The sequence below is a fragment of the Amblyomma maculatum genome, chromosome 9, assembly GCF_055883805.1.
Source record: "Amblyomma maculatum isolate TAMU_Amacu chromosome 9, ASM5588380v1, whole genome shotgun sequence".
Lineage (NCBI taxonomy): Eukaryota > Metazoa > Arthropoda > Arachnida > Ixodida > Ixodidae > Amblyomma > Amblyomma maculatum.
This window is the reverse complement of record NC_139352.1, coordinates 40757595-40901773: the sequence shown is the minus strand read 5'-3', so window position 1 is coordinate 40901773 and position 144179 is coordinate 40757595. Positions and strand designations below refer to the sequence as shown.

The following is a 144179-nucleotide window of genomic DNA, read 5'->3' as shown; positions in this document are numbered from 1 at the left end:
AGCAGGCCGGCTGTCAATGAAAAACAACGTATATTGCCAATAATAAAAGACTATATAAAGCAAAAGAAGGATGACATCACAGGTCACGATGCTGAGCAGCTGGTAGTTTGACGTCACTCTGACTCAGCTCTGCTACAGGACGAATGGGAATCGATCAGACATGCGAGGTGATGTAGTCAAGGGTACAAGCGCAATCCCCGGACCGAGAGAATACTTCCTAGTGGATGATAAAATAAAACATTGTGGTGGGAGTGCAGTGCATGCGAAGTTTGCTAGTTAAGGCGGTGCCAGGAAATTCGGAAAGGACGCTAGACGACTGTTTTACCTTTCAGGGGACCCGTGAAGGGTTGTGATGAACGTGGTTGCTCTCTTTCACAACTTTAGCTAAACATTACAAATCACCGCACACCATATACCTAACTTACGAGGCCTATGAAAAATGAGTACATTTTGTAAAAACTGCAATACCTTGTTCGCCATCCAGAACAAGCTGCGTTTGCACTTTCCTCTATTCTCGCTTACGATTTCAATTTTTACCAGAAAATACGTTCATATGCAAAACATTGACCGCCACACCTGGGCGCTTCTTTCTGCGGCAGTTGGTGCCGTTTTACGTTGTGCAAGACTTCCATGGCTTTCCTGGGCTTTCCGGTGCTTTCCTGGCCGGTGTTGTGAGCGCTTCAGTCAGGTAAATCTTATTGTCAACAATTCTTTCCTTCTCAAACTTTAGAATGTACGTAATTTCCTGAATTGAACCTTGAATTGAAATTCCAGGTCACCAACGATTCATCTTTTTTAAGTGCCAGTGCCGGACTTTGTATTCCGTAGTCGTTTCTAAAATAATATCCATCCACGAACAAACAAAGGCCAGATATGCTTTTAATGTTTTAGGGTACTTGTAGTTTCGATTAGACCAACCCCTAAGCTGAACAGCTTGAGTGCTCGGCTGCCAAACCGAAAGAGGCTCTTTTAGGTCGTCCGTGGTGGATGCATTTCGACTGATGTCAGTTATAACACTCGCCCTTCTACATTGCTTATACAGCGCACGGTAAGCAGCTCACGGCCTTCTGAACTTATCCGGTGCTAATACTACAGAGTTCGTAGTAGCCCATGTTTCTCTTTCAAGCGTTACACCGCATACACCATAAACAGACCTCCTTCATGCTTTTACTGGTCATGAATGTTTGCTGTTATGGTGTCGGAGAGTTTCGTACACTATCAGGGGCGCTTGCTGTTTTCACGTGTTACCGAACACATAGAAATAAAGGGAGCCGCACGTAAGTTTGGCATTTGTTTGACGTGTTAGCGCTGTTAGAGTGTTTTAGCAGAGTGCGATCTGCCATCCGTTACCGTTATCTGCCACGGTTCGTAGCATTGTGCGTACTGAAGGGAAACTGCAATAGCATTAATTTTGGAGCAGGATGCAAACCTTCCCAACAAGAAAATACCGACCACTAACTACATCACCCAAACCTGTCTTGATTGCGCAAAATTCCGCGTCCATCTTGAGGAAAATATAATTCGTAAAATGTGATAAAAAAACGGCGATTGTATAATGACATTTAATTTTTCGTATAAATATGAGAGGCACTATTTAGCTCTTTAGAAAGAATAGTATGCCGATGACAAAATTTGCAAGACTGAAACCACAGCGGGCTGTTCGAAAAGAAGTGCAAAGAACTGTGCGAAGCTTGAGACATCTCGAAGAGACAAGAAAGTGGTGCAGAGCACGTGTCGAAGCAGTATGACAATAGAGCGAGCAGTGGAAACGAATGATTGGTTTGTTTGGTTTGGTTTGTTGGGTTTAACGTCCCGAGGAGACTGATGCCGTGAGAGATGCCGTAGTGGAGGGCTACGGAGTAATTTCAACCGCCTGGGTTTCTTTAACGTGCACTGACATCGCACAGCACACGAGCGCCTTGCTTTTCGCCTCCATCGAAAAGCGGCCGCCGAGGCCGGGATTCAATCCCGCGTCCTTGGGCACAGTGGTCGAACGCCAAACCACTGCGCCACCCCAGCGGGGTGGAAAAGAATGAAGAACCTAAATCTGATTCTTGTTATTTTTACTTGCACATGTCTCACAACATGGACCTGTAGGACAAAACCGAACCTGATTTATTGAAATTTGGCCGTCATTCGAATTAGGTTTGTGGCTGGTATATATGATACTAATATGAGCCTTAAATATTATTTTATGAGTAAGTAGCTAGAGCTGCCCAAATGAGTATACTCACTCAAAAACGAGATCAGCACTAGCACTTGCATAAAACTTGAGGATATTCAGTTTAATTTGATTCATTTTTCTTTAGGAATGCGTAGAAAGAGCATAACAGCAACATTGATTACGCGATGGGCACAGAAAATGCCGTGCTACACCGCGAGGTACTAGATGCCATAACCAATCCATAATAAATCAGACTATGGCCAAAACATTGCTTTAAAAATAATTATATTTAGCTATGAAAAGCGACACACGTGGCTCATTAGTGCTCGACGTTATAGTTCAATGCAACATAAATTAAGGGTGACGTATGCACATTCATTGTTTGCGTTGCCGTTTTCTACACCGCTCAAGATTTGGAGAAATTACCCCTTGTGGGTGTTATGGCTATGGCTAGAGGAGGGCTACGAGGTAATTTCGACCACCTGAGGATCTTTGACATCGCACAGCACACAGGGTTCCTGGCCATAAGGGGCTGGGGCTGGTACTCCCCTGATGGGGCTGGGACAGGTGGTTCACCGCCGCTTGCGGCGGGGGCTAGCCTGCCACCGAATTTTTATCTCTTGTAGGCCGTCATTGCACCCGCCACCGTTTCGGTTGTGGATGACGGCTGCTGTTGCGGCGCGCACCTTTCTCTCCCTCTTTCTTCTCTATTTTCTCTTCTGTCTGCACGAGGCAGCGGAGGTGGCTCAGCTACAGAACCAGTAGCAGGCCCGTGCATTTTCTTTTCCTTCTTCCCACAGCCACAACAACATCGCACAGCACACGGACGCCACTTCGTTTCGCCATCATCGAAACGCAGCCGCCGCGGTCGGGTTCGAACCCGGGCACTCCGGCACAGTAGTCGGGCGTCTTACCACTGCACCACCTCGGTGGGGAGCACGTGATCAAGACCGTTGAGAGTGCCATGCTATCCATATAAAGCCGAACGGGCGTCAGAAACGGAACCTTTGCAAATCAAAAACACATTCCGGTATTAGCGGGGATAATGCGGCGCAATTGACCCTCGAAGCAGAAATGCAAAACCGAGTTGTACGTAGCAGCCACTTCCGGCAGACGTTTCCATCTGGTGAGTACGGTTCTGATCTACAACCTAGTACTCTGCTGTCAGTCGCCCGTGTACAAAGTCGCCTACTCCTAAGGTTAACATGCGTGCCCGCAGAAACCTTATTTGGCGTCCCAGTGCCTCCGACCTGGCATCGCATAAGAGCCAATGGTAGGCATTGCGAAGCGCTGTATCCAAGTCCCTATGCATACACATTTTGCTTTAATAAATATCTTTACATAGTACAACGACGCCTAAAAGAGAGCCACCACCTGCCCCAAGTTCACACCGGACGACTCTGTACGTCTTGACAGCCCATGCTTGCTTCTGGTATGGGACCACGCCCAAGCTTCTCTTCAGCCAGAATCACTTGTGCCTGGTTTTTGATGTCCATTTCGAGTATGATTACTCGAGCGTCTGTGTCTGTCACCTCGCAGTATGCAGCTTCCTCATCTAAGCTTCTTCGTGCGTAGTCCAAAAGAGTAAATTCATTCGCAAAGGCTCACGAAATAGGTTACAAATGTGTAAATATGTTCAACTTAAAATGTTGGCGCTTTCCCTTAATCGGGGGACGCTTTGAATACCCCCCCCCCATATATATATAGGCTTGTTTTCAACCTGCGAAAACTGTCAGAATGCCAGCGCGGGCATCACTGTGATGACGTAAGACAGACTTTGAAGCCTCTAAAGCAACTCTTGTTTTTGTGCCAAACATGGCAATAAGATTCATGGCCACTAAAACATTGCAGATGTCTGTATGTACCATATAGCTCAAGGGTAATATAAACAAGCTGGATGACGCGGAACATGAAATTCGTTCGCTTTTCCCGAGCAGATCTCGTGGGAAGTTTTTAGGGAAAAATTTTGTTTTCACTTTTTTATGTGCAGCACCGTATCTTCAATGGTGAACTCTCAGGCCGCTGTTTGGTACTTCGACGTCGTGACGCCCTTCTTTAAGGTTCCTGCCACCCGTGTGGATTGCACCATAAAGGCGCTAGGTGACGTTCCGCAGATATACCCGCGCTGTTTCGCATTGGAAGAACGGAATAATACAACCTTCTTTAAATGAACAGCCTTTGCAGTTGGGCTCGTCATGATGGCTTGCAGCGTGCTGATTCCGTACCTCGGGTCAGTAATGTCGGTAAGGCACCACCATACACATTTTTCTCGTGTTCAGCACGACCGCGTCACGACAAACTGCAACATCTAAATGAATGCACGGTCTGAGGTTTGGAAAGACACAGTAAGAATTTCGCCTTAAAACGAGAGGAAGAAGAGCAAATCTATTCATGCTTAAAGGAAGAAAGCTAGCAAAGATCTAAAGCAGGGAGCGGCGTTGCGTCTTTATTTAATGGATTTCTGTAGGGACGGATATTCACAAATGCTTAACAGATCGAAAACCGCCTCTGCTCTCGAATAGATTATTGCAAAAGCTGATGCAAACATTATATCTGAAACACATTTACTCTGGTCTTCCTAAACACATGACGCTGTTTAAACCCCTTGCTTTCTTTGATGTGAGCAACGCAGCTTTCTGTCTGTGCTCCGGAGCCTACGCAGAAAGCAACTTACCCAAACAATTTCATTTTTGGACGAAGTGGTTCGTAGCATCTGCTTCTGTCCACGCTGTGACTATGATAAAGACTACACTGAATTCATTACGAGCTTTTGACATGACAAAACAGCTCTCTTAAAAAAGTAAAAAATCATAAACCTCTGCACAATTGGTGTTAACTGCCAATATGACTACTTGGGCTTACATCGAGCCCACGTGCGAAATTTACTGCGGACTTATTGCTGGGATCTTAATCAGTGAGTGGCATTCATTTGGCGATATGTAGCACTGTCTTTCGGACAACACATGCCGCCACGTAACGCTCAATATGTATACATCATTAGCTTATAAGCTAATCGCTATTTTGAGGAAAGGACCCCTCGAACACCTCGGCTAGGATTTTCTTGCTCGGAAGCTTTAAACGAAATCTGTTGCTGAACTAAAGCTGGTAGTGTAATAACCGCGACTGTCTTCATACAATCACTACCGAAGGGTAAACTGCTGTAGAAGGTGATTGATCTGCAGATAAACGGACGAGGTGTGCGTCAGGTCACCTGTCTCTTCAGAAATTACACAGATGTAATGACGCTCCTTATTTTTATAACTCAATGACGGCAAAAGACATACCAGCCTCTACAAAGATGTCAGCCTTCCCAGAAAACTTCTCCTACGGAGTTATATGCACTATGTATTCAAGCCCACGTGTGGTTTTGATAGAAGAGTCTAAATATTTTATAACTGCTTGCTCTATGTTTTCATCTTGTCACAGATGTTCATGGCCTTTAATGCGGCCATCACCGGCCCATATGTGGGGCTTCTCGTACTTGGCCTGACCGTCCCTTTCGCCAACAGCAAGGTACGAACAGGAGTAATATGCGGAAAACAGCCCAAAAACAGATTCACCAAGATATATGGTCTTGGTGTACGTTCTTAAAAGCGCTTCATTTTTTTTTGTCGCAAACTGCATATCAAGCACTGAGCTAAAAACAGCTGTAAACATAACTAGAGTGAAGTAACTGCTGTATTCGTACGGAATAAACAACAACACTCTACAAGACCCATGTTAAAGAGTGCCACACGAAGTTTTCAATGCGCAAGTGCTGACCCGATTCACGCAAGTCTCGAGAACGAGCCGAGCGGGCCTCGAAACGAACGTTTTCTCACGATACTGACATCGCAGCGTGTTGTTCTTTGTCGGAGGCTTTACAAGCGTACTATGCAAATTCCCTGGGTACTTAGTTCGCTTCAGACGAACGCTCAACCGCGTCGCAGGGGGCCGGGCTGGTGACGCTTCTCATGGTGACATACCAGCTGGTACACATGTTGTTCAGGATAAATGCCAGAGTCGTCGAAGAAAGGATGCCCGTGAGCTTGGACTACTGCCCAGGAAATGCTACCGCGGTTCCTGCAGGCAGCGCGAGCGCCAACCTCAGTGCTGCCACGCAAACGTAATGTACAAGATGGTGCTTCCATTGAAGGCTTGCCGAGTGTTGTGGTCTCGAGTATTGCTGATCTCTCTGCCGCTGACTCGAAGCTCAAACTTCTTTTTTGCCGTTTCCTCGTGGGCAAAAAATGACAGCAGCGTAGAGCGATAATCTTGTGCATGCTGTGTCATTATCTTTCTGAGCGTCGCTTCGGGCATTACGCAACAGTTCACTCCTGTATCAGTCTTGTAGCATACGGTTGCACCTGCTAATTGAACAGTTTCCCTTCCTATAAATCAATCAATAAGGCAGTGGAGGTGGCTCAGCTACAGAGCCAGTCGCAGGCCCGTGCATTTTCTTTTCTTTCTTCCTACAGCCACAACAACCCGCACAAGAAAAGGGTTATTTTCAAAATTCAAGATCAGATCATCACAGAGAAAAGAGTCGCTGGCAATCCAAAAGTTTTAATGTGTTTTTATAAGCCAGCCATAAAAGATTTTATCTTCTAGAGTGGTGCTAGTTTTTACGCATTACTGTGTAACTTGAACAATATAGGAAGAAGCCTTAGGAATAATCAGGGCAATGATTGTTTAGGTGAGCTAACACGCCGACTTCACATAAGTTCGCAGAACGCAGGATTAGAGCAGCGATGCAATTTTCCAGTTCCCACATTGTTCTTGCAGAGAGTGTAAACTCTGTGAAACTATTGATGCAGTAGAGAAGACACGAGACATGCGCAGCAGGCTTGCAGGAATGAACACTGTAAATGTTTTAGGCAAGTGGTTTGTCATGTACAAAAAGTTCACAGACCTTTTACATTCCGGATATTGTGCGAAATTTCATCCCTAAGGAAACTTTATGCTATCTGCACTGCGCCAAGCAAGCTTGGAGAAAGTGGAATGATATTATTATTTTTGTTCCACAGATCGGCCGATATGTTTCCACTTTTCCGCCTGTCCTCACACTGGAGTAGTTTCTTCAGTACCTGCGCCACGTACTTCGGAGGGCTCGGTGTGAGCCTTCTTTTAGGTATTTTTCATCGTTGTCTGTATGCGCACTTAGTAGTACAACATTCTAATCTTGCTGGCTATTAGGCTTCTCAACTGGCTTATTACACTTATAATTTCAGAAGCTTTAAGCTTCCGGTGTTCGAGATTGACGTGTGACATGACTTTCTTTCCAAATGCATGACATAACGGCACAGCTTCATGGATTTTGTAAGAAAAACAATTTCGTACCACGCACTGATACTAGATAGAATTTCATTGCTTCTGTTTGCTCGAGGTAAGTAGTCACCGAAAGGCAAGAAGAACGTCTCAACACGCGTCGAGAAATATTCTTTATATCTACGTCTTAAAGTAAACAAAAATTGATAAGTAAAGTATGAAAAACCTTGGGTGGCATTTAAGCACCACCTTTAGGCATACTAACTGATAACATGAATGGCTTCAGTCTTCGAATCCTTTTGCGAATCGTACATGTGCTTAGCTAGTTGCTCAATCATCAGTCCCTTATCTGCGCTTCTGCATTCTCACACACATTAATTAGTACGCAGTAGTATAGACCCATTTAAGTAAAAGACCACATAATACAGATATCTATAAAGCTCACTTTAAACATGCCGAACTGAGGTACCTGAGGCGCTTACTTATAGCATGTGTCGCTCACCGCGAAAGAGACCCGGAAGGTTATATTTTCATCTTAGCCTCCAATATCAAAAGAGAAGCAGGGGAATTGGGCCCTCCTGTCATGTCATAAAGTTTCGTAGCGTTACACACAGTGATGTAATGCCGTCTACTGCCAGTCCCTCTAACAAATGGTGTAGTTGTGCAACCGATACGACTTCATGGCTCACTATCACATCACGAAGGTACGTGATGGTAACGACGTTGCCTAAACCTCCAAACCAACTCGCTACATCACGCAAGATTTCTGTTTGAATCCACTTCAGCGTTGAACCATGTTCCTTTAGTTTATACGAGAAACATTTGGCTCAAATTTGTCCTCGATTTGGCGATAATTTTTTCAATATTTCTACTGGACATTTGACCAATCTTTGCCGAAATTGTAGGTTACAAGCAAATATGCAGAGAAGCTTCCATCAGTTATGCAATAAAATGTTTACATAATAGTACGACTGCTGTAGAATGTTTCTTCAGATTCATATTTTTTTTTGCAATTGTGTCCACGGTTAACAGCCCATGGCAACTTCGTTTTCAGAAACAGCTCTACAAACAGAATTTTAGGCCAAGGTGAAAAATGTGGACAAACGATTTTAGCTTTCGCGTTTGTACCTTGTGCAGCATTGGTAACAATTTCGGTACAAATGAATATTTTTATATGTTCTTTAATGAGTCAGAAATAAGAACTTTCAATGTGGAAAATAAATTAGAAGAGATTTTTCTGCACTGGAACGGTCGAGGTGACTGTCGAGTTGTTCTCGCAGCATCTCACGTATTCTGCAATTTTTCTCAGCAAAGTTCCGAGAGAGATTTCTTTTGTATTCTATAAGTGATTTCCTAAATGGAATGTTCGTTCATGCATTTGTCGTTGTCATTTAGTGTTGACTTATACTGTGCATGATGTTAACTGCTGTGCCAACCGCTAGAATGCACAACACGTAAGACCAATTCGGTGTCGCTACTCGTAGGTGTTTTCTACTTGATGGAGATATGAATGTCTATCGTAGAGGCCGAGAAGAAAACGCCGGCGACAGTGTGTGCTGATTTCCTCTCCGATGTACAAAACAATGCCGCGCTTGTCGTCACCGTCATTGCTGAAGACGACGAGTTTATGTAGAACCCTCAAAACAGTGAAGCCGCTCATTATTGCTCAAAAAGCACTCAGCGGTTGTGAAATCTCAGCCGTCATCCAGGATTAGAGATATAGATATCATCTGGAGTTCTTTATTATGCGCTTACATGAAACGTTTTCCCAATGCTAGATGATAAATGACGCTACCTGATGGTCTGAAAGAAAGAAGGGCTTTAAGATGTTCAAAGTAGTGTCTCGCTTTTTCTAAGAATTGCATGATTTATCTCTTGATCAGCTACTATGTCTGTGTGCGTACTAAACGTGGCATGTATTTATCCCTTGTAGGGTCACGAGTAATGCGCTATTCGCTACCATATACCGGCAGAACTGAGACCAAGAGAATAATGGGTTAGTAAATTGGGCATCGAAATGTCTCAAAAACGTCTTCGCAGGTGGCAGCACTCTTCCGGCAGGTAGCAGGCAGAACCTGACGAGTGACCTTCTTTGGCCGCTGTGGCGAAAACTGGGGTTGATGAGAGCCAGTGAAGGAAAGGTAAACCACAAATAACTATTGCTTTCAGTAGCGCAAATCGCTATACAGCGGGGCATCTTAGGGAAGAAAAAGCGTTCATTCCAAGCCACCGTTCAGGCACCCTAAGGCTATGTGCATGGTTTAGTATGTGCAAAACAATTTGCGTTCTTAAGAGCGAACTATCCTAAATAAAACAATACTATGCTAACTGAGGTTTCTGTGGATTCAGAAGCGGCTGTAATATCCGTAAAGGAATGCAGTGATGTTAGCGCGACAGCATAAAACCATACAAGCGGCAGAATTTTCCGTTTACAGAGCTCATAACAAGAAAGTCTTGGGTTACTTTATGCCTGACACAAACATTTGTATCTTCTATGTTTATGGTGGGTTCAGCAACGTGCTAACTTAAACAAATTGATAACGCCTTGAGGCCAAAGGAATGTGGATATTTTAATTCATCTCAGCAGGCATGAGAAGTTTCACGTACTTACCAAGCAATTAAATTCTGTTACGCGACGCCTGGAACTGCGTTTTATCATCTTGTTTGCTAAAGGTAATTTTAATGTAATTTTAACTCTTAATAAAATTGATAATGCGCTAATGCAAGTAAAATAAAGATATGGCTGCACCACAGCTGACAAGCGAATTTTCACCGACATAGATTATTATGGCTTATTTTATTGAAGTTATTAAGGGGTTGCCATAAATATAATTATATTTTTTTTCAGTGCCATCGTGACGACACAACGAGAGACAAGGCAAGCATAATTCACAAGAGTGAGCAAGTCCGACTAACACATGAAACGTCTGTCTGAGAAAAAAAAATAATGCTTATTGTGCTTGATGTAAACATGTCATTTGATGAACGCACACTGTCACACCATTTATTCCGAATAAAAAAAGACACTATTCTAATTTAAAAAAGTAGAAACTGGGCTCTGCCCACCAATGTGCGCGATGAACATTATGTCGCCTTCTCTCCACTGGAACCGCAATTGACATTCATTGAGTGCAAAACATACCAGCCAAACAGTTCACGAGGACTAAAATAGTTGCAGATAATATTCAGTTCCTGTTTTAAAATTTCTATATTTTCTATATTAGATTCGCTAAATCGCGCATCACTGGTCCCAGACTACAAGAAGGAACAATGTTTTGAGAAGAACCCTCAAAGTCACCGAAGCTAACTAAATGGGGCTGTTTTCACGTTCTTGGGTAGCGGCGGCAGTGCTTGCGCCCATCAAGTGGCTTATAATTGCCGGAACCGACAAGCGAGGGGTGAGTGGGATTCATGCCGCCGTGAACGCCACCCTTTTCCCAACAGCAGCCAGCCAGCGGTGCTAGATTGCACACTCGAAGTCTCGCAAAAACCTGATGTCTGAGGAGTATCTTACTTTTTTAATGTTCCGGGTGCGGACAGTAAACAGGAGGAGGAGCAAGTAAAGGCTACGACCCTTACGATATAAAAGCCGTCTCTAACCGGGAAAAGAAAGGCGGCGGGAGAGCACTTTACATGTGAGAAACGGGTTCAAATTCGAAAAAAAGGCTGTTCGGCCGAAGCGGCTCCACTGGGAGCAGAGGAAAACTTCCGTATGCTTCTTAATCCTATCATCATTGTATTACTATATTATGTTTTGTGCACACTTTATTTACTTAATTTCTGTAGGACATGACTGCTCCCCGATTAGGAAACGATTTTGACTAAATCAAGTTATCTGTGCTTTCTGCTCTGCTTTACGGGAAAACGTAATTTTATAGTTTAAATTGCCTATCTTTATGTTCGAAACAACTCCGAAAAACCTCGAATACACATTCCTTGATTCGCTCTGAATTTTTCATACTTATACGCGCTATGCACAAAACAAAACGTGTACAGATACTTAGGGTCACCATAGTCTGAGAATGCGAAAGCAATACTCTTTGTGGCCACTGTGCATTCGCAAATATATTTCAAATAAACTAATACTATCACCGGTATTCACCGTCAACAGCTCGTTCTGGCGTCCGTTTTCCGCCTTCCGTTGATGGTATCTTCGTCATTGGTTCACTTTGCCATTTTGCCTCGGCATCCTTGTTAATGGAACGACCCGTCTCGCTTTTCCCGCGATTGTTTCCGCCTCTTCTGAGGTCATCGACTAAGCCGTTAAATTAGAAATGAGGCCGCTTTATTGGCACTGAACGCTTCTCCTTTCACCCACCTTGGTGAAGTATTGAGGTCTTATGCGTCTCCATGCCGCCGCTATGCCTCTTCGGAGTCGAATTGTTTGGGAGGACTGCCTCATGGAGCCTTGTTTGTAGAAGGTTTACTGTCCATTGCACTCACAGAAATGTATGCAGACGACTAACAAGGAAAAGGGATGGTGTGCTACAGCTGATAGCCTTCTCTCTTCTACACTGGCAACGACCTGCGGTGCGGCGCCCTTCCGCTTCAGCGCGTCAAGAACTGTCTTAATCAATTTCCTCTCCGCTGCACTCCTCTCTCGTGCTAAGCCGCCTCCTGGCTGAATAAGTCATCTTACTGGGGAGAGAAGAATGTTTGCATAATGGGGGGGGGGGGGGGGGAGGAGTAAGGCATTCGCTTCAGAAAAGTGATGTCACCCCACATAAAGTTTTTAGCCCACCCGTAGTGGTTTTCCGCCCCACCTCGGCGGCTGAGTGGTTACTGCTCTCGACTGCTGAGTGCAAGAACGCGGTATCAAACCCCGACCGCGGCGGCTGTTTTTAAAATGCGGGCACAAAGTAAGGCGCCCGTGTACTAAACGATGTTATGAATCGTTATAATACTCAGGTAGTTGAAATTACTCGGTACCTTCAACAACGGCACCCCACATAACCTGAGTCACTTTGGCCCACTAAAGCCGTCTATACTAAATTAAGACAAAATATAATAAAGCACATTGGAAAGTAAAGTACTACAAAAAGGCCGCAGGAGAGCTTATGATTTAGCCTTCACCTAATGTAGTTTCTGCAGGGATCTTTGAATTCTTTAGTGCCAATAGAGTAGAAACATGCGGCGCTGATCATTTTCGCACTTCAAACTCTCAAGCGGCACTGTCACAACACGTCGTCAAGCAAATAAGTGCCGTTGACAACTTCAGCTCAGCTCAACATCATATGTGACTAGCGAGCCTGCAAACCCGGCCCTGTCGCACAGTCTTATAGCGTCACACACTTAGGCGACTAAACAGCACCCGTTCATGCAAAATGAGATTGCACCTACCTGCTCTGCTACATCACGAAACTTCCTGACGCCAGTGCTGTCCAGGCCAACCAGGAATTTTTCTGCCACTAAAACAACAGGAAACCTATCTGGACCTACCATCGCCACCATAAATATATCCATATATCAATTACGGAGTGCAGTACTCTCCTATACACTTCCATTCAATCCGCTCCTGTGGCAGCTGCATAATCCAAGAAATATTTGAGGTCCCTGCGCCGCCCGAATCGGGGCTGTGCGTAAGCAATTGTGCGGAAGGAAAAGACACGGAAGAAATTTCATGTTTGTGACGTCACATTTTTGCTTAACATCACATGGACGTTGGATACCTCGTGACTTCCCTTGGACGTCAAAACCTCGTCCCTTGGCTATTTAAACGTCTCATTGGCTTAATTGGCTTTAATTATTACTAAATAGTCTGCATACACCAAGTGTTTTCTCCAGCGAGATTTTTCAAACTCAATCTTGTGCAGCCATTTGTTTTCTTATCACTTGCGTCACTCGAACGTAATCCTGCTTCTGGTAACACTACATACCCGATGTCTGATTGACGTAATTATCTGTAATTAATTCTCTGCATACACGAAATGTTCCCGAGAAATATTTTTCATCTTCTATCTAGTGCAACTATTCTTTTTCTTATCACTCGTTTCGTTTGAAAGTAATTATGCTAGCAACGTCTGATGACACGACCTTGAATACCCAGAAATTAAACTGGAAATACATGAAAGGGCAGCACTAACAGCCGCCATCCGCTTTTTTAAACCGTGTCATTGAAACTATAACTCCGATTAAAACGGAGCATCGAACCTTATCAACCCCGAAGCCACTCCATTTGGTCTTCCGTGGAGCTCTGGCGGAGGTTTGACGAAGCTTTGAATCCACGATTCTAAAGGTGTATAGAAAAAAAGCCCGTATGGCAAGCGAGATCGAGAAAAGCCGAAGTGACCCTGTGTTCCGTGAGCATACACCGTTGGAAAGTACGCTTCATTGCGTATTTGTTGTTCAGTTTCTCTTTCGAAGCGGCAGGTTTTGCTTTCGGCGAGAAATGTACTGAACCGCAGACGGCGCAAGCATCGTGTTGCGCGCCGAGCGAGGCTAACGGTGCAAGCAGCAACCTTCCTTAGAGATAGGCCTGACATCTCGAATTGCGCCGCTGAATGGAGCCCGGCCGGCTGCACGGTGTTAAGGATTTACCTAATTTCTGGAAATTTAGGTATTCTATGGTAATAAGAGGGCTTCACCGAGACCTTCATCGAAGTAATGGAAGAGGGACATCGGTTTAATGGATTAGGTTTTTAATAGCCAAATCAAGCTGCATCTTGTTTCATTTTGGATATGGTTTTTTGTTGCTACATGTTTGGTGAGCAAAAGACAATTTTTGAGCTCAAGATTTACTACTTGGGTGCAACATTGGATTCCGCTTAGCTGGGCCGCAATGGCCGTGGATGGATTGGCCTTGAATGGATTGACCTCCAGTGAGAAAGGGTAGCTGTCCACCCAAAAGTGAGGCAGTATGCCTTCTTTCCCCTGAAAACCAAGCAACAAAACATAAAATTCGCGGAATGACAAAATTATCTGTTAAAGCCCTATCACGTCTTCTTTTGATGTGAAGCCTGAGCTCTAATTCATGCCGTAAAACAGTGTACAATCTAGCTAAACCTCGAAAAACCATGGTTAACAAAGCTTTCGCTAATATACCTAGTCTAAACCCAGCCATGCTTGTACCGCTACCATTTTCGCAAAACTTTAAACGCAGCTATTGATGGATTTCGAGCGAGTGAGCAAACCCTTTGAGGACCAGTCCTCAGAACCCGTGAGGCAAAATTTGGAATATATTCCTTTGTGAAAACGTTAATCGAAAAGGATGGGATGAATACAGCCTGGCAGTATGAGGGCTTTCCAAAATGTAATGCCAACATTTTTACCCTTCTCGCCAGCACTGCACCTAAAGGTTCTTGGCATTAGGTGTCGAAAATACAGTAAAAAAAGCTCGTGAAAGCTCATCTTACCTGTAGGTTCGAGCGCCTTATTCATACCTTCACGTGCCGTCACATACTTGGCAGGGCAGGAATACGCATTGAGGTGACTGTCGCCGACAAGGCTAAGCTTCCGCCTCATATGCACGGTAACCTTAACCTTACTCCTTTTCAAGAAACGTAATCCCAGAATATTATGTCGCACACCACAATGACAAGGATGAGACACTGTACAAAAGTACTTCACAGATCGGGCAGCGCTCCACATCGCTGCAGCCAAATATCCCGATGGAGATGCTTTTCTCTCGCTGTAGAGAACAATTCTGAACAGGCACTAGTTGTGGCTTCACCTCGTGAGAAAGTCTGAAGAGGCCGAAGAAGCTGCCAAAGCCGTGGCGATGGCCATCACTGCGGAATAAATCATCCTCAGTCATGTACACCTGGAAGCCGTAATTTTCCAAAGGCCGAGTCTACCCTGCCGTCATACCTATGTGTAATTCACCAATCCTCAACCTCTCGTGGGTCCATGCGCATTTATTCCATCCAGGCAAATAGGCGACCCATAATTATTTTAGGGGATTTGTCAATGGGCTGTGGCAACCTTTCTGCGGATCGTACAGTTATATTGTATGAGATCACAATGCACTGCCGCTTAGGAAGATATCTCTATTGCTCCTAAAATACCAACCTGAAAAGTTGCATTGAAGCAACCCCAAACAAACACATTCTCAGACACCGCGATACATTGTTGCATATTCCCTGGCGTCTACTGCGGTTCTTGTGTACTATAAGCCTAAGAGGCCCCCCACCAGGTTTTCAGCTTTTGCATCTAGACCAGTGGGAGCCGCATTGCAGAGCTCCAACTCAAACACATAGATCCGGAGATCCGGGTCGTGTCAAGCGCTTAAGTCCCCGCGCTCCACGTGCTCATGACCTCTTGATAAGTGTATACATTTGCACTAGTCTACTACATACTCACTGACGAGAAAAAAAAAAGTATTCTCTTCCTCCTTCTGTTATAGCTAAGTCCTCTCGACGCACATGATGCTCGTCTTGCTATGAAACCTAAATCCTCGAAGCTTAAAAAAAACATCAGACAGTACGTAAGCCAAAACTGTTAATTGCATAGTGCAGTACAAAAGAGCCGAATTTGGCAACTGCGTTTTCTATTTTTGGAATGCGGTAAAGGCTGGTGTTTTCACACGTCTTGGCGCCGTAAAAGAGAAAGGTTGGTGTATAAGAATCACGAGCCCCGTTTTTCGCCGCTTCTTTAAAGCCAATCAAAACGCCCGAGCTGAGACTGAAAAGTAATATAGGTCTGACAGCTATGCGGCAGTATTCGCTGTGAATTTCAGAAAGCTGAATAAAGAAGTTTCAGAAAAAACATGGCTTGCCTAATCTTCCTACGCCTAGATAATTCCACTGCGGCAAAGCATGCTCGCTGACCCGTGTTCTCTTGTCATAAACTACGCACAGATTTTGAAAAAGTATGATTTTGTTCAAGTGCGTCATCAGTGCTGTAGCCCCGAACAGCGAGTAACTGCATTTGGTAACTGTAGTAACAGATTAAATTCATGCTGATTACATTGATGGGCCGTGCGAAGATGGAATAAATGCAAGAAGCTCTTCTAGATGTGGCTCGCAGTGGGGTAATACTTACGATCTCGAGTAGTTTGAACACTACGAACCGCTGTGATTAGTAGCGACGTTAAATCATATGCGATGGCGAGCGGAGCATCCAGTGCCTGTGCAGTGCATTTGCGCTATTCTATGGAGGCAAAGGGCAAAATGTGGCTTTTTGTTTAACATCGGTAATAGTGTGAAACAACAGCTCCGCTTCGCTAGACGCTTCTCACGTTGTTCCGACGTATTCTCCATACTTTTGCCTTTATCCCCTACTCGTCTCCTCCGCAACCTTTCAGGTCACCACGTAATATCCTCCGGATTGTCAGGTGCAACCAACTGACGATCGTAACGAGCACGGCTTCAAAGAACATTTATTCAATAGGCATGCCACTATTTCGGCATAAACACAAAATTCTCATTACAGAGTCATAAAACAACACACTGCACTACTATACCAATATGCCAGCGCAAATAGGCTTGCTTCGTGGCACAGTAAACAATTACAAGGGTTCAACGATGCTGAACCAAATAATGAGCGAAAGCACTAAGTACAGGTGACCGACGGTTCTTCTTCCTACAGCCACAACAACAACACATCGCAAAGCACACGGGCGCCTCTTCGTGTCGCCTCCATCGAAACGTGGCGAAATGTGACTGTGCACCATCAGCCTTCCCTAGTCTACGAGAAAGTCTATCTATCACGAATTACTATTTACATACGAACGAAAGTGGCTGCTGTACCGGAGTTCAAACCCGACCATGGCGGCTAAGTTTTGATGGAGGCGAAACGAAGTGGCGTCCAAGTGCTGTGCGATGTCAGCGCACGTTAAAGATCCCCAGGTGGTCGAAATTACTCCGCAGCCCCCCACTATGGCTCCCCTTTCTCGCTTTCCACTTTCACTCCCACCTTCCACCCTTCCCATACGGCGCGGTTCAGGTGTCCACAAAGCAATTGTGACAGATACTGCACCTTTTCCTTCCTGTGAACCAATTAATAATATTATTATTATTATTATTATTATTATTATTATTATTATTATTATTATTATTATTAAGAAAGGAAAGGCATGGTATTTGTTAGAAGAGGAAAGGAAGGTGACAGTGACAGCAGAGAGTGAAAGAGGTCCCATATTGTAAGGTTACCGAATTCTTTCGGCTACATAAAACCCCTAAAATGTCCTAGGGTACATGTGCCTACAATTAATTACGCAGCGCTATTAGTACACTAGCGCTGCCTATGCGTTTAAGTTAGGTTTTGGGAAAAGGGGCACAGTATACTTTTAGGCGGACGTCACAAAATCGTGGACACCCACACTTTGTTAGGTCAGTTGGGTCAGGGTCACTTGACGGTCTAATTTAGTGTCAGGCGACGCGCGGTTCTACCTAGCATACCGGAGCTTTCCTTGAAAAGAGACTGCAATGTTGCCAGACAGACTGCCGAGATCAACGTTAGCCGAGATCAACAGCGAGTAGTCAGGCTTGCACGTTTCTGAGAATCTTACAAAGCGCGGAAGCGACCCGAGGGTCGAAGCACCAGGAATAACTGCGGCTGTGGGCGACGGCATACGCTCGTGAAACTCAGTTAAAGGGTAGTTGAGCCTCTACAATTTTGATTTCGTTTTTGTACTGATTGCTAGAAACAGGCACAGAGCTACCGATCTAGAATCTGAAATTACGGATAGTACTGGTTCTCATGTAAAGACAAAAAGACCTTATCGGGTTCCCTGAAGAACATAGCAGGCTTTCTCTTTGTGCACTTTCACTATTACGAAAAGTAGAAACTTGTCCAAACGCTGCATCGAGAACAGTGCCTCCTTGGTTTGTCTCCTCGGTGCGAACCTGTGCCGTACTGTTTCGCCCTTCGGCGTCGAGAGCATATTTTTCGAAAATCCTCAGTGTTACTGGACTAAAGTTGAGAATCCTTCGATGGTCACGACTTTTTGTTTAGAGCCTAAACCAGAAGCCAGAAAATGCTTTTATAATAAGAAGAATACCACCTGTTTTTCGTCAGTTCAGAAACAAATGTCATTTGTGAGTCAAAAGCAGATTTCGTTTGATGAACGGAAGACACATGTACAGCCCGCAGACCAGTTTTATTGAATTTATTCACTTTATACTCCTTGTTTAACTTTGTCTGCCTTCGAATAGTCCGCGTGACTTGACTTTCGCGGATGCTGTGCTTCAGTGCTGGAAGGAGTTTTTCTAGCCCCCGTTCCTGCGGCTCCAACCGATAGGTCAGTGCTTGCCACGTATGTCCCTCTGCCATTGGTGTCACGCTTGGCCTTAGTCGTTAAGGAGGCGCCAGAGGCTTGGCCGCGATCATGCTTGCCTTGCTGGCCTCCTTGGTTTGTCTCCTCGGTGCGAACCTGTGCCGTACTGTTTCGCCCTTCGGCGTCGAGAGCATATTTTTGAGCACGCTTGGCGCCGAGGTCGAGCACAGGTTCTCGGCGGCGCTTTCTTGTGCTGCGGGGCACTGGGACCGCGCCAGCCTTGTCCAGGTACAGCATGGCCTCGGTCCTCCTCTGCATGGCCGTCTCGCCGTCGTACACCGTCGCGTCGCGGCCCTGACGGGAGCGTACGTACGTAATCACAACGGCGAATGAGCACCCGGTGCACAGGAAGATGGCGGCCAAAAGCAAGAGCTTGGTCAGGCTTCGACGCGCCCTGTTCCTTCCCATTCCTCCGGTGTTAATGCCTGACACGAGCGACAGCCTGCGCTCGTCCATGCTGGAGCGATGGCGCCAAGGAGACAAAACCATGCGCGGTGCCGGTGATCGCCAGGCCGGCCACCCAAATCTGGGACTTCGCGGGTGTAAGGGAAGCAGCTGGCCGCGCGACGCCATCGGGCAGACTGGACTACGGAAAGCCGAGGTTTTCTGGTGTTGACGTGCAACGGCCGAACCAGGAGCGCCGGTCAGTTTCTTCTTCGTTGATTAGCTACGAAGCTTTTGTGTTGTAACTTTTTTTTTTGTCTATGTTGTTCGCCTGCTAAACACTCTCTTAGTTCCTTATGGTGACAAAAACTGCAAGCTAGATGTCTCACTGCATTTTGGGGGGAAGCAGTGACTAAAAGGAAAAAAAAAACAATTTTATGGCGAGCTTTGATAAAAAAAATTGACGACGTTGCCAACTATAGGTGACGGGCTCACAGTGGTACGTTCACTCTCATTATAGCAAAATGTGAAGTGCTTGTACAGTGGAGTCATACTCTGCTCTGTTATCGATAATAAAGTTAATGAAAGCGCGAAATGTTTCTGCCCCTGAATGCTGAATCTTTTTTTAGAAGGTAATACTTGCTGCCTCCGTGTACGCCGGTACATTAACCTATACAGGAATTAACCTATACCATTAACCTATACAGCGTACTGTTCAAAGTTGTAATCCAATGCATGCGCAGATGACCAAAGAAGGCTGTAACTGATGTAACGTTTGTATACTCGGTTCGTTGCGATACATATAACCATCTCCATGGCAGCAGCGATGGCATAGCAAGTTCGACATAGAGCGTAAGATACGTCTTTTTACTGGGTCTAATATCCAGTTGTATCATTTGTTCTACGTTAGCCAGGCCCGGCGGATTCACCTGCAACACCTGAACTGGTTCTTGTGATAGTGTACTTCGGCATTCGTTTCATCGGTGCTGCTAGCGCCCTCTGTATCATGCTGTCCGTGTCAAAGTGGAGACGTCATGCAAATTCTGTTATCGAAAAGATCAGGAAAGTTGCGCGTCTTCTCAGCGGTGAGTGCCGAAATGATTAACTGCCGCCGCCGTACTGAAGGAGTCGACGGCTGACGCGACAGTGGTTAGCAGTTTGTGATAAACGGCGAAAGACGAGTGATCCAGAACTATCAATAGTATTATCGATAGTCTTGTCATTTGGTTCACTATCGAACTTTTGATGATAACAAAAAATTTATAGAAAATACCGCTATCGGTAGTAATTTTGATAATTTTATTAATAGTTTATAATCAACCGCGCGAAGTTGGTTCCATGAGTGCGTGGCATGGTGTTTGTAACTGTGTAGGAGAGAAATCTTCATTATCGCATTGTATGCATCACCGAAACCTTCAGATATAAAGTATTGAAAAACGATTAGCACTAGTAACTTGTTTCGGAGTCACCAACAAGGCTTGCTGTAAAGGTTACGAACGCACCCATAACGAAAGTTCTAATCCTTCTCCCAAATGAGGGCGTTGTGCCAACCGAGCGGTGAAAATTTTCGCCGCTGCGATAACGTGATTGTTTCAGTTTTTTAAGTAACAACTACAACCAAGGCTGAGCTGCTGGATAAAGTGTTAAGGGCCGCAAATATCCTGTTTGTGATGGCAAAGCGGACCGAGACTAGCCATTTGGCGCGCTTTCTTCTCGGCCGACGTCGATTGGAATGAACGCTTCAGCGGGCACGTTTTCCCATATCGGAGCTCTATGCGGTATAGCTGCAGCTTTGAAAACAGTAGCAACAGTCTGTTGTGCTACGCAAGTTGATACAAAACTTTTTAACGTAAGACGTAGGCTGTAGATTACAGTAGTCTAATATTTGAAAACTCTTCAGAACCCGTCAGAGCAGCATTGTTCATATTTTTTCACATTTCTTGGCTGATGTTTTAGCCTGTGTTGTTCTGGAAAGATTTAACCTTAAGTGATTTCTTGCAAAGTAGTTGGCGTTATTCCGAACGTCGTTTCACTTTCTTGCTCGATGTGGTTGGAGGAACCTAACGCATGTTATATCGGCTCAGGCGAGCTAATAAAATCAGCAGGTTGAACGGTACGAAGGCTTACATGCATTTGTTCCTCCACCAGAATATTTCGCTGACAAAAGCCAACTAAGCTGAAAAGTTTACTTTTCGAGCAAAGGAAGCAGGACAAATTGCATGTAACTGCGCCAAGTCAAACTTAAATTTGCATTTCCTGATTTAAAAATGAAAAAATCTTGGATGAAATTTGTTAGTGAGCTCTAACAGTGTAATTTTGGATATTAATTTATTGATGGACATTACATGTTGCTTTTATCATATAATTAAATTTTATTTTGTTCGTCAAAACGGTGGTGATAATTTGCACGAACTGAGTGTTGCTGACTGCAGGTTATCACAAATGGTTTGGCAATATCGCTATCTATAAACTGCATAAATATTTACAGCACTATCGACGGTAATACGACTTGCTATACTATCGATAGCAGCAATATCGATTCCACCATCGGTAGTAAAAGCTTTGCCAATGTCTATTTCACCACCGATAGAACTATCCATAGTTTAACGGTAGTAGTACTATCGATAATTTTGTACACAATAGTTTCAGAGAGCTATCAAACCATTGGTAGACAATGAGAATTACCTATAATAATCACCGATAATTGTCTACCGATAGTTGTGCATCACTAGAGCAGGCTCGAGTTATTCGACTCGTCACCGAGCACGGTGGTCGAGTTAGCTATATATAAACGGTGGCAAGTAATTCACGTACCACATTTTAAAAATGAACTCCTGAATGCATGCATGCTGAGGAGGCGCCTTTTGTCCGGAGAGAAATAAAATAATGAGGTTATCTTTTCGGTACTCTCAAATCTCCGTTATACAACTGACTTTTTAGTGTACCTGAAACGTGCTCCAAAGATTTACGGGGACCACTTGAGGGCTGCCTTTAAGAGTATATAGCCATACCGTTAAGTACTAGTCTGCGGATCCTTTTCTGTTTCCAGGCTTGCGTACATGTCGTGTTTGCTCGCATGTTTACAAATCCCTTATGTGACCCTTTAATAAATCGTCTTCACCTACTAGTGTACGTACTGTACAAAGTTGCTCCACTATCCCGCTGCCGGTCGTAGACAGCCACATGGCATATAAAGCCCTTCTTTAACCGCGCCGTTTGAACGTGTCAGTTTCATCCAGGAGATGTGTAATGACTTATCTTAAGAGAACACTGGTGTTTGGTTCTTGTCCCATGTTCCCCTCTCAAATAAGCAACACAATTTGGCAGCTCCTCCAACTTCTGATATGTAGTCTCGTTGAGTCGCACGAATCGTGGAATAATAGTGATCGGCCACGTCAGCTGCTGCAGCTACCACCTGCCAGCACCATGGCCGTGGCTTTGTACGAAATCTAACTAGGCTAGCAGAAACAAATTTCTCAGAGACGGGCAGAGGCCAGTGTTGCTCATGCACCGCTACCGTGACAACCAGTAGCGCCGGCTCAGTAGCTGCCGCTGTGCCGAGATATTTGCCGTTGTCCGCCCCGCGCGATGTTAGAGGCGCACATACGGGAGTGACAAAGGAGCCACTGTCGACGCAGGACGTGATCTCCCGTTCGCGCCAAGCGTGCACAAAAACTATGAGTCAGCCAATTCTTATGGCGGGTGAATAGGCGCAGTCGTGTTGCTCTCTCCGAGCAACACCTCGCTTCGTAGCCATCGCAGCCATCGCAGAGTCAGTCGACCACTGCCCTACGCTCGCCTTGGATAACTGTGGAGGTTGTCCTTTAATACAGCTTATTTTGTAGATTTTGTATTCTGTCATGTTTTCCTATGTATACCTACTTGCACCTCATAAACACGAAGTCTGCTACATCTACAAACGTTTGGAGACCAGGGACATTCGAACCTTAGCAACCATCGGCTGCAAGCGGAATGGAATCCAGCTGCGACGCTGAGCAAACCTCATCTGACTCCGGAGCATCCCAAGAGGTGTACGCTGTCTCATTTCTTTTGCTGAAATTCTGGCCCGCTGACCCCTCCCTCTGACTGGCTCAAGTCAACAGCCAGATTGTGACAGCCCGCATCAAATCACAGACTTCCAATTTGCACCATGTTTTGTCGGTGCGCCCTCCAGAGATTGCCGGAGAAATCCGGGACCTCGTTCTCTCTCCGCCACATACGTACTGCACAGGAGAGTAACTCTCGAATGGATCGCAAGGTAGATTAACTGTCGCACCCAAGAGGAGAAACTCACAAATTGACGGTAACATACCCGTCCAAGACAGATGGCGCTTAATTTAATTTTTTGTACGCCTTGGAAGTATTCTGACATTGCTTTTGCTCTATCTAGTGTGTATGCTGGACTGTGTGTACTGATTGGAGCAGAAATCGCGGCCAAGCGCTGGCTGATTATCTGCGAGGATTGTACCAGGTTTTTCGTTTTCGTTGACCACACGCTGGACTGCGTACGCTTGTATTTGATATATGTTTTTTACTGTGCCACGAAGCAAGCTTGTTTGCACTGGCATATTGGTATAGTAGTGCAGTGTGTTGGTTTATGACTTTGTAATGAGAATTTTCTGTTTATGCTAAATACTGGCATATCTAATGAATAAATCGTCTTTGAAGCCACGCTCGTTACGATCGTCAGTTGGCTGCATCCGACAATCCGAAAGACATTACGAGGTGACCTGAAAAGTTGCGGAGGAGACGAATAGGGGATAAAGGCAAAAGTATGGAGAACACGCCGGAACAACGTGCACGAGGAACCTCTTGCGAAACAGAGCGGTCATTTCACAATACATTTACCGATGTTAAACAACCGTCAGATTTTGCCCTTTGCCTTCATAGAATCGCGCAAATGCACTGCACAGACACTTAATGCTCCCCTCGCCATCGCATTGGCTCTAAAGTCGCCACTAATCAGAGTGGTTCGTTGTGTTCATGCGCGTACTACTCGAGACCGTAAGTGCCACCCCACTGCGAGCCACATCTACAAGAGCTTCTTGCATTTGTTCCATCTTCGCACGACCCATCAATGTAGCCAGCATGAATTATATCTGTTACTTTAGTTACCAAATGCAGTTACTCGCTGTTTTGGGCGACAGCACTGATGACGCACTTGAACAAAATCATACTTTTTCAAAATCAGTGCATTGTTTATGACGAGAGAACACGAGTCAGCGCGCATGCTTTGCCGCAGTGGAATTATTGTCTAGGCGTAGGAAGATTAGGCCACCCATGCATTTTCTGAAACTTCTTTATTCAGCTTTCTGAAATTCACAAAGAATACTGTCGCATACCTGTCAAACCTATATTACTTTTTAATCTCAGCTCGGTCATTTTGATTGGCTTTGAGGAAGCGGCGAAAAACGGGGCTCATGATTCTCATACACCAACCTTTCTCTTTTACGGCGCCAAGACGGGTGACAACACCAGCCTTTACCGCATTCAAAAAATAGAAAAGCAGTTGCCAAATTCGGCTCTTTTGTACTGTACTATGCAATTAACAGTTTTTGCTTACGTACTGTCCGGTGTTTTTTTTTTTTTTTTTTTAAGCTTTGAGGATCTAGGTTTCAAGCAAGAGGAGCATCATGTGCGCCGAGAGGACTTAGCTATAACAGAAGGAGGAGGAGATTAAAATTTTCGTCATTGATTATGTAGTACACTAGCGTAAATGTATAGACCCGTCAAGAGGCCATGAGCACGTGGAGCTCGGGGACTTAAAAGCTCGACACGACCCGGATCTCCGGTTCTATGCGTTCGAGTCGGAGCTCTGCAATGCCGCTCCCACTGGTCTAGATGCAAAAGCTGCAAACCTGGCGGTGGGGGGGGGGGGGGGGGGGGTACTAAGGGCAAGTCCGGGTTATGTGTTAGAGAGTAGCCTCTTAGGCTTATAATACACAAGAACCGTGGTAGACGCCAGGGAATATGCAACAATATATAGCGGTGTTGGAGAATGTGTTTGGAGTTGCTTCAATGCAACTTTTGAGGTTAGTATTTGAGGAAAAATAGAGATATCTTCCTAACCGGCAGTGCATTGTGATCTCATAAAATATAACTGCACGATCCGCAGAACGGTTAATGCCACAGCCCATTAACGAATCCCCTAAAATAATTGTGAGCCACCTATTTGCCTGGATGGGATTAATGCGCATAAACCAAGCGAGAGGTTGATGATTGGTGAATTAGACGTAGGTATGACGGCAGGGTAGACCCGGCCTTTGGCAAAAATACGACTTCCAGGTTTATATCACTCAGGATGCTTTCTTTCGAAGTGTTGGCCATCGCCAGTGCTTTGGCAGCTTCTTCGGCCTCTTCAGACCTTCTCACGAGGTGAAGCCACAACTAGTGCCTGTTCAGAATTGTTCTCTACAGCGAGATAAAAGCATTTCAATCGGGATATTTGGCTGCAGCGAAATGGACCGCTGTCCGATGTGTGAAATACTTTTGTGCAGTGTCTCATCCCTGTCACTGCGGTGAGCGACATAATATTCTGGGATCACGCTTCTTGAAAATGAGTAACGTTAAGGTTACTGTGCATGTGAGGCGGAAGCTTAGCCTTGTCGGCGACAGTCACCTCAATGCTTATTCCTGCCCTGCCGAGTATCTGACGGCCCGTGAAGGTATGGATGAGGCGATCGAACCCACAGGTAAGATGAGTTTTCGCGAGCTTTTGTTACTGTATTGTATTCACCTAATTCCAAGAGCCTTTAGGTGCAGTGCTGGCGAGAGGTAAAAATGTTGGGCATTACATTTTGGAAAGCCGTCATACGGGCTGCTTCCACTCCGTACTGCCAGGCTGTATCTATCTCATCTTTTTCGGTTAGTGTTTTCACAAAACATATATATTCCAAATTTTGTCTCACGGACTTTCAGGACTGGCACTCAGAGGGCTTGCTCAGTCACTCGAAATTTATCAATGGTTGTGTTTAAAATTTTGCGAAAATGGTAGGGGTACAAGCATAGCTGGGTTTAGACTAGGTATGTTAACCGTGGTTTTTCGAGGTTTAGCTAGATTGTACACGCTCTTATGGCTTTAATTATAGGGAGCTCAGGCTTCACATCAAAAGAAGACGTGATAGGGTTGTAACACACCCTTTGTAATTCCGCGATTTTTTATATTTTTGTTTCTTGGTCTTCGGGGAAAAGAAGGCATACTGTATAAATTTTGGGTGGGTACCTACCCTTCCTCACTGAAGGTCAATAAGATCTAGCTTAAGGCCATTGCGATCCAGCTAAGCGGAATCCAATGTTGCACTCAAGTAGTATATCTTGCGCTCGAAAATTGGCTTTTGCTGATCAAACATGTAGCAACAAAAAACCACATCCAAAATAAAACAAGATGCAGCTTGATTTGGCGATTAAAAACATAATCCATTAAACCGATGTCCCTCTTCCATGACTTTAATGATGGTCTCGGTGAAGCCCTTTTATTAGTATAAAATCCCTAAATTTCCAGAAATAAGGTAAACCATCGGATTGTCAGCGATTTCAAAGCCAGGCTCTGGGAATCTTTTGTATTATCCTGCCGACATGTGGCGACGCAGACACATGGAAGTGCGATATTAAGCGCTATTATCAGGGGTTTTGTGATTATCTCACAAGCATCAGGATGCCGTATCCTTCTTTCTCACGCAATCAGTGCATCTCACGTACTCCGAAAGTGCAGTGTCCTTCCGTTGATGCTAAACTGGAACACTGGCTACTCTTTCGCCGCACTGCCGTTCAGCAACAAATTATCCTCACCACCCCCAAATCTCTTGGTTTGCCTGGCTGAAGTAGCGTTTAGCAGAGAACGATCTTGTTCTCACTATTTGGCACCTTCTGGTGCTGCGAAATGAAGTTAACGCAACGGTGCTGTAGGCCATTTCCTCAAAGAAAACCGGTATAGGCTTTGGCAGGGGCAGTTAGCAGATGAGATTGCAGTGAACCGACCGGTCATCGGGTTGGGTGACGTCGGAAACATTACTACATGCTCATGTTGCCAGGCGCAGCCAACACAATCTTCGCCTTTGAAAGGAGAGGTTGAGATCGGAATCGAGCATTGAAGGACCCCCAAACCTCGACATAGACACAATGCCCCTTGGTAATGTAGGCACTTTCATACAGTTGGGTAAAAGCGGGGATTTAATCTACGTTAGGTGGTCCTTCATATAGTGTAGTATCTTCTAATGTAGGCTAATTAGCATGTTCAGGGAAACAGTGGTACAAATAATATTATACCTGTAAAGCTAGCCGCACGCTGACATGACGCGAAGAGTACCCGGAATGGTGCTGTTAACAATGTCATGTCATACCTTTAACACTAGCGGTTAAGAGTCCCAACAATGTTGTTACAACAATATCAGTGGAGGGCCAGGTTCGGAATCCACGGTGTTGGCGGCGATGTTAGAAGGGAGACCCATATTCGCAACCTCTAGGCGAACAACAGCCTGAATGAGTGATATTGTAGTCAGGGCATTGTCGGGTGTATGCGATAGTAATGCTGTGGGCGTCATTGCCTCAAGCTCTTGGTGGACGATGAGGATTAAAGTACTGTCATTGGCAGGCGGTCAAGGAGTCGGAAGATCGACACATTAGGAACTGGCAGCCATGGTCTGCAGCCGGTCGAAACGGTGATATATGCGCCTCTGTTTTGCTTGCTCGAAACGTTGGCACACCGGCAGCACAGAGTCCACGGTGGAACAATTCCTGCACAACAGGAGGTTAAAGGCATCGTTGGTAATGCCTTTCACTATGTGGTCGACTTTATCCTCCTCAGACATGGCTTGGTCGACTTTGCGGCACAGCGGTAGGACATCTTGGATATAAGTGAGATAACACTCTGTAAACGTTTTGGCGCGAGAGGCGAGCGCTTGTTTGGCGGAGAGGTGGCGGCCAATAGGCTTTCTGAACAGGTTGTGGAGCCTCTGCTCATGGATATCCCAAAGGTCGTCTCCGTAGGTTTCAAACCAAACCCACGCGGTCCCAGTCAAGTAAAAAATCATAAGTGTGGGATCCCATCGGTTGTGCTTGCTGACGCGTTTTTTTAGAGCCAGCCAGTCGTCTACATCAACGTCGCCGGTCCCACAGAAAGTTCCGGGGTCACGGGGATGCGCTAGGACGACAACAGGTGCGGCGTCCGTAGATGTATCAGCGTCTGTAGTCATTGTGGTAGTACCGATGTGGCAGTCACTTCGGACTTCCAGCTACTCACAGGTGATCTGAGGATCCACCTCCATCAAAGATGTTACGGTGAAGATTTTTAGTCCGACAGCTGTTCGCACCACTAACGACGATCATAGCACAGATCTCAGCACCCGTCAGCGTCTTTTTCTGGGAGTCTATCGCACTTCTTTATCCTCAGCACGACCAGCGAATACCGCTAAGTAACAATATCTTTATTGTACCGACTACTGCAAGGCAAATATATCGACGCACGCATATAATGTATACAGCGTGGCGAGTCTTACTGTTCTGATGTTTGGCCTGTCAGTTCTTACGAGCGCATTTTGATGGATATGTAGAAGCCGTGATGGGTGGTCTTTGTTTGGCAGGAAATGGGCATTGATGTAAATTATGAGATAGTTTTAAAAATTAAAGAAGAGAAATTTAAATAACAACGCATACACAGCTGTTTTTACTAAAGACAGCAGCTGTTCCACTGCGAATATAAGTGACTTTCTAATCACAGTGCAGTTGTATTTGTGGTGGCCTCGTTGCCAGGCACGACGCCTGCCTCGGTGGCCATGGCATAGAAAACGGATCCTGGGTCTTCTAGCAGCGTCGACACCGCTCCAAACTCTCGAACCCTGCCCTCCTCCATGACCAGGATTCTGTAAAAAAGGTGCGATATAAAGCGACTCGCTTTTAACAGATAGATAAAAATTAGGTAGGTGCTAGAGAGTACTAACTCCCTTTTTGTAATCCTACTCCCGTCCTGTGAAGTCGCTCTATTTCATTGCGATTTGGCAGCGCCAGATATCTGATATAGTTTTTGCTGAATAGAAGCAATCTCGACAACAAGCTGCAGTATTTTGTTCTTTGTCATTGTGCATATGTATACGTAGAAAAGACGTTGCGTAAATGCTTATGTTACCATAAAATTAAACGTACCAGCAAACTACCACTAATATATCAAGTTAACTGAATGGCCCTAATGGAAAGCTCAGCAAAACACGAAATGAGAGCATCAGTTGGGCTAACGCCTAGGATAATGACAAAATGTGTAACAGATTTGTAATAAGGGAGTGATTACTATTCGCTTCCGTTGATGCAAAGTTTCATATCCAAAGTTGAAAGCTGTATGGCCTATAAAAAAATTGGTAGCTATTTAGACTTTTTATTAACGTGAATTATTTTGCACCAGGATTATAAACCGGGGCCACCAACATAAGGGGCAGTCGCTCTACTAAGTAAACTAACTACTACGGTCGCACATATTAGTATGAGGTGGAGGAATCAGCAGAAATGTAACTGTCGTAGCAAATGGGAAACACCTTTCCTCTCTAGCCGCATGGGACGCTTCGGTGTATTATAATGATTATTAAGTCCCTTAGCACAGATCCCCTCGACCTGTGGGGATTCAGCTAACTAAAATATCAACGCCATTCCCAATGGGAATTGTTGACTAATTCGCCGTGAATTTATCACACGCTATTTCGCACATGTTTGTTAGTACAACATGTCCTTTGGTACGGCTGTGGTCCCCGTTTTAGAATTCCTGACCAATATACTATTTAAGCCACAAAGTGTCTCTCAAATATGTGTAAATTGCCCTGCACCCGTATTTCTGTACTTCATCGAATTTTACTTCTCTAAATCTTACAACAGGGTCGGCGTTTTTCTTCCGTAATAGCAGCAAGAGGAATAAGCATCAACTGCACTCTTCGCTTCACTTCACATTATATTCAAGATGCCCGGGGGGTGGCAATACATAAGGTGTAGGCTAATATGACAACAATAATAAATACGTAACATTGTCTTAAGGAAAAATTTGTTACAGCAGATGAGAATGAAGATGAGGAAGGTATAGCGGCGACTTTGGTGTGGTAGATCATTACGGTGGACTGCTGTGGGGAAAAAAAGAACCTATAAAATTGGCAATACGAGATAGGAGCCGGGCAATCTGAAACAGACGTACAACCTGGTGAGACATTAGCGCTCGTCCTGTCTTCTCCTATGTCTGTGTTTATGTTGTTGTTGTTGTTGTTGTGGCTGTAGGAAGAAGGAGAAGAAAATGCACGGGCCTGCTACTGGCTCTGTCGCTGAGCCACTTCCGCTGCCTTGTGCGGACAGAAGAGAACATAGAGAAGAAAGAAAAAGAAGAGGGAGAGAGACGCGCGCCGGCAACAACAGCCGTCGTCCACCACCGAAGCAGTGGCGGGTCCAATGACGGCCTACAACAGATAAAAATCGGTGGCTGGCTAGCCCCCGCCGCAAGCGGTATTGACCTACCGTCTTAGCCCCGTAGGGCAAGGAACTGGTACCCTTCACCCGATGTGTCTGTGTTATATGCGCTAGTCTTTTAATAATGAGGACACACCAACTAGCCGAGCTTTCGGCCCTGACTGCCTTGATATGGATATCGAATGAGTAATGTACGGGGTTTGATTAAGAGTGCTGTGGAAAGCCTTGTGAAGAAAACAAAGGCTTGCGGTGCGGTGGCTAGTTTCCAGGCTTTCTAGAGAGGACATATTCTTCAGAGATGAAACGCTAGTAGTATACGAATATACAGAATGCCGAAAGCGGATGGTGCAGTTTTTATCAGATTCAAGTGCATTTGTCGGGTACATTTAGCGAGGGTTACAGATGGGACTTGCGAGCTCAAGTTTAAGTCTTAATTATTTTATAAGCCAGCAGTTTAACGTGATGCGGTGAATTATGAAGATGCAGCTTTAGGAAACATCGAGAACTGTTGTTAGATGATATGACTGTGGCAATATGTGTTAGTCAAAAAGAGGGCTGCATAAGGTTAAGCCGAAGCACAGAAACAATTGAATGCTTTCTTTGGGTGAGTTAGCAACTGCATAGCAGAAAATAAGGGGGTTGTGACAATGCTGGAATGAGATGTGTCTGAATTTGTTAGCGTTTGCCGTGATTAAACCGATATTGAACCACTCATGGACACGGTTAAAGTTGCTCTAAATGACCACTTGATCCGAAATGTTAATAACAGTATGATAAATTACACAGTCAACCGCGAAACAACGCATTTTCGGGATACCCGTAGCATCAAATCTATATTTTGTTATGACCAAAGCGGACCGAGCAGAGATCTCTGCGGAACGCGGGATATTACAAGCAAAGTGCCTTCGCTGTGATGATAGCAAAGTAATTTACTAGCTACTTCTTTGAAACGAGGCTAACCATGGAGAGTACTTTGGCTTTAATGCATGTCGGCTCAGTATGAGCATCTCAGTATGACTGAGTGATGAGAAGAATTATCCATTTTTACGAAATTTGTATCAAGCCCATTTTTTCTAAAGGTGGCTCTCCCGGGAGCCTGGTACACATTTTTGCAGGTGTAGTGCACGTTTTTTGCAGCTAGGTGGAGGCGAAGGCAGTATTGTTTTCAGAGATGGCAGTTGGCTGTCGTGTTGTGTGGACACAGTTTGGGGCGCTCTTCGAACAGCACGTGCTCACCGGTACCTGATGGGCTGGAAACCGTGGAACGTCGAGGTAGCGTCATATGTGTGAGTTCTTTATTTTATTACTCTATTATAATTTTCTTACGTTAGGTGTGTGCTAAAAAGGTAGTTGGCCGAGGTCGGGTTCGAACCCGACCTCGGCGGCTGCGTTTCGATGGAGGCGAAACGAAGTGGCGTCCGGGTGTTGTGCGATGTCAGCGCACGTTAAAGATCCCCAGGTGCTCGAAATTACTCCGTAGCCCTCCACTACGGCTCCCCTTTCTCTCTTTCCACTTTCATTCCCACCTTCATCCCTTCCCTTACGGCGCGGTTCAGGTGTCCACATAGCAAGTGTGACAGATACTGCGCCTTTCCCTCATTGTTCTTGTATTTTTGTGCTTTTGAACTGCGGAGCCAGAACAGTCATTACAGGCAACTTACTTGTCGTAGTCCAGTACAGTGTGAAGCCTGTGTGCGATAGTGAGGAGGGTGCACTTGGCGAAGCTTTCTCTCAATGTCTTTTGAATGAGGCTGTCCGTGTCGCCGTCCATCTGAGATGTGGCCTCGTCCAGCACCAGCACGCGGGTGTTTCGAAGGAGCGCCCTCGCCAAGCACACCAGCTGGCGCTGGCCCACACTGGTTGGCATTGGAGAAAGGGAAGAAACACTTACGGAAGAAACAAAATGGTCGCACAGTGAGAGAACGGGAAGAAGTGGATTATGATTAACAATCACAAAGCCTCAGTGTCTGTGCAGTAACTGTTAATTGAAGTGCCACATATTGACCATATGCATCTACTGCATATATGAGTGCAATGTAAGCTGTGCACCACAAGCTTCAATGCGGTAGTGGTACAAAGAAGAATGGTAAACATGTATGTTTTAAGCTGAAAGTGAAAAGAAGTGTCAATTGGAACCGCGACATATATTCCACGAATATATTAACAATAATGTAGAGTATATTTTTTAATTTACAAACACATTCAAGAAAATTTATTGTACCCGGATGGATATTTTAAAAGGAATTGTCCTTTGATCTTAATTCAGGAAAGCTGCGTTTTCGAATCTTTGCATGCATTTATCGCAGGAGCTTAGTGGATAGCTTAGTAGCTTAGTGGACACAAATAAACACCAATTGTCTAAAAGTTACGTTGTCAAGCCCATACTAATACAGCATGCCGGTGACTGCAGTCGAATTAAGGGGCGCAAGCCGCGGCTGTTTTTATGGTTTTACTTCTACTCCTTTATAATTAGTACACTTCAGCAGGAGATGCATAAATATTTGGCACCAAGTTTTTATAGTGCATAGACAGTATTGACTCAGCCATTCTGGTAATGCTGTAGAGGTTGGTATAACAAAATGAACAAATGAACATTTGCTTTTTGTAGAGAATACACCTCAGCGACAGGCCTAAAGCATAGCTTTCCGTAAGACCAATTTTTTTTTTTCGAAAAGCATTCTGGTCGCCTGCACTGCAGCAAAAAAACTAACGGAATAACATGAAGTGAATGTGCACAAAAGTTGATTTTTATACTTCGCTCAAGTAGCCTACAACATAGGTCCTTAATTTCATTCCTTTTTTGAAGGCTGATTTTCCCGATTTGAATAAGTATGATATCACTCACGCGAACCATGTTACAATTATGAGCATAGCGATGGAGCGGGAAAGTGAGTTCATGGACTCACCTCAGATTGCATCCACCGTCACCAGTCTCCAGCATGAGCTTCTTGGAGTGAGCTGACACCAGGCTGGACAGGTGAGCTTGGCCCAAAACTGTCCACACCTGCTCGTCCGAGTAGGAGTTGGTCGGGTCAAGATTCATTCGAAGAGTTCCCCTCAACAAGCTTGGGTCCTGCGTTGTGTGACAGGTGTCCGTGCAGACGTGTTGCTTCTTTTTGTGGAATATAGGGCTATTTACCACGTTTTTCTTCGTGTTTTCCTTCACTCAAATAACAGCTATCCCCTTCATAAATTTAATTCTATCATTACTTTCACTATATTTGAGTTTTTTTTTTTGTTGATTTACATGCCATATTTAGTTGTGAAGAAAAACATGAAATAGAAGCTACAAGGACAACAATGGCAGGATAGATAATCCTGCCGAGGGATTCATATATCAAGCGCACACTGCAGCACAAAACGAAAGAAGCAGCAGAGTAATGAGGAGCATTGAAGCCTCTATTTATTAGCTTATGCGGGAAGTATTGAATCATGAGATGTCTGTAACTGCCTATTAAGACCGAAGCTATTACATAATCTTTATTGATAACATCGAAATACAAGTATGTTATATAATAGCCACTCTTCAACGCGGTATAGCCACAAGTTCACGATAAAATAAACTTAAGGCAATATTAAATTGCTTTTATTGTAATATTCTTAGGAAATTAATAATAAGAGATGTAATGACCCACGTGAGTATCTACGTACATTCTGGATGCTGGTAGAGAAAAAATAAGAATGTCACACTCTTGGCGATATAGCACTACAAATTGTTTTGCATAAACTCGTCCTCTCGCTACTTTTTTTGCAGTCCCTTAAGGCGCAGTAGCCTGTGCGCTGAGAAGACTTGCCATTAAAGGTGGAGAAAACAATGAAGCGAAAAAAGGCTATGACAACAAAAGTGGATCTCAATACGACGTATCTGACATACTGTCGCGATTTAAATTCGCTCCGTGTGCATTCAAAGGCCGTCTTGTACAAACTGGCATTCAGCTATGCCAATGAAGTTATACTTCAGCAAGAGGCATAAGCTAGAGTTCTTTGTCACCCTTATTACAATGAGCATCTCACTTGGGGAATGATGGTGACACTTCGACGTAGCTTTTTCAGCGGCACATCTGCGATGTCTATGCCGTCGATCAGAATACGGCCGCTGGAAGCCTTGAGCATACGGAGGAGTGCCAGTACTAGGGAAGACTTGCCAGCACCAGTCCTTCCCACCACACCCACCTGGGACACAGAGAAAACGAGCATAAGCAAAACATTAGCAGAAATTTAGCATAGGTAAACATCGTAATCAGCGAAAGCTTCACAACATGGTTACCCTCGGTAGAACTCTTTATTCGGACATCGTTTCAACTAGTTCTCTTTAACTTGGCTTGGACTTTCATTCTGTCTGAGCAGACTTTCACAGCTTTATGGTCAGAGGAGGAGTGAGCCTTCGTTTCAATTTTGGTAACGATGAATTAGTGAATTAAGATTGTGGCTTTCCTTTGCTGGAGACAGTCGATGCTGGATCCCCACTTAACAAGCGCTGAATGATGTTGCAGAGCACTAAGCGCAATGCCGCCTCCGTTATCGTTCATGGCTGACTGAGTCAAAGCCTGATTGCTCCACGCTCATATATCCCAGTCGTGGACGACGTAATGGCGGTTTTCATCACGCGATGAGGAGGTGCGATGTCAATCATGTGACCAATGACAAAGCGCCCCATTTGCCGCTCTCGCAAATAATCTTTGAAAGCTCACCCGAAAGGTGAAAATTAAGCAATCATAAGCCCTCTTTACATGCACTTTGAAGAGTCGGGTCGAGTACGCTTGTCGAGTAAAAAACCAATTGTTGGGGTCATGTATCCGTAGTCGGGTCGAGTAAAGTAGATGGCGGAGCGGGTCGAGCTAACTCGCTTGCAGGGGGTAGGTTAACTCGCTTGACACTCTTTTCTGAAAAAATGTAGAAGCTGTCGAGTCATGGAGTTGAGTTGAGGGGACCTTTGGGATCAAAAATCTTCCGGAAGTGCGAGGAGGGCCAGCAAAGTTGAATGCTTTCTAGGCCTCATTATCGATAAAAATTCTTATTCGAAGCTCTCGGTAGTGAAAAGGAAAGGAATCAAATACGAGCTGGAAACTTGCAGAAAAACTTGAAATCTAGACAGTACGCACCGCTGATGTACTTACTCGCCAGAAGCGAGTTCATGTAGACACCAAGTGGGTCGAGTAAGGGTAACCTCGCTTAATCGACGCTGAAGGACTTAGCTGCGGTGACATGAACCGTCACACGAGCGCGCTGACATTGGGTCTTGTTTTTTTCTCTCCTGCTCTTTGAAGGTCAAATTAAGAGGCACATGAAATGTGGCTCTACCTAGCGTAATCAAGCCTGTGCTTCAAAAGCAAGCTACCCAGACAGCGCAAATCATCAGTCTACTATCTCAGTGCGTTCGAATGCACTGGTCCTGTGTAGGAGCGACATTAAAAACACACTGTCAGTATTCTGCCTACGGCTTGTGTGGCGTCTGAGGGGAGACACTGTACAAGGTAGGCTACCCCGATCGGCTACTAAGGGCGGATGTATGAAGTGTACACATTTGAAGTGCTGAGCTGCACGTCTCAAGTTGTTCCGCAAAGAACCGGATAGGTGAGAAAACCGCAGCCTGTAAGACGGAAGTCTCATATTTATGTAAAGGCCGCGTGACCAATGAACACGTGGTGGCATTGTGCTCAAAATAATATGATGCTGAGTAATACCTCTGTCACACGAGCAGATTTAATGTCATTCGATGCATCGAATGTCATTCGGTTTCTTTCGGAGCTACACGGTAAAATATAATGTCATTCGCAAATGGTAGCAATTACGATCAGCTACAAAAAATGCTGCACTTAAGGAGCATCAGTGCGCATAAAAGGCGTTTGAAATCACTATGTAACGTTTTAAAGCTGATCAAAACATTTCTGTACGATAATTCAAGCGAAAAACATTACTTTTGGCTGTGCTGTAGCACTTTAGCCATAAAAATCCAAGCAAAGTATCGAGTCACCCAGAAATCCGAAATAAGTAAACAAACAATATGGCTGAACACAGCGGAGCGCGGATACACAGTACGGAGACGCACGGAGACACGTAGAGCATGCAATTGGCGTCCAAAATGTGAGGCGCTCAGTCAAAACTTTAAATAGTTCCGAGATAAACATACGGGGAGATGCGGTTACCAAGGAACACAGAGCCCAAAATGATCGTGAATCGCTGCCATTACTGGACCACTGCTGTGACCGAGAGTAATGCCGTTCCCGAGAGTCTGCAGTGCTAATAATTTTACACCTAAATTAACAGGTTTTAAAACAAAACTTTAGAAATATAATTTTTTTAATTTCAATGTGCGCAGAATATGTTGTTGCGTTACTTGTTTCTGCTGCGTATCTGGCGTCAAGAGTACACATTCGGTTCGCGATCGAATGCGAATGAGTTCCCCAAACTCATTCGATGAAGAATGTCATTCGAACCTAATGACATTAAATTTTCTCGTGTAGCATGGGAATAATGACATTAGGTGCTAATGTCATTCGATACGAATGACATTAAATTTGCTCGTGTGACAGGGGTATAAGACGTTTTCCCGGAAATAGGAAATGCTAGATACGCAGTGTTACAACACATGTTCTCGCATTCAGATAGCTTACGTTGTATTAGGTCAAACAATTCAGAACAGCATATTTATTATCGTCAGCCCTAGGAACTGAACCGATGATGTGCCCTATACACGTTAAACAATTGCCGTGAACCGAACAGTTCATACTAAGCTGGAGAGTGGAATTCGTGCCCTGGAGGGGGGGGGGGGGGGGGTAGAAAAAAAGGAGTAAACTACAATTTAATCTGGAACCTATCTATATATTTTACATAGGTGTGTTCTGTGTTAAACTAATAAACAGTAATTCGCAAAATTAAGGCATACGAAATAGTGACTAGTAGCATGCGAGCATATTCCGCCGTTTTCCTTCCGCGATGGCTCAACGGTTAGTGTGCTGGACTGTTGGACTGAGCGAAACACGATGAACTCCCAGCTGCGGACGCCGGTTCTTGATGCTGACGAAAATGCAAGACACCTGTGTACTGTGCTATATCAGTGCTGATTGAAGTTCAGTGGCCGGCCTTTCTGAGACTGCTCCACTGCTTACTCAGAAAAACTTTAGAAGGCAATTTAGACCCATGAAGAGCGATCAGGCGAAAGCCTTTCGGCGGCTATTAGCAGCGATGGCGCGCTCTCGTTGCGTCGCTTGCTATTCACTGCTGCCAGCAGATGGCACGCGCTGCAGGGTTTAACGCTAGGGCCCTGGAAAATTTTCGGAATGCCGCAAAGGTACCGGGGCCTCCATTTTCCTTCCAGACTAACGGGCCCGGCCACTGTTTGAACGGCGAGTGACCGTATTTGCAAGCTTCGAGCATGTTTTAAGCCCAGCAACACAGGCAGCATATGGCACGCACCTTCGGAGCAGTTCCAGCAGTGATATTGTGGTCGCTACCCTTTATTACAGTAGTCCGCAATTGATGGGAAAAATTAAGTGTGCGGGTGGATCGGCAAAAAACTTCAGGTCGCCTGCATTCGCCAACTCCCTACCGTCTCGATCAGCTCGTGTTCTGCGCGAAGAGCAGTGTTAAAGTATGTTAAAGAACTGTGTGAACGCGCATATCTGCGGAGATTGCTAGGACGTGTGTATAATTTTAAGTCATGGAGAATGCTGTATGTCGACGACACTGCGGCAGACACCAAAGATGGCGCAGAATTTGAGTACTTGATTACGCTCTGAAACGATGACTCACGTTGTTTAAGCAACAAAAAAGTGAAGCAGAAGGTGCGCGGAACAGCGCAAACGAAACTATACACAATGTGCACAATGCGCACAATATACATACTGTAGTAATGGTTTTTAACAAATCAGAATTATTTACTTTGTTTTTTGCTACGCCAAAAAAGCCAAGTGGGCTACATTGATTAAACGTATGTGTTTGTTTGAACTTGATTCATTCGCACTGTTGTCATAATTGAAGTGAACGTAATCGTAACGCGCTGCTTTCGCCCATTGTCATCGGGAAAAAAAATTTAGGCTTGCTATATAACCTCTCTTCAAGCGGGTTCGAAGATATTGCAATTGCCGTTTGCTATAGACGGTGCAATGTCGTTCCATCGCCATCTCCCTTGTACCACCCATTTGCTAGAATCTCGCTGATTATCTGCCGTCAGAAATCAGTGCGATATAGTACATCGCTTTCATGTGTGGCTGACAAACACGGGTCAAAACTTACCTGTTGTGAGCGCAAAACAAATCTATTGCGCCAAACGTCGATCTAACATTATATACTAATCTGTGTCTGTCTGCTGGGAGCCACAACAACAGTTAACTAGAAAAACATTGCTAAGAAATGTGTGCAGGTTAATTTCAGGTACATTCATATTAGCAACATATATACAAAAAGGAAAAGATGAGGGCCCCCAACGATGCGCACACTATCAGGCGACTGGACGCATGCAAGAGAAGAGTGTCAGTATTTATTCCGGTCTGGCTTGTTATACGACTTCCGTTGGATTGGCTTTGGAGGTATGTCGTTTGACGCACCTCTGCCGACTCCACTTAGGATGCAAGGCTTTCGCTTGAAAGACGAAATAAAAACAGAGTGGGCAAAAGTGAAAAGCAGGTACCTTTTCCATGGGCATGACAGTGAATGCGATGTTGCTCAGTACATTGGGCAAGATGCCAGGTCGGTAGGACGCCGAATAATCTTTGAACTCAATGGCACCCTTTATGGGCCAGTCAGAGAGGGCACGAATCAGTGCTGTTTTTTTCTCCTCCGTCAAGTCTGTTGCAACGTCAGGCTGAAAAGGAATGCAAACGTTTCATATTTACATTTTTTCTAAAAGCCGGAAGGCATTAGAAAACGTGGCAGAAAACTAAAAATTGTCTACCATCAAGAGCAAGACTGCATCAAAATTGAGAAAGCATGAGGACATTCCAGACTAGCCATCACTCTGACCCATCTAGCAGTTAAAGGAGATAAACAGCGAAAAAATAAACGGCAAAACAGGAGGGCTACACACGATCAGTGTAGTGCGAAGTACTCTATGCTCCTGCTTTTCGCGCCGTTCACCACTGTTAGCAAACCCAAGAGTTAGTCGTGCTTGCCATTGTTACAGAAAGATGGCAAACTCAGTACCTTGGTATGTTTTATAAAAAAAATACGCTTCATGGACGTTTGAACACCTTCACGCATTTGCACAAGAAATAAGCATAAATTCATAAAATGACTCGCAAATTTCAAATAAATATCTCTATTTTCAGGGTGGTACGCTTTGAGCGAGTTATTTAGTGGTGTGAGGAAAACTACATAAAACTTCCAAGTATATTTTCCTTCCCTGCCAAAGTATGAACCCTTAAACAAATTTTGATTCTATACACCACGAAGCACGCCGTGATCTTTAAGAAAGAGGTCGCGTTCAGCAATGCCGCTGTCTATTGTGGACACTGGCCTCACTGGCCTCAGTGCACGTTCAAGAACCCCAGGTGGTCGAAATTTCCGGAGTCCTCCACTACGGCGTCTCTCATAGCCTAAGTCGCTTGGGGACGTTAAACCCCAGAAAACCAACCAAGCAGCACTTGCACATGTACTTATTTAGATGTGCTACTTGAAAATCTTTATTTTGGGGTGATCAGCGCCACAGCCGATCGAATCCATTCATTCGAATTCTAAGCGCAAGTAAACATAAAAGCTGACCGCATTCATGTGGTCGCGACTAGCTTGCAATGTTGCCACTCACATTAACCGGCGCTAACATACCGAATAAGGTAACGAATTGACAAATAACTCATCACAATGAAGCGTTGAAACGAACCAGCCTCGATGCATGTGTACCGTGTGTGGCAGGTTTCAACGCTGCATTTTGATGACTTCGTTGATTCGTATTCGCATGTTAGCGCCAGATAATGTGTGGCAATATTCCCCAGCATATGTGGCAGGTACTCGCCGGATGGGGCTGGGACAGGTAGGCCACCGCTGCTTGCGGCGGGGCCTAGCCTGCCACATATTTTTTATCTCTTGTAGGCCGTCATTGCACCCGCCACCGTTTCGGTGGTGGACGACGGCTGTTGTGGCGGCGCGCGCCTTTCTCTCCCTCTTCCTTTTATTGCTCCTCTCTTTCTCTTCTGTCTGCCCCGCCGAGGGGATGTAGTGGTAAGACGCCCGACTACTGTGCCGGAATACCCAGGTTCGAACCCGAGCTCGGTGGCTGCATTTCGATGGAGGAGAAACGAAGAGGTGTCCGTGTGCTGTGCGATGTCAGCGCACATTAAAGAACCCCAGGTGGTCGAAATTTTTGGAGTCCTCCACTACGGCGTCTCTCATAGCCCGAGTCGCTTTGGGACGTTAAACCCAACAAAACTAACCAAACCAAACTGGCCTCCTTAAAAATTAAGCGTCCCGCTTTTTCTCTGTTTTCGCAACCTGCCTCGAAAACTAAGCGATACAGACAATCCCTTGTGTATGCACGATTTTCCGCATAAACTTTGCGTCACCTTGGTTCGTCTCTGATCTCCAGCCCCTTAATTTGCCTACCCACTACTATGATTTTGTAGAACTGTACGTTATGTGAATTTATTAGCACTACGCATGCCCAAGCTGCACATACCATACACCCGAAATTGGTACTGTATCTACAAATGTCCAGCCCTACATAAGGCCGCACATTACCCACACAATACCAATAATGGGCCCATGGTGTGTGCTAATGGGAGTGCAACATTGCGGCTCTCTTTTTCAACTCAGCGCGCATGAGGACAACCGCACTCAATAACAAGTAAAAGCTAAAGTGAGGGAAAGCTATTAGCATAGAATTTAGGCGTACGCATTTTTTAAAGCCGGAGCTACATTTACCACATGGGAGCGGTTAGTGTCTTACGTTCTCCGCACTAGTTGTGCTTCCCGTTGCTGCTGGCATGATCTTCAAGTGATCGGAACATGGTAGTCACTTTCTTCAGCTCTTCGTCCCCACATACCACTGCTAGTTGCTCCATTCTGTTGTGCCACATCTCGAGCCATGTCGCGGCTGGGCGTTTTACACATAACTTCCTTGGATTTGAGCGTTATTGTACCTTCCTGGAGCTACACTCCAAAGCTTGGACTCTCATCTTCTTAGAGAAGCTAGGAATCTGGGCATTGAATGAAACTGTCATCAGAAAGGAAAGCGGGAGGAGGAGGTAAACTTTATTAAAGAAGAGGCCGTAGGCACGGGGTGGGTTGACGTTCCCGTCCCCGCGGTGGGCTCCTCTTCTAGGCCGGACGCCAAGTGGCCGTTCGGCTCGCTCCATGACTCGGAGTTGAACCTCCGGGTCGGAGCTGAGCAGCACGGCCCCCCACTGAGATTGGGGAAAGGAAAACAGTGAAGGCGCGCCTCCTATTTTTTTAAAATACCCGGGGTGGAGTTCACGACTCTAAAGTCTCGTTCACACTAGTCCGATCTAGGTCGGCTGACCATCGCCAGACGCGTTTTTGTTTTTTTACGTTGTCGTCGTGTTCCTCACGCAGCACGAGAGCGGCGCTTACTGCTAATTGTATTTATTCACTTCGGTGCCATAAATACTTTATCCTGATTCGCTTTAACCGAAGTATGTTCGGCAACTGTTCGCACGAATTAAAACGGTGTTATTTGTGTCCCAGGCGTGCCGCCGACTACTACCAGCCGTCATCAACATTGCTCGGCTAACCGGATCACGCCAGCGCTTGCCGTTTGTTTACCGCCGTTCCGTTATAAAATTAAATCTCGAGCTCAGGTCACAACAACAAAATATACCCTTGATGACCGTTTGCACTCTCTAAAAGATGTTCATTTGCTCTCCACGATCGTCGAAATCACACACACGAATCCTGTGGGCGCCCTAGTCCTACTCGCCTTAGCGTCTACTCATATTCAATGAAAAAAAAATAGCACCACCCGCGAGTGTCAAACTGTGAAAATATAAAATGCCAGCCTTCGCTTAATTTTGGCATGTACACGTCACTAGGAAGCGCAGCTATGTACCATACGTCATTCGACGGCATTTCAGTTTCGCTCGCTCGACGATATACCGAGGACTGACAGGGCAACCATCTGCCGATTCGTTTCGTCCGCGTCGCTAGCCTTGAAACTTGTCACACTACGTCGAAACGCGGTCGTTGGTCCTGCTGGCGCCGTTTCCGGCCTAGTGGGATTGACCGGTGCGTCAATGACAGGATCGGCCGACCGACCCTCCGACTACAGACGTCGGCGTCGCGTCAGCCTTGTGTAAACGGGCCTTAGGTGTGTGTTTTCTACTGTCTTTTACTATAAATCTTTGGACATGTGACAGACGGATTTCCTTGGCCATTTTTCTATTTATTGCTTTGTTCTCCTGCCTACATGTAGGGCAGCCTACTGGAAATCGCCTAGTTAACCAGCTGCCTGTCCTTCTATTCTACTATTTCGCCCTGCCTTTCAATTGTTTCATGACATCACTGTGTCATAGCATCGTTGAACTGCTTCATGTCGCCCTCACTACTACTCTCGATAATTTAAAGGCTCTAACGTAGGCTTATATGGTTCCGCTCAGAATACGAGGTCTCAGCCCCGTCCGCGGCATTCGCACGAAGTCGTTTCAGTGCGAAAAATGTTATTACATTGCGAGGCAACCTGCATATGGTCTTGGCGTGATGAAGCCGCACATAAAAGGCGTGCGAAAACACCAAGATTTAATAAACAACTTTATTTTCACTATTTACCAAAAACTGCAAAAAAGCGAACTCATACAGATGCACTAGTGACCTCTTTCATATCCTTCATAGGCGGCATGCACCTTACAGAGCGCACTTCGAAAATGCATAACCATTACTATTTTCATTTGTTGCTTTCATCCCTGTGCTTTCATATTGTCGCTTTATTTTAGATGGTATCTCACCTCTACAGGTAGCTCAGAGTACTCCAGGCACCGCTCAAAGCTGACCACCATTTGAAGAATGTTGAAGAGCAGCACGCAAAGGTACATCAATGCGAGCGGAACCTGCGAGATAGGGGTCAATTTCTAAGAATTTTGAATAACATAATAATGAAATGCTCTGTTCAGAGACGAACTACTTGCTTGAATCTAGCGGTCGTTTGACTTTCAACAATACTTGATATATTTGGTTTGCAGAGAGACTACAAGACTAATTACACCGAAAGCGGAATGGTTTTGTCGAACAGCGTTTCGTATTTTCCTGTCCGTATTCTTGGGGTCTTGGTTAAACAGATACCTATGTGAAACCATTTTAATTTTTTGCTTCAGTGAAAAAATGTTTTCACGAAGGGTTTGATTATCTCGATATTACTCCGCCACCAAGCGTGCAATTATTGGCGTGCAGTTTGGATTTAAAAATCTTCCCTGCCATTACACTCAAATGTTTCGTTTTCCCGCAGAAAATATTCTTCTGAGACACTTAAGACTGCTCACAAGTGAGAATGCGAAAGTATAAATGACTGCTAATGATGGCGATGCATAATATTTTAATGCTCTACACATTACAGCACGTCACCAGGAAAGTTTTGAGTAATGCTGCATTCAACAATGTATACCAATCATGAGTTCTGATTATACAGACCGTCATCACGCAGCATTTATGTCACCTGCCACTCGGCATTTCACCTTCCAAGTGTCATCTGCCAGACGCTTACAGAGAAATTTACCAGAGAATGCGGATTCCCTTTCCTGTACAATAATATAAGAATTTCCCAACAAAATATAAAGTGTTCGCAGAATGAAAAGGCAGTGTTAAAGATGCTATCGCGTCCACGTTTTTAGCCATTTCAGCGGCACCGTTCTCGTTTGCACTTTTTTATACATGCCGTCCACCGAGGCTGCAGACGTAGACATCTCATCAACTGCACCAATTTAGTGCTTCTGCAAGTTCACCGGGTTTAGCCATGTTAAACTTGTGCAATTGGTTCGTCTCTTCTAGCCTAAAAAGGCTGTATTTCGGCTGATTCGTTTCTGTCACTTTAACGTAACACCCTGTCATTTCAGTTAAGCTACAATGGCCACAATCTTGCCATTTCGCCCTGCCTGCCCGTGCCTGTCCGAATAGCGAAGAAAGAGGAAGACTAATAATAATAATAATAAAAGAATAAAAGAATTTATGTAGATGCGGGATCAGCCCCACAAACATTTGTGAGGCTTGCGGTGAAATTTAAAATATTGATCACTTCCTTCTAGCTTGCCGAAGGTTTTCACATCAGAGGAGGGTGCATTTAGAAACTCCAATTGAACGCTTGGGATTTACGTTGTCGGTCCCGCTTCTACTCTCCTTTGGTGCGAGTGCGAAAGGATTTGCGTTGCCTCAAATTTGTCAGTACTTACATAACTACATCACATCTACGGACAAATTCCCTTGCTAATTGCATTCCAAATTTACAAAACTCCAAATTATTGCTTCATATTTTTTCATTCAATACCTTTTGCGATCTTAAATCTTATATTTTTTGTTTAGTTGTCAATTACTTTAATGCACTAATTCAGTTTGTGTAGGACATTTGGCAGTCTACACTGAACCCTGGCCAATCCCCCTTCGTGGGTATGTGCCAAATATCAAGGAAGAAGGAGAAGCAGCTGACAAGGCCGGACACTAACTGGACGTAGGGTTTCCTGACATTACGTTTGGTAGGAGCCACCAACTGGGGCCTCTTCTTTCACATTGGAGGGTAATATCAGTATCCGCCTACCAAAGCCCTTGCATTCACGTTATCCCTAAGTCACTCAGGCACGTTCATACGGCTCGGTTAAAGCGGGGCTTTATATGGTGGCTGATATCTTACGCTATCGCGTCATCGCTAAGGTGAGAGTAAAAGCGGAAAGAAAGAGGTGCTGTAGCGGAAGGCTTAAAACTACCGTGCGATAGAAGCGCCCCCTGTGACATAAATAATGCTGAAGTTGTAGAGTAAACTGCTATGTGCCAAAGCTCTGTCTTTACTATGCCTAAGTGCCAGCTTAGCCACAAGCTAAACCACGGCTCTTTTTATTTATCCGGTGTTCCACGAGGACATCAGGGCAATAAACACGCATTATAAACTTAAGGTAGTCATTAAGACAAATAAATGTATCTAAATTGTACTCAACCTCTTTTTTGCGTTCTTTATAGTTCGCTGGGTTGTTCTGTATAGAACTATTTGGTTTGGCGTAGGGGGTTTCACGTCCCAAAATGACTCAGCCTAAGAGATTCTATAGTGGAGGAATCCAGAAATTTTCACTAAGGGAGGTTCTGTACAGTGTACACTGTACAGCATAGGAGCGCCTCGATTTTCGCCTCCACTGAAAAGCAAATGCTGCGGCCGTGATCCGACCCTGCATCATCGGACACAGCAGTTAAGCGCTCTAATCACTGAACCACCGCTGCGGGATGTTTTCTTAGTATCTATAATCAAAATTTTTATATGACCCTTTGAACGTGTATTGCGTTTTTAGGACCATATCGATATGATGTAAGGTACTATATGGGGTCGTTATTTACACTGCTGTACAAGGTTTGCACTTAAAGTAGCGACATCTGCGGACACATTTGCGTATACTACTATGGTCTGATCGAGTGCTGTCACTCTTAAATTAAGAGTGCTTTCACGGCCACTCGGATTCGTTTTTTCGTATCCTCTTGTCATATAATTTGTTTCGGGAGACCACTTTGAACCTTAAGAGAGGAAGCTCATGGTGGAAAAAATTATTGCGAAGCTCACCGCAGAGGCAGAGCTCATTGCGAGCCCAATGCGACTAGGGTCCCACTTGTCGACGTAGACGACGTTGAGCAGTAACGCAGCGATCACCACCGCGAAGCCACAAGTGGCCGAGGTGACACGCGTGAACTTGTAGGTGTCGCAGAAGGCCGAGTAACCGCGAGTATTGGCGTCGGCCAGGCGACAGAAGCGGTCGCAGGCCCGTCGCACAACACCGTACGCCCGCAGGCTGCTCAGGCACTCCAGCGTCTCGGTCACGTGTGCCAGTAGCCGAGACAGCACTATGCTTTCGAAGAAGCGCGCCCGGTACGAGGCGCCCACTGCCAGCCGCTGCATGGAAGAAACATGGAGGGGGAACTGACAGCCTTGATTCATGTACAGGAGAACTCACACTTAAAGGAAACACGACGCCACATGCTTGCGCACTTGCGGAGCATAATTTTGCCTAGCTAATAGGTGATTGAGGCTGATAAAATTTTATTCACAACACGTGTCGAGGATTGAAGCAAGTTAGAGTGCCGCATACTGAATGTCCGGGTAATCGTTGAACCTCAGGTTATCAAAAGCTTCATTAGCAGAATCAAGTAAACGTTTTATGGAGGCTTATGGACTTTGCGTGTCCAGATCAATGGTTGCAGTTGCCTTTCTCGCCAGTACTGAGGCAAAATTGATTCATAACCTTATTTATGAATTTTGATATTAATTCAGTTTGAGGAGGGTCTTCGTCTATAGCTCCCTGTATATGACATTTATGTGTGGTCATATGTTATGCGGCGGTGGTAGTGTTCTTATTGCTGTGTAATGTGGAGTGATTTCGTGTATGGTATAAGTGGCTTACCACCTTCGCTGCTCCACCGCTCGCCGGCTAATTCGCGAGCGTGTTAGTGTGCAGCCTCATTTCTCGGTTTCCTCTCATGAGCTAACAGCAAATGCACGCCAAATGGTCGATGACATGCAGCTTCACTTTGGGTTCCCCGCACTCTTTCGGCACTCTGCACTGATTAGTGACCGAGTTATTTGCAATGCCAAAAGCACGTGCGTGGCCATCCGGAGCCGTGTTTATGCGTGGCTTGAGCGTGTACAAAATTCATGATTTCCAGGAAGGAAGATTAATGCCACAATGTGTTTGAAAAGTAAAATACAACATATTCTTACTCCAACCGTCAGAAATATATCTTATCCAATTAAGCCCTGCAAAGGAATAAAGTTGGCGTACTGCAGTTCCGAACAAAGAAATATGATTGATGCACCGATTCCAGCTGTATAGGTATTGAGACCGCGTAGTTATTGTGCCTTGCTACGCAACTCAGCACATTTTAGTTGCAATCTCTATGCTGAAGCCGTAGACAGTGAAGGGAATATATTTTACTTCTGTTTCGTCAAAATATATTGATCTCAAATAGTTTTCGATTGTGTTCGTTGCATTTACAGGTGTTGTATTATTAACATCTGCGTTGTTTGTACAAGCCCAAAACTCCAAGCTGACTACGTCGCCGTACGGTTACACTTCAAGCTGTTTGCACAAATCAGAATAGATAATGACATATACAGCATGTAGCGCCGCACCCACGCTTATTTTGAACGCTCGAGTAAGTGGATAGGACTAACGTTCGGTCTTGTACCATGGGACACCTCTGCTGTATATTCTTGCACGTTGTTTTTTTTTATTCGAAAATAAACTTTCAACTTCGACTTCAACTTCAACGTGTGTGCTGCGGAGCGTTGACCGCCGTATCAGATACATGCTGCGCGGTGAATACACTGCGGCTGACAACATCCTTGATCGTTGTGCCATCTCCCCATGCAAGTAAGCTTGAATGCGCGACAGAAGCACGCTGTCGTCCTGCGTCTAGCCCGTGGTCGTAGGATGATAGGCGTGGCTATTCGGGTGCAGTTGGTTTTCCATTGTAGCCCCTTACGGGCGTATGAAGGATTTCTCAGCTTTATAAATGGTGAATTGTTGAAATGCGCATACTCCGTGAAGAACGCACATGGAGGAATCTCAATGAGCACTAACAGGGCACTCGCCGAAAAAAATCGACGAGTATGATCTCTGAACCAGCAACCAAAGCTTCGAGAAACTGGAATTCTAGCCACACGAGCAAAATATCCTTTCAAGCCGGAGGGTGATGGTGCATTCCTTGGAGCTCCTGTGAAAAACAAGCTGGAATATGTGGTCCTGATGAAGCGCCTTTCTTCTGCCTCATACCCGTTTGGGCGCGTGATTTTTGTTCATTACTTTTCATAACACTAATATGTTTCTCATGTCATTTGTACAATTATTAAGAAAGTCCCAGTAATAGGCCGATACGCGCCTCTTCTGACGTTTGTTCTCAACCCACTGACTGCATTTATTTTTTCAACATTGGAAACAACTGACTCATTTTTATTTCTTGATGAAGCTAAAGCGACAAAAAGTAGATTCATCATTTTGTAAACAATAATATTGCTGTCAATAAAATGGGCAGTACTATAGCAAAGTCAAGTCACAGTGAGAGCAATGTGCTCCAGCTCGAGATATAGCTGAAGCCGTTTTTGAGCTGTACATATATATATATATATATATATATATATATATATATATATATATATATATATATATATATATATATATATATATATATATATATATATATATATATATATATACATATATATAAAGTACTTTTGAAGACACTGATAATTATACAGTATACGAAGAGAGCATGCAAATGAGTAAACTGAGCTCTATAACTCATGCAAGCAATGAGTGCAAAATATTATGAAAGGATGATGACACGATGATTATCTTATAAATCTCAAAAAGGCGTTCTTAAATTGCATTTCAGATGGAAGGAGCTGCTTAGGCGCGGGGGTAAAACAAGTATGCTCGTGTATTCACCAAGCCGAAGAAGACTAAAATTCCGGCGACGCCCCCAACTGCCAGCACTCGCGGCGACTGGGTGGCGATGATGGCGATCTTGGCTGTGGTGAAGAGCACGCTCTGCACGCTCTGCTTGCCACTTAGGAAGGTGCGCGAGTCCACGAAGTCCATGTCAGCAGAAAAGCGGTTCAGGATGCGGCCCCGGGGCGACACATCGAAGAGTGACATCGGACTGCCCAGTACGTGGCCCAACATCTCGCTGTGCAGCCTCTTTGAGAGCCGCCGACTGCTCACGGCCAATAGGAGACCTCCCACAATGCGGCACATCACTGTGACAGAAAGATGGAAAAAGAAATTGTTGCTTCCGCGGAAGTGGCGATTATAGAGGCACACATATTGTCACAAGAGCATCGACAGCAATGTGCCGTTGGCTCGTTTCACGTAGTGGTGTTACAAAACCAGGACGATCAAGTTTCGCTTTATAACTTGGTTTGGTTTTGGGCGACAAAGGTCTAGATAGGCACCTACAGTACAATGAGCGATGCACAATTGAATGTAGTACATATGCCGGGAGTTGTAATACAACCTTCAAACTAGCCTCGAATGTGCTAAATATAGGATGGTAAATGGAAAATGATATAGGACGACACCATGCAGACTGATAACTGCAGAAAGGTGCTATCATAACTTTGACACGAAATCAAGAATGTATTTTGCACATCACGTACGACACGTTCTTCCGATTTGTTGGTACGGCGATGGCGCTTAGGCCAAATGAAGTCTATGGGCTACGGCCTAAATTTGAAACTGCTGAGAGCTTCACGCAGGGTTGCTTCTTGCAAGTTATTTAAACAGGTCTCAGCACATTTTGAAGCAAAAGATGTTTTGTTTGGGCTAGTTGGTCGCAAAATCTTGACAACATAGCGCAAATAAAGAGAAAGATGACACAGATGTAAACAGGATAGTCACAGTCACAGTTTGTGACCGAGAACTACGCATTTCTGCAGAGCTTGTGTGTGCATTCTCTATTCTTTTGTCGCTTCCGAATAGAGCTAAGCAAACAGTCACGCTGGTGAGCGCAGGCGCGTCCGAGCGCGCACTTGTGCTTCACTACTGCGCTGGCGTATGGCCTGGTATTCAGTGTAGTCACTGGCGTTTTTCTGTACGATCTTTTGCATTAGCCGGTACATAGCACAAGCGCGGAGAACTCATCCATATCAGAGCAGTTAGAAAATAAGAGCTTTGTGTGTACTTGGTTCATCAACCCACCTTAAAATATCTACTTGGGCATGAAATTGTACTAGTTCTGCGTGCTTTACCACAACCCACATAAAACAGAACACAAGGAATAAACATGATAAGGGCGTTCATGTCATTCTGTTCTGTCCCTTCCTTCTGTCTTTTTGTGTGCGCCATCTTCAGTTAAAAGTTTTTATTGATTTCGTGATCGCTTATGAAAACGCATGGCCGTTTGCCTCCTCGGAGACAGTTTGATCGTTTTATTTCCTTGCGCACCTCATCAATGGACCCAGAGGCAGCAGTAGTGAAGGACAGCTATTCGTCATCTAAGCATTATCAATGTCAGCTAAGCTGCCCTGATGCTCCTGTTCGGTCATTAGCAGAGATGGTTCAGTTCAGTTCAGTCGTTCAGTCGTGTCCGACTCTTCGTGACCCTATGAACCATATCACGCCACGCTTTCCGGTCTCTCACTATCATCCTAACATCACATAACTTCATCTGCAGCGCCTCGAGGATGCCATCTAACCATCGCGTTCGCTGCCTACCCCTTCTCCGGCGACCCTCAACCTTTCCCAACATCAAATCTTTCTCCAGCGACTCCTCTCTTCTCATCAGATGACCAAAGTAGCTGAGATTTAACTTTAGAATTTGACCCTCCAATGAGCAGTAAGGGTTTAAGCAGAGATCGTACGCACCATCGAACACGCAGAATCCGACCAGCACTTTGACCCAGTAGCCTCGATGTGCGTCCACAGCTGTTTCTCCATCCGAAGACACGTCTGTCCAGAGCTTGATCCACAGCTGCTGCAGCGTCAGCGCCGCCGCACTGAAGATGAACGCGCCCAGAGCCACCATGGCCGGCCAGCCGGAAAGCCTCACCAGGGCGCAGAGAATGTTGAATGCCGACTGTGAACACCGCGCACAGTAGACTCAAAAAGCGAGACCTTAAATGCACAGTGAGCCTGAATTAAATCCTTGTAAGTTATAACCTCTTTTCACACTCTGTGTTCCTGCCGGACAGATTTATTTATGTCCACTTTGGTGTGGCACAAAGATGTGCTTGTTTTAGTGCATAGAAAAATAATGTGTTAAGACAAAGTACAGAGTACCGGACATGGCCCGTAAAGCTCACAAAATGCTTGAGAAGAGCGCATATTTTTGCATACACGTGATGATGCGTAAGTGATGAATATCAAAGTAGACTGGCACGATGGGGCAGGAACGAAAGTGTGTACAAGCATCAATATATGATATCAAGTGAGAGGATTGGTTACGTAAGAATCCATTTCACAAAAACATGATTGCTACCAATACACAATGCAGAATAATGCAGAACGTTTTCGAAGCCATAAGTTTGTAGTTTTTTTTTTTTCAACGTGTCATACTGAGAGGAAAGATTTGTGTTTTCGAATATAGAAGGATTCACTCCTTTTTATATACGTTTTTCAAGAATGCACATAAACAGTTGTCTACAAGTCAGGCTGATTCCACGAAGACGCTGACTGTCCCGCCATGGCATTCATGAATTGCTTGACCATACTGCTGGTGACTGCGTTTCGTTCATCAAGTATTTTCATCACATTGGCGCCAAAGAGTATTGATACTTTCCTGCAACCATTTTCCACCAGCTGCATGACGACGACTCCAACTTTTGCGCCAGTATTTTCGGGTTGCGTGACGACACACTGTTCCGACACATTTGCCCAGATGACACCGACCTTTTGTAACTCGTCCCTATTCATCGCCGCTCTACTGGTCTGGCCCAACCTCATAACGCGCCTACAATAGGGCACCTGAGAGTGCCACGCATGCATGATGGCTCTCACCGGCGGCTTTTCTGGCCTGGCATTTATCGCTATGTTCACCGCTACGTGCAGCTTGTGACCTGCAACAGCGCACAGAAGCGGCAGTTTCAACCTAGTAGCCACGTTCAACAGATCGATGTTCCCACTGACTCGTTTCCCCGCATCAGCATTGATCTTCTTGAGCCTTTTCTAACATTGGCTTCGTGTAACAGATTGGTTTCTAATTATATAACCAGGTACACTATCACTCGATTTATACCGACCAGCTCTGCCGTCGTTGATTTTTTCTTTACGACGTCATTCTGCTTCATGTGGCTCCCCGTCAGCTGCTTACAGATCGATGGCCGTGCTTCTTTTCTAAAGTTGTTAGCAAATTGCTCTGCTCATGCTCTACTCGGCACGACCTCACGACGTCCTACCATCTGCAGACAAATGCCCTTACTAAGCGCTTTAACCTGACGCTTACAGACATGCTGTGCATCTACATTTTCTACCACCATCGTGACTGGGACGTCCATTACCTTTCTTCATATTTGCGTAACATTTATCCCGTTAAGATACCGCCGGCTACTCACCCTTCTGGCTCTTTTCGGTCGCGCCTATCTCTGGCCTTTCTAAAATTTACTGCGTGCTGAAGGCTGTGCCAGCAGTTATGCTTCCGACGCTATAGCACGCGCCGACGCAGCCCGAAACAATGCTCGGGATCATCTCAGGGCTTCTCAGACGGCCCTAAATGCCATTGCGACCATGACCATCGAGATGTTCGTTACCCGTCTAGCACCCTCGTTTTTCTATGGTTCCCTGTCCGCAATAAGGGCGTTTTCGAGAAAGACATACCTGGTTAAGTGGGCCCCTACCACATCTTGCATCAGCCCTGTTTTAGGACCTACAAGTTCATGCCAGTTTCTGAAGCCAGCACTGCACCGCTCCCCTAAATTTCCCACATCGCTCGTCTTAGGTGCTCTTGTTCCTGTTCCCGCTTCTAGGTTTAGCAAGAACCAGACGACGCTTGCCCCTTGAAGAAGCGGGGGGGGGGGGGGGGGGGGGGGTAGTATTTTCCTGGGTTTAACCGAGACTTCGCAAGATGAGAAGAGTGTTTCAGCGCTGTGTCGAGCGACGACGACCCTGAAGTTAACTCTAGTGCGTTGGCGTGTGCGCTGCCTTTCTAATGATGTTCCTACATTGTTGCTTGATCGATACTGGAAAGCTCAAAATAATTTTTAATATTGAGCCTGCGGCAATACAATAGATAATGTATGACGCGTGTGAGTGAAGCTACCTCTCAATTTGTGCTCTTTTGATTTGAAACAAATTTTCGATGACTTTTAAGAATGGCTTTTGTATCACTGGAACTCACAGAATTCTAATATAACATGATTTCTTGAGCTGGAGGCGTTTCTGATACTGAAGAAACTGAAGCATGTGTGCAAGGGTTTGTTTGTGCGTTCGACTTCTTGTTGATGGTCTCGTCGTTTTTAGTAGCAGGCCCAGGACCCTGATCTTGGCCAATTCGGGGATGGGCTGCCCCGATGCAGTCACGATCTATTTGATCGCACTCCCGAGGGGGAGCGCGTTTCCGTCCCGGTCGTAATGGTGTGAGGACGAACAGCTCGGATTTGGTGGGCGAGCACACTAGGCCCGTGCCGTCAAGGTTTTTGCTCGATGGCTGTAACAGCATCTTGGTCTTTTCGAACCACCAAGCAAATGACCTAATGACCAGTTACGAGGAAGTGACTAAATGTTACCGCATAGCTCGATGGACAATGCCGCCGCCTCACCCGGCACTTAGTCGGGAGGAGGGGGTTATCATAAGGCAAATGTAAGCCGGGTCACTCCTCGTCCCGGAAGTGCTACACGTCCTAAACCCAGACATCTACACCAGTGATATGTGTAGTGCATGTCATGTGGGTCTGGCGGACCAATGGCACATCATGTAGGACTGTGCCAGGTTCCAGACCGAAGTTGCATCCAAGACATACCCGGGGGAACTTCAAAGTGCTGTGCAAAGTAAAGAAAAGGACATTCAACTATGGGCCGTCCAGCAGGCCCGGGGTGCGCTCGAAAAGCACAAGCCTCACAACCCACCACAAACGGGCCAAATGAGGTAGTGCAGAGTAGGGCATAACCCCGGGTCGACGCTTGGCCAGCGTCACGACGCTTTAACCCGTCGTTTGCCGGCTCCCTAATAATGTTATACATACATACATGGCTATCAGTGCTAATTATATCTATTCCTTTTTCTCAAGGCCAAACTGCTTCATAACGACATTATTTAAGGCATACAGATGTCTTGAATGCGTTGAAGAGGTTCATCATTCTACAACTTCTGACACAGCGATTATGACAGCTGCTTGTCAGTAATTATTTGCCTTTGTTTCTTCAACCTGTATATAATGCTGCCACTTGTGCAAATTTTTATGCGTAAACAAAACAGCCGTCAATCAGAACACAGTTGTATGCAGGTGCGAATGGTTTTGCAAGCATCTCTAACTTAACAATCTGCTGGCATGGCTTTGACGTCCTTAGGACCATCCGCGCTGGAGCTAATTAATTGATTTATTAACAACTTTTACTTCGGCCTGCTCAGAAGGCAGAAATAATGATCCCCTATACGCATCTTCATGATTTAGCGCAGACAGGTATACTGTTAAAGGCATATAGAGTTGCAGGCCTCGTTCTCTAGAAATTTGCCGCCAGAGTTGTAGCCGCTGTGTACTATATAACCATGGGCGTGGCTAAGGAACGGGATAGTTTTTGAGGTGACATGGCTTTGAAGTGTCTGGTCGAAGGGGTGTTCGGTGTATGTGAGACATCACATAGCGGAGTCCACAATCGCTGCAAAGATGGGCTTAGCCTCTAAGATGGGAGGACGTGATCAGAACCGTCTTCCAGGAGCTGTGGTGCGCTATTCAGACATGCTACCCCTAATAGGCAAAGCGAGCACTCTCATTTAGCTTGACTAAAGCGGAGCTTCGTGTATATATTGAATTTTCTTTCAAATATTAAGATAACGTGTGGCTGTATGCTAAATGTCTTTGTGATAATACAGGCAAACATTAAAATAATAGCGATTTAGAAAATAACAAAATATACACGAGAGAGGGTCGACAACGAGTGTCGACAAGCGGCATCCGTTAATGCTCTCGGGTAATTTCTTTCAAGGCGGAGATTAAGTGTTAATGATCATATTTTTAATGGTAAACAATTTGTTAGGGTCCTTGCTGCGGAGCATTCATGTTAGGTATCTCATCTGGTGGGCTGCTGAAACCGCAAGCACGCCATCGTGTGTGAAAGAAACTTACCTTGTCCGTACCTTGCTGCTCTTTCTGAATGACACGTCCCGCTGATTCGTTCTCTTGGCCTTCCTTGGTTTGCTCCCTAGTGGAATAAGTGAGCACCCATTATTACCCAGTAACTGCTCCTCAAGTTTCTATGCGTGTGTTTTGTTGTACCTCTGGAGAGAACAATGGTAAAAATGTACGCTTAAAAAGCGCTGAATATAAATCCTCTTGCGCAGTACAGATTCACGGAGTAATCACACCGATTCATGCAGAAATGTTGGTGTGATTATGGCATTTGTATTTGAGCAAAGTTGAAATTTGGGCTTTTTGGTTGGTTTTGACTTGCGACCATTCACTGAAAATAAGTGGGACGCACAGCTGCCGCCGCAGGCACTGTCATGCCCACCATGAAGAATTGTTCACCAGAGCTTGTAATACTCACTTCGTCTAAGAGGAAGGAGCATGACTAGGCACACTTAGTGCAGTATCTCTAATACTCGCCAGCAGAAAAAAGCTAGTACTGTGTGTGAAACTTCCTTTCGGGGAAGGCAGAAACCAAGGCGCTGATGCACTATGCAATGTTATTGCGCGTAAAAAAAACTATAGATGGTAAAAAATTCTGGAGCACTCCACTGGTGCCTTCTGCATAAGTTGAGTCGCTTTAGAACGGTAAACTTTGTAACTAAATTTAACCACCAGGTTGATGAAGCAGTGACACTCATGTCTTCGTCGACTACTTGTATGACGTCTCTAGAGCGGTGTGTAAGAGCACTGCGCAAGGGTAGACGGGGAACTTCAGTTCACAAGCCGAGCCAAGGTTTTGACAAGTGGACTTGTCAAAAACTTTGGCTCGGTTATGAACACAGCCTTCCCCCCCCCCCCCCTTTATCCTTGTTCAGTGCTATTTCATACTCAGTAGCCATCTTCTTCATCTCGTTCAACCCTGTCTCCAGAGCAGATGTCAAAGCCACATAAACAAAGAAGACAATCAACTTCACTGGGCGCTGCGGTAAACCACTACGCGTTTCTGGTAGCCGCTTTTTCACATGCTAAACTGCCTGTCTTTATGCGCCTTGTATGTTATGTTTACTGCCTATCTACAGTGGCAAAGTTGCACTAAACATTCGATTAATTGGTAGCTATTGACAGGTCTCTAAACATTTTCATCTGGTGCCGCGTTTAACTGGGAGGTTGCCCTACTCGGCTGCCTTGACCTACCAGCCCAAAAAGCATTGGTCCAGTGAGCTCGAGTGGCAGCCTCAACCAATGCGGCAGCGGGACAAGGTGCTCCACCTATTATTGTAAGGGTAGCTGCCCACTAGGGTCGTCTTCTGAAGCAACCTCTCTTTAAATGTAATAAATAAATTTCACTACTCCCACCATCTTAGCGGGACATAAAACATTCCAACATTCTGAACATTGTTACCTAGTTAGGAGTTGCACGCCGTAACAAGAAAACGCTTGTTCGGAGAGGTGGACTAGGGGACAAATTGAGACCTTGAGTGCAGATGGCGCATGATGCAAACGTTAGTGCATGACGCGGTAGTTTATTCTGCAGGCTCTGCTCTGTTGACGCAACATTGTTAAAGGGCTTCATTCTACGGAAGATCTGACATGGTCGGCGTTATCAGCGAACATTCACGGCATAGCTTTGATACATGGTAGATAACAAGTTACATGACCGAGCAGTGATTCTTCCACGAGATGGCTCTTGCATGATTGCAATGGAAAACATTTATTTCTTCAAAACGCAGATGCAGACGGTCCGCTCCAGATGGCCTCTAGTCAATTGCTGACGGAGACATTTGCGGCCCACTCGGTTGCCGAGGCTTTAATGCCCGGGTGCGAGCTGACCAGAATGGCCTCCAATCGCTCAAGAGAAGGAATTAGTGCTAGATCCTCCGGTGGAGGTTTTTTTTTTACATTGCATAGTATGTTATCATACATGGCTGCTTCGCCACAGAACCTGCATGCGGGGTTAAAGTCATCCGGGTACATTTTTGCTAATAGATAGGGGTTAAGAAAGTATCTCGTCTGAAGTCTCTTCTAAGCGGTCTCTTGTGCCTTATACAACGTTTTGACAGGTGATAGAAATTTGTGCCATTCCAATCTGTAGTGACTTGTGATATCGTGAAAAGATGCTGGCCCCTCCTTGGAGTAACCCATAGATACTAACGACTTACCGGCTCAGTTGACGAAACCTCGAGGCATGTTGTGGGCCGCCTCATTTCCCGGATTCCCCGAGTGATCCGGCCGCCATATCACCTCAATTTCTTTGTATGGTTGCCTGGTATGTTTCAGTATCTGTTGTGCCGTAGTTGAGATTCTGCCCCCCCCCCCCCCCCCCCCCGAAAAGCTACGGAAGGCACATTTAGAATCGGAGAAAATTGTATCCGCGTCGGTGCTAGCTATGGCAGTGCCACAGCTGCATTTTCCGCTGTTTCTGAAGATTTTGTCACTGCCGACCCTGATGTCCGCAGCCGCTCGTGGACGTCCACCACCGCCAGTGCGAACGCTCCGCTTGATGTGTATTCTGCCGCGTCAAGACAGACAGCTCCTTAGCTCATTGCGTATTTTTCGTATAGAGCTATTTCCCTAGCTTTCTTCCTTCCTTCGTCGTGGGAAAGGTGCATATTATTTGGTAGTGGTTTGATCGTCAGTCGCTTCCCAAAGAGTTTGGGCAGCTGTGTTATCGTATCTGTAGGAGAGAAGCCAAAGAAAACGGCCTGTGTAGGATAGGGCTCTTACATGAACAGTAACGTATTATACAATTATGTCATGTTGGCACGTTCGTGCTGCTTGGGTAAAGTGGGGCTTTATATCTGTCTCGTCACCGCCTACCACCGGTAGCAAGATAACGTGGTAGAATGGGACTTTGTTGATCAGGATGTGTGAGATATATGGGCAAGTATTAGTGAATTGATAATTGAACAATCAGAGATCACATGTACGCAGATGAGGAACAGCTATTTCTTACTGCATATTTATAGTTGCTTGTGAGGCAATATTTAGAGTGCTTGAATACTTAGTAGCCACTGACAGGTCCCAAAACCTACTATTCAGGCGCCGCGTTCCACTACATGAGCGGGACAAATAGTGTACCACCATTGTGAACATTGTGGCCTGGTTAATAGTTTCAGACTGTAAAAAGAAGACGCTTGTTCGGAGAGGCTGACGGAACGAAAAGATGTAGCTGGTCTCGCAGTCTGAAGCAGCTGCTGAGGTTTCTCAATCACACATGAAGCGGTGTCCCTGGATTTTCATAGGGATCATAATAAAGCCGTAGAATGTGATTTTGGTCTACCGTTTTATAAAGCCGCCCAATTTGAACACTTCGATAAATCTCGATTTGTAATTTTTTTCGCTGTATGCAGTGAAATTGTCGTAGTCGAACTGATGGTGGACAATGATTACCAGCAAATAAAAAACATTTCTCAGGTAAGAATACAGCGTTGCTGGCTATAAACACTTATTATATTAGCTGAATGAGGAGCTTCAAAAGTAGATCACAGTGAGTTTAAGTGCGTTGATAGATAAAAAGAGGTGTAATGGATTTTCATGGTATCATAATTTGTATTCTTCCAGGCTTGCCTGGGCAAGCTCATAGCTATTAGCTTTCATTGATTACCTTCGTTTCATATGTTATTATATTTTCTGGATTTAAAAATTGAAATATTATACTTACGTAGTATAATGCGACAAGCAATGAACAGCTAGAATATGTGCACTGTGAAAATATGGAGGGGATCAATATTTTCTCAATAAAACCTGTGAGCGCCTACTTTTCATATTGTGAAAGTTATTCACCCATAAAGACAATGAAAAAAACTCAAAAGGATCGGCGGCAAGCTGCGACCGCATCTTTGAATAAACATGTAGTGCTAAATAGAATAAAGGAATGCTTGAATGTATAATATTTAAGGCATCTCTTAATAAATATGCTGCTATCCACGTCAAATTTTGTAATTTGGTGGATTATAAAATTTGTGAACTAAAAACTATGGTCTGGCTTATCGTTTCGAATATTGTTTTTTACTCACACATTAGTCAGTTTTATTTATTTAAATAATTCTATCAAGGTTTTATGACCTAAAACTTGGCACTGAAATTTACCACTGGAACCGTTTCCAGAATATTGGCAGCAGAGTGCAGCACCAGTGTTATATCCTCCAAGTTCTAAACCCTTATTATAGAGCCATGTAGATGGGAGGTTGCAGTAAATAAACTATGTTCCATCTTGCACGCAAATTCCGGGAAGGCAAATAATTGGCTTTGAAAAGAAGGCGAGCTCACCCGTCTTCTTCGGAAGAGTGCAGTGCCTCTGCTCGAGCTGCCTCTCTAAGTGTCTCCGGCGAGTCCGGGTCGGCTAGAAGATCATCCATGCAGGAGTAGACGCGGATGCCATGGTCGTGCACGAGCACCAACTTCTCCATGTGTCGCAAGTAGCTGCCTTGGTTGCATACCATTATGCGTGTCTGAAAAGAAAGGAGTGCATCAAGTGTATACAAATGGAATTTCTGCGAGCGGTAGCAACGTCTTTGCTGTTCAGCGGTTTTTTGCAAAGTTGCAGGCCAAATCCCGGCAACAGAGACCGCTCTTACATCGGGGAAAAGCGCCTATGCAGGCATGTTTTTCTCGACGTAAGTACATTCTGCGGAATTCCAGGAAATAACAATTACGAGTGCGCTCAAGTTTCATCCTAATGGTAGCCGCGATAGCGCTTTTAACATTGCCTTTTAATTCCGCAAATTTTTGATTTCGCAATGTGCTAAACATCTTTAGGTGGTTTGGTTTTGGGTAGCTGGTGACTATCATAGCCGCACATTGATTGGACTTATGATTACCCGACGTTATGATTGCCAGGAGATTCCATACCGGACCTGCGCTTTTATTTGGGACGGTGATTAAGAATCAACCAGGCTGGACGCTTGCACTCTAATGCATACATGTTACCCGTAGGCCACGCAGGGACATTCGTATGCCTTTGTTAAAGAGGGGATTTATCGAGTCCAGCCTTGTCTGAACATTACCAATTAAAAAGATTAGAAAAATATTCCACTCACAATTCTCACGTCTTGTTTTTAAACGATTCGCAAGTTTACCTTGTTTCCGAGCATGCCGGTGTTTGCGATGACCGCCTGGAAAATGCTGTTGCCCACCACTGGGTCGACGGCACTTAGGGGGTCGTCCAGCAGGTAGACGTCACTGCGACTATACACGGCTCTGGCGATGCTAATGCGCTGCTTCTGACCACCGCTCAGGTTTCCGCCCTGCGGAAGTCGAAACAAACGACTAGTGTTTTGTAGGTTATAACTAACCATAATAGAAGCAAGCCGTCCGACAAACGCCACGGACTAGTACACAAAACCATTAGAAGATCAGAAGACAATTCCGCTTATACAACACGCGTCCAGCAAATTATTGTATCGAGAACTACTTCACGAACTATTGACTTAGTAAACGCTGTTGAAACAGTTTATATTGCATCTGCTCAGGCTAAATAACGTCGGGTAGCATGACATGTTTTGTTTAGTTTTATCTCCTTTTCTGGCCAGTTGTCTCCCTTGAAAGAAATATCTAGAACCGCGGCCGTTTAGACACTGTCGTAGGCGGAAGGGACGAAACTACAAAAATAGATCACATTTACATAGCAGCTGGATGTATGCTTTCAGTGAGCAATTACTGAAGTTTGAAACTGCATAATTCGAAAACAGTAATCTTTTTAATGCTCCGCGGAACACCTTCGCGCTGTGTAGCTATAACCGGCATTCTAGATGGATCGCCTGATCTCCTGCCTTCCCTTCTATTCATATTGGGTTCCAAGCTCAAGGATATTTCTGTAATAAACTTGGTCCCTCGTACCACCGAGAATTTTTTTTTTTCGAGTGCCGAACCTACCCTCTCTAAACATCTGGAAAGAACAACATACGAACCCATCAAATGTTATCATCACGCGGACCTACAGCCTACGTCAGACCACATACGCTCCTCCATTGCAATATTTTACCTAGAACTAAAGCATAGTATCATGGCAAATTCAAAATTCACTCATTTCCCATATCCGGGTATACCGCGCACAAAATTAATCCCACTTTCTACGTAACAAGCACCACACGGGCATGTTTCACTATCCAAAGCCATATTCAATGGCAGTGTTCTCTTCTCTCCACCCCCTCTTTCCACACCTGCTGAGAAACCTCGTTACTGGTTGCTTGGACGGCTGATCAGTTAAAGCATGCGGAGCTAGCCCAGAGGCCTAGTCACTCTTAGACGGAGCAACCATCTCCAAATACCCCTGTCAACTTACCCATAACACATTGGCAATAAATTTCGTATATGCTAGAGAAACGCCGACGTTGTCCGCAATGTGAGCTAAGAATCACGAGCATTTTTTTTTTTTTTTTTTTGCTGGTTGTAATTGACAGGCGAAATGTGGGAACTGATTTCATTGTCGGGTTGTCTGACATCGCGTGACCACATTACATGAAAAGAGCTGCTTTTTCATTAATACTGTCGCGTCACAGTCTTAACTGCAAGGCGTGAGTGTTCCTGAAATTTTCTGTGACAAAGATTGAAGCCCGTGTTCTTCAGAAAACCTAACACAATTGTTGTCGTTATAATGTGAGCCGAAAATCAGGAGCATGTCTTTCGCGGGTGACTGTTAACTCGTAAGTGATCAGGCATTTAGGACCCAACGGTCTTTGCGACGTATTAACACATATCTTGGAGAAGTTGGAACTGTCAACTGTGACTTATCATTTCGAACGGAACGGTGAATAAATGAATGACTCTTTACTCTTCCAGCCAATACTTAAAATAACGTCTAATCAGTCAGAACTAATCATTAGATCTTCCACTACAATAAATACATTGCAATTTAGGATATTACTCTCGGCTAGAAAATTTGACCTTTATCAGAACCTTTCTAGCTTTCAATGCGCACCTTCAGTAGGTAGTTTGCTAAATATAAGGATTTCGTCTTTAACGTACCTTCTCTCCAACTTCTGTCAAGTCCCCGCCCGGAAGTCGGTTCAAGTCATCGGTTAACTTGCAGCATGCGATGACCTCGTCGTAGAAATCATCGTCCATCGGCTTCCCGAACAAAATGTTGTCACGCACTGTCATGTTGTGGACGTGTGCCAATTGGGGCACGTACGCGATGCGACCCTGAGTACAAAATGAAGAGGAAAAGCTGCTGAGTGAAAGAAAAAACTGTCATGCTCTCATTGGATGACAGCTTTGTGCTTTGGCCTAATGCTTTCAGTTACAGACCTAGAAAGACTTTTGGGTACTACGTTCAACTCTGAACGCATTGCACTTTGTCAGTTTTAATCCATGTTCTTACACTTTACGCGCAGGCAGCCCCACCTTTTTGTGTCGTGGCAACCACGATAGCACGAGACCACAGAAATGATTACCACTTCACTTATGATGGTAACGATGTTCTTTATTTAGCCGTAGTATAACTGCCTGCTCTGTGCAAGTAGCAACTGGTTACAGGCTCGTAGGTCAACAAAGGTGAATCCCTTTACCATCGGAAACACCTACCATCTTTACGGAAATACTCGGTACCCAGGAGTTCCCACACAGCGTGCGAGCGTCTTCAAGAAACAAGTTTTAACGTCTCGCAGCTGTAAGAGTCGAAAATTTGGTGTTTGTCTCGAAATGTTTTAAAATTGTGGACATATTGGGAAGCTCAAATAGTGTTTGAAGAATATTTTACTAGCTGAACAATTGGCAAAGCTGCTCGTTGTGTTTTGCCACTTGTATTTATGCCTTCCATGTCGCCTTCCTGCCGCGGGCTGTTTCAGTTTTTTACACCCACCCACTGCTTTGCCATATTATGCCAGATGCCACACCTAAGCGCAACCAAACTTTAAAAAACAGAAGGAGCATTCTTGCGCAATGAAATCAAATGACAGGTGGCTCTAGCCCAGCTTGTAACATATTTTCGATGGGCAGTTTGTAGCTATTTGCCTCAGCAACAATGTGCCAAAACAGAAGATTTAGACAGCCTCAAAACAGCTAGCTGCGATGTTTGCAGCATGGTAGGATACGGTGCTTCCTTTATTGGCCTTGAAAGAAAACTCTCACTTCACCAACTGATCACTCACATTTCGGGCCCAGTGCTCACTCAAACCACTATCGCGGAGCGCCATCCAGGAAAAAAAAACGGATTTTTTTTTTTGATGCAGGTCTCAGGTTTTTGAAGTGGTACAGCGTTTAGTTGAAAGCTCTTTTTTGGCGCAGCTAAGTTCCCGGCTGGCATAAAAGCTTCTTTAAGTATATGCTAGCTGGGTGAAAACATTAGACATAGCTGCTTTCAATACGATCTACAATTTCTGTATTGCTATTCTTTTCTTGAAGCGAATAATTAAAAACTATCTAGTCATTTTCGCAAATAATATATTTCGAAGAATTAACAGGTATTGCTGACTAGGCCAATAGAATCAGAACAGCCTTCCTGTCGATATACATTGCTAAGGCACACTACCCTTGTTTTAAGTGTTGCTTACTAGTAACTGGAAAGCCCGAGGTATATTCTAAATGCTTAAACTGAGAGAAACGAACACACTCTGTATTATTATCACTAGACAGATTACGAGACATCACTTCATAATGAAAGAGCCGCTAAAGAAAACGGAACGCGCAGTCATTCAAACCTTGCTTTTTGCACCTTTGATTTTGATTTATGATTTCGCGATCGACCAGTATTTATTGCATCGAACACTACTGCACTCAGTTGCTCACTGTGCATACGACGCGTCCAACGGTGCAGGGCATCTCTCCGAGAATGGCCGATAGGAGCGAAGACTTCCCGCTACCCACGAATCCCACAACGCCCACCAGGGATCCGGGGCGGACGTCCAGGCTCACGGCTCTGAGCTGCTCCTCCTTTGTCTGCTCCTTCGGATTGCTCCACGAAAAGCTGCATTTCCTCAGGTTCACGTGACCTGAAAAGGAAGGCAGTCAGCCTTACCGGCGAAATCCGGTTTCCTGCTTACACTATAACATGCGTTCTAGAGCAGTTTAATGCCTTTGTGCTGTTAATTAGAACCCATAGTCTTTCGGCTCTCATTTATGTTATTTTCTATTGTACCTTCTAGCAACTGAGCTTGAAGACTTGTATCAGAGGCTGAGAAGTGTTACTTTTATTTCAAAATACCTAATAGCTTTTTCACGCAACAGTTTACTGAACAAGGTATTCAGTCACGTAGGTGTGTGCTACTCTAGCTGAGTGGCTGCGCACGTCTCCATAAAATTGTAGAAAACAGTAAACTGCGTACTTGTTTTCTGATAAATGTGTGTTTTCTGATATAAACACACATTCAAAAAGTAAAACGTCTATTTACATTGATGTTTCAATAGACACAGCACTTGCTTAAATGCTTGTTTACTAACCCCTAGAAATGCAGTAAGTACCAGAGGAATTCTACTATTCAACTGTCAGTACATGCTTATGTACGCCCCGGTATTTTCAAAGGAACTCGTAAAACGATTATTTTCCGGAGAATGGTTGATACAGTGAATAGCCAAACGCGATTTTTGTTCTCTTTGCAAATATTTATGCGTTAGCACAGTGTGAAACATCCCTAAAAAAGTAGAGCTTGAGCAGGGTGGGCGAACAAGAATACCTTGCTGTTTTTCTTCCAAATGATGCGAGGATGCTCACAGTTCGGTAGATCAAATCTAATGCTGGACGTTCTCATGGATCACCTCGATTAATCAAGACTGCACTGCTTCGAACGTCTGAGTTTGAGTGTTTTTGCTAGAGCAGGCGTAGAAACCTAGAGGCCACTCTCATAAGAAAAAGAACCCTATATATGACCTAAAATATAAGCATTTTTGCAATGTATATGTGGAACAAAAAGCGGATATCTGGAAAATATCAACATTAGGCGCATTACGTGGGCAACAAAATGCACGTTACACGCCTAAGCTTGCGGTGGATATCAAGGTTCTTCAAAGTGAGACAGTTTTACTGTTAGGTATACTTCGCGTACAAGTCAGAAACAGGCTGACTGTCGCAACGCCATTAGGTACGACATACAAGGTCAAACTAGAAGTTGACCTGCCTGAAAATATTCAAAACATGTTTGTGCATGGTGCTAAGTTGCTATATAACCACAGTAATATTGAACTATTTTATTATTTGGGCGTCCTAAATAATTAGAATTTGTTGCTGCAGTTATAAAAAATTAAAGCTATATAATCGAATCACATATCGGTGTGTAGGTTTTTCGATATGAACAAACTACATTAAGTGCAAGTGCTAATTATTTATCGTTAATTCGTTATTTGTGATTAAATTTGATCTTTATCTGCAATGTATTGTTATATATCTCCAAAAAGGTTGCGACTAGTGGAATCAAAAATCAAAACGTCAAAATGCGCAAACACCATGTAAAACCGAACTAAAACTCATCCAACTCTATTCAACCTTGGTTCAATAGCTTCCAGTCATTTTTCGGTCTTCATCGTTCGCACAGTAAATAGTGAATATTGGCGTTGACAATGAGGCATGATCGCTATTCAAGATCTCAAAAGCTGAACAGAAAAGTTACGTTCAGAATGCAACCAGAATTCGCCTTCTAAACGGCTGCCGCTTATTCCACTCAGCATCTTTCTTGCCGCTGCAGTAACATTTTGATAGACAGCTCACCTGGCTTCCTGTAAATGTCATAAGAAACATTGTCCTTGTGTTCTTCTTGATCCATTTCAGTGCAAAATTCTGAGATGCGTCCGAGCCCCAGTGCCACCTGCAGAAGTTTTTCGGCCTATCAGAAACGTGAGTGTCGCAAATGAGATGCGAATAGTGATCATCATTGATCTCCGGTGAATTCGGCAAGCGCTTTGGGCACTATAGGAAAAGGTGCCAGCTAATAGCGATATTGCTATCTGCGTGACTCCTTTCATCTCTTCTTACTCCCGTATGCGCGTCCGCGTGCTAGTCAACGCCACTACTGCAGAAGATCAACGCAGTCGCAAGCCGTAATGCGACTTCTGAATTTAGATAACGGTAAGAGGGTTCTTCGCCCGCAGAACCGAATGATTGGCAAGTTGATACAGGACCTCATCTACTAATGTGCTCGAGTGAAAACAAAATATGGTGACGAAAGTAAACTACGGGGATCAAAGGACGTGAACGCACGTGGCGGAAATGTTTGTGTTTCTACTGCATAGACTACATAATGTGTGCAGCTATATATAAGTAGCAAAAGCAATAAAGGTGGCCTCACACGCACTATGCCCAGCAGCAGAAGCTCAGAAGCTCTTTGAGATCTGTTTGTACATTTACATTGAGACCTTGCACACAGTAACAAGGTAGTTGTAATATCTGCAGTACACCGCTTTACAAAGCCATAAAGACGAAGATCAGAAGAAACCTCAACACCGTCGTAATGGAGCACTGTGGGTATGTGCCATTATAACGAGGAAGAATAAGAAGAAGAAGAAGAATGGAGCAGAGCCTTTGAATTTTCTTCCAGGAGCGAAGGAGAGCATTTGCGGAGAGAACACCAACTGCTCTTGCTTTTTCGAAACTTAAACGGGAGAGAGAGCAGAACACAACACAGGCTTCATACGCAGAAAAAAGACTGTAATGCTAATGGTGGTCATCGTTATAAAGGCGCGACTGGCCATCGTCAGTATCAGCCTGACTACACCCTGTGCGAAAAATATATCTCCAACAGACGTCTAAATAAATTTATTCTAGGTTAGAAGCGGCAGAATTGCCCCAGCAAACGTTTGTAGCCTAATCCTCCCGTCTAACATCTGCAACCACTTGCTACACTCGTCTTCCTTTGGAATCGACTCTATCGTGCTCATTGACCGTTGTTTATCTACTTTCACATTAGATTTCCAACTTATGCTCATACCTTGTCCTTAATTTCAAATAAAATGTCAGTGGTAACATGCGTTGATTCCCTCGCCATTTCTGCCTGCTTCCTTTCCCTATGTTCACTTTTCGCTTCCACAGGTCTCTGTTTTGTATTATACCTAAGCTTTATTGTTTTCTACATCTTTCATATTTCTCCAACGTAGATGAGCACCGGTTAGATATAGCCGTTACGGATTTTCAGTTACCGAAAGCTTGCTCTAAGTGCGCCAAACAAACTCAAACTAAAGAAGCTTTGTCACTGCGACAAAAGCGGGAGCAAAGGCACCACACAAAAAACAAATTCACCGCGTTTTATTATGCCACCACTTCGCGAGCACTAATCACAGAGACGCAACTTGGGTTGTTTCCCTGTTTTAAAATACTCAGGTTTGTTGAATCCAACCTCTCACAAACACTACTGCGTGGCGGCAACGCGGGCTTGCATGGTGTATATTTTATGCTATATTGGGGAGTTAACATCAGTCTGACCAGGTTTCTGGGCTCACTTTTATCTCCTGACCGTTTTTCCATTTTAGACTAGTGCAGTACACTCTCATTTAATTATTTTTATTTATCACATACTGCGGACCAAACGTGGTCCAAGCAGGAGAGGCGCAGTATAAAACAAAGTACAAAAACACTGACCCTGGAGAGCATTGGTATTGACTGAACACATACAAAAAAAAAACAAGTACGAACAATGAATACATATGCAAAATAAATGGGGTGAAATCACGCATCAAAAGACTACTCTAGTGAAGGAACCACTGCACAAAGTCAAAGCCAACAAAGACTCTTCGACATGGAACCTAGCCTCTAAAGAAGTTAATTGTCATTGGCACGATTCCGGCTAGTTAGCCGATTGTGCTCACCGTGAATCGCAAGGAGATTGAAGATCGTGCTTACTTTTGACAATGTAGTAACTTCGCTCGCTTACTTCACACCTAAAATATGATGTTTTCTGCCCATCCGATCCATTTTATCTGCCAGAACGTTGTCCTTTTTGCGCGCTCACGAGCGACGGCTAGAGGGAGGAGTCCGGGTTGTCGGAACTCCTGGATATACGGCCACGACGCTATGACACAATTGAGAAGTACAGTGTTTCGGCTTCATAAGTTGCGATAATTGTTGCAAAGCATTTTCGTGAGAATCCCGCGCAGCGCCACCGACAGCTGCGTTTCGATGGAGGCGAAACGAAGAGGCGTCCGTGTGCTGTGCGATGTCAGCGCACGTTAAAGATCCCCAGGTGGTCGAAATTACTCCATAGCCCTCCACTACGGCCTTCTTTCTCTCTTTCCACTTTCACTCCCACCTTCCTCTCTTCCCTCACGACGCGGTTGAGGTGTCCACAGAAAACAAGTGAGACAGTTACCGTGCCTTTTCCTCCCTATAAATCAAATTAATGAGCCCCATCAGGGCCATGATCAACCACCCTTCACCACTTCACTCCATGCTGGCCCGGCGAGACCTTTCGGACGAACAACAAATAAACGTGTATGCCAGCGCTGCAGGAACCGCGCCTCCCCATCCGTTTCCAGACGCTCAGACAGGTAATTCCAGAGCAGGAGACTGAGATTTCGCAGCACTGGATACATTTCTCGTGCTGGTCACCTGCGTGCTTCCGCCAAGTCAGCGGCGATACCACAAAATAAACATGACACGACACACAAACTGGCGCGGAAACACTCCACGCGGGAGACGAACACTTGGCCCGTTGTGTACAGAAAACATACGTTTCATGATGCGCCACAAGACTCACGCTACTGAGCAGTCAAACACTATACATGATAGATTGTTTCCGTCGCGCCGCAGGTGGGACAGCTGTCGTTAGGCACGACGCCCCATAAAGCTAGGCGCTAACGCGTGGGCAGAAATCCCCAACGCCGCCGCCACTCAGTCTCTGACCTCGGGGGGCAGGCGGCTGACTGCCCAAGGCCTCCATCTATTATTCGAGGTGCGCCGCTGATCTCCCGGGCTTAGTCGCAAGCTGGCGACCATCTCACTAACACAGTCGGTGGATCCGCGTATATGTCCACCTCAGGTAGGTCGGCGTTCGCGGTCTGCCTGAAACCCGGTGCGATCCGCGGTGAAGGCTCGACTAGCTGTGCTCATCCAGAAGAGTAAGAGCGATCGCCCCGGTTACCAGTCACTATCTAGCAGTGTCGTAGCTAACTTAGCCATGAGGGCTCCATCCATGTGTTGATGCAAGGCAGCCCGAGACCTCCTTTGCTAGTCGGTAGGTGTAGGAGGTGACGCGCGACGAGAGCTGCCCCATCATCCAATTCGAACGCGCCTATCAAAGCCGCGAGACGGCCAGCCATACGGCGCGGCAAGACGGCCACTCGCACCACATAAAATGTGAACGCGCACACTTGAGATTTTACTACCGCGACCCTGGAGTGACAGCTCGAAGCGCGCGGCGTCAGCGAGCGTTCGGGTTGTGGGCGAAACTGCTCCGTCCCACGTGCGAGCCGATACTCCGCTTGGTTCAAATAGTACTAAGACCTCGGCTGACAATGAGCCATGAAATGATCCAAATCGGAGTGCGTGACCTTTCGTTGTGTTGAGCGGAGCTCCGGGCACGGCTGCGTACTCGGAAAACACACCCAAGAAAATGGGTCCCGGTGTAAAAAACATTCAACTGTTCCGTAATACAGCATACATATCCGTTCTGCTACATATTATCCAGTTTGTAAACGATCCTAGTCAGACGAAGTAGCACCATCATTCGTGTTAAATTTGTGAGCCACCTAGTTAACACAAAAGATTCGAATTGTGACAAACAATTCAGTGTATTACAGAGCACAAGCTAACTAGTTCACTAAAAGCTTACTCTACGCTTGGGACTCCCACTGATGACCCTTCTCATTACAAGCCATAACTCTCATAACCCTTCGTACGCCGCGCACCAGCCAGAGTCGAGATGGGGAGTGGAGACGGTAGCTCGGCCGTATACATACTTCCATTAGAATTCATGCTAATAACATGACCGCTTGAACTCCTCTGTACGGCAGCCGCACTTCACACGGTTGTGTGCTTATGAGGACCCTCCATACGAACGAAGTTCCTAGTTTGGTGCAAAATCAAAGGCTGTCCCACTTCTGGAAGGCTACCTGGCCGCAACACAAGAGAAGGGAGCAAAAGAGACTGAAAGAAGGTGGAAAGAAAGAGTTTATAGAGGAAGGTGCTAGAATATACAGAAGACTTCGGTTCGTAATGTACATTAACCGGGAAGCTTATCAAGCGCGATATCGAGCAATGGTCGAAGCCCCAGCTGCAACTGCGGCTGCGGCCAATGGCTTTCCCGTGAAACTAGTTCAAAGGACAGTCGAATCTCCACAGCATATTATGCATTACGCAAAATTGAAGCAAAAGTCCTATATCGACAGCAGATTTGTAATCGCAGTCGCCTAAGGACATTTGAAGAAAGCCCAGCTAGCCGAGCCGCAGCTAGTTGACTCTTTATCTGTGATTGTCTTGACGCTGGCCAAAGAATCGTGATATACATAGTTGGACACAAGGAGGAGGAAAAAATTGCTGACGATTACGTTACTTCCTAATGCGAAAAATTAGTGCAGAACTTTAGGTGTTTCAGCGTTTCGATACATTAAGGCAGAGAATTCGAACAAGAAATGTGTGTACAATCACAGACAACTTTTTATTTTTCACACAAATTCCTTCAACGCTCCACTAACAGTTCTTGACTATCATGTAGGAAGCTTTGTGAATCGGGAAGTCGCGGGAGGCGGCGCGTGGGCTCATAGGAACGTTGCGCGGCAAAGAGATAGCAGTGACTGACTGATGCTGCTAATGCCGCTAGCGAGTCAATTCAACGTGGCTCTGCGTTTCGGCTTGGGATGCATGCACCGTGATCCGCTGACGCCGAGCCGGCACTGCGGCAACCGGAGAGCACCGTCGTCGCCACACAGGAAGAGGGGGAACCAGCGACGACCGGTGGCGGGAGGAGCGCGCAGCAACCGGAGAACACGAGAGAGAGGGGGGGGAGGGGTCACGTAGCGGCGAATGGTGGCGGAAGCGCGCGCTGCCCCAGCTGCGGAGTTGGCTACAAGGAACGCCTGCGACGCGAAACGCAGGAACGGGCGCCAAAGAGCTGCGCTCTAAAAACATTTATTTGCACAGATGATTTTGGAAATGGAAGTGCGTACGGTTGTGGCACTGAGTTGCAGATCCTATTCCGGGACGCCATTGGCCGCCGCCGCCGCCGCCCGAGTTCTCTGGACCAGGGCACGCTAGGCCTCATCGTCCGATCTTTACAAGGCTGCCTCCCAGCCGTCCCTAGGTGGCTGTTTTATAAATTTTATATTTGTATCTTGCTGACAGGCCTACACCCACACCATGTGGCATAGGCCAGCATACTGCCCGCAGGATTTTCACCTACCCGTCAATGTCGGGTTCATGTGTTTTAGTATGGCGGGATTTAGGAAACACCCACATAAGAGCCATCTAAGGTGGCCCTCCTAAGATCTGTCGAGACCTTTGGCGGGTCCCGGGAGTGCCCGCCTGCAAAGACGTAAATGATTTGCAATCTCCGGAGCGGAAAGAGACCGCTAATGCGGCTGCCTGAACGTTCTTCCCCCGGGGCTCCGCTCAATCGTCAGGTTCTAGCGACGCACGCATACCAATCCCGCTCATAACTTATGCGGAGATTACAAATATGACATAAGCTGTGTCGTAAGCATCGTTATCTTCATTCTCCTACAACATGCTAGAGACCACAGGGTAGGAGTGTTGTGAACTACACCGACTGTATTTGTACTGCGCTTCATTTGCTAGCAAGACTTACTCGGGGGCTCTACCCACATAACACAGTATTTGTCGTACCTGTTTGTTAACATTCGGTTACTGAGCACTAGACGTCATGGGGTTTCCTTGGGTACTTCAATGCATGTTGGATTATCAAGGTTAAGCCCAGTGGATGCGAAGCATGTTAAGCAGCTGCCTCAGTGTGGATGGGGCTAAGTAACGGAGACGTGGTTTTAGGTTAATCGTCGTAAGCATCTTGATCGCATACACGCCCGGCGCAAAGACGCTGGCGCGGTTGCGGGCACAGAGGCTGACGCGACGGCGGGCGCGCGCCGCTTCATCCCTGGCGTGACGTCACATATCACATGATGCAGCGATGGTGGTGCCGCCGCCGCGTCGCGCGCGACGGCGCGAACCGAAGCGTGGAGGCCTCCGCCGGGCGACGTCCGACGGCGCGATATGAGGCCCCATCTGCAGCTGGTGTGACGTCATCACGTGACATCACATCATGTGATCTCACTTCAAGGTCAATGGTGGCCACCGCCAGGAGGCGACTGACGGCGCGATATGAGGCCCCATCTGCAGCCGGTGTGACGTCATCACGTGACGTCAGGTCACGTGACCCCACTTCAGGGTCAATGGTGGCCACCGCCGGGCGTCGCGCGAAGGCCCGAAACTTACGTTAATATGCTTCACATAAACGAAAATGCACGGGCCTGCTACTGGCTCTGTAGCTGAGCCAGGGGAGGTGGTGAAGGGTGGCAGTTCCTGGCCCTACGGGGCTGGGACGATAGGTCAACGCCGCTTGAGGCGCGGGCTAGCCAGCCACTAGTTTTTTATCTGTTGTAGGCCGTCATTGCACCCGCCACCCCTTCGGTGGTGGTGGACGACGGCTGTTGTTGCGGCACGCGTCTTTCTGTCCCTCTTCTTTTCTTTCTTGTCTATTTTCTCTTCTGTCCGCAGGAGGCAGTGGAGGTGGCTAAGCTACAGAGCCAGTAGCAGGCCCGTGCATTTTTCTTTTCTTTCTTCCTGCAGCCACAACAACAACCTCCGCTGACTTGTGCAGACAGAAGAGAAAATAGAGAAGAAAGAAAAGGAAGACGGAAAGAAAGCCGCTCGCCGCAACAGCCGTCATCCACCACCGTAGCGGTGGCGGGTGCAATGACGGCCTACAACGGATAAACATTCGGTACGTAGGTGACCTACCTACCCCAGCCGCGTCAAGGGAAACCTATCAGGGGAGAGGTGATGAAGAGTGGCTGTTCCTTGCCCTACAGGGCTGGGACTGGTAGGTCAATGCCGCTTGCGGCGTGGCCTAGCCTGATTTATTTATAGGAAGGGAAAGGCGCGGTAACTGTCTCACTTGTTTTTCTGTGGACACCGCAACCGCGCCGTAATGGAAGGGAGGAAGATAGGAGTGAAAGTGGAAAGAGAGAAAGAGGAGCCGTAGTGGAGGGCTACGGAGTAATTTCGACCACCTGGGGACCTTTAACGTGCGCTGACATCGCACCCAACACGAACGCCACTTCGTTTCGCCTCCATCGAAACGCAGCCGCCGAGGTCGGGTTCGAACCCGGTTACTCCGGCACAGTAGTCGGGCGTCTTACCACTGCACCACCCCGGCGGGGAGGCCTAGCCTTTAATGGCTCATGTTGTCGCGGAAAAAGTGTGCCCCGTTTTTTGCGGCATTCTAATTGGCCGAGGCTGGATACGTCCCTGCCATCTACAATGCCACATTTGAACACGGCGCTGCCCCGCCGGGGTGGCGCAGTGGTAAGACGCCCGACTACTGTGCCGGAGTTCCCGGGTTCGAACCCGACCTCGGCGGCTGCGTTTCGATGGAGGCGAAACGAAGTGGCGTCCGTGTGCTGTGCGATGTCAGCGCACGTTAAAGATCCCCAGGTGGTCGAAATTACTCCGTAGCCCTCCACTACGGCTCCCCTTTCTCTCTTTCCACTTTCACTCCCACCTTCCTCCCTTCCTTTACGGCGCGGTTCAGGTGTCCACAGAGCAAGTGTGACAGTTACTGCGCCTTTCCCTTCCTGTGAACCAACCAAGGAACGCCACGCCAACAGGACCGATGGTGTACCATCCAAACTCACACTTGCCGGCGAAAGTGTGATAGATATTGCGCCTTTCTTTGCCTGTAAACAAATTATAATTACATGCAGCTTCGCAACGAATGCTGACAAGAGGCTAAGTATGGGAGGCAAATTATACGATAGAAGGGTAGGCTTTCGCCATTATCCTTTTAAGAGACATCTGAGAACCTCTCATTTTTTATCTGTTGTAGGCTGACATTGCACCCGCCACCGCTTAGGTGGTGGACCACGGCTGTTGTCCACAGAGACAATTGCGACATATATTGCGGCTTTCACTTGCTGTAAACCAATATTAATAATAATTGGTTCACAGCAAAGGAAAGACGCAGTATCTGTCACAGTTGTTTCAGGGAGGTGATGAAGGGCGGCTGTTCCTGGCCCTACGGGGCTGGGACTGGCAGGTCAACGCCGCTTGCGGCGCGGACAAGCCTGCCACCGAATTTTTATCTGTTGTAGGCTGTCATTGCACCCGCCACCGCTTAGGTGGTTGAGTACGGCTGTTGCGGCGCGCGTATTTCCTTCTTTTTCTTTCTTCTCTACATTCTCTCTTGTGTCCGCACGAGTCCTTCCACTTTTACTCCCACCTTCCTCCCTTCCCTTACGGCGCGGTTCAGGTGTCCGCAAAAACAAATGAGACCGTTACCGCGCCTTTCCCTTGCTATAAATCAATCAAACACGAGGCGCCCGACTGCCCCGCCTGGGTGGTGCAGTGGCAAGACGCCCGACTACTGTGCCGGAGTACCCGGGTTCGAACCCGACCTCGGCGACTGCGTTTCGATGGAGGCGAAACGAAGAGCCGTCCGTGTGCTGTGCGATGTCAGCGCACGGTAAAGATCCCCAGGTGGTCGAAATTACTCCGTAGCCCTCCTCTACGGCTCCTCTTTCTCTCTTTCCACTTTCAATCCCACCCCTCTATGGAGCGAAACATATGTTTCATGACCACAAAATCATTTTGAGTCTCCAAATAAGAACAACCAGTAGGGAAATGAGAGGCTCTTCATGATACCCACATGAAAGGTAACTGTCAGCAATGTCGAAGTAAACATACGTAATTGTGACATTTCTGCTGCAGACATGCATTACTAAGCAATCAGAAAACAGGTTAAATATAAATTGTCACAAAGTAAGATCTGCCACTGCCGCTTGCCCCGCCGGGGTGGTGCAGTGGTAAGACGCCCGACTACTGTGCCGGAGTTCCCGGGATCGAATCCCGGCCTCGGCGGCTGCGTTTCGATGGAGGTGGTGGTAACAACTTTTATTGCCACGAAATGAAAGGAATTATTTCGGGCTGGGGCGAGTCTAGGGTGGCCTCCAGTCGGGAGCGACCTCTTGAGCTCGCGTGACGAGGGCCAGTTGCGTAGTTTTCCTTGGGCTGGCCAACAGCTTGTCCCATTCCTCCGCTGAGGGAGCTGGCAAGAGTGTCTTTGGAGGGGGATTGCTGGCGCATTCCCACAGTATATGGTCTTGAGTGGCCTGCGTCCCGTCACCGCAGTGCCGGCATGCAGGGTTGAATTCTCCGTTTGTAATTAACGATAGTCGGTAGGGGCTAAGAATGGCCTTTGTTTGTAGGCGTCTGAGTGTCGTGGCTTGCGCCCGGTCGAGGTCGGGGTGAGGGGCGGGGTACGTGCATCTTAGCTCGCGATAAAAGTTTGTTACCTCCGCGTATGTGCGCGGTGCCTCCACAGGCGCGTCCGTTCCCGATAGATCTCCCGTCTCCCGGTTGGTTAAGCCTCGGGCTAGACGGTCGACCCCTTCGTTTCCGGAGTTACCCGCGTGAGCCGGAACCCATACGAGATTGATGTTGTGATTGAGAGATCGGTTGCGCAGAATTCGCGCCGCGAGTGCGCTTACAGAATTTTTGGCGAAATTTTGAACGGCGCTTTTTGAGTAGCTTAGAATAGTTTTGGTGTGGGGATCCGCGATGGCCAGTGCGATAGCTACTTCCTCTGCCTCGCATATGGAGCTAGCATGAAATGTATAGCGTTAATGAAGGTTGACTTTGGAGTGGCCATACATGCCACGTATGCTCCGTTTTTGATGTGCTGAGCTGCATCCACGTACACTGCTTGTGGATCGTCCTCGTACTGTTTTTCAAGGGTCTGTGCCCTTGTCTTCCTGAGGGCATCATGTCTACCTGGTAGCATGTTTTTGGCTATTGGTTTAACAACTAGTCTACTAGTTATGTCAGCCGATAAATGGGATGTTGCGCACACCTCCTCAGTGGGGTGGATGTGGAGCTTGTCGAGAATTACGCGTCCCGCAAGGCTGCGTGACAGGCGGGTCACTTGTGCTGTCTTATGGGCTTCAATTAGTTCAGATAGTGTGTTAAAAATTCCTAACTGCAGTAGTCGATCTGAGTTAGCGTATACTGGTAAGCTAAGGGCCGCTTTGTATGCTGTTCTAATTATGCTATTAAGTGCATGTTCGTCCCTACGACGCAGATGATAGTACGGGCAAGCGTACATGATTCTGCTTATCATAAAGGCTTGGATAATCCTGCACAGGTCGGCTTCTCTCATACCCCTGCGACGTGTGGCAATGCGTCTCACCAGCCCACCTATCTGGTGCGCCGTGACGCGTAGCCGGCGTATAGCTTCTGTGTTCTGCGTATTATTCTGAATCAACATTCCGAGAACTCTGATCGTGGCTACCGGGGGTATCGGATGGTTGTCAATGTGTAACTGGATAGGTTCTCGAGAATCTGGCTTTACCTGTGAAGCTTGTTTGTTCCTTATAACTAATAGTTCTGATTTAGCCGGTGAACAGGTAAGGCCGTTTTCCTGCACATAAGACACGAAGTGGCGTCCGTGTGCTGTGCGATGTCAGCGCACGTTAAAGATCCCCAAGTGGTCGAAATTACTCCGTAGCCCTCCACTATGCCCCCCCCCCTTTCTCTCTATCCACCTTCACTCCCACCTTCATCTCTTCCCACCCCGCCGGGGTGGCGCAGTGGTTACGGCGCTCGACTACTGTTCCCAAGGACGCGGGATCGAATCCCGGCCTCGGCGGCCGCTTTTCGATGGAGGCGAAAAGCAAGGCGCCCGTGTGCTGTGCGATGTCAGTGCACGTTAAAGAACCCCAGGTGGTCGAAATTTCCGGAGTCCTCCACTACGGCGTCTCTCATAGCCTGAGTTGCTTTGGGACGTTAAACCCCACAAACCAACCAACCATCATCTCTTCTCTGACGGCGCGGTTCAGGTGTCCACAGAGCAAGTGTGACAGATACTGCGCCTTTCCCTTCCTATGAACCAACCAACCAACCAACCAACTGCCGCTTGTGGTATCCTATATTACGACCTACGAATTTCCTGTCCGGTGCTCTTACAGACTCATCTAAAGCGAGAGCTATTCATTGTCACATAGTTATGAGAGCTAATATTGCTAATATGAGAAAATTGAGAGTGTTCATCCACACCTCAGAGCATACAAGTCTTTAAGCCATAGGCAGCACATAAAAAAATTATTGCACAGCTCTATACCTTCCCCCTTCATCACATTCTATGTGAAACTCGCGGTAATGAAGAATGTATTACGTGCTGCCGCTTTGGGTAATGGTGGATCTGTTCCTTACATCGATACATTAATACTAAAGAAATTTCAAAATTAAACAGCCGCCTTTGTACCTCAGTTTGCAGGTGGACTGGACAACGTCTAAGGTGTGGAATCAAATTTCACCGGCGCTGGCTGCTGTTTTTGTTCCTGCGTTTTCTTATGTATCATCCATCCATAAAATTATTCCTGTGATGTGTGAACGCTAAAACAATAGAATAACAAAGCATGACTTGCGCCGCGCCAATAACCCATACACATGATTAGGTAAGAACTGGCATTGAGTAAACAACTGAGACTCATGCGGTCAAAAAATTGGCAAGAAAATGTTTCTATAGCCAACAACTTCCAACAGAAAGCTAGAACTTTTGATATTGTAAAGTTTACGGCCATATGGAACACGAAATATAGCATTGCACCATCCACTTCTTCATGCACAGTTTGGAGACATACCTGACGTCCATTTCTGAAGAGTAGAGCTGTAGAATTGAGCGTCAACTCGGTGACATAGAGGAGGTATATGCAAGAAAATGACAGCTCTGGGGTCAAAGCGATGTTCGGTTCAAAGAAGTACAGCGTCAAGAATAAGATAATTGTCAGCTGCAAAAAGGAAGCAATGCACATTTAAACTAACAAAATTTAGGTACAGCATTCTCTCAAATCATATTTCTTAAATATTTTGTTGTCCATTTTAAATGTATTTTTATAAATCTACGAAAAGTACGAAGGCAATAATCCATATAGGTTTCGACTTCTGACTTAAGTCAGTACTCAACAACAAGTGTCAAAACATTTGGAGTTCCTGGCGGTCAATGAATGATTTACCTCGCTGACTCGATAGAATTGCTTTGCGCTGATGGCTCAAAAGTGACAGTATGGCATTTCAGCTTCCGACCTTATTTTCAAGTGGGGGTAATCACGGACGTTATGATTCTAAGCACCGATTAGTACCTGTGAAAAGGCTTCCTTCATAGCGTATAGACTAGCGTTTGTGAAGAAAAGGGCCGCAGGCTGAGCAGTCTTTGTCCATGTTAAAGAATTCTGGTGAGCAAAAAATTTACCTTTTCGTCTCCCCCATGGGGGCTATCAAATAACGCTTCAACTTGGTGACTTTGGCTGGAAAATATATACGAACGATCGGCGTAACGCAACGCTTTCTGCTCACTAAAATTTGTTCAAAGAAACTGAAGCTCACGCACTGTTAAATTACTCTGTAAAGCCAATGACTAGCAATGCAAAATTAAGGAATGTCTATTGTCGAACCAAAAAAACGTCTGTGACGAGCTAGTGTTCTCGACATTGCAAGGAAAGAAACGCAGCGCTGGCGCTGATGTTTAGGACCAGTCACGTGGATATATCGGTAAGCATTAGAAGGCAAGGCCGGAACCAGACTATATCGTGGACTAGCGCAAAAAATACACCGCGCGGAGACGCCTGTCCAACGGTATGAACTACTTCCAACTTGCCAAAAACAGCTTTTTGGTTAGACGGATGTAACGAAGCGAAAACGCTGTTTGAAATATCGCCTAGCCTGAATCATACAACTACGTTTCAGCTTTCGGAACCACTTACATCTTTCTGCGCTGAGCTTGCGGCAGTTCAGGAGGCACTCTGCTCCGTGACTTCTATAACCATGCTCCCTACAGCCCACGTTGTCATCCGCACTGACGCACTTCAAGCAGTACGTCTGCTCCGACGTGTCAGCCGCTGCCCTAAAATTTGCCAGGACATCCACCAGCTTGCAGCGCGCATCCCACAATCAATACGCATTGAGAGGGTCCCACGGGATCTGCTGCCTTCCAAACGTCAAGCTGATTTTGCAACCCGCCTCGTGAACCAAGACGCATCAATCCCACGGCTTCTCGAAGTCGACGCTACCCTCCTTTTGTCAAGAAAGGAGCACCTCCGGCGCCGCACACGTGCACTTATCCCTCCGTGTGCGATATCCCTTCCCCGCGGTCTCACCCGTGCAGAGGAGGTTGCGCTTAGGAGGATCCGGGTCGGTGTTGCCCTTACACCAGCAGTAACTAAGACGTGGTCATACTTCCAACACTTATATCCTCGCCCAGGATGCCCGATCTGTAACAACGAAGATGTCGAGGCCGACATCCACCACTTGCTGTGGGACTGCCCAGCACTCAAGCCAACACGAATCCGGCACCTGAGCATAGCTGGCCTTTCAGCAACCAATCCTGCCTCATACGTCACTTGGACGCAGGGACCTCATCATCGCTCACTTGTGTACTTCATAAAATCAGCCAACCTTTTTCCATTCATTTAATCATTTATTCATCCTTCATCTCATAACCTGCTGATGCCCTGAGGCAATAAATATCGGCTAAAAAAAAGCAATCGCGACAGTGTGCATGACCCTTGACATCACGAAATGCCGGGCTAATCAGGAGTCGGGTCCAGTTGTGGCTGACAAGTCTTTCCGCCTCACGGCTCTCCGTATTATGAGCGATTTCGCAATAAATAGACAAAGAAGAGATAGAAAAAGGAGAAGTTTCTTCACGGCCACCATTAATATACGAAGTCTTTGCTCGCAGGGTGATTGTTTATTTTTGCTCAAATTGCAGTCGTGAATCATGTGAAGAGCATTGCACAGATCTTCATTGCAGAAATGTGAATGCTTGGGCTTTGGCTGCTCTTTATTAGCTCCTAGAGTGTCATGAATCATATATTTTGAGTGTCCTGACTAAGCACTTTAGGTGTCTTGACTCGCCATTTTTACGTGTCATGACCCAGCACCTTTCATAGTCATGACTACAAGCTAGTCATGGTCAATACCTCGATTGACTTAGCAAGTCATGGACTCCACAGACATGAAAATTGGATCTCCGATCTGACTGATTTATGATAAGTGAAAATGTCTTATCAGCCAACTATAATGAGTCAAATGGCACTTATATAGTACTTGTCATTACATACACATTCATTACTACCAGTCTCATCTTATGTGATGTCATATCACACGCTGCATTTTGCTGCCATATTTTGTCTCCATGTCTTGCCTCCAAGTTTTGTGGACATGTTTTCGCGACCTTAGCCTTTCGCCTAAATAATAGTAGTTGCCTAACGTAGCAGCTGCTATAATTTTAATATAGCAGGTGGTTATCCCAAATAACACGACCAGCAGATGTAGGACATGGTTGCGCGATATGACAGGTTAGATCTTGGTAACGTTTCCTGGCGTTCTTTCGAACCCATTACTACGCAGCATCCCGTCCGACCTTAATCACTGAAAAAGACTTCGGAAGTAACTGAACCCCGCCTTGGCTTCGCTTCTAATATACATATACATGTGGTGGGCACAGCAATGGTTTCAAATGAACTGTTATTGTTTTTTTCCTAATTGACGCACCACTGTATAGGCATGCATGAAAATATTTTGGTTTCTGACTTCACCTGTTTCATTTAAACGGTCGACGACGTTTTGAAAGGGCAACGCATACATGTCCCTAGCAAAACATTTTTCTTCAAATTTCTGGGAGCCATTTTTCTCTGAATTTCTCTGTGTTGTAAAAATTACACGCATCTAAAAACTGAAAATCATTATGCCTCAAAATTTAAAAGGTAAAAATAACGTGTAGGCCATGTTGACGAAACTAGTGATTTGATCAGAGCTTCGCCAGTACCTCACTACGGTCATGATGAGTAGTGTTTTGTTGGAGAACCTACACACCAATCTTTGTGTGCCCCCTTGTCGAAACATGACCTAGCGAGCGGAGCCTCCTCTAACACCTATTCGCTCTCACGAATTTCTCTTAGTTTTTTTTATTCTCCCTGCCATTTTCGCTCTCGCTCATGGGAGCGAGCAAGGGAGCTATATCAGCTTAAGCCGACATTTCGACCATGGATTAAGGCTTCTCATAAACCGATCGTCTAATGGTGATGTGAAGGCCTGAAAACAATATGCAGGGGTTAGCATTGTGTAACATATTCACTGTTCGTCAGCTCTAGCGTGCGGTTTGTGAATTGGATGCTGCTATTACTTTCCCGCAGCACAAATTCTGGTCCAAAGTTGTATTGCCCTAACCTTTGTGGTGGTATGTGCATTTTCTTTTCCTTCATCCTTCAGTCGCAACAACAATAACAATGCCATGAAAACCACCTTTTGCCTCTCGTGATCTTTTGTTGTTTACCACCCTTTATTCTGCTTTCACCGAAGCGGCCATTTTCAGTTTATTACAGATCAAGTACTGTACACACCGTTTTTTTTTTTCTTCGGATCTTCGTTTGCTTCAGCCCTCTGCTTCCATTATATACAGTCATCTCTGTTAAGCAACATTCGTGCAGTTATAACCCTTGTTTTCTGTAGAAATTCATGTTTGCTATCGCCATATTAGTGTGAACTCAGAATTTACCTTCTAGTGTCTCGCTAAGGAGCTAGGTGCTGCGGAGAATATCCGGTGCTTCCTTCCCTCCCAACACCTCTGATTTTTGAAACAATAAAAAAAATGAATATGTCTTTACGTACCACGGAGCTAGAAGCGGTGTAAACAGAATCAAGGATTCCATCTAGCAGGTTCGCCTTGAACAGCCATGAGAGCTCGACGGTGCGCAGCCGCTGCACGGTCTCTTGCAAGGCTGTTTCCCAAGCGTACATTTTTACTGTACGGATGGAGGCGAACAGGTCTGACAGGCTTTTGATGCGTTCCTCTCGAGTCTTCATCTGCGATTGCTACGAGAAAAGACAGCAGACATGTCAGAGAGCTCAATCACATTGCTGAATGAAGAAATGAATGTTCTTAAAAGCCAAAGCGTTTTGGTTTTTTATTGGGAGTACAATATTGCTCGGAGCGTGGATATACAGTGTTTCTGTGTCTATAACTATTTTACCCTCAAAATTCGGCATACGGAGGAGTTACAAACCACCAAGTGTATTTGTATTCAAGCACTGAAAAGTAGCTTTACGCCCTTTTTTGGCTTCTTTCGACGCTCAGAACAGTTTTTATACAGTTAATTAAAACCACGACCAATGGGACTGTCAATGCGCTTCTGATAGACACTTACTGTTAGACTAGGATTTTTCATATCACTCGCGGACCTGCACCTAGAGAGAGTAAGCACCTGCATCAAAGTAGAGTTCATTTTTCGGTGCATGTAGCACGGCGAAAAGTTGTAAGCATAAATAATCGCCATAACAGTGCCTGATATGGCTTGCACTGCTGACGTTGTCTTCTGTGCCACTAAATGGTACTAGTGACGTAACTTTATTGCATACTATAGCTTCAAAACAGGTCCCTAAGGCATAGTGTTTAAACGCTTCAACTGAAAAGAAGCTTCGCTATTAATAACACATAGTTTAGGGTCTGTATTATGAGCAGGCGTCGTTTTCAAAAGTGTTATCTTCATGACCTCGAGTCATCTGATTGGCAGAAACGCCTAAACTGGAAGTGGCTACTAAAACGATGGAAACTCGGAGTAAGCACCTTCGTAATCATTCAGAGGTCAGCGGCTGCAATAACATGCAGCAAAATAGCTGAACATAGAGTAGGGGTTCTCAGATCAGCAGAAAGAGCAACTTTGAGAATTTCAAGCATTACAGTTTACTTCTAAGAATTCTGATTATTTTAGAAAGGGAAATGCACGGTAACTGTCTCACTTGTTTTCTGTGGACACCTCAACCGCGCCGTAAGGGAAGGAAGGAAGGTGGGAGTGACAGTAGAAAGAGAGAAAGAGGAGCCGTAGTGGAGGGTTACGGAGTAATTTTGATCACCTGGGGCATTTAACGTGCGCTGACATCGCACAGCATACGGACGCCTCTTCGTTTCGCCTCCATCGAAACGCAGCCTCCGAGGTCGGGTTCGAACCCGGGTACTCCGGTACAGTAGTCGGGCGTCTTACCACTCACCACCCCGGCCGACGAAACTCCAAGCGCATTAGCGTAGTTTTGTGATAACTACGTCCTATGCACAGAGAGTGCCTGTGCAATGCATTTTTCATCGCTAACGCCCGGAAATCATTAGGTTTGTGTGCAGGCACCCTAATATTTTCAATGTTGTCAACAGAATGATTCCAGCCATTGTGTTCTTTATTTGCTGCTGCCAAGAAGTGCTGACTTCAAGCACTGCTATTTTGCTTGCCGCAGCCAGAAGGATCTCGCGCGCTTTTTTCATGCTTAAAATCGTCGAGACGTGGCTTAATCCATTTATTTGTAGAGCGATATGCGTATGGATATATCTCGAATTATTTCAGCAAATCGCGACTGCTCTGACGTTGTTCCGGAATGTTCTTCGTCCAATTTATCCAGCTCTTCACAGAATTTAAGTTAAGCACTCTCTAGTGCAACGGAAATTTATATTTCAACGACCACCGAGCACGCTTGCTGTCATCTATGCCGCCGAATTACTGTTTTTTGCGGGTGCATGTCACCAACAAAAAGAGCTAATTCAATATCAAGCAAGACACTTTATTGGTTGCATCCGTATTTGTTGATGCCCAGTGGAACCTATACCTTCGAACCTCAGCTGTACATTGTTTTGCTAGGCAAATGTCCCATACTGGATAAAATACTCTATAAGGATACAGTTAGACTGTGATGTGCTAAGAATGCATAGAAAATGCACGGGCATGGCTTTTTTTTTTTTCTTAAGCGCCAGAAAAGGTTACTAGATATGATGCCCTCCGTGTTGATTCTGTTCTGTTCCTTTGTTGAGGAAATAATTTCAAAGAGCTGGTCAGCACCTTAACTAATGAAACGGAAAAACTTCTTTACAGATCTAGTCAGTGGGAGATGGCAAATGAAATTCTTTGCTGTTGTCACACTAAGAAGACCGCCCTCTAGAACGCTAGTCAAAATTATATTATCTGCTCCAGGCTGCCAAATCAATAATGGAAAATTCTCATATATAGTGCTACATTCGAGTCAGTTGAAAATTTGGCAGTAAATGTAACTTTGTTCATGTTTTATAAAGTGTGTTACCTCTCAGGCAGCAATAAAATATACTATTTAGATGAGCAGTGCAGCCGACTTCGTATAAATCAGCATTCTGTAAACTTACCCAGAATTTCTTTTGAAATCTGAATGCGCAGAAGGGCATCACGAACACGGCAAGTATCCAGGCTGTGCAGCAGAGCGTGGGTACGGCCCCCGCCCTCTGCGCCAAGAGCCACAAAAGGACGGGCAGGGTGATGAGGCCACCCAGGGGCATTGGGAAGACCATCGTGCTCAACGCCAGCGTGCCACAGTCGACAGCCAGGAGGGACACGACGGAACCGGTGGGGTACGTACCCCTCAATGTGGCTGGCATCTGGACAGCCTGAGAAACGAATATCGGACTCAATCCACTTTTGGAATTGTACCTAAATTACAATACATAAGACGCATGCGAGAAGTGTGATTTTCCAATATTGGATGTTGTTATATATAAAGTTCGTTAAAACACTGCAACCTCTTCATGACTGCGCTGACATATAGCGTTTAATTCCTGCATTTGCATACTTTTATACTTGATTTCAGAGACCATCATGGATAAGCAACATTCCCACTTTCTTAGCATTGCTGTCGAAATGGAGGGCAGAATTTTTCTTAGGGAAATTAAAACCGTACGGACAAAAACAAATCACTCAAAACAACTTTGAGTCATCTGAAAAATGGTTTGTAATTTTTTTTTTCCACGCAAGCCCTATTTCGGAGTGTTGTACTATTCTGATTGCTCCCATTTCTGTTTCATCGAAATAATCAAGATTATTTGATTCGTTATCATCAAAGTTACAGAGAAACATCGTAGCTCTGCTAGAAAGATCATGCTTGCTTCTTTATTACTTCAAAAAACAAGTTAACGTATTTATATAGAACAAAAGTGAAGTGAAGTCTTCAATGTTTTGTGTTGTTTGTAGCATGTAAGGTCTTAATAAAATACCTATCACTTGAAGCCACTTTTGTAATGTAGGGGAAGATTTACCTTTCAATGTATCAAGGCTGTATCCGAGAACTGCGATGTAAAACCAATAATTGTCGCAAAATAAGAGAGTAGAAGCAATATAATATTAGCCATAAAAATATATCACTGAAGGGCCTATCATGTGAAAACCTCGCTCGGTTATGTCATACTGCCAGCTACCGCCTGCCATCGCCATAAGCGTAATTTCTCGCTGACAACGCCTGCGCTGACGAACAGCCGCCGGTGCTTGATTTTCGCGCACCGAGTCTTAACGCTACCGCTGTAAAATAAACTCAAATATACTCATATTTTGTTCCGTTAACGTCCCAAAACAGTTCAGGCTATGAAGGACACCATAAACGAGGCCCGGAAATTGACTACCTGACTTTTCGTAAATTGCCACTTAAAAGAGTATATGTTAGGCACACAAGCCCAAACCTGTGATCATGAGGTACTAGATGCAAAATACTAAAGCGATGCGCGCACCGAAGTTAAGCAAATGCAGAAATCAAAGCTTTTTCACTTTCCCTTCGGAAAGCAAGCTTTCTCGTTCTCGTCGCTCGCCAGTAGAGCCGAAGCGATGACGTCAAACCATAAACAGAATCCATTGGTAAGTCTCTTTGAGTGAGCTATGAATGGAAGCAGTGCACCATTAACTGTGTCAGCTGCCGCTACGCTCTTTTCCGTCGCGCCTTTAGTCTACGCATACAACCACACCAAAGGAAGGCTTTTAATTTCTGTTATTGCGATAGCAATACTGCACCAGGTTTTGGGCCCGTCACGTCATTCTGGGAAGAGCCAGGTTTGACCTTGAACAGCCGCGAAGAAGAAGAAGATGAAGAAGAACGCTCGGTCACCGGAAGCTAATGATTTCCCTCCACATCGGTTCAGCAGCATTGAGCCTTTCTCATTTATATGTCAGCTGTTAGCCCACTCTCTCGCGTCATACTCTTTCTTAACGGATGAGGTCGAGTGTCCCCAATATTGTAACGCCTTACACAGATAAGGCGTGATAGGGCAATAATGTAGCAGGCAAAAAAAGCTTCCGCCATTGCTATCGCAATTCAACTAGAGTTAACCAGAGTTAAACTGCAACAAATGTTTTCTAGTCTGTACGTGTACACTTCAGTGTGATTAGCGTGCTGTGCCTGCGACGCACTAGGGTAACCGCGAACAGAGAAAACATTCTGACGATCAGACATTACAAACACACACCGACACATATATGTGCACTGGCCAGCTAGCCGTTTGAATGTGCTTCGATCAGAGAGGAGGGGAGCGTCCTTCTCAGCTTTCAAATAAAAGGTCGTTTGGGGGTCGCCCTGCTCGTTGGAGACCCGTGCCAATGCTCAGAAGACAGCTAAAGGAAGAAGAAAAAATTCAGAATTACTCACGTGTACATGAGGTACACATGTGAGTGACTGCAACAGACTATATGCCTTCCTCTGAAGACGGCCAGCCACGAGGATGAAAAATATCTGAGACAAAACAGAGGAGAGGAACACGAAAAGACTGGGTAATTGCGGTGGCTGTAGCTGCCGTTTTAATTCTAAACTTTTGTCCGCTTTGAGTTACGGAGGGAATCCTCTCGGTCTACGGGGAAGAAAATATTTTCGACCGTAGGGTGTAGAGTGGCCCATTAACGCACTTTACTTTCGCTGGCAAAACAAAATTTGGCCTCACTGCCCATGTCATGAGATCTTGTGAAGTACGTTGAAAGGCTGGGGTAACATGTTTCGTGTGGTCGAAATGTCTTTACCTTGCCACATCGAGCTATCGTGCGAATGTTTTGGGAAGAAAAAACGGCAAAGGGAGCGTAAGCGGGATTCCACCTCCCCTCTCACCTTTCGGAAAATGGCTCCCTGGAGCATGGCCCGCATACGGCAGCCAAAGACGATGAGCAGGTCCATGTGGTAGATCGATATGAGGTACTCGGCCGCACTGACGGCCACCAGCAGAATGGCAGCCGCGGTCATGTCGCCCCTAGTGGAACTCACCATGAGCAGCCTGCACACGAAAGACGCTGCCAACTTCCCCTTTTCCCGTTTACCAATCGAGTCTCGAGCACACAGCTATCAACGCGGTAAAACTGTGAGATCCATTGTATATGCTACAAGAATGCTCTGAAGGAAGCCGTGAATGAGCAGTATGCTAATGAGGAGCATGCATGAAAGCAGCACACAAAAACGCCAGAAGAACAAAACAGCAGACGGAAAATAAATCACAGCGATTTAGCAACAATAAAAATTGTACAACACAAGACAACTGCGCATGGCCGCCCAGTGCAGCGTTGCTTGAAAACCGAGTATAGTACACGAAATAAATATGCTGTTCTCGCGTGCTTCTCGTTATTGATTTAGTTTTGAGTGCGGAAGCAATTCTAGCATAGAACGATGGATTTGGGCAAGCTTTCGGTTAGCATCTGTAGAACTGACTGTTGCTAAGGAAATTAGCCCAGCGCAATCTGCCTGAGCGATTTCTGGTTTCCGTTTCAATAAGCGAGTATTATGCCAATTGGACTAGTATCATGGATTCGCGAGTTTTGGTTTCCACCCGCCGAACCTAATGTTGGTGTGCTAAAAACAAAGCCAAGCTCTACTATGAATTAATGTCAGTGGTGATGACAGTATGACTATCACCATGCCCAAGATGAAGGAAAAACTAATTAGTAATAAATTACACTAGTTAGGTATACTCAAGCACGGATTGGGTAATGAAGACTGTACAATATAGCTGAACATGCATTGGCGAGCGAATGTGCGTTTCAAGTGCAGCGCGACGCCTGGCTAATGATCAAGGTATGCAAAGTAACATTACAGTTATACCGCGCTGGATGAATGCACATTCGCATTGATTACGCCTTGAAACGCCTGACTTGGTTAGTTCAAATTTATGTTTAACTAATTAAACCCGTGCTAAACGATGTGTTCAAGCACCCAAATTAAGTCTTTAGCTACTGCTAAACTACTGAACTAAACTATACTGAACACACTGCCAAATGTTTTCTGCATTGCGCAAGCAGAATCTGGGCTGCTTAGAAAAGAAATTAGCCAGAACATACTCCAGATTTTATTTTGAGCTTTTGCTTCCACTAAACAAGCGATTTCATCGAAAACAGTTCGCTGAATTCGTTTAATTGAGACTGAAACGCAATACCTCGTTGAGATATTATAATGTGCCCAGAACCATTTTGAAGTCCGGTGCTGATCCGCAAGACTCGTAAGACTATACTGAAATGAAGTAAGTGATGTTTTTTATGCTGTACTTTTTGGTCACTGTGCAATTTTTGTGCACTGTTATGACACTCGCTACAATTTTTTCCAGACCCTGTGCTGTGTGATTTAGCACGCTTTGTGTAGATGTGAAGGCTAGGGGGTATGCTGAACACGCAGGAGGATATATTAACAAGACACGAATCTTCAGAAGGGCAAAGCTAACTGCTGGAAAATCAATAATGCAGATTATGACAATGTGCTTGTTTGCTAAAGGTTATAAAGACCCATAATAGGAGGCCGATTTCAAGAAAGGAAGTGCAAGTATGTATATGTGTTCTCAAGACGTTTTGCAAGGCTTTCGTGAACACGAATTACGTGCCATACGTTAAACTCTTCTCAAGAGCATCACAGTATTCGATGGTATTTTCTCCATAAAGCCATTGCTTATATGTCAAATGTATCCAAATCTCATTAGAAACATATCGCACGCTCGTTTACTACTATTGTTTTATTAGTAAATGATTTCTTTAGAAGCTATGAGAGTGTAAGGCGGGTAATATATAAAGCGCATACAGCAACATACTCGTGTGTACCGCGTGAAAACGCCTAAATGTTTATTTTTCCAATTGCGCGGAGCGAAAAGAGGACATTTCTTAGCTTTATTGTTGATACCGCTCTTTGCATGATATCTGTTTATCTAGTTATTCATCATCTCTTTATTGAGCGCCCTTCCTGGGTAACAATATTTTTCAGTGCATAGGACTACCCCTCTTCTGTTGTCATGGCTATAAGGTTTTAGTGTTATAACTGCACTGTTTGACAGGAGATAAGCAGTAAATCGAACAGAATATTATTCATTGATCTCACAATAGCCCTCTCCGGTGGAATAAGTGCCCTCCAATCATCACCAATTTCTTGTCGTCTCCCAGTAGTTAGTATTCGCCACACAATCAAAACAGTGTAGTCTATTATGCAAGCGTTGTAAAAATCGCCACAGAAACTATGACATTATGCAACGAAACGTTTGGGTTAGGCACGTATGAAGTTGGTATCCCTTACTGTCAAGCAGTTTTGTTTTTAAAGGCGGAAATTCCAGTACACATGATTTGTCCCTTAGTGGTCATTATCCAATTGCAGTCAGTTATGAACTGAACATGTATGAACCACAGTTATTGCAAAATAAACTTTCTAGTCAATCTGGTAGCGGTACAATTTCATGCAATATTATGGGCATTGAGGCTGCTTTAAAGGGCTTTAAATATTGTTTAGTGTAAACCAGGGTGCATTTGTTTACTTGATTATATTTGAGTTCCAGCCAAGGAAACGTAAATAGGCATATTTTGTACTGCTTTCTCAGTATTACTACCAAGAAGTTTTTCGTATTGCATGTGGACTGGAATTGCCAGAGAACTTAATTTGATTTCACGTTTTTTTTATTTGTTTATAGTTAGTTGCGGTCAAGCTCGCTGTGCTCGACTAAAAATGTTTCCGAACAGCAAAACATCCGTGCTGTGGTAAACTTACTCAAGGGCAGGCACCCTGGCGAAAAGGCAACCGAAGTAGCCCAGCGTGCAGACAGTCACCCGTACAACATCCACCCAGAGAACGCCGATCATGGATTTGATGAAGACACGACGACGTATCACATCCTTTTTCCTGTAATGTTATGCAGGGGTATAGTTCGGTAAATCGTAATGAATCACAGTTATTGAGTTCTGCACTCGGGCGCTCGAACTACAGTACCACTGCGGCCGAGCCTGAGTGCCATGACAGAAAGTAAATATTTTAGCTGCGTATGTACCAGGCTTGGATTTGGTGATGAAGGCGAGATCTAATTTTATTGGGTAAAATATTCGGAATGCCCAGAATAGTTGTCTTAATGAATCGAGGTCTGAAGAACAACCCGCTGAGAAAAACATGAGCGGAAAGCAGCGCACCGAATGCTTTCAAAAGGAAGAGGACGCTAGGGTCTGCACATGCAGCAGTTAGAAAATACTGTTTCTTTTTTACTACAAAATTACTTTTAGCGCTGAAAACAATTTTCTCGCCGATCCATCTAAGCGGACCATTTATTCACCACCATTCTTGATTTCTAATCATGGATGATGCGTTTAAGGAGACGTACAAATGGTAGTCTCAAATTCCGAGTTTCCTAATATTGCTAGGATGTTGATTTTTGGGTTGGTTTTGAGAGAGATAGGGTGGCCAATAGCTTAATAGAGTTGAAAGAGCTTGTTAAGGTTGTTTCAGGCTTTAACGGTAAAACAAATAGATACGGAATGAAGGTTGAAGTAGGACTCTTTTTAAAAAAGCGGCTTGTATTTATCAACAATGAACAGTTAAAATATATCTATCTGTTAGACTGCGCCACGGCAATCAAGCTTTATGGAGTATTAATGCTAATAAAAACCATCCCCTTCCCCAATTTTTTGCTCAATTACAGATGGCGTCGCGACTTCTGTTTCACATGTACTCGATCTTCAGGCAAGCAAACGCTTCTTTATTCGAAACTTCCCTTGTTGATTTCGATGACGCCGATGTCTGCGCACTCTAGGACAGTTTCAAAAAAATCTGTTTGTATTGTATCAATACTTTTGTACCTAACAGGCACAAAAAAGAAAGAAAGGGAACCCCATGGATGACACGCAGTATTCGCCGCGAGATCGACCTAGAGGTGGCGCCACCGTCACTCCGGTAGTGTGGATCGGCAGCCGGCGGCGCTCGCAGAAACGCACGCTGCGTAAGGTCTGCTTCCGAGTTTACGGCGGGTTTGTTGGCGATGAAAACGTGTCTTCTGCGGTATTTCTGCAATATTGCAGAAAAATATCCAAGGATTTCGCCAATGCAGCAGAAGAAGAGCGGATTTTAGGAAAACAAAGCCTGCAGCCACCAGACTTCTAGATTACTTTGCACGTTTCTTGCGCTGTACCGCGTTCACGCGCCTAAAGGCCCGACCACATGGCAGCGCTTCTTCGGCGTCTCGTCAGCGTCTCGTCTATTAGCGTCGTCGCTCGGCGCGCGCCGGAAAGGGCGACCAAACACATGACGGCGTACGAACTGGCGTCTGCAAGGCAAGGCATGGGAGAATCCTGGACCACCATATCCCGGACGTTCGAACAATTGTCCCCCGTCCGTAGCTAAAATCGTCCTATTCAGCGACGGCGGGAACTTACTGGGGAGGGTGGGGGAGGCAAGGGCATCAAAAGGCGCAGGCATGCACGCGGAAAAAAAGAGGAGCTGTTGCTTCCGCGGAAACGAGTTGAGCCTGTGGCGGTTGGTGCCGCAGCTGCCCATGCGTGGCTTGTCGTTGGTCCCCACCTGCGAATAATTTTCGGTGTCGACGCTGAGATCTGGCCCCTCCAGATACCTGCGTCTTTCAGCGTCGTCTCGCTTCAAGGGCCAGAATTGCACCTCCGGCGACGCCGATATCCGCGACGCCGACGCGGCGCCGAAGAAACGTTGCCATGTGGTTCAGCCTTAATGCTTGGGCCTGCATAATGACAGCTTTCTTTTTCTTATCGACTTTTAAACAGTTTGCGCGTGTCTCATGCGAGTGCGACCGGCGAATTTAGTGTCAAGCCCACGCAGATACCTGCAGTAGTTTAGATTGAATTGAGAAAGCCTGATTCATTGTATCGTACTTGACTAGAGGATTAAGCAGGTTAAATGTAGCACTGGCAGCGCACTGCATGGCGAGTTGCTTTAGACTGAGTGACATCAACTCTGGCCCCCAGACAACCACGCACAAGTATTCCCCAAAAATGAGATCACGCCGACACTATACAGGAAACCTCGCCGCACAGGAAAGCTGATTGTTCCCGTGTACAGCGCTGAGTGGATTGAATTTGCCGAGATGCTTTTTGCGGCTACTGTCATAAAATGTGATAGTGTATTACTGCATGCGCCACTAACTGTAAATAATTTCCTGAAACCGAGGAAAGTATAAGGGATTTCTGATGTGTGTGATGTTAATATATAATGGTAAATTAGGAGTGTAATTATTTTGTTTTGCAATGCCAATAAATTTCACCATGTGAACGTTTACACACTTGACAGAATTTACAATAATCAGCGATGAATTTTCAGTAACGTTAAAATGCAAGCTACGAATTACTCGCTGCGAAGACATCGTTATAAACTGCGCATGGGCACTGTCATGTTCTGGGAAGCAATTTTACAGGCTGAAAATTTCTTTATCACTAATTATTTAGCAGTGACTAAATCTTATGCGAAGTAAAATATAAGGGTTGCTTCCAAAAAAAGATGCCGGATATAAAACTATTTCGAAAGAAATGGAGGTCATCTTATCATGCGTCTATAAAGATATATTTATTACCGAACTAAACACTGATATTTAAGCCCGCATGAAGCTGTTTTACGCCACTTGTCAGAAACGACAAGTTTGCTCGGATGACAGCACTTGGACGAAAAGGGATTATAATGATTTTAAGGGCTACCAGTAAAGTAGATTAATCTAGGTGTATTATGTAATATTTAGGGTAACAATTAGGCGCAGCAAATATGTTTCCCAAACATTCGAGCATTTCTCTAAAGCAAAATGTGCTCACTAAAACATTTACGGATGCGCATGCAACAACAACGGATGCCTTCAACAACAACAACAAAAAAGAAAAGAAATGCATATTGGCCCGGGTTTAACGCATGAAAGCGGCATCGGCTATGACGGGTTATTGCAGAGGCTGGTTTTGGTGTCGTTTTTTTTTTTCATTATTAACACCACATTTACCACGTGGGATTGTTTATTGTGCAGTCAAATTCCACAGCAGAGGAGCGCCTTTCGAAACGGTTGTGATTGAATCCCCCGGTCTTGAAATCAGCAGCCGAGCGCCCTTACCATTGAGACACCGCGACAGAGGTTTAAAAGCAAAAAAAAAAAAAAGAAAAAATGTACTCACACAACTCTATCGTGAACACAGAAGGCATAGCAGGCGTAAAGGGGCTCGTTCAAACTGCATTCTGTTACATGAAGCAGTCTGCGGTGGCATATGTCTTAGTAGCTGCGGTATTCCAAACAGAAACGGGAATATGCGATTTCTGAGCGTTTGCATTAACTTTTATTGACGGCAGCGACCTGTTTTACTTTGACACGGCGGTAACGACAGTACCACTTCGTTTGAGACATTGCATGTCAAAGGATCTCAAGCGCCGAAGACCGCGATGGATGATGTCCTTATCAAAACATGGCATGCTCGATATGGGCAATTATATTTTTTTTAATGAAGCGTGGGGTTATAGACTGTTCATATTTATTTAGCAAGAGGCATATAGGTAAGCAAAATCTCACAGGAACCGCGAAACAAACAAAAACACTCCTGTACACGCCGCATGCGCGCGTGTAAATCACTGCGGGCTGGCACGCGACGCGAAAACGCATCCACACTGAGTAGGTTTCGCCGCTGAGCCGCAAGGTGGCGACTCTGCTCGATCTCGAGGCCAATAATTCAAATGAAGCGAAGGGTAAAACTGCGCAAGAAAAAACGCGCAGATCCTGATGTGCTAAAGGAATTACTGGACAATCTAGCACGTGCCTTACGTGATTCAAAAGATTATTTCTTCAACACATCCCTTCAAAACTTTATAAAAACCGAGCCAAGTACGTTTTGGAATTACATTAGTAAAAAAAAGAAAGCAGTCACGCAAATTTTGGTGGATAACACTACGTTATGTGATCCAAAGGCTATTACTGAACATTTTAATAGTTATTTTCAGAGTGTATTTTCTGCCCCGAGTGCAGGTACCGACAATAGCCGCGTGTATTGCCCCGCCGAAGTGAATTTTATTACTTATCCTGGTGTCCTTTCCATGTTGCTGAACTTGAAAACCAAAACGTCATGTGGCCCTGACAACATTCCAAACGCATTTCTGCGACGCTATGCTGAAACTCTGGCTCAATTCCTCGTAATAATTTTTCGCGCCTCAATGTCATTGGGTAAAATGCCCGATGACTGGAAGACAGCCCGGATTGTTCCCGTTTGCAAAAAAGGAGACCGTCTTCTCTTGCAGAACAACCGTCCCATATCATTGACATCCCCATGCTGTAAACTATTAGAACATATAGTTGCACACTGTATGAACGACTTTTTAGAAAAAAATCGCGTGCTAACTAGCTTCCAGCACGGGTTCAGAAAAGGACTTCGACGGTAATACAGCTAATTACAGTAATAAATTCATTTGCTTCCTGTATAAATAATAAAGGCCAAAATGATGCAATATTTTTTGGATTTTAGCAAGGCATTTGACAACGTTCCTCATAATAAACTAGTTTTTAAAATGAAAGAAATTGGCATTCCTGATATTTTAGTAACATGGATTAATGCATACTTAAAAGACCGCAAACAGTTTGTTGAAGTGGGGGGACAACGTTCGGGCTCTCTGCCAGTTTCATCCGGTGTTCCCCAAGGAAGCGTTCTGGGCCCTCTGCTTTTCCTTTTGTATGTCAATGATATTGTTGAAGTTGTTAACCCACCAGTGCAAATTCGATTGTTTGCTGACGATTGTATTCTATACAGAGAAGTTACAAATAGGGAAGATCAATGCGACCTGGACAGTGCCCTTAACAACGTTTTTAAATGGTGCGACCGATGGGGCATGATTCTGAATGCTGATAATAGTGTTTATATGCCGTTAACCCGAAAAACTATACGTCATAGCTACACATATATATTAGGCTCTCTCCCTCTTCAACAAGTATCCAACTACAAATACCTAGGAGTAACCATGAGTAGCAATCTATCGTGGAACTTGCACATAAACAATATCTGCTCTGCTGCATTTAGAAAATTGTGCTGCTTAAGACATAAACTAAAAAATACTCCTTCTAACATTAAGCTACTTTATTATTGTTCATTAATTAGACCTAAACTCGAATATGCATGCATAGTGTGGGACCCGTATACTAAATCTAACGTAAAAAATCTGGAAAGAATACAGAGAAGAGCTGTCAGGTTTATTCTCAATAAATATGCAAGGTCTGACTCCCCAACCACTTTAATGGATACAAATAAAATTGAAGTACTTGAACATTGAAGAAGAAAGCTTAGATTAGAATTTATTTATCAGTTAATACATAACAAACTCGGTTTGGATCCGTCATCATACTTAACGCCGGCACCAACCAGACAGACTCGTCAACACCATCCCAGTCCCCTAACCCCTATATTCGCTAGAACAGACACTTACAAATTTTCGTTCTTTCCACGCACAGTAACAGATTGGAATCAGCTAGGTAATTCATTTTCCCATAAGTTTTAACCAATTGTTGCTATACTGTGTTGTCTTTTTTGAAGTGTTGCGTTTTCTTTTGAGCCTTGATTGACTTGCTTCACCCACCCTGCTTGGACTCAGTGTCCGCAGTATTTTGTAAATAAAAATAAAACAAATATGCCTGACCCAAAGGTGGCCTTGTAGTAAATAATAAGTTATGAGAATTGTGCAGCCGAAATGAACATATGGTTTAATACAGAGCGCCTCAAAGCCACCGGCATGAAAACAAGTACGCATTAGGTTTCATCGGTGTTATCAGGCATGGCGCGGCTAGCTGAACCCCGGAAGCATGCTTCCAGCAGGTGGTACGCTTACCCACGTGTCAGACAGGCGTCCAGGTAGGTCACCAGGTCCTTGCATTTCATGCCTCTCCTGAGCAGCGGCAGAGCAGAGTCCGTGTCTTTGTTCCCCCGCAAAATCTCGCGGAAAAGCCTACGTTTATTGGTATGAACCGAGAGAGAACCAGTTATTATTGGAGCAGAATTCAATGAACTTTGCAGGCTCTACTTGTGTATAATTCTTGAACACTGAGTAAATCTCGATGAGAATTTTGGTTTATTACATAAAATGTTGATTGAGTTTTCAATGGCATGTAGTAACACTTGGCCCCCTCAAAGTCAACATCTGTCAATGGTGACCTCTCAAACTAACAGGGAACTCTTCTTGAGAAATATTTTCTCTCTAATCAGAAACGGTGCCTGACTGAAAGCTCAGAAGATACGCTGACAGTGTGAGATAGGAAACAAAATATTTGGTGGATATATTGAACTTTATACGTGTATGCAACCGAACTCCTCATAGACTAGTGGGCTGAATGATTTCGAGAAAGGCTTTTGAAGGACATCCAAGTCCTTTCTGCTCGTATTGAATCTCTTCAGCGCGTTAGGGTATTTCACATTGACTTTCACCTTGCGCGGGTCGTCTGGGAACCATAATCACCGAAATCTCGGTTTGAAGGTATGCAATCGGAGGTACATATGTCATTGGTTTGAATCTCTTTTGCATGCCAGCCTAGAACTTGGCTACCACATGTATTCTACACGCAACCAGAAATTGAATGCCATCACCCAGAACATTGTACGACCAGCGGCTGCATCACAACTATCATACAAAAGTTTGAAAAGACATGCTGCTGGACATAGTACATGGTCGTCCACTCTTAAATTAAATGCAGGAGCGTATTACCGCGCTCTCCGCTGAAAAGCTGCGTTTTACACGGCCACGCCTTCAAGCCAAGAGGCAGATGATGCGAATCATCACTATTGCTATATTTCATGTTTGCCTGCACACGTATTTGATTCCGTCAATCCACTTTAATTCACTGCCGTTTCAGACGCTGCGGTCCTTGAAAGAACGCGGGTACATGCTCGCGTGCTCAACCTAAGAGTAGAGTCTGAATTCCTGTCACGAGGTAAGCTCCAATTGAACTAGAGCATATTTGCTATATGCAATGCGAAACCGTTAGACTCTACTCGGAACACGGTACAACAAACGGTTGTGTCACAACTGGTCACGGTGGTTCTAGCGTGACCTTACGTGACCTCTTAATTTCTCCTCTGACTTACGTGTCCTCTGACTTCTGACTTACGTGACCTTTTAATTTCCTCCCAAATAACCACTCCATTTTTTAGCGGCTGTTCGCCTTGCAAAACAAACACCGGTGTAAGGTTTGTTCCCAAATGACCATGCCACAAGAAGCCGTCAGCACCGCTCATAATTACAAGTAAAAGATAAAAGACAATTACACATTCGACGAAGAATATAGTCTAACTGCTTTAATATTCTTTTTGTCGGATTCAGTATATTGGGCAAACTACGACATCATTTTGGCTGCGTTTTAATTATCACAAATCCCATAGCAGAAGCCTTCCAGCTTTCCCACCAAGCATATAAGCAATCATTGTCAGACTTTTGATAAAGTAAAGGCTATAGTTTTGGAATCGGGATTTATATCACGCCATGACCGAGATATCAGGGAATCGTTCCGAATTCATAAATGTAAAGCTGCCTCGTTAGGCAATAATGAAAGAGTTGAAAAATTAACCTGCCTGTCGTAATTCCTCTCGTTCGATAACCTCGCAATTATCAATGAGACCTTGATTAGCGCCCTATTGTTAAACCCCGTAAACGTTCAAACATGTGATTTTTCTACGTACGTTTTCATTTCTATTGGTTATTTCCCAGTAATCTCGTAATTTTTTTCTCAACAGTGCATCATTCTCGCACATGCTTGTTTCACTTTTATATACCCACCTCGTGCTCTGTATCGCATAGTGCTACGTTTGCATTCAACCACATGCATTTCACCTTCACTGATTATTTTTTTGAACGCCCCTGACCTCGAATCACGATATGTAACTAGACCTAGTTTGCGGCTTTGTAGTTTCATGTTGCTGCGTCGCCACGTGCCTTTTTAAGACTACATATTTGTATCTCTGTAAATTGTTATGTCATGTTGATATCGCCAACCCATATATATATGGCCCCGCTGCTAAGCATTCACGCTTTTTTGACAAGGCCGGTCGCCTGGCCGAGACGTCATTAAATTGTTCCAAGCCACTAACGTCTTCTTATCTGCGTATATTTCTAACCGAGCGCAAGTACGTTTTTTCACGCACACACGCACACACACACGCACGCACACACACACACGCACGCACGCACGCGCGCACGGACACACAGACACACACACATTAGCAGTTCTGATAATTAAATTATTTCGACTGCCTGGTTTTCCAGCACCTTGGCTATATTCAACGCTACTGCAGTGAGAGTATCGGTAAATTTGTTGCGCGTTATTGAGATATTATAACCTGTCGATAAGATATATAGGAGGCAGCTCAAATTGCCCTTAACGTTATGAGTAGTTAAGGACATATTTCCAGTGCCACAAACTTGTCATGAGAAGTCGCACATATTGTCTTGGTCGACCGTACACATAACAGAGTGCAAAAGCGTAGACTGATGGGCGAGTTGTTACGATATTCTAGGATAATCAGCGCACCTGCACAAACAGGAGGGAGGAAGAGATGAGACAGAGCGCTGTGTCTCGTCTCTTCCTCCCTCCTGTTTGTGCAAGTGCGCTTTTTCCTATAATAACAGAGTGGGTTTACAGCGGAACTTCATATATAAGCAGGGTCTTTCGTACGCCAAACGCGGCGGCTCAAACAAGGCATATAAATAGAACTAGTAATGCCCTCCGAGAAGGAAAGAGCTCGGAAACTCGAGCACCTGAGTTTTAGTATGTTACGCGTGCGTATACACTATCTGCAGAGGTAGTAAGCTTCCATTGAAAGTCAATGCCTCCATTCCACGCAACAACGCCAATTTCTTGTATTGCGGCAAGAAACAAGTTACTGAAGCGTTGCATCTTGTCCTGGCAACGACAGCTAGCAGAGGAAAAAAAGCTTCGCCCTCCAAAGCGATACGAACCACCACCAGTGAAATAAAATTGGCAGTGGTTGAGCTCCGGTTAAACTTAGTTGAGTTGCGAAAGCAACAGCTGCATGGCTACGCTTAGGATAGCTTAGGCTACGTGCTGAGCAGCGGCCAGGCTCACATTCTTCATAATTGGTCGATTCTGGCCGTGTGCGAGTAGCTATATATACACCACACACACCTCTTTTCCGCACAACCAATGGAGAAAGTAACGCGCAGCTGGCGGCTGCTGTGGTTATGACGTCCCTTCTCCGGCTCCGGCGTAGAGCGCGGCCGCGACAGCATCTCCGACACACCAGCTGCTGCCTCTGGCGTCCCGTGACTCCTTGCGCATGCGTGGCCCACGCTGTGCCACCCGTTGTTGCTTTCCCAACAAAAGCAACCCTCAGTTATCGACACCTTAGATAACTCGACCCCTACCGTAGCTTACAGCGTCCTATGCGGGCGTCAGAAGTGATTCCGTTTCGAACACCTATTTCTTTACAGAAACCAGGTATGCTCAAGTAGGTGAAGATTAAACTAGCGAGTGTTTGCTACCTATGATGTGTTAGCGTAAATAAATAGTCCTCTTTGCAGCGTTAGTATTAAGCAGTTTGGCATATTTTTCTCGAAAAACACATAATTGCGCTGAAGCTAGGAAAACGTGGTCCTTTCATGACATCTCTTTAGATTGTTCCTAACCGGAGACGTCTTTTCGTGATTCTGGATGACTAAAAATAAGGGAGCGAGTGACTCTTCTGTTGTACAAGAAGAAAATTGTCTGTGAACATCAACATGAACCATTGTTAAATCACTGAAACGTTCGGGATTAGTGGTGTGGTACCTACGATTTTATTTCAAGTAAGAGTCGGTAATTAAGCCGCTGGTTGGACTGCTAGTTACCTCGGTCACAATCTGCGCAGGCAGAGTTTCTGAAAATGACAATTATGTTAAAATATTTGGCCCCACATCTGGCTTTGGCGGCATGCATTAATCTCCCGAAAGTGGTACACAGGTGGGTTAACGTTCTAGTTTTAAAATAAAGTACATGTGCTTAATATTGCGTCTTAGCTCAAGATGGTTGTCAACACAGTGCGCTGAATTACGGCAGCTGATAGGTCAGGATATAAAAATGCTCACGTGGAGACGTTAACAAGATTCAAAGTCTATCCCCCTCAACGTTCGAGCACAATGTCTGAGACCCATCAAGGTTCTTCCTCCGCCCTTCCGGTCGTTCTCATGCTGCTTTCGCGACGGTTGACCTTCCCCGCGTTTTTCCGAGTGAAATTTTCTCAGCCCCAAAACGTCGAATCGTCCTTTTCTTAGAAACTACTTCACCGATTTAATGCGGGAAAATTTTGAAAAATGTGTCCACCCAATATATGAAAATTAAAAAAAAAAAACTGTAGAAGCTTCCTTTTAAGCCGTCTATAGTAGATGCTAATGCAGCATTTGTGTAGCACGTACGAATCAAACAAGAATTCGTCTCACTTTCAAGAGATGAGGTCGGTCGGGTATCAATTATGTGCAACATACCATGTATTATGAGTGGTAAAGAAACACCTTAGTACCTCAAAGTCTGGCAAAGGCTATCCATGCCCATAAGGGCTACTATTAGCTATGTATTGTCGAAAACACACAGTGTTGCTAAAGGGAAACACAGAAACTCACGGAAACAAGACGGCGGCAATAATCTTTCCAAATGGTGACATATCATCCTCGTTCTTTATACGGGGTGGCACCTGAAAGAAGATTCCCGTTAGATCCTAATGCGACGTTCCGCGTGATGTACCTTCTTTTGCTTAAAAAAATAATGTTCTCACTATCAACATGCTGCCCTGATGTTATGACCTGAGCAAACATATTTGAGTCATAATTGTGTTCAGTGCTATTCTTTTGTAGTGTTCCGCAAACCCACCAAGAACCTGTTTACGAAACAGTTCCTGGGAAAGCGATCTCGTAGAGGAGGCAAAGAATATTATTATTTCATTCTAAGGCACCACATCACGTGAAAATGAAAGCACGCATCGAAACAAAAACTATTGATTAGAAACATAACTCGAAGTCTCACTCGCCTCTTCATTTTTATCCAGAGCCTATTATTCCCGGCGGCGTTAAAAAAAACGTTCTGCCTCTCCCCGTCACAATTCAAGAAAGCGCATGGAGCCTATTCCGAAGGAAGATTCCGGGTGAACGAGGAAGCGTTACTTCTGGCCGGTTGCTAATCAATCTGAAATTTGTGTAGGGTGTTGTCAGACTGTTTTGATGGATGTAATATTATCCCCTAACTAATTGCTTCTCGTAGTTGGGCCCTGAGAAGCAAACGATGACTTCTCGGGATACCATATCAGGTGGGATAAAACCGGGCTGCTCGCGATGGGGAACGCTCTCTTACCTCGCCTGCACCCGGAGACCCTCAACGTACTATCTTGACCTTTCCAGCCCATCCGACCACCATGATGACCTGGTGAGCCACCCGAACTCTATTTTATCGGGTAGAACATTCTTCCAGGTTGTGTCTGTTTCGCCTAGCGTTAGGATTAATAATCTGTTCCCTAGCGTGCTCAGTCGTTGCCTATTTCATCCGGACCTGCCGTGACCGCGACTCTGCGCCACGGGACACGTGTCGCGTACAAGTAACGCCTGTGTGGAGTTCACACAGGAGATTGCCTTTCCCGCCGCCTATGCGTAGTGTAACCCCATACGCCACATCATGCTACGTCAAATTTACAGCTTGAAATTTTTTTCTGGTCACAGCGCAATTTTAAAGAAGCAGAAGATTCAAACATAATGCTTGAATATGAATTACATTTGTAGGCAACAGTCAGTGTCTAAACACAAATGCACGGCAGGCCTTCTGGACGCATTGAGCACTTCCAATGTAAAACGCTTGACGAATATACTTTGAAGAAAGCTTTATCAAACCACAATCCCCACATTTCCGAGGGAAAAAATGAGTTGTATGAAGTCTTATGGCGCATACGCTACTGTGGTTATCATGGGCCAAACACAAGGTCAAGTGTTCCGTTTTATCATGTGCCTAGATATTATGATACTTATATTTTACTGATATACCTTGGCTTTCTTGACAAACGTAAAAATAAAAGAAAAATCAACAAATGCTAGTTTGCCTAAAAACAATGCAGGATGAAATGAAATGTGTTCATTCTAAAATGCAGTAAAATATATATTCTATGGTCTTGGAGACATGGGCATGAAATTAAAATGCTATTAACTGTGACCTCATCGCCGCACGTTTCACACAAGGGTTTGTCGTTTGTTAGTAAGAAATTATGGGTGATGCCGACGGTAAAAGACATGGGCTGTTTGTCGAATAAGGAATCGCGATTAGCGCCAGCTTAGCCCCTGTTATGCTCTCTTGTCATAACTATATGTTGTTACCGCACTTGAAACACTTCGACTCCCTATTGAAGTATAATAATATAAAAATAATTGGTTCACAGGAATGGAGAGGCGCAGTATCTGTCACACTTGTTTCTGTGGACACCTGACGCGAGCCTTGAGGAAAGGGAGGAGGGTGGGAGTGTGCAAAGTGAGAAAGAAGAGCCGTAGTGGAGTGCTACAGAGTAATTTCGACCACCTGAGGAACTTTAACGTGCGCTGACATGGAGGGGATGAGTGGCTGCTCCTGGCTCTACGGAGCTGGGACTGATAGGTCATGGCCGCCTAATTCCGGTCGGGGCTAGCCTGCCACCGAATATTTATCTGTTGTAGGCAGTCATTGCACCCGCCACCGCTTCAGTGATGGACGACGGCTGTTGTGACGCGCGTCTTTCTCTCCCTCTTCTTTTTCTTTCATCTCTACTTTTTTTTCTATCCGCACGAAGCAGCAGAGGTGGCTCAGCTACAGAGGCAGTAGCAGGCCCGTGCATTTTCATTTCCTTCTTCCTACAGTCACAACAACAACAACGTGCGCTGACATCACACAACACACAGACACCTCTTCGTGTAGCCTCCACTGAAAGTCAGCCGGCGACGGTCGAGATCGAACTCGGGCACTCCAGCACAGTAGTCAGGTGTCTCACCACTGCACCAACACGGGGGGGTGAAGAATAATGACAAACATCATATCATTTGAATCTGGACCTCTTTATATCTGCGAATGAAATCTCAGCAGCATACATCTGGAAGATGATATGGCAGGCACTGCTCGGTGGGAAGGTTGCGGGAAAACGCAAGACCACATGGCGTGGCTAATTTGTCATGAGATATGATGATGATATTGGAATCGAACCCTCCAGGACACATGGATCCCATTTCAGGCACACTACTATTAACTAGGGCATGTAGGCGCTTTCATCAGCTTTAATAGAAGTGGGGCTTTATACCTATGTCCCGAGGTCTCTCAAATAATGAGGTAGGATGCAATTACATGCTAATTACCATGCGTGAGATATTAGAAAATGAATGACCTAAATCTTGACTACGCGAGTTGCGAAGCGAAAGGATGCAAACAAGGATCCACAAAGATTGCTTGCAACGTGGAGCCATTAATATTCTTGAGTAACACAATTCAAGGCTGAACTCCAATGAGCCCTTTAATTTCAGTTTTGATCCTTAGCAATGTTTTCTAGTAGTTTTTTATACTTGTTAAACATGGCATGCACTTCCTCCACCAGAGAGGTACTGAGAATGTTTCCGTGGATTGAAACCCCTCCTCCCCCCCCCCCCCCCACTTCGCATCCGAAGGATAAAAGCCTAATTTTCTTGGTAATCTAAGCAAAATGGCCAGGTATGTAGGACAACAATATAAGTAGTTCAAAGCGGGAAATGCAGAGAGCATACCTCCATTTCCTGCCTTGTCTCCATGGAGTGAGTGCTTTGAGATTGATCATAATTTCAATATTTGGAAAAGCTTATGCTTACGAGTACACTCTTTTGGAAGTGATTATCTGCAATGTTACCCTTCTCGGCTCTTTGGCATTCACGCGTTTATTCCTGACTGTAGAGAGTAATGGTCAAGTATTTATCGAACTTACCTTGTCCTTTACAGACTGGGAAAATACGGTGTCCTGAAGCCCTGAGATGACAAAGTTTCCAATGGTGGAAAATGTAAGCAGTACGCTTACCACAATCACTGGCGTTCGAAGCTCTACGTCATGTATATGTATATCCTGCAGGAAAGCAAAAGAAGAACGTTTTTTTTCTTTTGATTCCGCAGTAAACGGTGGCATCTCAGCCTAAACGTAATAAACAAAACTGATCCTCTTCTGATATAGTATCTTGAGAACATTTAACTATAAATTCGCCATTTTCGTGATAATAATGGCACCGCTGTGCTTTTCTACTGAACGTTGTGTTGTTCTGGGGTACCACGCCAAGGACTCGATCTCCCTGTAGATCGAGTAACGGCCATGAGATCATCAGGCACTGCTTTCTCAACTTAACAAAATCTGTGGCTTGCTTTTTAGACGGAAATTATTTGGATAGGTAATATTTTAAGCAGTCTTAAATTTCAGAATCCAATCAGTGCCTACTAGAATAAAACTTTGGTTAAGGCTTGGTCGGTTATTACAATGCAAAAAGAAGCAAGAATGGAATATTTATTGAGGCCTTGTTTGCTTGGGGGAAAGAGAATGTTCTGCTAGACATTAAAGGTGGTCTGTTAGGTGATATTTTATTGTTTCTATCAGTCAAATTTATCGTTTATAGCCCCTCCGAAGGCGAGTACATAGCCCGTTTTGATTCACAAATGACCACGTCTTGTTACAATTTAGCACATAAAAGCGGTCTCAACATCACTGCTTCTTGAAGCGATGCCTTACTCGGTTACAGTAATATGACATTATGTGGAGACCTCGCAATCATCTGGTGATACTTTTTTCCGCCCAATGATTTCGAAATGATAACTGAATGTTGATGCCATCCTTAATTATAAACAATTGTGAGCTTTCTTCTGACTTGGTTACTCCGTTAAACAAAGCGGGAATACCGCTGCAGTCTTACTGGTATCGTCAATAGAAAAAGAAGGGCATGACGATCTCTTTTAAATGTGAACTCTAAACTGATCGTTTAGTTAAATGTATTTGACCACTACGATGGGTTATAGACAAATAGCAAGCCCCTAATTGCGACACTAAATATATATACGAAGATGTAAAAAGATAGTGGGTACCAGCAATTCTTCACGAAGTTTAAGGAGCATGAGCAAAAAACTGTATTCAAGATCGATGCTTACCTCCGCATTGGTGATCCTCTCTAGGAAGCGCACCATGTCCACCAAGGCCGCCACAGTGAGAACTCCGTATAGCGCGCAGCATAGGCCTGACGGGGGAAGACAGCGGCGCAGCCGACCGATGAACACTAGAAGCAAGATGATCTGTTCAAAATGAATTAGATTATCGCATGTAACTACACGAGGTGATGAACAAGGTAAGATGAATTTAGTGCGAAATGTCTGCTCCACAATCTGTGTTAGCATATTAGGCATGCTTTTGAAATATACGGTACAGCGGAATGACAATAGAACAAAGCCCGATCCAACATTTGTTTCACTGTTCCTTAAATTAATGAGATTTCAAGGTTTAATAGAAAGACTCTCATGTAGTGGAAATGGGGTTATTTAGAGGTTGGAAATAAGGGCTCATGCCATACCGGCAAATGTTCATTGATTCCGCCAGTGCATCATACTGATGGGGTAGGCAGCTAATTATAGGTGCCAAGCAATGCAGAGTTTCCGCGGTAACAATATTTTAATTGTCATACGCTCTCAGTTTACTGGGACGAATTGGTTTTACAGCGCGATTTCGCGCGTCCGACCCTCTTAATCATAGGTTTTGGGCTGATTGACAATCATCTGTCGACAACTATGAGACATCAAGGCTTTCGCTTTAAAAGAAAGGTTCACAGAGCTCTTGTTTAATTCAATCGTGGGACAAGAACGATCGTCGTCACCTGACACCATCACAAGTGTGCCTTTATTTCGTGAGTCCAGGATGTTGCCCCTACTTGGAGGCCACACGAGACCCACCTGGCGCTATTCACGACATCTTGGCCAAATAAAGTTGTTTCTCTTTCTCTCTCAACAACAAAGTACCTCCTGTGTGAGCCATTTCTGCGATTTTTCGCACTCACTGAAACACCAGATTATTTGGAGAAAGGGCTCTTTAACGTCCTCACTTTAGTGCACGAAAGATATATTGCACTTTCCATATTTCTCGCTCGTTTTGAGCAGGCACAGGTAAAAGACATTACTTCATTATTAAAAAGCTCAGGTGCAGCTGTACCCTTGATTGTGGGATGCGATGGAAATAATGAGCCTTGATGATGTCTTTTCCTTTCATCGTTGGCTACCGGTTGCTCATCATGCGATTGAGCGATCACTTTCTTCAATATCGAATTTATTTTCTTTCCATTTTACTGCCGACGTAATTATCTTTTGATGACAATGATGTTTTGTGTGTAACTATAAACCTTAAATTACCCTACTTTTTATTATACTTAGCGACATTATATGCCTCTAACACGCGCCAGTAAGACGCAGACGGCAGTGTATTCTCTTGGTTCCCTTCCAACATGCTTGAGTAATCCCGCCTTCTTACCCTAAGTGGGAAGTGTTCATCTCGAAACTAAGGGGTCGGAGCTTTACCACCCGTATCTCTGAAATGAAAACAAATCTATTTTTCAACACTCTGTTTTACTGGAATCTCTTCACCGATTTTGGAACAATTAGGACCCTTTCTGGAACTGTTCTGTTTTGTCTACGTTTTCTCGTTTTTTTTTTTTTTGTTGTTGTTTTTCACTCACAATGCACACGCTGCGGACATCGATGATGGCGCCGCTTTTACCTGCGACATGCGGCAGACACGTTTTCGAGTAAAACAACTCACAAGAGGCCCACCTTTGGCAAAAAAAGTAGCTTTAAAATTTCACGTATTGGAAATGGCAGTCTAGTAGGGAAGAAGGCAGTGGAGGACTTTTACAGAAGGCTCTTTTGAGCTTACTTGCATCCCCGAGAATTTTAACATGGCGGAAATATGCACGCAGTCAGGCAAAATGTCCGCCGCTTGTGGCTGCACTCAGTTGAAAGCTGGCTTTAAACATTCTAGATAAAGTGCAGTGTCTACTTCAACTGCCAGGAACGTAGAGTCCAGTGCACGCGGCTAAAAGCTTTTCAGATAAAGCGAATGATCTGAACCTGAGCTAGGTGGTGCATATTAAACGCGGAACTGAAGCCTAACATGAAAGCATGCAGAGGAGAGACAACAGGGCACGAGGCTACCTTCGTGTCCTGTTGTCTCTCTTGTGCGTGTTGTCATGTTAGGTTGTAGTTCTACCTTTCCAGGTAAACTTTTCAACATCTCACATGAGAAATGAAGTAGCGAAGACCACCGTTTGGTTTTTTTTTTTTTTAGCACAAAAAACCGAAGATTGCTAAGTGCGAGAAAAGAAATGTAGAAGAGCGCCGATAAATAGACCACAGAGGTTCGTGATGTGTTCTACACACATGATTGAAACTGTATTCACTTATAAGGAAAAATAACTGCCACATTTTGTTGAGCTTGTCTCTTTGCATCACCAAGCATCATTTGCCACCATTAACAGTGTAGGAGTGACTGGGTAAGATAAATTTGAGTGAGATGGGCTTACCGAACTGTTTCATTTTTATGATTTATTACAGCGACCCGAACGAAAGGTACTCACGAAAGTCGCCGCCATGGCGAAGGCGGACGTAGCTAATCGCAGAGTCGAAGTGTTGAGGAACTCGAGTGACCACTTTCCTTCCAGCACGTAAATTCCCTTGAGAAATGCTAGTACTGCGGAGCACAACGCTAGAACCTAGAAGAAGAAACAAACCTGTGAGTAAAGCATTCTAGCACCTTTGCGGGCTAGGCAATTTTTCAAGAAATATTCATTTAGCAGTCGTGGTGAAGGTATTCTAAGCTGACTCAATGGGTCCAACTAAACCAAGAACTGCACGTGTTGTCCACATGTTGGAGCAGTACAGTTGTCTTATGCAGTATGTGCAAATGCGCCAACCGCGCTTCAGTTAGGCGCTGTGAAGCATAATTACTAAATTACTAAATATTGTCATGTTCAATTCTTGCTGACACATTTTCGAACTCTACAAATTATTCTATAGTGTGGTAACTAATTGCGGGCATTTAAGTATTGCTTAAAACTAGAGACAGAACCAGAACTGCGAGAATAACGGGGGTAATCCGCGTAACACCGTCTTTTCAATCCGCTCTTTTTTCTTATTTACAAATAAATTGCTTTATAGGATCGAAAAGACACATTTTTCTGCGGTTCTAGGAAAAAAAATGGAGCAGTATACGTTTTAATAGCACCACGGAATAGTAGACATCATCATCATTAGCCGGACTACACCCACTGCCGGGCGAAAGCCTCTCCCTTGTTCCTCCAATTAACCCGGTCGTATTCTAGCTGCATCCAATTGATCCCTGGAAACTTCCTAATCTCATATGCCCACCTAATATTCTGCCGCTCCATTCTCAGTTCAGTTTTTCAGTTATTCATAGGTCGGTTATTCAAAGGTCAAAAAAACAGTGATATTTATGTCGTTCTTCTTTAAATATAATATAATACAATCGCCCAATTTTACGGCAACACTTTTATGCTTATGAGCTCTTTTCACTAGAACGGTTACAGACGGCAATGACCTTACTAGTAATTTATTAGCAGCAACTTCACTAAAATGTATTGTAAGCCACTTTTCTACATTTTTGTACGCTGCATCCTTATGTTTTGTTTCTACTTTCACAATTGTGGTCTTGCTACTTAAGGCTTCCCTTTTGTTGTTTACAGCATTCATGTATTTATATATCATTTCCCCTGTCTGATAAGGTTTCAGGATAAATAAATAAGTTGAGCTCGACACCCTTCCGCAACCGCTTGTAGTTGGGCAACACTTCGACGCCTTTTAGCGCGGCCTTTCTTCGTTGGCGCTGTGATGAGGCCGTTCAAAAGCCTACAAAATAATCCATAGAAGTACTCTTGCAAGCATCAGGCGCGCAATCAGGTATCGAATTACAACACATAAGTCCTAATAAAGGTTTCGCCCAAATGCTGGTCGGGGTCGTTACGACGTGATCTAACGGCACGCTGCTGACGCCGTCCGTAGAAAGCGTGCATGGTCAGGCAGCTGTGCATACCGTCATGCAGCCTAACAATTTTACGCAATCACATTTTCACATACGCATCACCCCTGTTGCCTTTTTGCACAAATTGTAATTGATTATTCATAATATATTACATTAGAAAGATAAATAAATTAGTTTGGTTCGGCTTTTAACCCCCCAAAGCGGCTCAGGATATGGGAGTCGCCATAGAGGAGGGCTCGGGATGTTTAAACCAACTGGAGTTCTTGAACATGCATTCACAACTCAGGACACGGGCGCCTTGCTTTTCGCCCAGATCGGAAAACGGCCACCGCGACCGGAAAGCCGTCGAACGCCCTTGATACTGCACCACTGCTTCGGTGTAGACACGCGGATTATTACCCAAAATGTTATTGTATGAAAAAGTAATTTACGCTATTACGAAATTACACCAGGAAGGCAATTAGATACAAGTAATCAATTACTTAAATCTTACTAGTTGACTTACGTTAACTGTATCCATAAGTGATTTAGCGTTGTCCTTTAATCGTGAATAACACAGCTGAAATAAATATCTGATCGGTTCTCTCAATGTACACGGTGAAACGGTTTTTTCATGAAGGTTGAGGTGCGACGGCTTTCTTGATTTTCGCTTTAAAAATATTTAGTTGAATTTCGTAATTAGGTATGAAACGGTGAATATTTAAAAGTTTTGTTTCTGAATTCTAGACTCTAAATAACTCTTATTGTATGCATAGGTTTTCCCGTATTCAAACTTTCTGCGTTGTTCACACAAAAATACAGGACCAAAAAGCGAGAAAAGGTTAAATTACAGATTAATGAGAATTGTAAACGTTGCGTCAAAAGATATGAAAATAATTGTGTTGTCATTTGAGACAATGATTGGTAAAAATGTTAAGGGATGTAAAATTTCGTAGAATAAGTAGCCATTGCTTATACGATCACGCTCAATGAAAGGAAGTCAAATGCAGCCACCGCACTGACGCGGCATGTTGGAATAGCAAATGGAGTAGACTGACAAGAGCTGCATTGACCTTCATTAGCACAAAATCATGCACAAAAATTAGAAAAAAAAATAACAATGGAGAGGGTGTTCCCCAAATGTTATTTGCAAAATCTTAAACTTACAGCTTCATTCAATGTATTTAAGAACATACAAGGTGTTTCAGAAAAGACTAAATAAATTTAAAACAGTGGCTTCAAACTAGTTAACAGACTATTTGCATGAATGAACTCTCTGCAGATGACGGCACATTACGCTCTAAATATCAGTCAATACTTCAACTATATTACTAAACCTTATTAACTTTTTGACAGTAATAAATAGGTGGTTAGTCGAAATAGAGTTTGACGACATAAGAAGAGAATGCCTTACGATATTTTCAAACGAAGAAAAACTTATTAAAGTCCCTACGGCGTGAAAAAAGGCGATTTCTGCCCAAAACCGAAACTGACAGCAAAAAGCGGAGGGAAGTCCGTCTACAAGAGACATCTGGGGATGAAGTGTTGCAGCTGCACGGCGCCAGATTCAGACTGCCTGCTCTACAATGAAGTGTTATGTACTTTATTTTACTTCGTTGCTTTTAGTATAACATCCACGCTGCTGACCATGACTGCCCTTTGCCTTGTATTGACTTGTGAGGCAATGTAATGTAAATGATGTGTCGGGCACTATGCCGCTTGCAGTTATAACTTAGCGCCGTAACCGCTGCCTGCGTCATCTTTGGACGTCGTATCTACACCGATCATGCTTCGCATCTCTTACGGGCAGTTTCGATTTAGTACAAGGAAAAAATATCGGATTTTGTCGCGCTGCACGCCTTTTGGAAGTCGGTTTTTATTCGTCTGAAAACCTGATATGGACTTGTTTCCCACGGCTGCGCGCTCACTGTTGAGAATAACAACCCAGCTGCGATAATTAAAAATGTGATTAAGGCAACTTATGCAGCATATTGTGGTTGCCGCGGTAAAGAGGTTGTTGTTGAAAATATGTAGTTCTTTTTTAAGCCCAATGTTTTTAAAAACTAGTCTTCCGTAAAACATTCGCCATATAGTAGGTGTTTTACTTAGTTAATCACATAGTGACAAGGAAGAGGACAGAATATGTTCCGGTACCATGACAACCTAATCGGTCTAACATTTTTCGCAGCTGCTTCATTAAGGACCCACCGTTTGTGCAACGTCCAGTAGGGTGAAGCGGGGTCCTCCACGTGCGGCAGGGTAGTTGTTCTGGCGAACCTGCTGCCGAGCCAAGAGCACCGCCATCCCGAAGCTGACACACGTGAGTGCCTGGGTGGCAACGACTGAGGGCACGTCTGTTGAAGCAACCTGCATGTGCGACCATAGACACACTTCGATAAACCTTTGATCGTAGAGCCGAATAAAGTCCACAGCTGGAAGCAACAATGGTAGAGCACTTGTCAGTCCAGACCACGTTAAGGATCAATCCGTACCAAACATGAGTGCTGTGATGTCATTTTTGTTACACTCGTTCTATAAAACTCCCCGACAAGCCAGAGTTGCAACTTTCAAAAACCGAAACAGAGGTAAGGAACCTAAACTTGATCGTTGCTGGAAACTGGCTCCTTTAGCTTTCCACACAAATGCAAATGCTCTTCGTGCTCTCTATTGCAAAGCCTGCTTTTGCAGTTTTACCGAATGCCAATGTACAGTTGCTTCCCTGTATCCCATATCAGATTACCATGTTTTTTCTGCACAACAATGCTCTAGCCGCGTGTTTAGATGATTTCTGCGTCTGGTGGCCGTTTTTATGAAGTTATATATGCGGTGATTTCGTGAATTCTCCGAAAACGTTTGACGTTGAGCGCCTGTTTTTCATCTGTGGTCTGCCTGAACTGCACTGAGCGCTTTATGAAAGATCACGCCACTTGTTCCGAAAGGGATGGGGCTCGGTATTATCAACAGCAACCATATTAGTTTGCAAGTATCAAATATGCGTACAGTTCGTCCTATGAAGTTCAAGCCAAGGTGCGAAGTTTTAAATTTACATTGCACTCGAATTAAAGTGAATATATGGTGTTGGCACCAGCCTTGAGGTGATTAGGCTATTTTGCGTTTAGTTTAAGTAATTGATAATAATGTTCAAATACTTCAATATTTAGGTATTGACTGCCAACCCCAAATGTTATAAGTGAAGTTGCTGAGCACCTATCGAAATCGCTCTCATGTTTCCTACGAAATATGTCTCAAGTCTTCTATTTTTCCGCTTTTAAAAAAAAATCACCCGAAATATGAAAAAAGGCCTCGTTAAGGGGCGCATGCGGACTGCCATTGTGCTGCTCTTAACCGTACACTGTGTGAAGAAGTTCATCTGTAGTGTCGCTGAGGAATGAAAAAAGAACAGGATGATCTGCCAGGTGCAGGCATTTGAGCCTCTGCCTCACATCGCATAACGTCGCAAACTCAAGGTAGTTGGCTAGCTCTGTGCAATTGATTCAGTATTCTGTAAATACAAAAGAATTGCATAACGCCGCTTGTTAATCTGATTTAGTGATGTACCGCTCGACCAGCAGCATTTCTCCAGTCATGGGACGAAAAAGGGGACCAGGAACATTGTTAATGAGTGAGAGCCCTGCCACCTTCCCGTGACTACAGCCGCACTGCATCCGACCTTGTTCTTAAATTGCACATTTAAACGCCGCACGATAGCTGTGTGCAGGCACCCCCCTAGTGGCCTTTTTGATATTCCGCTGGATTTTTTTTGGAATACTGAGAAAAGGGTCAGGTGAGAAATATCGTGTAGAATCTATTTATTGAAATGTTTCTGAAGGTGCTTTACAGTCTCGCATATGGAAATCGGGGTATGCAGCCAATACCTAGCTAATTAAAGCGACATAGTTATTCATTCAGTTAGGGGGGAAATAGAAACAAGCCTGGGAAACTAGAGGCGACACTCATTACTGCGCATCGAATTCTACTTGCATCTGAAGTGCTCTTCAGTTTTAAAACTTTAGCTCATGTTGCGTGGGACAAACTGGATTCTGTCACATATGAATCAAGAGGGCCTGTAGTCATCGGCGGAGCCGATATCATTGACATGGTGTATTGCGAATTACCGAATCTCACGCTACTTCTGTAAGCGCTCGTCGAGGTCATATGAAGCTCTTGAAAGAACTAACAGTGCTGACGGGGCATAATAATCTCTTGAAGTGCGATAATCGCCATTTAGCCGCACGCGAAGGAAGAAAACAAGCAAGGCGGCGAAAAGCGTTGCTAAGGTCATGTAAGCACTATGGCAAGAAAGGCAGCAAAATATCGAAAGCACTCTGATGCAGAGTAAAAATACGAATCGCAATCATCAGCTATCTGAAGCAATCAAATGCAGTGGAGTAATCTCAAAAAGCTGTGTAGTTATAAGGACTAATGATTATTGACGCCGCTGGAGCTGCAAATCCAGTCACGCGGGTTTGGCATCGATGAAAACAGCACGTGAAGAGTGAGCCACATTTGCCAACCTGATGCCTGTGGACATGTAAGTGAACATCTACCACTTCCCTCTATGCCGTCTTAGAATGCACTACTGCTCTCTGGAATAGATAGCATGCATATAATTCTTGTAAACGACAATACAAAGAACAACGAACAAAGAACATGCCCCAAAATAAAGCCTGTAAACCAGAAATATTTCAGCTGTACTAAAAATAGTATTCCGGTGAGTCACGTCTCTTATGCACATATTATCACCACAGAGTGCGTGAGTTCGAACTTCTTACCTACCGAAAGAAGAATATTATTTGTTATCTGGTTCGCCTGACGCCTAACTTTTCTACCGAGGAGTGACAACCGGAAAAGCGAGTGGCATTTATAAACGACTCTAAGCGGGTTGTCATCTGCGGCGTCTTTGCAAAGCATTTCATAAAATATAAAAGTGTGCGAATGGTGTTAGACTAAATGGAAGAGAACACTCGGCTATATTGTTGTGTGATAGAATGGCTACGCACATTGTTTGGTTTGGTTATTAAAGGTTAAACTCTGAACTCGACTCAGGATATGATGAACGTCGTAGTGGAGGACTCCGAAAATTTCGACAACGTGGTATTTTTTAACGTGCACTGATATCGCACACTGCACTGATGCCTTGCTTCTCGCCTCCACTGAAAAGCGGCCGCTGCAATCAGGACTCGATTCTGCATCTTTGTGTTCAGTGCTCCAGCGCGTTAGCCACTATCTATAAGGCGGTGTGGATCTACGCGCATTGTTAACTGCTTATTACGACGAAATCCTATAACGGCTCATACTGTCGGCAACGATTCTGCCACACACTTCCATCACTTTGTAGCTAATGTGGCGTCATATCCGGTAATGCGGCACTTTCGAAACTTCAGTCAGCAGGCCACTGGCCAATCAAACTGATGACCGAATCGAGGCAGCTCAGTAATTAATTAATGATGATGTAAAAATAATTGGTCATTATGTATTAGTTAAATAATTTTATATGCACCGGGAATCGAACCTCCATCCTTCGGAACCCCCTCCGAACGCTTTAACCCATTGCCCCCACCCGGTATTCTGAAACGCACTTTATAAATTTTCTTATCTACCACGAGGATGACAGTAGAGATGAAAATGACGCTGCAGTTAGTGATAATTACAATGATGATGCTGCATTTAGTTGATAATATCGAGAGCAAACGTGATGGGTCGTGTGCACCAGCAACACTCAGGCTTTTACATTTCTGCAGTGCAGACTCCACAGCGCTCTCGCAATTATTTAAGGCACCGTAAGCTAGCAACGAAAATACAATGTAATGCTTTGTGCACTGTTGTGTCTTGTCGTCACTTATTGAATTCGAGGTTTTTGCGGCCTTAGGGAAACTAAAGACATTGCATGTGATCTTAGTTTTGCGCTGGAGACACGCAGTCGAGAGCGCTTACAAAGCAAACCTGCATTCTCGTTTTTTCGCACAGGCGCGAAAAATAGATACAAAGTCGAGGTATTTTAAAACGCAGCATTATCAAGTAGAACACCTAGCGATCAGTCGGGAAAAATAGTACCTTAATATGAATGTTTTTCTACCGTTGTCCATTTTCTGCGGCGAGAAGTTCGGTGGACAATTCACGAACGCTCTCTCCTTGAATTAAATGAATTTAAATATACCGAAGAAAAAAGATGTATAGTAAAAAAACTCAATAAGGTTTTATTTGAAAATATCAAGAATTCAGATTTCGAACTTATGTCTCCCATGCTGAGGCCCACGCACAGGCTAGCAAAGGAGCGTCGTTTCGCTAGATGGACGAGACAAAGAATGGTCACTGGGGATGTATCCATTCTTCTGTTCCCTAAGATATTTTTAACATTTCACTGCCATCTTGTTCGGAGACATGCACTACTTAAACAAGGAGCTTTCGTAGCTGTGGCGTAGGGCCGATTAGCTTATTTGCTTCAGATATTACTTCAACTGGTACAGGCAAGGCAGAGGTAAGGCTGGCTTTACCGAATATAGAACTGTCCGTGATGGCCTAAGCTAATTTCAGAGCCAGGCAAAGTAGCTAAACACAACCTTACCTCTGAGACAGTCTCCATTACTGCTGTACAAGACCCGTTAGCCAAGGAAGCGACGAACAAAACTTGCAAGGAGTCGCGCGTGACCTGCACATTGGCTATCTACGACGTCTGCACAGCAACGGCGAGCTGGCGACGCTTAAAGGGCAGCGCCTTCAGACGCCGCATTTGGAATGTCGTACGCACATGGCCTCAGCAGCTGTGGCCGGTTCGTCAGATGTGAGTGCGGCTCGTTCACATGCGGCACTGCCCTTTCTGGACTACCGGATTAAGATATATATATTTATATGTAGAGAGAAAGAAAGGTTCTTTCGGCTTAGTTACAAATACTTTTCGAACAACTCAGAGTCGCTAAAACATTGTTTGACGCTTCAACCACGGCACCGTCCTCTGTCCCACCAAATCCAGTGCACGCACACACACACGCACATCTTGTAAAACTACGCTGATATTGTTATATTTTCTCTACTTTCGTGTATTACTATCCTCCTCTACAATTTCAAACATTCTGGCGGTATTTAGAGTAAATAATCAATGAGTTAAGTGAACAAAGTTGGGTATGTTGGGAATGGGTACTGGTTTTACATTGGCCGACTTTAGGCTATCGACATAGGACCAAAGCCAGAGGCCAACCTTGCAAACACTGTCCACACAAGCAAAGCAAAACTTTGCTTTATAGTTAAGAATCTCGGTAATTATTGTTGCCTAAAAGTTGCTCATGTCGCTTTTATAATCAGGCAGAAAATACACTAAAGTACGACGTTTTGGTAACGTACGACATTCTCGTGACCTTGAATTGACAGGAATTGAACACAATGACGCCCCCGCTTAACTTGCGCCAGCATTCACATAATAGATGCACGTTCTACGGGAAACAATGTTGACCTCAGAATTTCTTCACAAATGAAGCAACTATAGTTTCTTTTTAAAGTTGCAAGGTGCAGATGTCTGTCAGTGAACATAATACTGCAACAATTCCACGGCGACGAATTCTAACATGTGAATCGTCCAAGGAGCACTACATAAATGGCCAAGTACGAAACAGAAGGCTTCATGACGCTCCGTACAAACATAGCACTAACATTCAGCAAGCCTGCACATCACCCAAATGAGGCCTTCAGTTTTGAACCACTGAATCTTGCATGTTGAGAAGTTATTCCAATCATTCCAAAGCTTTCGACGACACAATACAAAATAAAAATGACATGATGATGGTGATAATGCATTTTATTTTTCAAGTCTGGTGAGCTGATTGTGCAAATATTATGCAAAAGAATTCACTAAAAGCATGCATGCTAATTATGAAGAAAATATCTTTCCAAGGTTTATTCATATTTCTCTTTAACACCGTACCAGGTTCGAGGAAAGCAGCAGGGTTTCATAGGCAAGTTACACTATCAATGCGATGTAGCACCCTCGTCAGCATTTTTTTTAACTTTAGTGCGCGACTTGCAGCCGGCTCAGAGTTCTTGGCCAGCCTCGTGGGCCGTCACCAAACCCTCCTGCCGGCCATGTGGCCTTTTGAGCATTGTGTCCTGACAAAGTTCCTGCTAATTACCTAATAATCGCTGAAGGTGTTTCGCCCACTATTAACAAGCGTAATTGGCAGCCAATCATTTCCCACCTTTGAGACTATGCTGCCGAGCTCTTTCCAGATATTTACTAACGGCCGGCCTTGGCCAATTATAGTTGGGTAGAATCTGTACTTCATACGTGAAAAAATGTGACTGTGCGAAAATGCGGCTAAAACATCTCCACTCATGAGAAGAGCTTGGTAAGTTACATCAGTAGTCTGATATTGGCAACCAACAGGCATGTCGCCGCGAGTACATCACACAAGCTGATAAACAAGTGTTAACAAAATGATAGGTTATGAGCCACAAAAATATCGTCTCTGAAGACTACCCAGAAATGTGGCGCAACAAACACAAACACAAGTGAAGAGACACAACACACGCGCACACTACCAACTGTAATATGGATCTGAACACACTTCCTCTTCACCACTCCTCTTCTTCTACACTCAAGTACATCTTCTCATCATCCTCTTCTTTGTCAAGGAGATAGTGGCACTTTCTTCCCCGCAGAACATAAACATCGTCCAAGCATGCCAGTCACCAATTTTACATTCACGTGCATCTCCACACCTCTTCTTTGCCCAGCAGCTGATACCACGCTGGACAGTCAAAAAGTCCACCACATAGTCACACAGTCACACACTAATAACCACCACCACACATGTGCAGTAGGATTATGTCCATCCAAAACACATCACTTGTGAAGTCCCTATGTATTGAAAAAACTGTAACCTGCCAACATGTCTACGAAGCAACGAAGTACATGAGAACGAGAAGTACATGTACTTGAGGGAAAAAGGATCAATAAACAAACATGGCCACAATACGAGAGAGGTGTCTAAGAAAAACAGCTTTAGGCCCGATAACAAACTCGATTCTTTGCATTACTCAAGAAGATTCCTCAATAAAAGTAAATTCTTTTCTACGTAAACTCAGCGAGGCTTCACTAATACATCTGCCTTCTTTCTTCAGTATCCAGAACGCCTTTAAAATTTCGCGCGCCATCTTATCCCGACTCTTCCCTAAAATATTAAGCCTCCTAAACAATGGCTCACACTTGCACTTCTGACAGTGCAGGGGTAAATTTGACCCCTTCTCATTTTCTATGGACTTCTCATGTTTCCTTATTCTATCTTTGATACATCTTCCAGTCTGCCCTATATACACTTTACCGCACGTCAGTGGAAACTCGTAAATCACTCCCACCACACATCCAATAACACTCTTTACATGCTTCTTATGGCATTGTGCTTTCTTTCTCCTCCCTATTAATGCACACAACCCACTGCACTGCCTGAAAAAGCTGGCAGGTAGGTATGAGGTGCCAGTTGTGTTTTCTGCACCAAAAAAACTGGGTGGGTTGTTCCTGAGGCGCTAGTATAAATGACTCTGTAATACTGGACAACAGGCTTTGGTATCCTCTCCTAGAATATTAGCTTGCCTTTTCACTTCCCTTATTTGCTTCACTTGTTCTTCAACCAGTTCTTATAGAGCTTTTTTATGTACAGGCAAAAATATTCTCCTTTTGTTTCCTTTCCCGAAAATATTACCTATTTACCAATTTTGGCTTTACGGCCTGCAAATGATATAAAGGGACAATTACTTTTTTTCTGTCGTTTTTGAGGCAATTGTTCTGTTCACCAAGTCTTATAGCTAGTAGGTGATATTTTATTTCAGTATTATACAATTTACTTTCTCTTTGTTTTTGATGTGTACTCTGAAACATTATAGTAAATACATATACTGATGTCTAATAGGTCCTCCTTCATATACTTAGTGTGTGAATATTGTTTGGAGATTTGATGTCTACTCTAAACCATGAAAGTAAATGTGTATACACAAATCTTGTGGATATGGTGTCGGCCCGCAGAGGTGCCGGGAAAGGAGGTTATAAAGATGCCAGTACATCAGATAACAAATCAGAGGGAATCTAGTCGGATGCCAAAGGAAGGTAAGCGTAGCAGAGGGCGGCAGAATGTCAGGTGGGACAGTGAGGTTTTAGAAGTTCTCAAGGATTGCGTGGATGCAGTTAGCACCGGTGCGAGGTAATTGGAGGAATATCGGAAAGACCTTCGCTCTGCTGTGGCTATAAATCGACCGATAAATATGGCATCAGGAAATGTGTGAAAAGATTACAAGAGTCCTTTGGCTGAACATACTGTGTGTTTGAAAACGCAGGTGCAAAAATAGAAATCAGTTCGTGAAAGTTGATTCCAGTTCGCATCGACACGTAAGAGTGGCGGTGAGTTGTAATGTTTTAAAGACAACTGTTCGGCTAGGCGCCAACCATAAAATTACCAGAGGCTTATCATAGTTAAATTGGCATAGACCGGAATATTCACAGCATGGTTACGCTTGGTACACCCTTTTGTAGCCCGATTTACTTAGGATGGTTTCGACCTGCTAAGCGCAGCTTTATCGCCGCTGCCATCCGTAGCTGGGTCTGGTTTGTTTTGTTGGCAAGGCTTTGGACTCTGCAGACCAATCTGAGCGAAGCTAACGCCTCTATCGAGACGCGAGTTTAAAGAGGATAAGCAAGACTATATCGAACCTATAAAGTTATGAAGACCAGATTGTTACATACATTGCGAAGCTCCCAGAGAAGAATAAAGAAGTTCATGTAAAGAAGTGGCCGAAAGAGGACCATCACCAGTCAGCGATGCTGTCACGGCGAACGGGACCTTCCAGGTGAAGCTTCTAACGTTACAGCTCATACCATTGACGCAAAGAAGTGTAATGCAAGAACTTTAACAGCAGTTCCAGTAAATGATCAACAAGGATGACCGACTGGCGACATTGGATAAATTCGGCTACTTAAATTTTATTGTGACTGGTAAAGCAGGGAGAGCAATCCAGGGCATTCCCTCCTCATCTCAATGCTATAACGAAGCCATATTGCTGCACAAAACACGTTTCGGCAATGAGGACGCCATCGCGCACGCGCAAATGCGCGCGCTCTTGGACCTTAGCCAGTTCAAAGCGGCGAGGACTCAAGCTTCTCCCGACGGTTATACGATACCCTTATCTCTCGAATCGGAGGTATGAAAACACTTGGCCAGGAGAAGGGAAGGTACGGAATACTTGTCTTCGTGTTCCTCGCACAGCGCTTACTGCTTAAATATTGCTCGACTTCCATCGAGCCGAGGGGAGGGAGGCGGCCAAGGATACCATAACACGGAGCTCAGAAGGAGGGGGAATTCCGTTGTATGACGACGACGCACCGGGAGAGTGAACAGAAATAGCTGCTGCCACAAAAGGTACACTGTCATTACTTCCGAAGCTATTTTGAAGTGCAAAGCTGTGAAAATCTGATTGCTCAGCAATATATAAGTAGGAAGCACCACGTGTCAAATCCCAAGATTGTATTCACAACGAATATTAACAAGAACAGCACTGGAACGAAATTTAAATCATCAGCAGCGGTAATGCAGCAACCAGCAAGACCAAATCTCTCATTCGTTTTGCAGGGAGAGTAACCACGAAACTCCCGCATGCATGCAAGAATTTCATAGACGAAAATAAAATGATGTGAGCGGGAAAGGTTTGCTTTTTCTTCAAGAAACCAAATTATCATGCTAGCACGTGCAGAGGCATCGTGAAACTTCTCTCGGCCGGCGACATGCGACAATTTGTGATCTGGAATTCTCCCATTCGAAAGTAGAGGCAAATGTAAATTAAGTAACTATCATCCTCAAAACATCCAATCTGTGTGGAAAGTACCAAAAAAAGAGTACTACTACAAGCATTAAAGGTAATATGTGACGGAGACGGTAACACTGTCTCTTTATGGGCTCTCTGTAAAGGCGGGAGCCAATGGTCATTCATTAGTTAGCAAAAATATGAAAATCTGGGCTTCAAAATGTTTACAAAATAAACGCTAAAAGTGGGTGTGCTAGAACGGTTATAACATCGAAGTTTCTAGGTCAAAAAATCTGAGAATAAAAAATTCCGAATCCCGAACCAAAGTTAAAAGATCTATTTGAACTCCTAACTGCAGCTGACGTGACCTGTAATAACGAAACGAGTGGCAGAGACCTCCTTATCATTCAGAGCATTGTGGCAATTCGTAACTCGAAGAAGAAGCTCAGTCGAAAACTGCGAGCAATGAAAGTAGCTTTTCGATGGTGCATTCAGGGCCCGGTAGTATACTCACAATGCAAGCAAACCACTACCGCTCGTTCAACTTGCCGAGGGAGAAACTGCAAAATGCTTCGAAATGTTCTCGACTCTCGAGTTGGCCGAGCTCACTGACTATAAGCTGTGCGGAGCACAAGCTGCTTCATTCTTTTGAATAGAAGATCCGGCGCATAGGCTCGAGATACGAGGTAGGCCTTCCACGGAAGGAGAGTACAGATCTAAGTGAGAAACAGGAAGTTGCTGAGAAACGGTTGTCCCAAACGGCAAGTCGTCTTACAAGCTCACCTCTTGGAGAAGTATGACGCTGTCATCAGAGAATATTGCACACAAGACAGAGCTAAACTTGTAATAGACAACGAACGCGAAAACCTGATCTAGTGCAGTGGTAAGACGCCCGACTACTGTGCCGGAGTTCCCGGGATCGAATCCCGGCCACGGCGGCTGCGTTTCGATGGAGGCGAAACGAAGAGGCGTCGTGTGCTGTGCGATGTCAGCGCACGTTAAAGATCCCCAGGTGGTCGAAATTACTCCGTAGCCCTCCACTACGGCCCCCCCTTCTCTCTATCCACTTTCACTCCCACCCTCATCCCTTCCCTTACGGCGCGGTTCAGGTGTCCACAGAGCAAGTGTGACAGATACTGCGCCTTTCCCTTCCTATGAACCAACCAACCAACTGCATAACCTCATCGAACGTTGTTTTTTTTTTTTCGAGAAACGCGAAATCAAACACTAATGCTCGTGGTTTTTCCTGATTAATCACATAAACACAAGTCAGAATCGGAATCAAAACCTGAAAGTTGTACGACTTTGACAGGCGACCTTGTAACAATCCTACTAAATTTCAAAAGCAGGAGAATAGCTTCAGTTTTCGACATTAAAAAAGCGTTTTTGCAACTAGAGATTGGGGAGAAATCCAGAGATGCATTCTGATTTCCGTGGTACCATGCAAAATCGGACGAAAACAGACCAACAGGCAAAGTACAGACGTGGCGAATGAAGCAAGTTTGTTTAGGAACTACGGCAAGTCCTTTCTTCCTGACAGCGACTCTCCAGAACTATTTAAAATTTTGGAAGAGACTAACTGGACGCTACTTCGCTATTGGTGTAATCTTTGTAAGCAATTGCCCTACTAACGAGAGCAAAAAATGAGGACGAAGCGCTGAAGATCTATAAAGTAGCGAGGAGAACGTTCAGCGCAGCATCTAAGAAATCGCACAAATGGGCATCGAACAATGCGACACTGAACAAGCTGTTTGTGGCGGATGGATGCGAAGCGGCCCCCTTCGTGTACCTCCAAGAGTTCTTAAAGTGCTGGGATTGACGTGTACCCGACAAAAGATATCCTCCAGTTCACCCACCCGAGAAGCAATAGACCCGAGTCAGGTAAAAGCTCGAAATGGTCTGTGCTCAAAAGTACAGCAAGACTTAATGATATCTGGGATGACAAGATCCGTTTACCATCAAGAAAAAGCCTTTATTCCAGGAGCTGTGGCAGAGAAATGGGAAAAGACGCGATATCCTCGTTGATTATCTGGATACTAACTGAGTGCAGTGGCACGAGGAACTAAGCGTATTAGGAACAGCTGAAATGCAATGGTGCGACAAATCCGGCCCTGTCAAACCTGCCATTGAAACAGTCCTACAAGTGTTTGCTGATGCTAGTCCGGCGGCGAAAGGAGCGGTGTCCTACATTTGAATGAAACGTGGATGAGATTACAACTTCGAACACCCTGAAGGAAAGGGACATAGATAGAAGGCCAGAATCGCTGGTGCTGTTAATTCTGGCATTGCTAATACATCTAGAAAATTGAATCTTTAGGTTCGAGCGAGTTATGAAGAGCTTTGGTACCCTATGCCCCTTGAGCCTACTCCTGTTCTTTTTGTGCACACAGCCGAACATTGACCACTTCGTCTCACATTCCGTGGTGGAGGCCGGAACACATATAGAAGTAACTATCCTAAACCATGAAAACATTCATTTACGTGTATTATTATGTGTCGCACAATATACAAGAGCAGCAAAAAGCCAAAAGCTAGAATAAAATGCATTGCTGTTTGAATGCAGGTAAGTATATATATATTGATGTATATAAAATTGATATTTTTCTCTTTTCAGTATCTCCGGAAGAAACGTTCTTTCCTCGTCTTTTTGTAGCCTTTTATATTTCTGGAAAATTTAAATCGCATCATGTCTCACTGAGTAATTCGGAAGGGGTAGCGAATATAAAGGGACTGCATAAGCCCTGGGGGTTTCCCTCCTCATTGCTCAACACGCTTGCATATTGCTCAGATGCCGACATTCCTCAGTACATCCTGTCGCATAAGTGGCCATGTAGCAATGCGACAAAACTTTTCATAAGTCTGTGCCGTCACAATGGCCAACCAGCGTGCTGTCGTGAAATTACACATTAAACGGTCCCGCCGTGGTGACGCAGTGGTTACGGCGTTCGACTACTGCTCCTAAGGATGCGGGATCGAATCCCGGCCTCGGCAGCTGCTTTTCGATGGAGGCGAAAAGAAAGGCGCCCGTGTGCTGTACGATGTCAGTGCACGTTAAAGAACCCCAGGTGGTCGAAATTTCCGGAGTCCTCCACTACGACATCTCTCATAGCCTGAGTTGCTTTGGGACGTTAAACCCTACAAACCAAACCACACAGTAAACGAAGCCTACAGGTTCGCAAATACAACAACCTTGACAGGTAGTCAACTCACTGATACTTGTGTCTCCAGCAGCTATGTACGTACCAGCAAACCAGCTATGGCCTGCAGGTGGAAGTCGCACCCAGACTTCACTGTCGTTTGATTCTTGGCTTCGAGCTGATGTGATCCATGGCTCTGCGCCCATGTGTATCCAACAGTTAGACTCCAGTAGCTGCAGCCGGCTGAGTTGATCCGAGTACGTGTCGGGGTTAGTTACAGGCAGGACTTGTGCTATGGATTGGCCGTGGCCTTGATTGCCTGAAGAGGGGCATGCGGCAGGTTACCGGCTACTTTGTTGTTCATGCGTTTTCGATACTCGACCCTCTAGTGAGATGGCCTACTGGGGTCTTGAAACTGGGAGGCAGGATATAGAAACGTGGTCGGTTTAAATACAAACAAGCTCCATCCAACCACAGATCAAAATTCTTGACTCCGAAACCCACCGCCAAGCACTCTTTCTCTGCGACTGAGTAGCTGAATTCGACCCCCTTAAATGAGGCGGCTTGCGAATGCCAACTGGCAAAGGTCACAAGTGTGTTCTTGGAGAAAGCAGCACTGATGTCATGACTGCATCAGTCTGTATTACAAATGGCTTGCTGAGATGTGCAAGAGGCAAACCCGCAGTGCACGAAATAAGATTATAGAGAGTAGATTCCTTCATGGCAGTCCAGGTCCAGGCCAATTTTTGTCACAACTGGTGCAGAGGGCACGAGGCATCTATATGTAGATACTGCCTAGGGGTACTGCAGGGTGGCTTGGTGCTTGTCCTTGAATGACATCACAATTCTTTGTTCAAAGATGAACCCCAGAGGCTTTGCTGAGGTATCTACTAGCACAATCTTTCTTGGAATCATATTGAGCCCTGCGTTTTGTATCCGCTGTAGTATATCCTGCAAATCTATCAGGCTATTGCTCATAATTTGAGAAAACACTTCATCCATGTATGCCTTCACGTAGTTGAATTTCGTGTCGCCAAATACGATGTCCACCTCTGTATGGAACGTGGCTCAAGAGGTTGACAAGCGAAAATTGCACTCACGAACTCAATCTTCTTGTTTATGAAAATGTGGTCACCTCGATGACCTGGCTAGCAGGTATCGGCAGGATGTCTACTGAATGGCAATGTCGTGATCACTTGTGCGGGTTTTAGTCAGTACATGATAGCAGAAATGGACGCGAAAAGAGACAGTCTCTATGTTGGGCGTTTAGCTTCCGACTGCCTACTTTCAAGCGAATCGTGCCGCATTTCTTTAGGGAAAAAACAAATGGGAATGCCTGAAGGCATTTGGGTCTTAACCCTCCAGTGCCCATTATTTCCTGGAGAGCCCTGCCCCAGAGCGTTCTCGCGTGAACGCTCAATGGACTTAAATTAAATTGGTTCACAGGAAGGTAAAGGCGCAGTAACTGTCACACTTGCTCTGTGGACACCCGAACCGCGCCGTAAGGGAAGGGAGGAAGGTGGGAATGAAAGTGGAAAGAGAGAAAGAGGAGCCGTAGTGGAGGGCTACGGAGTAATTTCGACCACCTGGGGATCTTTAACGTGCGCTGACATCGCACAGCACACGGACGCTACTTCGTTTCGCCTCCATCGAAACGCAGCCGCCGCGGTCGGGTTCGAACCCGGGAACTCCGGCACAGTAGTCGGGCGTCTTACCACTGCACCACCCCGGCGGGGCTCAATGGACTTCGACTAAAGAGGAAATGGAGCGCGTTCGAGACCGTGCAACACACCTGCTTGTGTACGGGGGCGTCAGTGGCGAGAGAAGCCTGTAGTTTGAATGTGTATCTTGAATTTTTACTGATTCAGTGATGTGCATACTTACGCCTATTGGCACAAAGGCGTAAACATGCACACCACCGCGATAGTGAAACTCACAGCTGCTATCTGAAGCTATACCGAAAACACCTGTGTGCATGCAGTGACACCTTATGTGAATGGAAGTCATATGCAGCATGTTGCTTGAGACGAGTCTGTAAAAGTGTGTGCGAGTTCTCTTTAATAACTTAACATCCCAAATAAAATCATTTTGTTATGGCATCATCCTCCGTTCGCCCCCTAGTTCTCTTTTACTCCCCTTTCTCTGAAATGTGTGAAGTAGAACGGTAGGGTCTCACCCTCGGCCCGCCTTGAAAGCACTCTCGCGTTTTCATGGAGGAGAAAAACATCGAAATCAGTACGCTGTGCATTATTAGTGCCTGTAAAATTCTTGCGTCGGTGTATAGGAAAAGAAATCTCACGGCCAGCGACTGGCTCTGCAGCTGAGTCACCTCCGCTGCCTCGTACGAACCAAAGACAAATAAAAGAACGAAAAAAAGAGGAAGGGAGAGACGCCGGGATCATGTACAACCACAGGTGACAGGCAAGCCCCCGTAGCCCCCCCCCCCCCCTCCATTCCGAGCTCCGGATGGTGAGGAGCAGCACCACCCTTACTCTCTGCTTGTAAAGATTTCCTGTACGATAGAACAGTAGGAGCGAAAGAAGAAAACGGAATAGGGGGCAGTGCTGGAGGGCCGGGGGGCAATTTCGATCCGTAAAGTTTCACCGTGGGTCGTCATTATTCGCTGGTCCTCCACTGCTGCCTGCTGTACCTCTTTCTTCTTTCACTCCTACCCTTCTATCTTCCCCAAAGGCGGGGTTTAGGTGTCCACGGATACGTGCGACAGTTATGGCGCCTTTCACTTCCTATAAGCCTATGAATGCAGTACGTCGTGCCTGTGCGATGTCAACGCACGGTAAAGATCCCCAGGTGGTCGAAATTACTGCGTAGCCCTCCACTACGGCTCCTCTTTCTCTTTTTCTACTTTCTCTCCCCCCTTCCTCTCTTCCCTTACGGCGCGGTTGAGGTGTCCACAGAAAACAAGTGAGGCAGTTACCGCGCCTTTCCCTTCTTATAACTCAATCAGTATGTCGTGCTCTCTCTCTCTGTTTCAAGCTGCATACCTGTGCTGCCAACGATGTTTGGTATTTTTTCAATGATAAACTGATGCGAATAGCGGCATGTGATGTCCGGTAGACCATAGGAAGCAGTACTTGTTAACATACACATGCTGAATTTCAGTGCATCATTGAATAAATTAGCACACTCTAAACTGCTGTGAATCAAAAAATGCGAGCTTCTAGTTAAGGTGTTCGATTTCGATAGTAGTGCTGGATTTATTATCATTGTTCCGTCTTTGCGTCACTCACGCTGATACGAGATGTGTTCGCTTATGCAAAAGAGAAGGCAGTACACGGGGTCTTTCTCTCCTTAGATCAGTTGAAGGCATTCGACAGAATTGAGCACGCCTACTTGTTTGCTGTTCTGCGCTGCTTCGGTCTGCCTCCGGTATTTATCGACAGGATACGAGCTTTGTACAGCAACCTAAGTAGTGTACTTGTTCTGAACGGCTCACTAGCCCCTCCTTTCGCCATAACTAGGGGCGATCGCCAGGGTTGCCCCTTGTCGCCTGCCCTTTTTGTCCTGTCATCGGATCCGCTCTTGAAGAGAGTTTCCTGTGATAGACACATCCGGGGCTTTGCGGTGACGAGGCAGGAACCGGTCGTGGTATCGGTTTACGCTGACGATCTGTCCCTTTTCTTACGCGATGGCCGCAGCTTCGGCGCCTTTCTTGTCGTTTTTGACACATATTCCAATGTGTCTGGAGCGCAGCTGAACGCCAGTAAAAGTCGCGCGCTGCGATTTGGCTCTTTCGCGGACCGTCTCCCAGTTTGTGTTTCATTTGTCGACGCGGGCCGTGTGCTGGGCGTATTTTTCGATGCGAGCGGCGTATCACCGCGGATGTGGCAGGATGTGGTAGCGCGTGCCACAAGTGCGATGTCGGCGGCCACCCACTTCGCACTTTCCGTACAGACAAAAGTCGGGGTAGTAAAGACTAAGGCGTACGCCTACGCGCTCTACGTTTCGCGCGTTGCGGTGATTCCGTGTCGAACGGCAGGTCGCCTCGCCTTCCTGGCTGGGGTGTTTATCTGGGATGGCGGGACAGCTCATGCTGCGCGCAGTTTCCTTCACCTACCGCAAGAAAGGAGAGGCATCGGGCTGCTATGCGTCAACACGGTGGGCCGATTTCTCGCGTCGAAACTGGTCGCCACGCTGCTCAATGATCCGCTGTACCCGGGACGCTCCCTGTTACAGTACTGGCTGAGCACAGCTCGCCGGGCCTTTACTCCAGACCGGCACCTGGGCCCAGAGGCCTCACAGAAAGGCCTCACAAGTTCTACCAAATGGTAGCAGGCTTTAAGACAGCGGTCAACAGTGACCTGCCTGACCTCAATATTTTTGAGGTGCCCGCAGTGCAAGTCAGTGAGATGTTTGCCTCCTCGCGTCTAAACCGCGACGACCAGCTCCGTCAACATGTGGCGTCGGTGGGCGGTGAGCCGCGTGCCTTCCGAGGTCCGCGATTTCGAGTGGCGCCGACGATAGGGCGTGTTACCCACGCGAGAACGCCTCGCCATGTGGCATGTCGTGCCGAATGACCAATGCCCAAACTGCGGCCGCACGAAAACCATTAGGCACGCGTTCTTTGAATGCCCAGTCGCGTTGGTTATGTGGCGCTTGGTGAGAAGGATGTTCTCCGTGCACGTTGGCCTGGCGCCGGGCCACCACGCGGATGTTTTGCGCAGCTAGTAGTCGCCTGTGTATATTTTGGGCTGTGGAAAAGGCATTGCCTTGCTGAAGTCCGTAGACAACCAGCCAGGGCCATGTACCCAACGCTGCAGCGACTTCGTCTTCTATTGTGGAATTATCCCTTTGGTCAACTGGACAGAGATGGAGAGGCGCGGTTTCTGCAGCGCTGGCTCACCCGTTTCTTCGTCGTTCAGGACGGCAGGCTTGTTATGCCAGCTTTGCCATACTAACCCGCCCCCCTTTGTTACGTACCTCGAATCATGAGAAAGATTTAATCATCTGTCATTAAGTTTCTCATTGTAATTCCTTTTGAGCTTGTGTTCTGTAGGTATTGCTGAACACGGAATAACTATTAATATGTGATTGTTGATAGTATCGCACATTTCTTTGTCCTCCCATGTATGTACTACAGTGCGTGTGTGTGCATATACAAGTACCTATGTGTGTGGAAGACAATAAATTCCCTCTACTGTACGGCCGTGTGTTCTGTAAGTCTTAATGAACACGGAATTAATAATATGTGATTGCTGCTAGTATCGCACCTTTGTTGTCCTCCCATGTATGTACTACAGTGCGTGTGTGTGTATATACAAGTGCCTATGTGTGTGGAAGACAATAAATTCCCTCTACTGTCCGGAACTCAGCTCAATAGAAAATTCACGCGCTTCGATTTCGAATATTTCAGGTTGCCAGCGGAGGTCCTCTTTGTGGACGCGGTCCGCGTACTTGGAGTACTAATTGAACCAAGGGGAGTATCGGCTCGCACGTGGGATGAATAAGTTTCCCGCACAACCCGAATGCTCGCTGACGCCGCGCGCTTCTAGATGTCGCTCAACTCCAGGGTCGCGTTAGTAAAGTCTTCGGCGTGCGCATTCACATTTTGTGTGGGGCGAGTGGCCGGCTGGTCGTCTCGCGTCTTTGATAGGCGCGTTCATGTGGGATGGTGGGACGGCTCCCGTCACGCGCGACCTCCTGCACCTACCGACTAGCAGAAAAGGACTCGGGCTGCCTTGCATCAACACGGTGGCTCGAGTCCTCGTGGCTAAGTTAGTTACGACACTGCTAGATAGTGATGGGTACCCGGGACGATCGCTCTTATTCTACTGGATGAACACAGCTAGTCGACCTTTCACCGCAGATCGACACAGTGACCCGCAGGCCGAAAGGCCAGACCCGTTCTATTGCGTCGCTGCGGGTTTCAGGCACACCCTAAACGCCGGCTTACCAGAGTGAACATAGATGCGGTTCCACCAACTTTAGTTAGGGCGATGGTCGCCAGCTTGCAACTCAGCCCGCACGATCAGCGGCGCATCTCAAATAAAAGATGGGGACATTGGGCAGCCAGCCGCCTGCCCCTCGAGGTCAGAGACTTTGAGTGGCGGCGGTGCTGGGAAGTTCTGCCTACGCGTCAGCGCCTAGCTTCATGGGGTGTCGCACCTAACGACAGCTGTCCCAACTGCGGCACGACGAAAACAATCTACCATGCAGTGTTCGACTGCTCAGTGGCGCCAGTCATGTGGCGCCTCGTGAGACGTCTGTTTTCTGTACACTACGGGCCAAGCGTTCGTCGCCCGCGTGGAGTGTTTGCGCGCCTGGTTGTGTGTTGTGTCATGTTTATTTTGTGGCGTCGCCGCTGCCTGGCGGGAGTACGTAGGGAACCGGCACGCGCAATGTATCCAGCGCTTCGAAATTTCCGTTTCCTCCTCTGGAAGTACCTGTCCGAGCGTCTGGGAACGCGGTTCCTGCAGCGCTAGCATACACGTTTCTTTGCTGTTCATCCGGATGGTCTGGCCATGCCGGCACTGCTGTATTGAGTGCTATTAAGAGTCGCGTGGTGTTTGTTGTGAACGTACTCCCTCCCTTTTTTCTCTTTTTTGGGAGGAACGTCGAAGTCTTAAGACGTGCATGTTGTGTGCTTTCTAGCTTGGCATTAGTGCAATGGTCGTTGTGCAGGACGGACCTGCAGCTTGTATATATCATTGTTTACTATAGTGTTGAACAGTGTATATATCGGCATATATCCTCAGTTTTTGGAACTGCATAAACTTCTCTTTAGCTTTTAGTGCATTGTTAGGTATAGTGTTGGACAATGTGTATATCAGCATGTATTCTCTTAGCGTGCAACGGGGTCTCGCAACTTTATATTTTACTAGCGAACACGCCCTTTAGTAGTATTCGCTGATTATACACATTTCATTAGTATATGGTAATACCGGGTCCGTTGCCACGGAAGCGTGTGCTGCTTGCGTGGTTTTGCTCTATATGTTGTCTAGGGAGTGTCGTAGCTCTCAATGTCGCCTGAAACGTGAGAGTCCTGAAAGATGCATTTTAAATCACATTAGTGACTACGCGGACCAGGCGGGGAAGATCGATTCGTAGTTTTTGAACCAGAGGCTCGCAATATCATTCAAGTAGAACAGACCATTTATCAGCTTCACGCTGTTGCCCACCGGTTAGGAGCGCGCACCCGTTCGTAGGAGGACAGCCACTTTTCTCCACAGCGTGCTCGTCCATACCCACTGAAAATATGAGGATCCCATTGACGAAGCGCACCGGGGCAGGTTGCGGCTGGCGATAGAGGAGCGGTTGCTTGGATGGCAGCAAGTGGCACCATAGTTTTAAGCTTTCGACTGTGCAGCTCTAAGCTGAGTTTCCGACACCTCCACCAAGAACATAACAACCTTTATTCTATGGCGACCTCCTTTACTAGGACTAAGCCAAGATAGCCGCTTGCAGGTCCGGACTTGTCCAGCTGGTGGCCACGTCTTGTGCCGCCGTGCTGGTGCCAGGTCATCTTCTTTACAATGTATCTCATCTATATAAAGTTGAGTTTTCTGACTCATACGACAATCTTCATTTCGCATTACATGAAATGTTTTACGCTAAGCGTATACAGCAGAAAATGCTACGCCACCGCCAAAACCCACATAAATAAAAACGGCATCGAAGAGAAGTGTGCCCCTGATTTTGTTTCAAAATTGTGACGCAACTTTTGTTTACGTAGAGTTCATGATGGTGTTATAAAGTATCGCTTCACATTTAACATCAATTTTGTAACCACGTTGGTTGCTACTTGGGATTAACATCGCACCGACTCTTTATGTCCTTGTAATACAGTCCACTGAAAAGGGAGATACAGTGCATTGTTTTTCATAAAAAAAAAACTTAACAAAAATATGAAAGTATTAGCTGCATGAAATAGCTTTGTTGAAGGAGGTTTTCATCTGCTCCTAAAGTGAAGCTAGACCGACCCGCTAATTTTTATTTATGATCGTCTCACCAGTAATTTTTCGTATAACGTGGCTCTTTGGGGTGTTCGCAATCATAGCGCTGAATGCTGCGATCTCATTGCCATATCAACCAGTAAGATTGTTTTGCTAAGATCGTCGGCATTTCTGCGACAAACGAAACGCAACCTATTGCGTAAACTTCAGTTGGAAGAAACGCGATAACCGATGCTGCTGTTTAAAATTGAAAGTGAAGTCAGATTTATGTCTCCTAATAGTGTTGCATTCACTTATGCACCGCAGACACAAAAATGGTTACGAAAGGAGTCCTGCATCAATTGACTTCACAGGGACACTCAGGGGGTTTTCAACCGAGCTAATTTGTGTCTTCTAGAAGTGAATTATTTGTCATTCACATCTTTGAAGTTAGTTTTCGGCTATGCATTAAACAACGGCTCACTTTCTAATCAATAACCTGTGATGCAAATATCTTGCACCCTGCGCGACCTCTAGAAAGGAGGACAGCGGAGAGTGAACCTCATTCATGCCGGCTTATATAACGTAACTTCGATGAGCCGAAAGCATTGAGATCTATCCAAGTGAGCTTTCAGCGTGCGTTTTACCTCGTCTTACTTACATTAGAGACGTACTAATTTGAGCGTGTTGGGGACGTACAAAACCTGTCAGCTCGGTCTTGTGCACTCGATCCAACTTCAGACACTCCTCTTCGTTCGAATGCACAAGAACCTACAGCCGCGACAGAGTAGTCCTGCGCGGTTTCTAGCGCTACCAAAAGCTCACTTTGTAAAATTCAGTTGTTAAAAAAGAAAAATGCAAGCCGAATAAAAAAGCGCATTCCGCTCGAAGAACGTACGTGAATACGCGAATGTGAACCTTTTGTTCTTAATGCGATTTGTGTAGGGGCCTTGTCAAAAGGCATGTCTGAAACGTGATATGATTCATGCAACATTTTGGTTCAAGAGTCAAATCACCTTGCAATATGAGCATTTGCTTAAAGGAGCAAAAGTGGAGTAAGGCCGTATACTTGTGGTTTCAATTCCATTGACCTTCTGATTGTTCAGGTCTTATTAGTGACTGAAAGTTTCCATTAGGAGTGGATTGCTATCAGCTCATGGAGTGCAGTCTCGCAGTTCGATGCACGGACAGCTTTGGCGCGTGGTTGTACTTGTGTGCGTCGTTTTCTGTGAAAAATCTATCTTATATGCTAAACTTTGCGTAAACTCATCAATGCACGCGCTGATCAATCGCGAGCGGAGAGGTGGTGAGAACAGCCCACTGTTGTGTAGCAGGTTTTTAAAATTTTGCGAGACATTTGCCCGCACAGTGTGGACCTGTATTACTGGAAAAAAAAAACATTCGAAAGAGGTATTATAGGTTGAGGCATGTGTCGCGCGCTTCAGCACGATCGCATCCAGATGTGGAGCACATTAAGCTAGGTTTGATTCGACACATCCAAGCAAACAGTCGTCTAATCAGTTCATAGGTCGAATTGTTATCTTGCACCGGCAACTACCCTTTTGAGAATAGTTGCGCGATTCACACCAAAAGATTTCACATTCTGTTAAGGTGGTGTAAATTCCGCAAGAACTGAACTGAAACACGAATATTTAAAGCTTAAGTAAGATTTTGAAGCATAGTTTGCTTTCTAAGTATGATATGACTGCCCGGGAGTTGCGGCTTGACATTTCACACATGTCAACCGTCGAGTCACCGAACTTATTTCTCGACGTCTGCGGAATGTGTAATGACCAGAGGTGGGCAACCTCATGAGGTTTCGACCTCATGAGGTCAACCTCAACCTCAAAATGACCTCAACCTCACGGATTGAGGTGAGGTTGAGGTGAGGTCGGCCGCACCTGAAATATTTTTGAGTGAGGTCAGCAAATGAGAACTCAACGTCATGCGTGAGTTTGAGGTTGAGTGAGGTCGTAACATAGTGAGGTCGACTTGTGAGGTCGAAATTATTGTTTCCCACGGCGAGAAAATAGCCGGCAAAACACCTTTCATAATACCTGTCGTGTACACTATTTTGGCTACCAACGCGCACGTAACGAACGGTTTGCGTCTGTGCGTTTGCGCTCGACATGAAAAAAAAGGAACGCGGGGGGGGGCGTAAAGTGCAGCGCGGCAAACGAGTGGGGTCGAACGATAGCTGCAGACTCGAAAGCCTGTGCAACAAGATCCCGCCGCTATTCCGAGCGAGTTTGGGAAGTAAGAAAGTCTGCGCAAACTCGAAGGGTTTCCAGACCTACGCGGGTGTGTCCACTTCTCGGGAAAAAAAGAAGAAAAAAACTAGAATAGTAGAAAAGAGGGAAGCGCAATATCCAGCAACCAAGGAATTGCTTGGGGAGGATGGCACGAGAGAGGAGGTTTCAGAGAGGCATATGGAAAGAACAAGGATGCAGAAGAGACAAGGGATCAATGGCTTGACGAGAAGTCACCCCACGAAGAGGGACACGCTAGTCAGTGTTCAAACTCTGCTCTTCCTCCGTGTAGATGCGTCGCCACCCTGCCCATCACCCGCTGGTCTTCCTGTCTTGACGGATATTATGCAGTCGAAGAAAAACGAAAGAACTCCTGTACCATGTTCGCGCTTCATTCTTCCAGTGGGCGTGGTTCTCTCGTCGGGACTAGAAGCTGGTGTCTCAGCCCCACGTTCTCATAGAGACCAATCGTTCCTGGAACGTCTGCTTTGAAGTCGCCCCCAAACAGCGTCGGTGAGCCGCCCGAAACGGCAAAAAAAAGGCAGCATCTAAACAACATGCTATGTTCTTCGCCATTTAGCGTGGCCGTCTTTTTCAAGCGAAGACACGCAGCCATGGCCGTGGTCGACGACTTGCTGTAATTTATGACGGAAGTTTCCGCCCTTTCCAGCCGAGGTTTGTCCTTTGAGGTCTATCGCATTGTTGCGTTCGGCGGCGTCGAAGGGGCATAACATGGTTGCGGTTATGGCAGATATAGCGAAAAAACCTAAATATGCCGATAATGATGTGTGCGCGCGCAGTTGTCGAATTACATTACGAAGACATCGAAGGCCATTTTCGTTACAATAGCCACGCAAAAGAAACGAAAAGCACTGTAAACTCGGAATGCATTCACTGCGACAAGCCGTGCGGACAAGGGAACCAGCAGTTGAGCTTCTCTCGGCATCTCAAGGTAATGTGCGAATTATCTCTAATCCAACCTGTTATTTCTTTAATTTACATCAATGATAAAAGGACTGTTTTGGGGCCGCAAATTCACCGCTAGTTATTATAAGTAGAAGGGAAGGTAATTTTTCCAATAATTTGTCACGGCGTTTGTTCCATACAGCCCAACCCACTCGTCAGGATTACCGAAAGTAGCGCAATGTCAAAAGTTAAGCACGCGCTACCTTTTCGCAGATAAGCGTCTCTGCATATGGCAACAATTTGTTCTGTCCGCCTCTTGTGATAAGTCCCACGTCAGAAGTCAATTTGATAATATATGCGTAAGTGGTCGATCTATGTTTGTTTTGTTGTTGTTTTTTGTAACAGAGACGTAGCACTGAAGAAACATTAGATTGCTTGTGATTTTGTCATCAGATTCGATTTCGAATCGCAGGAAAATGTATTCATCAAGAAATCATTACTTGCTTGTCATAGACGAAACGCTATTTGACGGTCACAGATATGTGCGGCGTTTCACTGCAGGCCTTCGGGGTTCGCATCCGGCAGCGCCAAGGACACACAAGCATTACAGCGGGAACTTAGGTCAAAAGTCACCATATCAAAACAAATTATAAAAATAAAATTTCAAGAGTTGAAACTGACCAATTGTACTGCCGTTATTAGGTTAGTCTGCTATGAATCAGTAGCTCTGCTGGCAAATGTTCCAATTTTTTACTTTACAAGTAAGCCTAACCATATTCCATGTTGTTTAAAGTTTATGTCGTCATTCTGGCGTGTCACCACACAGGACTTGTGTCATGACGTTTTATAGTTAGTGGTCTCAAGTGAAAAAGCTTTTCTATCTTTTTTTTTTACTTTTGAGGTCGAGCAACCGACCTCAAACTCACAGTTTGAGTTTGAGATGAGGTTGAGTGAGGTCGGTGGTTGCATCAGAAAAATTGAGGTGAGGTCACCTGGTCAAACCTCAACCTCAAAGCGTGAGGTTGAGGTTGAGTGAGGTCGGAAATTATTATTGAGGTTGAGGTCAGGTTGCACTTTTTGAGGTCAAATGCCCACATCTGATGCTGACAACTTAGAGTGTGTACAGATGCCTTTTTCGCTTTATTATCATGGAGATAGTGCCGCCATACTCAAGCGCCCACATCACAATGACCCCTTAGTAGGTTCCGTGAAGGCAAGAGATGACATACAAAAGATGACAAATACAATGAAGGACGTAAATTTTAAATTGAGTGGTAATGCAATCCACATTCATACAATATACTTTCAGCTAGCTGTGAGCGAATGTTAAGTAGCCTTATGCTTCATCCATTTTCACAAACAATGTCAAAAACTCATTCTGCCTAATGTGTCTGCTGCCGTAATAGCTCTTCGAAGAATTCATGTGGAAGCAATTCCATAGCCCGGCATAGATATGCAATTCATAATTAGAGGAAATGTCAAGACCGTGTCGACGTTCCCGCTTTCTCTCCTGCCAAGGGCACAAATATTCAGTCTCTAATCCGAGCGAACATTTACGTCCTTCATTGTATTTGTCATCTTTTGTACGTCATCTCTTGCCTTCACGGAACCTACTAAGAGGTCATTGTGATGTGGGCGCTTGAGTATGGCGACACTATCTCCATGATAATAAAGCGAAAAAGGCATCTGTACACACTCTAAGTTGTCAGCATCAGAGGTGGGCATTTGACATCAAAAAGTGCAACCTCACCTCAACCTCAATAATAATTTCCTGACCTCACTCAACCTCAACCTCACGCTTTGAGGTTGAGGTTTGACCAGGTGACCTCACCTCAATTTTTCTGATGCAACCACCGACCTCACTCAACCTCACCTCAAACTCAAACTGTGAGTTTGAGGTCGGTTGCTCGACATCAAAAGTAAAAAAAAAGATAGAAAAGCTTTTTCACTTGAGACCACTAACTATAAAACGTCATGACACAAGTCCTGTGTGGTGACACGCCAGAATGACGACATAAATTTTAAACAACATTGAGTATGGTGAGGCTTACTTGTAAAGTGAAAAATTGGAACATTTGCCAGCAGAGCTACTGATTCATAGCAGACTAACCTAATAACGGCAGTACAATTGGTCAGTTTCAACTCTTCAAATTTTATTTTTATAATTTGTTTTGATATGGTGACTTTTGACCTAAGTTCCCGCTGTAATGCTTTGTGTCCTGGGCGCTGCTGGATGCGAACCCCGAAGGCCTGCAGTGAAACGCCGCACATATCTGTGATCGTCAAATAGCGTTTCGTCTATGACAAGCAAGTAATAATTTCTTGGTGAATACATTTTCCTGCGATTTGAAATCGAATCTGATGACAAAATCACAAGCAATCTAATGTTTCTTCAGTGCTACGTCTCTGTTGCAAAAAAAACAACAAAACAAACATACATCGACCACTTACGCATATATTATCAAATTGACTTCTGACGTGGGACTTATCACAAGAGGCGGACAGAACAAAATGTTGCCATATGCAGAGACGCTTATCTGCGAAAAGGTAGCGCGTGCTTAACTTTTGACATTGCGCTACTTTCGGTAATCCTGACGAGTGGGTTGGGCTGTATGGAACAAACGCCGTGACAAATTATTGGAAAAATTGCCCTCCCTTCTACTTATAATAACTAACGGTGAATTTGCGGCCCCAAAACAGTCCTTTTGTCACTGATGTAAATTAAAGAAATAACACGTTGGATTAGAGATAAATCGCGCATTACCTTGAGATGCCGAGAGAAGCTCAACTGCTGGTTCCCTTGTCCGCACGGCTTGTCGCAGTGAATGCATTCCGAGTTTACAGGGCTTTTCGTTTCTTTTGCGTGGCTATTGTAACGAAAATGGCCATCGATGTCTTTGAAATTCGATAACTGCGCGCGCACACATCATTATCGGCATATTTAGATTTTTTCGCTATATCTGCCATAATCGCAACCATGTCATGCCCCTTCGACGCCGCCGAACGCAACAATGCGATACACCTCAAAGGACAAACCTCGGCTGGAAAGGGCGGAAGCTTCCGTCATAAATTACAGCAAGTCGTCGACCACGGCCATGGCTGCGTGTCTTCGCTTGAAAAAGACGGCTACGCTAAATGGCGAAGAACATAGCATGTTGTTTAGATGCTGCCTTTTTTTTTTTTTTGCCGTTTCGGGCGGCTCACCGACGCTGTTTGTGGGCGACTTCCAAGCAGACGTTCCAGGAACGATTGGTCTCTATGAGAACGTGGGGCTGAGACACCAGCTTCTAGTCCCGACGAGAGAACCACGCCCACTGGAAGAATGAAGCGCGAACATGGTACAGGAGTTGTTTCGTTTTTCTTCGACTGCATAATATCCGTCAAGACAGGAAGACCAGCGGGTGATAAGCAGGGTGGCGACGCATCTACACGGAGGAAGAGCAGAGTTTGAACACTGACTAGCGTGTCCCTCTTCGTGGGATGACTTCTCGTCAAGCCATTGATCTCTTGTCTCTTCTGCATCCTTGTTCTTTCCATATGCCTCTCTGAAACCTCCTCTCTCGTGCCATCCTCCCCAAGCAATTCCTTGGTTGCTGGATCTTGCGCTTCCCTCTTTTCTACTATTCTAGTTTTTTTCTTCTTTTTTCCCGAGAAGTCGACACACCCGCGTAGGTCTGGAAACCCTTCGAGTTTGCGCAGACTTTCTTACTTCCCAAACTCGCTCGGAATAGTGGCGGGATCTTGTTTGACAGGCTTTCGAGTCTGCAGCCATCGTCCGACCCCACTCGTTTGCCGCGCTGCACTTTACGCCCCCCCCCCCCCTCAGCGTTCCTTTTTTTTCATGTCGAACGCAAACGCACAGACGCAAACCGTTCGTTACGTGCGCGTTGGTAGCCAAAAGAGTGTACACGACAGGCATTATGAAAGGTGTTTTGCCGGGCTATTTTCTCGCTGTGGGAAAGAATAATTACGACCTCACAAGCCGACCTCACTCAACCTCAAACTCACGCATGAGGTTAAGTTCTCATTTGCTGACCTCACTCAAAATATTTCAGGTGCGGCCGACCTCACCTCAACCTCACCTCACTCCGTGAGGTTGAGGTAATTTTGAGGTTGAGGTTGACCTCATGAGGTCGAAACCTCATGAGGTTGCCCACCTCGGGTCAGCATATGTTAGAATATCAGCATGTGGTTGAAAATGCTATACCTAACAAAATTTCAGTAGTAGTTGTAGAAATATTTCATAAGTGTATGCCCGAAAATAGGTGGCGTACTTATTCAGGGCGAACGCTTGTTGCTCTGGCTCCTATTGCCTGCTGCACTATGCTGTGCTGGATGCAGCTGACAACCAGGCTTCCCATAGCTACTTCGATTTGTGGTGTTTTGGGTATTCGTACTTGCTCTCCCATGTAACATGAAATGCGCAGTGCTACCGTCGTGCCTTGGACAGGAACGTCTGTAGTTTTGTGGAAATACAATGTCATAAGTTACAAATTCAGAAAAATGTTAGTCTAGAATTGTCTGCAGTCGCGGGCTTCCTGCGCAGTTAGCTGCCTATCTGGAGTAGTGGTAACTGGAGCATGAGGCGTTAGTGACGGAGCCTATTGTAATCGATTGACATAGGTTGAAATAGTCAGTAGTCAGGTGAGAGGAACTAAATAAGTTAAAGGAAGGGAGCCTAACTAAATGATGCACACCAAGATACCCTGAATATGGAGAGGGGAGCAAATAAAGAATTAAATAAGAGGAGAAACGAATGGGTTTTCACGCGTCCAAACACCACTATGCTTAAGTAAGAGAGGGCGCACACTTAAAGCTTATACTCGCGAACTCAATCACGAGTCTATTAAGAACATCAGGAGTGGCTGAACCGATTTTCTTTCAGGTGAATGTTTTTGCCTAAGAAACCAGAATATTTGCTTGTGTGAGAGGACGAGAGTCGAAGCGGCGGCCTATAGCAGCCAGGAGGGCGCGCTCACTGAAACCGAGGGCAGTCACAAGAGATGCGCCCAATCCTTTCTTCACAGCTGCACTGCCCATGCGTTGAAGAGTCTGCCATTGCCATGACATGACTAAAGGCGCTAGTATACATCACTCTCTGCCACAGTTCTGAACCATACAACATCTTCTTAGCTTGCGTTGGAAAACTTATGTTCCTTAGTCTACAGACCAATAGGGATAGAGGCACCTTCAGCCGTCAGGAAACGTAAATAGCTCTAAAGCTGCACACTACTAAAGATCAGCACCGTCAGGTAGATAGAGAACTCAAATTCCTGAAGCTCTAGACCAGTAGTAATACAGTAAGCTTTAGCTGTTTATGGAAATCTAAATACCTATGAATCGACAGAGCCTTCCTTACAAGCTGCTTTAGCTGACTGTAAAAGTGTGCATGCTCCTGAAGCTGTGGACCAGAATTAAATACCCCCATGTAGAGATATAAATGGCTCCAAAGCTACAAACTGCCAAGGAAACTGCATGCTTTAAAGGCATAGACCAATACTCCCATATTTATCTCCCCATAGAGATATTTCTACGGTTTGAACGTCATATGAACAGATTTAGCTAGGTATATAAAACTTGTGTTTCTGAAGATACAAACCAGAAGTGATGCAGTTACCATTGGTCGCCTACAAAGACAGTCAATTGCTCTTATGTCAAGGGACATCAAATCAAATCAAAAATGATTAATGTCAAAGGGTATGGAAAACTCTGGAATTATATGGAAACAGCTCTGCTTGCAAGTGATCATTAGAGTTTAATGTCCGCACATATAGTGCTACAATGAAAGTCATAGAGGGGGTTTTGCGATATCCAGCATAAAGAAACAAAAGGCACACGTTGTAGGGTTTACTTACGGACTAATGTTCGTCCATTTATGTTATTGTGACAATCGTGTCAATGTACCAACAATATTCAGAGCTCCTCGAGGTTATCGTTATTTGGGCCATTGGGTTTTCTGGGTTCGTTCATGTAAATCTCAAATTAACAAGCTAATAAAAAGCAGCTTCTCTTCAACCTGGCAGCTCTTAGTTCCATACGCTTATTTAAAAATCTATTATTCAACCAAGTTCACTCTTTTCTGGAGCATTCGAGGGATTATATTAGTTCTTTGTACACTTGTTTAATACACAGTAACTTTTAAACGCTTTTTAGAGCAGCTTAAACATATTTTGCCATCTAGTTCAAAAGAATATCTAATTTGTGCTGCACTAGTTCAGAAGAAGGCCGGTCTGGACGAGTCTTCATATGGAGTGAAGATTGCTGGAAAACGTATCAACAACCTTAGATATGCGGATGATACCACTTTAATGGCAGAAAGTGAAGTAGAACTCAGGAGACTTCTGATGCGCGTACAAGAAGAGAGTGAGAAGTTTGGGCTTAAACTGAACATCAAAAAGACAAAGATCATGGCGTCTTGCCCTATCAAGTCCTGGAGCATCAATGGACAAGAAGTGGAAGCTGTGACAGATTTTCTCTTCTTGGGCTCCAAGATTACCTCGGAAGGAGACTGCAGCCATGAAATTAGGAGACGCCTGCTTCTGGGAAAGAGAGCAATGGTTAGCCTTGACCGCCTAGTAAAGAGCAGAGACATTAGTCTGCCAACCAAGATCCGTGTAACTCGTGCTATATGGATGCGAGAGTTGGACTGTGAAAAAGGCTGACCGCCGAAGAATTGACGCGTTTGAATTGTGGTGCTGGCGAAGACTCTTGAGAGTTCCTTGGACTGCCAGAAGATCAAATCAGTCGATATTGTCGACCATAAACCCTGACTGCTCATTGGAGGGTCAAATTCTAAAGTTAAAACTCAGCTACTTTGGTCATCTGATGAGAAGAGAGGAGTCGCTGGAGAAAGATTTGATGTTGGGAAAGGTTGACGGTCGCCGGAGAAGGGGTAGGCAGCGAACGCGATGGTTAGATGGCATCCTCGAGGCACTGCAGATGAAGTTATGTGATGTTAGGAAGATAGTGAGAGACCGGAAAGCGTGGCGTGAAATGGTCCATAGGGTCACGAAGAGTCGGACACGACTGAACGACTGAACTGAACTGAACTGAGTTCAGAAGCAGCGCACTTTGGCTGCTGTAAAATGTAAGGACAGTGAGCGATTCAATTAAAGGCAGGCATACGCCTTATTTTCGGAAGCGAAAATTCATTCTTGTAGTTTTATGCGCAAGTGAATGTGTAACACTGCTCATAGTTTTTTTTTTTTTTTTCATTCTGCGAAGACGTCGCAAAATGTTGCGATATGAACATATCCTCTCAATTTCAGCTTGCCTATTTCGTGCAATGTAAAAGAAGGCGACGTTTTGCAAATGCTAATGCTCTTTTTGTGCGCCAACTCATGCGTTATATATGCTAATAAACCAATTATTTGAGCAATATAATTCATATACCTATGAGATATCAGTCTTGGAAGAAAGCCTTTTGGAGATAAGCGCCGAGAGCTGACACTGGCGAAATGACAGCTGCTGTAGTTATCGCTCTTCTCCTCTCGGCCGTTCTTGTGGAGTAAGTACGCTGCGAGTCACCGCCGACAGCTGATCTTGTTTGAGCTATAATACTGCTTTCAAAGAAGAGCTTAGCCTAATTTATAATAGCTTACTCATAAACATAAACAGTTGCGTCAAATGCAAAACTATTGGCACTCCCACGCCTTTGAGTTAGTTCATACCACGGTCCTAAATTTCCATCTACCATGCGAAGGCTCCAACTCTTAGATCGAAAATTGTACCTGAGCCCTAGCAGCATTTCTAAACATTCAAAATTTGAAAACATCGAAAAATTAAACCAGTCGAACGAAGTACATTAACAGACAATTGTGGTTTTACGACTTAACGAAAGACAAGTTGCCTATCCCTTTTGACAGCAGCGTGGCCTTCTGCAAACAAGCGTAATCATTGTAATCAAGACTTTTTAGGTAAACTTCATTACATCGTTTCTTCGCATAAATAGATTTGAGGTATGATACATTTTTTTTTTTTATTTGCTAGTCCTAATGGCATTACATTTCTCGTCTCACTGGTTAACAAGTAGTGCAGTAACCTACAGCCACTGAAGTTAAGGAACTTAGAGCTCAGACACCAATACAATGTTTTGCAAAGTGTCCATTGCCTGATCAGGAAATTAATTCTTGTCATAAGAGGGCGCTGCAGAAAATATAAGAGTTTTTTTTATCTCTTCAGCGCAATGCAGTTTAAACAAACTAACACAACCATCATTACAGCATTTCAATTTATGGCGCCTGTTTTTTTCTTTTGGGTATATTTGCTCTTTAGTTTTGCATTTCGCTTTAGAAACGGCTATCACTGCGACAGCTCTTCACTACTGTATACAATCACTGATGCCTTTGCGCACGACAGGAGGGGGTGTATACTTATCTGTGAAATGTAAGTCCTAAAACAAATGTTTGTAAAATTTAAATCTAGAACAAACGCTCACGAAGATTCCTAGATGCTGAGACTCTCCTTTCCGCAAGAAAAAGCAATGCCGCCCTTTTCTCTCTTCTATCTCAGTCGATTTTTTTTAGTAAGGTATATTGTGCACATCGCTAGCTTTTCGTTATTTGTTCCTTTGTGGGCCTTTTGTAAAGACTTCCGGAGAGAGAAATTGACTTACAGTTGCTTTTAATGTGGAGCTATTGTGGCCAGGGCGCATGTTATTCTTTTTTTTCACTTGTTGCTCTTTATCAGCAGCGCTGTACTGCAATTAAGAGTCGTGTAAAAAGGAGAAAATTGCCTTA

The 144179-nt window shown here is 45.0% G+C and overlaps 2 protein-coding genes and 1 long non-coding RNA gene across 4 annotated transcripts in view; 2 read left to right on the top strand and 1 right to left on the bottom strand.

The window, feature by feature from the left end:
• LOC146178907 (sodium-coupled monocarboxylate transporter 1-like) overlaps positions 1–10430 on the top strand; it is a 20533-nt gene extending 10103 nt beyond the window's left edge. The window contains exons 4-12 of the mRNA XM_084580066.1: positions 600–688; positions 4155–4264; positions 4340–4407; positions 5591–5677; positions 6094–6269; positions 6498–6503; positions 7171–7274; positions 9452–9552; positions 10260–10430. Of these exons, the coding sequence (XP_084436192.1) occupies positions 600–688; positions 4155–4264; positions 4340–4407; positions 5591–5677; positions 6094–6269; positions 6498–6503; positions 7171–7274; positions 9452–9552; positions 10260–10346 (828 nt within the window). The 3' untranslated portion in view covers positions 10347–10430. The remainder of the gene's footprint in view (positions 1–599; positions 689–4154; positions 4265–4339; positions 4408–5590; positions 5678–6093; positions 6270–6497; positions 6504–7170; positions 7275–9451; positions 9553–10259) is intronic.
• An 18218-nt stretch (positions 10431–28648) lies between these two features.
• LOC146178906 (multidrug resistance protein mrp-7-like) lies at positions 28649–116196 on the bottom strand. Of its 2 annotated transcripts, XM_084578649.1 has the most exons (28): positions 116048–116196; positions 111691–111849; positions 108083–108217; positions 105618–105758; positions 104419–104553; positions 101090–101160; positions 96317–96433; positions 90242–90373; positions 87347–87509; positions 86897–86980; positions 84621–84878; positions 82094–82297; positions 78067–78213; positions 65981–66077; positions 64069–64271; positions 62308–62484; positions 60420–60587; positions 59611–59792; positions 55339–55414; positions 50927–51137; positions 49010–49320; positions 46132–46458; positions 43331–43432; positions 39070–39243; positions 34455–34613; positions 33347–33513; positions 32102–32296; positions 28649–28867 (listed from the first exon to the last, which is right to left on the bottom strand). In XM_084578649.1, exons 1-28 carry the CDS (start codon positions 116063–116065, stop codon positions 28720–28722), a joined length of 4461 nt encoding a protein of 1486 aa, XP_084434775.1. In that variant the 5' UTR covers positions 116066–116196; the 3' UTR covers positions 28649–28719. The 2 variants fall into 2 exon arrangements, with proteins under 2 accessions (XP_084434775.1, XP_084434776.1); XM_084578650.1 differs by lacking the exon at positions 86897–86980.
• Positions 116197–142841: 26645 nt separating this feature from the next.
• LOC146178905 (uncharacterized) overlaps positions 142842–144179 on the top strand; it is a 17059-nt gene continuing 15721 nt past the window's right edge. The window contains exon 1 of the long non-coding RNA XR_014700890.1: positions 142842–142948. This is a non-coding gene — a long non-coding RNA (uncharacterized LOC146178905). The remainder of the gene's footprint in view (positions 142949–144179) is intronic.

Excerpts from the sequence above, each read along its gene's own strand:
- LOC146178906 (XM_084578649.1), bottom strand. Across the intron at positions 101,161-104,418 it reads CCCAGTCTGTAAAGGACAAG|GTGCCACCCCGTATAAAGAA; the intron begins GTAAGTTCGATA and ends ATCTTCTTTCAG. Across the intron at positions 49,321-50,926 it reads CGGATTCTGCGTGTTCGATG|TGATGTGCCGCATTGTGGGA; the intron begins GTGCGTACGATC and ends TTTCTGTCACAG.